General features: G+C 60.2%; 39 protein-coding genes across 39 annotated transcripts in view; all 39 read right to left on the bottom strand.

Annotated features, from left to right (window-relative positions):
• The window catches only part of LMXM_08_29_0050 (conserved hypothetical protein), a gene marked incomplete at both ends in the record, with an annotated part of 2,019 nt that extends 1,480 nt beyond the window's left edge, over positions 1-539 (bottom strand). Inside the window, one exon of the mRNA XM_003872509.1 lies at positions 1-539. This exon is cut by the window's left edge and continues 1,480 nt beyond it. Within this exon, the coding sequence (XP_003872558.1) occupies positions 1-539 (539 nt within the window).
• An 879-nt stretch (positions 540-1,418) lies between these two features.
• LMXM_08_29_0060 (putative tryptophanyl-tRNA synthetase) lies at positions 1,419-2,609 on the bottom strand (the record flags this gene model as incomplete). The annotated part of the gene is made up of 1 exon (XM_003872508.1): positions 1,419-2,609. One exon carries the CDS (start codon positions 2,607-2,609, stop codon positions 1,419-1,421), a length of 1,191 nt encoding a protein of 396 aa, XP_003872557.1.
• A 1,302-nt stretch (positions 2,610-3,911) lies between these two features.
• LMXM_08_29_0070 (putative syntaxin) lies at positions 3,912-4,676 on the bottom strand (the record flags this gene model as incomplete). Its single annotated transcript, XM_003872507.1, has 1 exon — positions 3,912-4,676. One exon carries the CDS (start codon positions 4,674-4,676, stop codon positions 3,912-3,914), a length of 765 nt encoding a protein of 254 aa, XP_003872556.1.
• Positions 4,677-5,401: 725 nt separating this feature from the next.
• LMXM_08_29_0080 (conserved hypothetical protein) lies at positions 5,402-5,776 on the bottom strand (the record flags this gene model as incomplete). The annotated part of the gene is made up of 1 exon (XM_003872506.1): positions 5,402-5,776. One exon carries the CDS (start codon positions 5,774-5,776, stop codon positions 5,402-5,404), a length of 375 nt encoding a protein of 124 aa, XP_003872555.1.
• A 619-nt stretch (positions 5,777-6,395) lies between these two features.
• LMXM_08_29_0090 (GTP-binding protein-like protein) lies at positions 6,396-6,956 on the bottom strand (the record flags this gene model as incomplete). Its single annotated transcript, XM_003872505.1, has 1 exon — positions 6,396-6,956. One exon carries the CDS (start codon positions 6,954-6,956, stop codon positions 6,396-6,398), a length of 561 nt encoding a protein of 186 aa, XP_003872554.1.
• Positions 6,957-8,863: 1,907 nt separating this feature from the next.
• On the bottom strand, positions 8,864-10,474 carry LMXM_08_29_0100 (conserved hypothetical protein; the record flags this gene model as incomplete). Its single annotated transcript, XM_003872504.1, has 1 exon — positions 8,864-10,474. The coding sequence occupies one exon, from the start codon at positions 10,472-10,474 to the stop codon at positions 8,864-8,866; it is 1,611 nt and encodes a 536-aa protein (XP_003872553.1).
• A 1,317-nt stretch (positions 10,475-11,791) lies between these two features.
• On the bottom strand, positions 11,792-20,314 carry LMXM_08_29_0110 (conserved hypothetical protein; the record flags this gene model as incomplete). The annotated part of the gene is made up of 1 exon (XM_003872503.1): positions 11,792-20,314. One exon carries the CDS (start codon positions 20,312-20,314, stop codon positions 11,792-11,794), a length of 8,523 nt encoding a protein of 2,840 aa, XP_003872552.1.
• A 2,746-nt stretch (positions 20,315-23,060) lies between these two features.
• On the bottom strand, positions 23,061-25,790 carry LMXM_08_29_0120 (proteasome regulatory non-ATPase subunit,putative; the record flags this gene model as incomplete). The annotated part of the gene is made up of 1 exon (XM_003872502.1): positions 23,061-25,790. One exon carries the CDS (start codon positions 25,788-25,790, stop codon positions 23,061-23,063), a length of 2,730 nt encoding a protein of 909 aa, XP_003872551.1.
• Positions 25,791-27,016: 1,226 nt separating this feature from the next.
• LMXM_08_29_0130 (conserved hypothetical protein) lies at positions 27,017-29,512 on the bottom strand (the record flags this gene model as incomplete). Its single annotated transcript, XM_003872501.1, has 1 exon — positions 27,017-29,512. One exon carries the CDS (start codon positions 29,510-29,512, stop codon positions 27,017-27,019), a length of 2,496 nt encoding a protein of 831 aa, XP_003872550.1.
• A 946-nt stretch (positions 29,513-30,458) lies between these two features.
• LMXM_08_29_0140 (DNA-directed RNA polymerase I-like protein) lies at positions 30,459-31,472 on the bottom strand (the record flags this gene model as incomplete). Its single annotated transcript, XM_003872500.1, has 1 exon — positions 30,459-31,472. The coding sequence occupies one exon, from the start codon at positions 31,470-31,472 to the stop codon at positions 30,459-30,461; it is 1,014 nt and encodes a 337-aa protein (XP_003872549.1).
• A 1,325-nt stretch (positions 31,473-32,797) lies between these two features.
• Positions 32,798-34,876, bottom strand: LMXM_08_29_0150 (conserved hypothetical protein; the record flags this gene model as incomplete). Its single annotated transcript, XM_003872499.1, has 1 exon — positions 32,798-34,876. The coding sequence occupies one exon, from the start codon at positions 34,874-34,876 to the stop codon at positions 32,798-32,800; it is 2,079 nt and encodes a 692-aa protein (XP_003872548.1).
• An 833-nt stretch (positions 34,877-35,709) lies between these two features.
• LMXM_08_29_0160 (conserved hypothetical protein) lies at positions 35,710-37,419 on the bottom strand (the record flags this gene model as incomplete). Its single annotated transcript, XM_003872498.1, has 1 exon — positions 35,710-37,419. One exon carries the CDS (start codon positions 37,417-37,419, stop codon positions 35,710-35,712), a length of 1,710 nt encoding a protein of 569 aa, XP_003872547.1.
• A 5,134-nt stretch (positions 37,420-42,553) lies between these two features.
• On the bottom strand, positions 42,554-42,967 carry LMXM_08_29_0170 (conserved hypothetical protein; the record flags this gene model as incomplete). The annotated part of the gene is made up of 1 exon (XM_003872497.1): positions 42,554-42,967. One exon carries the CDS (start codon positions 42,965-42,967, stop codon positions 42,554-42,556), a length of 414 nt encoding a protein of 137 aa, XP_003872546.1.
• A 701-nt stretch (positions 42,968-43,668) lies between these two features.
• Positions 43,669-45,279, bottom strand: LMXM_08_29_0180 (conserved hypothetical protein; the record flags this gene model as incomplete). Its single annotated transcript, XM_003872496.1, has 1 exon — positions 43,669-45,279. The coding sequence occupies one exon, from the start codon at positions 45,277-45,279 to the stop codon at positions 43,669-43,671; it is 1,611 nt and encodes a 536-aa protein (XP_003872545.1).
• Positions 45,280-46,411: 1,132 nt separating this feature from the next.
• On the bottom strand, positions 46,412-49,471 carry LMXM_08_29_0190 (conserved hypothetical protein; the record flags this gene model as incomplete). Its single annotated transcript, XM_003872495.1, has 1 exon — positions 46,412-49,471. One exon carries the CDS (start codon positions 49,469-49,471, stop codon positions 46,412-46,414), a length of 3,060 nt encoding a protein of 1,019 aa, XP_003872544.1.
• Positions 49,472-50,681: 1,210 nt separating this feature from the next.
• LMXM_08_29_0200 (conserved hypothetical protein) lies at positions 50,682-55,415 on the bottom strand (the record flags this gene model as incomplete). Its single annotated transcript, XM_003872494.1, has 1 exon — positions 50,682-55,415. The coding sequence occupies one exon, from the start codon at positions 55,413-55,415 to the stop codon at positions 50,682-50,684; it is 4,734 nt and encodes a 1,577-aa protein (XP_003872543.1).
• Positions 55,416-56,547: 1,132 nt separating this feature from the next.
• LMXM_08_29_0210 (conserved hypothetical protein) lies at positions 56,548-57,351 on the bottom strand (the record flags this gene model as incomplete). The annotated part of the gene is made up of 1 exon (XM_003872493.1): positions 56,548-57,351. The coding sequence occupies one exon, from the start codon at positions 57,349-57,351 to the stop codon at positions 56,548-56,550; it is 804 nt and encodes a 267-aa protein (XP_003872542.1).
• Positions 57,352-58,657: 1,306 nt separating this feature from the next.
• Positions 58,658-61,576, bottom strand: LMXM_08_29_0220 (putative protein transport protein Sec24A; the record flags this gene model as incomplete). Its single annotated transcript, XM_003872492.1, has 1 exon — positions 58,658-61,576. The coding sequence occupies one exon, from the start codon at positions 61,574-61,576 to the stop codon at positions 58,658-58,660; it is 2,919 nt and encodes a 972-aa protein (XP_003872541.1).
• A 967-nt stretch (positions 61,577-62,543) lies between these two features.
• LMXM_08_29_0230 (conserved hypothetical protein) lies at positions 62,544-63,191 on the bottom strand (the record flags this gene model as incomplete). The annotated part of the gene is made up of 1 exon (XM_003872491.1): positions 62,544-63,191. One exon carries the CDS (start codon positions 63,189-63,191, stop codon positions 62,544-62,546), a length of 648 nt encoding a protein of 215 aa, XP_003872540.1.
• Positions 63,192-64,536: 1,345 nt separating this feature from the next.
• On the bottom strand, positions 64,537-66,150 carry LMXM_08_29_0240 (conserved hypothetical protein; the record flags this gene model as incomplete). The annotated part of the gene is made up of 1 exon (XM_003872490.1): positions 64,537-66,150. The coding sequence occupies one exon, from the start codon at positions 66,148-66,150 to the stop codon at positions 64,537-64,539; it is 1,614 nt and encodes a 537-aa protein (XP_003872539.1).
• A 5,132-nt stretch (positions 66,151-71,282) lies between these two features.
• Positions 71,283-72,242, bottom strand: LMXM_08_29_0250 (oxidase-like protein; the record flags this gene model as incomplete). The annotated part of the gene is made up of 1 exon (XM_003872489.1): positions 71,283-72,242. One exon carries the CDS (start codon positions 72,240-72,242, stop codon positions 71,283-71,285), a length of 960 nt encoding a protein of 319 aa, XP_003872538.1.
• A 4,527-nt stretch (positions 72,243-76,769) lies between these two features.
• On the bottom strand, positions 76,770-77,729 carry LMXM_08_29_0251 (uncharacterized protein; the record flags this gene model as incomplete). The annotated part of the gene is made up of 1 exon (XM_003872488.1): positions 76,770-77,729. One exon carries the CDS (start codon positions 77,727-77,729, stop codon positions 76,770-76,772), a length of 960 nt encoding a protein of 319 aa, XP_003872537.1.
• A 742-nt stretch (positions 77,730-78,471) lies between these two features.
• On the bottom strand, positions 78,472-80,259 carry LMXM_08_29_0260 (uncharacterized protein; the record flags this gene model as incomplete). Its single annotated transcript, XM_003872487.1, has 1 exon — positions 78,472-80,259. The coding sequence occupies one exon, from the start codon at positions 80,257-80,259 to the stop codon at positions 78,472-78,474; it is 1,788 nt and encodes a 595-aa protein (XP_003872536.1).
• A 999-nt stretch (positions 80,260-81,258) lies between these two features.
• On the bottom strand, positions 81,259-81,987 carry LMXM_08_29_0270 (uncharacterized protein; the record flags this gene model as incomplete). The annotated part of the gene is made up of 1 exon (XM_003872486.1): positions 81,259-81,987. The coding sequence occupies one exon, from the start codon at positions 81,985-81,987 to the stop codon at positions 81,259-81,261; it is 729 nt and encodes a 242-aa protein (XP_003872535.1).
• A 2,662-nt stretch (positions 81,988-84,649) lies between these two features.
• On the bottom strand, positions 84,650-86,125 carry LMXM_08_29_0280 (uncharacterized protein; the record flags this gene model as incomplete). Its single annotated transcript, XM_003872485.1, has 1 exon — positions 84,650-86,125. The coding sequence occupies one exon, from the start codon at positions 86,123-86,125 to the stop codon at positions 84,650-84,652; it is 1,476 nt and encodes a 491-aa protein (XP_003872534.1).
• A 1,267-nt stretch (positions 86,126-87,392) lies between these two features.
• On the bottom strand, positions 87,393-88,541 carry LMXM_08_29_0290 (uncharacterized protein; the record flags this gene model as incomplete). Its single annotated transcript, XM_003872484.1, has 1 exon — positions 87,393-88,541. The coding sequence occupies one exon, from the start codon at positions 88,539-88,541 to the stop codon at positions 87,393-87,395; it is 1,149 nt and encodes a 382-aa protein (XP_003872533.1).
• A 1,217-nt stretch (positions 88,542-89,758) lies between these two features.
• LMXM_08_29_0300 (uncharacterized protein) lies at positions 89,759-90,772 on the bottom strand (the record flags this gene model as incomplete). The annotated part of the gene is made up of 1 exon (XM_003872483.1): positions 89,759-90,772. One exon carries the CDS (start codon positions 90,770-90,772, stop codon positions 89,759-89,761), a length of 1,014 nt encoding a protein of 337 aa, XP_003872532.1.
• Positions 90,773-95,917: 5,145 nt separating this feature from the next.
• Positions 95,918-96,967, bottom strand: LMXM_08_29_0320 (conserved hypothetical protein; the record flags this gene model as incomplete). Its single annotated transcript, XM_003872482.1, has 1 exon — positions 95,918-96,967. One exon carries the CDS (start codon positions 96,965-96,967, stop codon positions 95,918-95,920), a length of 1,050 nt encoding a protein of 349 aa, XP_003872531.1.
• Positions 96,968-97,739: 772 nt separating this feature from the next.
• Positions 97,740-98,909, bottom strand: LMXM_08_29_0330 (conserved hypothetical protein; the record flags this gene model as incomplete). The annotated part of the gene is made up of 1 exon (XM_003872481.1): positions 97,740-98,909. One exon carries the CDS (start codon positions 98,907-98,909, stop codon positions 97,740-97,742), a length of 1,170 nt encoding a protein of 389 aa, XP_003872530.1.
• Positions 98,910-99,888: 979 nt separating this feature from the next.
• Positions 99,889-101,175, bottom strand: LMXM_08_29_0340 (conserved hypothetical protein; the record flags this gene model as incomplete). Its single annotated transcript, XM_003872480.1, has 1 exon — positions 99,889-101,175. The coding sequence occupies one exon, from the start codon at positions 101,173-101,175 to the stop codon at positions 99,889-99,891; it is 1,287 nt and encodes a 428-aa protein (XP_003872529.1).
• A 1,737-nt stretch (positions 101,176-102,912) lies between these two features.
• Positions 102,913-107,016, bottom strand: LMXM_08_29_0350 (conserved hypothetical protein; the record flags this gene model as incomplete). The annotated part of the gene is made up of 1 exon (XM_003872479.1): positions 102,913-107,016. One exon carries the CDS (start codon positions 107,014-107,016, stop codon positions 102,913-102,915), a length of 4,104 nt encoding a protein of 1,367 aa, XP_003872528.1.
• A 1,066-nt stretch (positions 107,017-108,082) lies between these two features.
• Positions 108,083-108,607, bottom strand: LMXM_08_29_0360 (conserved hypothetical protein; the record flags this gene model as incomplete). The annotated part of the gene is made up of 1 exon (XM_003872478.1): positions 108,083-108,607. The coding sequence occupies one exon, from the start codon at positions 108,605-108,607 to the stop codon at positions 108,083-108,085; it is 525 nt and encodes a 174-aa protein (XP_003872527.1).
• Positions 108,608-111,887: 3,280 nt separating this feature from the next.
• On the bottom strand, positions 111,888-116,057 carry LMXM_08_29_0370 (protein kinase-like protein; the record flags this gene model as incomplete). Its single annotated transcript, XM_003872477.1, has 1 exon — positions 111,888-116,057. The coding sequence occupies one exon, from the start codon at positions 116,055-116,057 to the stop codon at positions 111,888-111,890; it is 4,170 nt and encodes a 1,389-aa protein (XP_003872526.1).
• A 2,195-nt stretch (positions 116,058-118,252) lies between these two features.
• Positions 118,253-121,147, bottom strand: LMXM_08_29_0380 (conserved hypothetical protein; the record flags this gene model as incomplete). The annotated part of the gene is made up of 1 exon (XM_003872476.1): positions 118,253-121,147. One exon carries the CDS (start codon positions 121,145-121,147, stop codon positions 118,253-118,255), a length of 2,895 nt encoding a protein of 964 aa, XP_003872525.1.
• Positions 121,148-122,775: 1,628 nt separating this feature from the next.
• Positions 122,776-123,558, bottom strand: LMXM_08_29_0390 (putative RNA binding protein; the record flags this gene model as incomplete). Its single annotated transcript, XM_003872475.1, has 1 exon — positions 122,776-123,558. One exon carries the CDS (start codon positions 123,556-123,558, stop codon positions 122,776-122,778), a length of 783 nt encoding a protein of 260 aa, XP_003872524.1.
• An 878-nt stretch (positions 123,559-124,436) lies between these two features.
• LMXM_08_29_0400 (conserved hypothetical protein) lies at positions 124,437-124,937 on the bottom strand (the record flags this gene model as incomplete). Its single annotated transcript, XM_003872474.1, has 1 exon — positions 124,437-124,937. One exon carries the CDS (start codon positions 124,935-124,937, stop codon positions 124,437-124,439), a length of 501 nt encoding a protein of 166 aa, XP_003872523.1.
• A 632-nt stretch (positions 124,938-125,569) lies between these two features.
• Positions 125,570-127,300, bottom strand: LMXM_08_29_0410 (conserved hypothetical protein; the record flags this gene model as incomplete). The annotated part of the gene is made up of 1 exon (XM_003872473.1): positions 125,570-127,300. The coding sequence occupies one exon, from the start codon at positions 127,298-127,300 to the stop codon at positions 125,570-125,572; it is 1,731 nt and encodes a 576-aa protein (XP_003872522.1).
• A 1,033-nt stretch (positions 127,301-128,333) lies between these two features.
• Positions 128,334-129,548, bottom strand: LMXM_08_29_0420 (conserved hypothetical protein; the record flags this gene model as incomplete). The annotated part of the gene is made up of 1 exon (XM_003872472.1): positions 128,334-129,548. One exon carries the CDS (start codon positions 129,546-129,548, stop codon positions 128,334-128,336), a length of 1,215 nt encoding a protein of 404 aa, XP_003872521.1.
• Positions 129,549-130,709: 1,161 nt separating this feature from the next.
• LMXM_08_29_0430 (conserved hypothetical protein) lies at positions 130,710-132,404 on the bottom strand (the record flags this gene model as incomplete). The annotated part of the gene is made up of 1 exon (XM_003872471.1): positions 130,710-132,404. The coding sequence occupies one exon, from the start codon at positions 132,402-132,404 to the stop codon at positions 130,710-130,712; it is 1,695 nt and encodes a 564-aa protein (XP_003872520.1).
• Positions 132,405-132,849: the final 445 nt, after the last annotated feature.

The following is a 132,849-nucleotide window of genomic DNA, read 5'->3' as shown; positions in this document are numbered from 1 at the left end:
GCTAGGCGCCGGTGGCGCATCGGCAGCTGCCTGCGCACCAGGAAGTTCACCTTCTCTCGGCAATGCAGCCACAACGTGCGCGGGGCCTTTTGCCACAGGTCTGCAACGTAGGCCTCCACGTGATGCCCCCACTGCAGGTCGAGCGCATGGTGGCGAAACCACCCGATGCAGAGGGACCCGTCAGGCAGCACAAGAAGGTCGAAGAGGGGGCGCCACGTCGAGGCCCACGGGACCTCCGGGAACGTCGGTGCAACCGAGAGCGACGAAGTAGGGTGCGGGATCGAGTCGCTCTCTTCCACTTGGGAATCATCCACTTGGTGGGCAACGTACTCCAAGCAGCGAGCGGCATAATCCTTTTCGAAAGCCGAGAGCTCAGCGTAGTTCGCAACAATCGTAGGCAGAGCGGAAGGGGGATGGGGGGCGACAGCCGCCGGTGGGACAGAGCCTGGCGGGCCGGTGCCGATTCGCAAAACAAAAGGTGTGGCGATGGTGTGACGTACGTGGGACAGCAGGCGCTGCCACGGCTCCGGTCGCCGCATTTGAAAGCCGTGGATGACAACGTCTACACACGAGCGCACAACTCCGCCCCTAGAAAGCGCTGTAGTTTTCTGGACGGAGGCGTTCCGCAAGATCAAAGATGCCGCAGGGTGGAAGGACAACGTTGCATCGCCACAGAGGGAGAGAGAGGGAGGGGCGGGGGAGAGCTGGCGAGAGAGGAAGAGAAAGTACACAAATGAGTGTTGTCTGCAACAGAAAGGACGAAAGCGCGGGAGGGGGGGGGTGAGGGCTTCGGCGGTGGTACGCAGGGTCCCTTTTCCTCCTCATGGCTCTCTCGATCGCCCTTCCCTGGCAACCGCAGCACACGTGCAGAGCGCACGCGTGTCGCTCCGCGCTTTAGTGGAGGGGAGAGCTGCACATGCGCATTGGGACGAGGCACACACACACACACAAAAAGCAATGCGGTGCCCCCTTCCCGTTCGCAGCGAAAGAGCCAGCTAACAAAAAGCTTGTCTTTTGTTGTCTAGCTCGCGAACAAGATCCCTGCGCGCATGTTGAGATGCCACGTTGCCAGCAAAAGAGAAGAGGAAATAGTGAGACTCATTAGTTGTATATCTGCTGCCATCGCCAACATCATTCCTTCACGTGGTAGCTGCGCGGTAAGGGGTGGGTGGGTAACTTCCTTCCTACTGTGAAGGGGGAGAAGGCTCGCGCAAAGTGCCTATCCCACTGCGTGGCAGAGTGTAGAGAGTCAACAGTGCGGGCGCTTACGTGTCTGCGACGGTTGCTAACCCTTTCATTCTCGAGCTGTGCGCCTGCGTGTCGCTTGGCACCAAAGTCGCACGGGATCGTCGAGTGTGCGCGTCTCACTCCGCCCCGCGGACACGCACAGAGTTCCGTACCAGCCGCTGCTGCCATTTTTACCTCCTCGACTCCGCCTCCTCCTTCGCCGGTCCCATCACGCGGACGGCAGTGAAGAGCTCCACATCGGCCTCCGTCACCTTTTTCCGCGCTTCCTGGTGTGCCGTCACGATGTTGGTAAGTTGTTGGATGAGGACTTTCTTCACATCACCGGTCATGATGCGGCCAAGCATGTAGTCCTTCTGGAGGCGCTTCAACTCCTCGTCATCCTCAAGGAAAAAGCGGAGCCACTGCACAGGTACGTCGACGTTAGTGTTACCACCAAGAAGCAGTTGCTCCTTCTTATCTGCGCCACCACCGCTGAAGGCGTGCCTGTTGATCTTGTCTTTGATCATCTTTGGGGTGTCCGTCAGAAAGACGGCAGCGCCGGTGGATGAGCTCATCTTGCCCTTCGACCCACTAAGACCCGGGAAGAACTTGGAGTGGATGACGGCTGGCTTCAAATAGCCCATGCGCGGCGCCACATCACGCGTAAGGCGGAAGTATGGGTCTTGGTCGATCGCCTGCGGAATCATGCAGAAGACGTTGCCCTTCTCCGCCGGAAAAATGTGTGGAAACGCCGCCGAGAAGGAGGGTGCTGCCTGAATGGCAGGGAACATCCAGCGACCGCAGTTGTCCTCCATCTTGAAGCCGAAGCAGCCCCGCACCTGGCTAGCCGTGTACGCCTTCTCGATGCGAGCGACAATGCGATACATCCGTCCAACGTACTCAAAGTCCCTGAAGATAAACGTCAGCTTCGGGTCAAAGCCCAAGGCAATGATGTCCTTCAAGTTTTCCGTAGTCATCTTATCGATTTCTTCCATCGTGAAGTCCTTGAAGAAGAACTTTTCGTCATCGGTGAGCTGAATCACCAGCGGCACATGGAAGGTGTCCTGCAGCCACTTGGTGAACATGAAAGGTATCAGATGGCCAACGTGCATTGACTCGCTGCTGGGACCACGGCCGGTGTACAGGTAGAAAGGCTGCCCCTTCTCGTACGCATCGAGGATTAGGTTCAAATCACGGTGAGAAAAGAAGATGCCGCGGCGCAGAAAGTGATGAGGTTTCTTCCCGGCCAGCCGCTCCAGTCGCTCCAGCAGCTTTTCGTCGATCGCCTGGCACCCAAAATCTTTGATGAGCTTGTTATAGTTCACGTCACCCTCCACTGTCCACGGGGTCACGACAACCTCCTGCGCGGCGGGGTCCTCCATCCTTAACAAGTCGGCAGCACGCAACGGAGAACACAGCTGGGAAAAAAAATGGAGTGCGGCGATGAATTCGATAGGGTCGTGGAGCCACAGTCGATCTCAGCTGAGCAACACCAGGAAAGATGCGCAGCAGCGATGCAGTGCAACCCGTGTTTTCATTGGTGTAAGCAGAAGGCAGTGAGGGCAACGTGTAGGAATATGAAGGGTGAACATGCCAGAGGGAGAGAGAGGCAGCGGGGGAGGAGGGGGGGGGGACACCAGCAAGCATGGCGGAAGAAGCCGTGAAGTAAAACGGCCAGCCGTAAAACACTCATGGCCACTCGGCAATAAAGGGAAGGAGGAGAGATGGATAGGGTGCTCGCAGGCTGCAGACTCACACCACCCACACTAAGGGCAGTCCATCCGTGTTTTCATGTGCGCTGCGAAGAGGGTGTCCGAGGCAATTTTTATGCGTGTGACCACGCACGCCAAGACAGCCCCCCCAAAAAAAGCACAAGATAAAGAGCCAACAGCGAAGCCAAATGAACATAAGCACAATGCGAAGGACTTTCTTCCAACATGTGCATACTCTGCCACACAGCATCAGGCCAAACGACGCGCGACCCATCGGCCTGCCACAGGACCCATCGCGCGGCGCACGGCAGCCGCACACACGCCCCACAGTAATGCGCCGACCCAGTCCTCGGAGAGCATGGTCCCTGCCGGAAGACAAAACTCTACCCACCCCACTGTGCCGGTCGCCACCTCGTGCATCTCCCTCACGGTGGCACTCAGACGTCACACAGCAGCAGGCAGTGTGCGAGGGCCGGGCGACATATACGTTCGGATCGCTCCGACGCGGCGCCATCCAGGGCATGACTGCCGACAGCAGCAGCGATGCATCTGACTTCCCCACGTCGTAGGCACTCGGCCCTGCGACCGCCAGAGCTGGTCCGGCGTATGGCAAGCATAGGGGCTGCTCGGCTTTCTCCCACACGTGAAGTGGGCTACTGGACCCTGGACACCGGGCTGAGCCGACCCCTCCCTCACAGAGGAGTGGGTGGGTGGGGGGGGGGCCAAACTGAAAGAGGGAAAAGCAGAGTGGTCACCAATACACATATACCCACAGCAGCAGCAAAGACACATACGGTCGTAGAGGTGGTAAAATGTCGAGCACTGGTAGGAGATGGCGTATCGTGCAGCGGCAGCGATCAACAACGCATCATAAACAAGAAGGCAACGGCTGAGACACACACAGCAAGTATCTGAAATCAGGGGAGGGAAACTGCGCGTATGCAGCAACGGTAATGGAAGTGGCTCGTCGGCTCAGTTCATGAGCAGACCGATGCTAACGATGGCAAGCATGATCATCATGCATATGAAGAGCATCTTGTTCCGGGAGGATGTTGTTTGATACTGCTGCGCGCGGCGTAGGTGCTGCGAGGCGTTGCGAGTGGCGCGCTCTGCGGTGGAGAGGTTATTCTCCACAATGTCGAGCTGCTCCCCTTGCTCGTTGACCATTCCGTTGATGTGCTGAAAAATTTCGTGGATGTCGCGCACGTTCTCCGCGATCTCGCCTGTCTCGCGCTGGCGCTCTAGCATGAGCTCCTCGTACATGTCCCGCTCAAACTGCACCCGTTGCGGGGACTCCGTTCTCAACAGCGACTGCCTTTCATTTTCGTCGTCATCCTCGCTTGCCTCACGGAATGCCCGAAGCGCGCGGTTGGTTTGAGTGCCCCTTGCCGACTCGCCGTGCATACACTTACGGTAGAAGTCGTTGCAGGTCCTCTCGTAGTCCTTGAGAATCATCTCAGCGTCTTTGGCAAGCTTTTTACCCTCGTCGGTAAGGCTCTTGTCCAGTAAGATGAAGCGCTCAAACGACTTTACGATCTTGCGGATGTCCTGCACATCGGTAGCGTTGGCGTCATGTGTGATGCGCTTCACCTCCTCACGCTCCTTCTTGATCTCCTCGACGGAGCTGCGCCGATTGGTGATGCGGCGTATCGCCGTTATCTTCTGCCCCAGCGACTGCAGATGCTTGGCGAGCAGGTCGCAGGCCCGGCGCCAGCTGGGGTCCCCCATTTCGTGCATAAGGAATGGCAGTGGCGGACGGAAGTGTAGGAAGCGCCGATGCTAACCAAGCACGGAGGTGTACGTGTGTGCCTCTTGTGGCAGGGACAGCCGTGGCTGCCCGCGGAGTTGTGGAAGGGCGTATAAGGAAGGACGGAGAGCGGTGAAGCGGTGGCGCGACTAAAAGAAAAAGTAAAGATGCCGGCGGGGATGGAGAATGCGTCAAACGTCCAACTTGCACGTTTCCCGAAGAGGCGCTCTTCTTCCTTTTTCTTACGCCCCAGGGAACAGATGGCAGTGACAGCAGGGGGTCATCGCGCAGATTGCGTGCCGTCCCCCGCGAGCGTTGATGGAAACACGTGTTCACGCAAGAGCGACATATAAAAGGAAGGAGACAGTGAACGGAAGGAGTAGGGGGGAGGAGGCTGCGCGCCAGAGATGAATGGGCCCGATTCGAAACCCTAAGCGACAGAGTCGTGCGATTAGAGCGCGAGGGATTCAGCACATACGGCCAACACCGCCACGACCCTCCGCTGCGCGCAGGAGGCGATGCAGCGGATGCTGAGGAAGAGGTGAATGGCAGAAAAAATGGGAGAAGACTTTGCACGACCGCTCTCTTGCGTTGTGCTTTCACCTTGACGTTGCGCGTGCCTACTGCACGTCTGTCGGTGCTTCTACAATGGGGCGTTTTTTCCTTATCCTCCACGGCTGCCGCGCAGCAGAGTCCTTTCGGAGAAGCAGCCACCTCAACGACAAGTCAAGTGGTCGTCGGGTTCCCTTCGCAACGCACCAGCCACAGCAGTCTCACACCTGTAGTAGGACACCGTTCCGGCCAGGTCCACAAAGCCGACAAAGCAGCTTACCTCATCTTCCTTGTGTGCCGTTTGCCACGCTTCCACGAGCGCTATCCACTCCGTCAATACTGCCTCGCTGATGTAGTTGGTGTCGCTTGCCTCGACAGCGATGAAGAGACGCTGCAGTTGAGCGCCGCTGTCGTCGGTCCACGTGCTCGAAACGGCGAAGGTCCCATTGGAAACGGGTTTCACGTACTGAGTGGTCCACAGAGGCAGCCGGCTCTGCACATCCTTGTAGAGGGCAGTCAGGAAAGGGCTGTAACTCATGCGATGCGCGCCTGTCTGCAGGGTGCACAGTTCACGTCTGTGAAGGTGAGGGGAAAGCAAGAGACGAGTACGGCAACGAAAGCCAAGGGGGAGCGATGGAAAGGTAGAAACTCGTCCAGCGGGGTGCCGCGGGCGGAAGCTTTTGGTGACTGTCTTCACTTTTTCTTGGCAGCAAGACACATCGCCACAAGAAAAAAAAAGGAGGAGCTACACCTGTCGGGCACAGAGGCACGGGGAGTGAGAGAGACGTGCACTCCTCCGCACGGCATATGCCCCGCACCGCGATGGAGTGCCTCGCGTAGGGCCTTGAGGGCAACGGCCATCATTCATAATGGGTGCGCTGTTTCTTCTCTCCACCCTTCGAGGGTAGTGTTCAACGGTCTACAGTATTCCACATCGACCTCCTCACACACAACGAGGAAGGAGAGAGACGGATGCCTGCAAGAGAAGGCCTCGACGAGAAGCGGGACTCTAGATGCGCGGTAGGCTCTCGCCGCAGAGCTGGCCACCGCACAAACCTTTCTCTTGTCGACCCGGCCAATTCACATCGCATTCGAAAAACAATGCTCGATGCGGTGGGTGTGCGCATGACAATGCCCTGAAGCTGGTGCCCGCCCTGTCACTTACATGCGCTGAGCTGTGACAGCTGAGCCAGTCTCTTCTGATACTCCTCCAGGAACATGCGCGAGAGCCTCTCCACGGGCTCTACCGTGCCCGTGCCGCGCAGTGCAGAGCACTTGAAAAAGGTAAGTTGATTAGCGCGTGCAAAAACCTCCGCTTGATTATCCGTGACCTCGGCCTTGTCAGCGAGGTCCATCTTGTTCGCCACAAGGAAGCCGATCATGTCCTTCTTCGCAGTCCGCGCCTTGGCCACCCACTTCCGACATGACTCGAACGTTGCCTTGTTCGACACATCGTACACGAGAATAAAGGCAGACACGTTCTCTAGATAGTGAGATGTCATGCGATCATACAGCCGCTGCCCCGCCACGTCCAGGAGCGACACCTCGACCGTGCTGTCCTCGTCCAGCGCAAACTCTTTTATGACAAAGTCGCAACCCATTGTCATGAGATAGTTTTTGGGGAATACCGTACCGTTGCTATGCACCATCTGAACGAATGCAGTTTTGCCGGAGGTCGGCTCACCGACCACGGCGACGCGGAGGCGCAAGAGCACCATGTGAGCCAACTTGCGCGGAGGGGCGAAGAAGGGTGCGCGTCTATTTGAAGAAGGTCTACGGAGGCTGCCACAGGCGTGGCGAACACGTACAAACTACGCGCAGAAGGACGGGTGTACGTGAGGGTTTACGAGGACGCCGCTCAGATGAAGAGCCCGGAAACAAAAGACACCAAAAAGAGCTGCAAAGCGAGGCGACAAGGCAAACACGTCAGCGAAGAGGTTGAGCTTCTTTCTCCTTGCAAGGCTCGCGGTTCACGTCACAGTAGGCCGTGACGTCCCTCGCAGCAGCCCCCGCCCCCGCCCCAACACGCCGAGGAACAGACGAATAGTGTTGACACCACCGATGCACGACGAGAGCGTAAGAGATGAGTGAAGAGAGTAAATGGTGAGGAAAGGCCCATACAGGCGTTGCAACTGCGCCCGGTGCGGTTCGCTACCGTCAAGAAGAGCTATGGCGCCGTGCACACATGCACACGCAGAGGTGATCGAGCTTGAGGGAAGATCGGGAAGGATCGGCGAAGAAGAGGAAAGCTGTAAGGGCATCCTGCACTCACACTCTTATGCTTGTGTGTACTAGTTGCCCAGCACGTGAGCTGACAACAGAGAACAATGGATAAACGGGAGTCGAGCATGACTGCCACCCCCCGCGATGCCTCGTCTTGTGTGGTGGCGCAGTTTGCGTGCGCAATTTTCTATCCGACGACATGCACGCAAACAGGTTAGCTCCATGACACTCTCCATGAAGCCTTGATTGTAAGAGCGTGAGAGCCAGCGAGACGCACTGCCACACCCCAGCACAATGGCCGAGAACTTCACAAGAAGTTCCCCTCAGTATACTTGGTCCACGAACAGGCCAGGAAGCAGACGCACACACAAACACAGCGCACGTACCCCTTGTGGCACTGCAGCTACATCCGCGTCGTCTAGGACAAACCGTCCTGCCGCGGAACCGGGCCATACACCTTACCGGCTCACCCTGTCCGTGCTCGTCCCTTCCTCGCGTGCGTGCGGCGCGATCGGCGCCAGACGGAAACCCGGGTGGACTCCATGCCTCGGTCCAGGCGGGCCGCGTTCAGGCTTGTGCTCGCGGGTACACGCAGTGACGTCAGTCGTGTGGGTAGCAGGCAGTGGCCTAGGCGTGTGTCAGATGAACACAGGGAGGAGGTTGGTCACCTCCAGGTCGGGGCCTCCGGAGACCCTGTGCCCCGAGGCATCCCATAACCTTTTGTGGGGACTCCAGCGCAGTCTGGAGGGCCCGATGGTGCAACTCGGGGTTCTCATGTGATGCTTCCGGTATCTTGGCCTCATGAGCCCACCCGGTGAGGTGCAGGAAGGGCTGCACGCTTCGCACAAATGCACTGTGGCGTTGATTGGCGCGGATTTCTTGGCGTTTTTTCCTTCCCTCACTCGTGCTCCTCCAACCTCTGGATGCTTTGTCTGGGTGTGAAGCACCGTATCAGCTGTGCATGGCAGCACCTGCGCACAGTGCTCGCACTCCTGCATCCTCGGGCCTGCTTCAGAACGACGCTGCTGCCTGGGGAAGGGACTCACTATTTTTATCGTACATTTCCGTGTGTGCCGTGAACGTGTGTGTGTGGGGGGGGGGGAGGCGTGTCTCGATGGCTTGCCGGCATGCGCCGCGACAGGCGGGACGCTGCTATGAGTCTGTGGCAGCAAGTGCACTCCGACTTCCTCTGAACCCGCGCGCCTCTCGCAGGTGTGGGTGTGTCAAGGCGAAGGGGCCCGCGGAGAGACATGTGCCAGCGCACTGAGAGCTCTCGTCTTGACCTTCTAAGGGGGCACAGGGGAGGGCAAAGGCGCTGGCGGGGACTTCACAAGAAAGAGCTAAAGGAAGAAAAAGAAAAAGAGGCCGTCAAACGAACAAGTGCAACGGCGCTGACATACATCTACACACGAGACCCGAACAAGTCTAGGATAGCGGTCGAGTCCTGCACCTCCTTCGTGCCGTCGCAGGTGGGCTGGCTAGCGCGAAGAGCTGCACGCTCGAGCTCGGTGATCTGTGACAGTTCTGTGGGTAGGCGCCAAACTTGTACGACGCCGCGCGCATCGCCAGTGGCCAGCCACTCGGCTGCGGTGAAGTTGAAGGCCACGGATAGTACTCCTGCTCCGTCAGCCGAGACTGCCGCCGTGTACGCCGGCTTGAACTGGTCCCTCTCAAGATCGTACACGCGCAAAAGTGACCTACGTGAGACCACTGCCACGACTGAGGGCCGGAACGGGCTGAATCGGCCGTCGTACAGATAGCCCTTCGTCTCCTCCGACGACTCGAGGGTGAGGAGCGGAGAGCGCTCGAGGTCCGAGTACAGTCGCGCGCTGCAGTCCGAGGAAGTGGTCAAGAACAGGTGTCGGAAGAAGGGTGATGCGCTGAGCGACTGCAGTGGGCCACAGTGGCTCTCCAGCCAGTCCAGTTCGAGAGGGATGATTGTCGGTGGCGCCTGGGAGTTCGTCTCGATCGGCAGTGGCCATGTGCGGCCGCGGCCCACCTCACCGTTCTCCAGACCCACGAGAAGGACTCCGTCCAACGCGGGGAGGTAACTGCCGCGATGAGTTTGTACACCGCCATAGGTGAGTGCTGTAATGCCGACAGAGAGGTGGCGGCGGCTCCGCACGCTGTACGCGGCGATCGGCTTGGCCAGCTTGTTCGCCGGACTCCAGTGGATGATGAGTCCACTCTGGCTCGCTGAGCACAAAACATACTGATGATGATGCCGGGACTCCTGTGGGTTCTTCACCCACTGCAGCACCGTAACTGGCTCCGTGTGGGCAACCTCCGATGCCGACGAGGAGTACTTTCCTGGAAAGTTCTCTGTCACGTTTGGGAACACGACAACCTCACCACTGTAGGTGCCAACGGCCAGCAGGCACGGGTCTGTGGGGTGGAAGGCGATGGAGGTGGCGCCGGTCTCCGTCTCCAGGGTGTTATGCGGACGACTCTCCCTCAGGTCCGGCCGCGCCAGGTTCCACACGCACACGTAGCCCTTCTTGTAGCACCAGCCCGAGGTCTCCATGAGGCCGTAGGCCGCAGCCACGATATTACCATGAGTGTTCCACGTCACCCCCAGCGCCTCCAAGTTGTCGTCTTTGACAGCGGGCGACGTGAGCGTATAGAGAACAGAAAGTTCGGTGTTCTTGCGCGACCAGGAAGGGGAGTAGTGGTCGAAGATGCTGCTCGTGGCATTGCGGTGCAGAACCGCCAGTAACTGGCTCATGGACTCCTCCAGAAAGGTGGAGAGCTTCGCCTTATCGTGAGGAACCTCGTTGTACACGTACTGCAGTCCCTCCAGGGAAGCCTGAAATGGCCGCCGCTCCGTACCGACGCCCTTGTCTAGTTGGTCGGACGCCTGAAAACAGCTGACGTTCGTCTGCGATTCGTGGCTTTTGACCTTCAGCTTAGACGTCTGTGTCGCGGTGTCTTCGTGTGTAGTTTCCTTCTTCCATCGAGACGGGATAGCCACCTCGCCGGTGACCTGATTCTTGAACTCGCAGGGGTCCGACATATCGATCCTCCAGCAATGTAGCGCCTCAGCAGCAGCGCTGCAGGCGATTGTACCTTGTTTCGATAAAGTAATGTAGGGGGTGTCCCGCCCTCCCCACCGGCCCGCCACCGTGTCGAAGGGAAAAGGATGAAAATGAAGGGTGAAACACAAAAGAATTTTTGATGGATGGAGGGTGACAGAGAATTCCTATATGTCCCGCAAGCATCGAGCACAGCTCCAGCCCAAGCAACGTCGCTCCATCTTCGCTTACATGCGGAGCCGGCTACCGCTACCACAAACCATCGTTCACCCGCAGAAGAGGGTAGCACGGGCACAGTTCACCAAGACCGGCTGCTTTCCAGAGCGACTTGTCTGCGGGCACAGGAATGCACCCGAGCGCGCTTCGTCCCTTCCGGGGCAGCGAGTGCCGCAGCGTAGTTAAGAGGTAGTTTAACGACAGCAATCACGCTTGAGAAGTCACCCACACGGCAAAGCCACACCTCTGCTGCTATCACCCCGCCGTGCGGGGGCTGCGCTGACGTGATTAGTAAGCACGACGGTGTGAGAGACACAAAGCAACGAAGCCGCAGCAACGAAAAACAGAGGAGAAAACGCCGCGGGCGCAGATGAACAACACACGCGAATAACAGCACACGTGCTGACGCGCAGGGGAGGCAGAGGAAGAGAGTCAGAGAAACAAAAGAAAAGGTGCGCAAACACAAGAGACGGGGGTGGGGAGAAAAAAGAACGCTTAGCACAGACACAAGACGAAGTGCCTGTCACTGCAGTCCCCCGCCGACAAGACAGGGCGAGAATGAAATGGGCACCAGGCGCCCTCTTTCTGTGCTCGAATGGTGATCCTTTTTCGTTGCTTGCTAAGGTATTATCTTGTCAACTATACGCTGGAAGAAGACCCATACACGCTGAGCAGGAAGGTGAGGTGGTGGATGAAGCCATCTGCTCAGCTACGGCACAATATGACCCGTTGAGTGCGAAGCACGCGTCGGAAGACCCCCCCCCTTCAGAGGAAGAAAGAGTGCCATGCGAAGCCGAAGAACGCGCACAAAATCAGAAGAAGAGGAAGAAAAACGCACAAAAGAGGTAATTTCATCATTAGCGCACGGTTGGGCGCAACAGGCGAAGACAACCAGACGCGCACAGACGCGTCCATTACACGACAGATCGCCTCACGGCTCGTCCGCGGCCTACGCATGACCACTAGAAGAAGAAAAAACACGCAACAAGGATAATGCGCATCCTCCTCCGCGCACGCACGCCGCGGGCGCCAAAAGTAAACGACAAAACGAGCGTATACCCGGCTTACCGTCGCAGCCCTTTCTACATGACGCTGCTGCTAGCCTGGTCGTTCTCGTCGGGATGCTGCATGGCCACCAAGCAGCACTCGATGTCGGTCACCGCCTTCAGCACTAGCGCGTAGTCTTCAGGGCTCTTGACCATGGCCTCCATATTCTCGCAGGCCTCCAGCTTTGCACGAGCGAGAGTGCTGAGCGCCCGCACAGCATGAATCACCTCAGGGTGGTCTCCCATGACCGCAATCACCTCCTTCATGTACGCACCGGGCGGCAGCTCCTTTGGTGAGAGTGCTTTGCGAATTACTGTGATCAAGATATCGTTGACGGGAGCTTGGTTGATGGCCTCGCGCCGGCTGTTCAGCATCTCCTCTGCGGTCTCGAACGGGTTAAGAAGTACCTGATGTGTCTTAGCAATGTCGATGGCTGACGTCGTGGAGGGAAAGGAGCGCTCCAGTTCATAAGTGTTCACGCTCATGCGCTGCGCCATAAGGTCCAGCTTGCGACCGTCCGACACCTCGTCGCGCCTGCCAACGTTCACAGTGTTCTCAAAGTAGCTGATGTGCATAGACCGGTCGAAGCCGTCGGGGGGGACACGGGTCCCCTTGGCGAAGTACGGCTGCACCTCGCTCACTGTCACGATGCAGTGATTTGGTTGACGGTGTACGGCAGCAACGCGCTTGCGCTTCGAGTCCGGCTCCGGCAGGGGCGGCAAGGTCTCTGTCAAGTCGTCTGTCAGCAGCACCAGCGAGGTGTCAAAGAAGAGCGACTCCACGTAGGACCTCGCGTAGTTCTTGAACTCTTCCAGCGTAGTGGTGGTGGGCATCTTGTAGATGCGGCGGATCGGGTTGCCGTTCGGCAGCCCGCGCGGCTTCTCGCCCACCTTACTGTCATTCACGTCCTCATGCAGTTCCTTGCGCGACTTGGGCAGTGTGTGGCGCTCCATGCGTGCCCACAGAAAGAAGTAGCGACTGTTGTGCCGCTTCGATCTGGGCTCTGCAATGGCGGTGCACCAGGTGGACATGGCCATGTGCACCACCGACGATCCTTTGAAGTCGCTGACCGCCATCAGGTACTTATTCGCAATCTCTATTGTCTGCAGCGAGTACTCGTAGTACTGGCCCTTGTCCTGAAACTCGGCCGCCTCCTTCAGCGCCCTCACCTGGCCTTCCATGGAGAAGCACATGTCGTCGGGGCATGTGTACAGCTCCGACACAATTGCATACACCGTGTCTGCGGGAAGCAGTGCATCCACCTCGGGCAGGATGCGCACGTAGTCGTGCCAGAACACGTGAGAGAGAACCTCAAACGGCATGCGGGCCCCCTTCGAGTCTTTCCCTTTGACAAAGTAGAACACCTCCGTGACGCGGAAGCACAGGGCAGCAATGAACACCAGCACCATGCCAGCCTCCAGGTAGTCGTTGTTTGCCCTGTGTGCGTCGTGCAGGCGGTAGAGCCACTTCAGGGCTTCCTTTAGCGCGTTCTGTCGCAGGAAGTTTCGAAAGACCTCAAAATACGCCGTCGCCTTCGCTTCCTTGAACTTCATTGAGTCGTCCATCTGCAGACGCAAGACATCGTCGAATAGGCTGAGCACCGTCCCCGTCATTGCGGTAAACTCGCTGGAGAAGCGTGGTGGCTGTTGGTCTGACACGTTCGACTTCTCCAGCAAGTAGCGGGAGATGGGCAGATTGCGCTGCACGCTCATGATCTGGTCCTCAACCTTTTGCTTGTACTTCATCTGCGCATCACCACCAGGCGCGTTCGAGTCGTCCTCGTAGCGCGAGGCAAAGTCGCTCGACGGCGCCGTGTAGTTCGCCTCCTCCACTTTGGCCCTCTCAATCAGCTCATCAAACTGGAACTCGATGAAGCGCCCAGCGAGGCGCAGGTCCCTCACGCGCGACTCGGCTACGGAGACGAGCGCGTTCGCGGTCAGCGACTTGATCTTGGACAGGGAGTTCTTCCAGGAGAAGAAGGCCTGACTCATCAACAGGAACGTGCAGCTGGCCGAGGAGCGAACATACTGGCAGCAACTGCTCATGAGACGGAAGGTGAGCAACATCATGCCGTTCCCCATCCTTGCCTTGCGGCTGATGATCTCCGGGAACAGCTTGCACACCACCTCGTGCATTGCAGCAGAGCTCATTTGCAGGGAGATGGTGGAGTTTCCCAGGTTGAGCACGGACTCCAGCATCACGAAGAACGGGAATACGGCGGCGCTAGGGCTGTTGTCGCGCACAGTGCGCAATATACTCGGAATCTCGTTCAAGAAGAGGCTGCACATTTGCGTCCCGATTGCCGTCACAAAGGTTGTGCAGCGCGCCTCCCACGCCCGCCTCTCCTCCTCCTCCTCTTTTGCCGCGTCCTTTACAACGCCCACGACGGGGCCGGCGGCACTCGAGGAAGCGGGAGCGGCGGTGTACCGGAAGGTCGACTGCGACTCGGCCACAATCTGCATCATGCCGGCAATGACCTTTCCGTCTACCTCTTCCTGCAGCCATTGCTGGAACGTGCTGCGGGGGGTGTAGTAGAGAATCCACAAGCATGTCATGGACAGCTGCTGCTTGTCACGCTGGAACACCTCAATCGGTATCTTGTCGTTAGGCTGCGTAATGACCTTCCAGTGCGGGCCTAGGTTTCGCACCAGCGCAAACAGCTGTGCCGCGATGCAGGTGAGGTTCTCGCTGGGAGTGCTTGAGTCGTTGGCGAGGCGGCGCAGAAACGAGTACAGCACGTCGGTGGCGATCGACCGCGTCACACGGTTCGGGTTGATCATAAGGATAGTGAACGAGTGAACAACAATCCGCGTGAGGAAGACGGGGCGGGCCGCTCCGGCGGAGGGCAGCAGCAGGTAAATCGCATCCGGGTCCTCCAGTACGTACTTGAGGAAGTTGGTGAGGCTCTCAAAGTTGCCGTCCTCCTCGAAGTAAGCAGCAATGCGCTCGTAGATAATCAGCACGCGGCCACGGTCGGCGTAGTGCATTAGGCTGCGCACAAAGATGGCGACGTGGCGCACAAGCTGACTCTCATCGAATGTTGACAGCCGAGACAGCGCCAGAATGCAGAGCTCCGCCACGGCGGTGTAGAAAGACGAGTGGAAGAGCTCGTGGCGAGGCACTGTCGGGTTCTCGGCTCCCCAGAGGTACATGGACCGGAGAATTGTGTCAAAGAGAAACCACGACAGATTGCTCATCTCACGCAGGATGCTGCGCGCTGGCGGCGGTGCCTTGCTGCCACGGGCAAGGTTAGTGGGGCTAGCAGGTGAGGAAGAAGACGCGGAAGCGTCGTCCTTTTCCTTCGCTGAGTCGGCTACGACACCGTTCGGCTGCTGCGCTACCATCTTCAGCAGATTCAGCCATGCCTCCACCATGCCGCTGTAGAGGCGACGCTTGTACTCACACTCAGCGCCTTCGTAGAGGGTGTCATTGGTCAGGAAGTGGTACAGTATGCTTCCAACGCTCGTCTTGGCGAATACCTGCGGTGTCAGCCCTTCGCTGTTGTGGCGTCTACGAATCGTGTGCGCTGATGTGTCGTACTGCTGCGCCTTGGAAGTAATGCCTAGAAGGACGTCGAGCATGTGAATGCGGTTTGCCAGCGACACCGTCGCCGAGCCGGAGCCGATGAGGGAGAAAGCGTACGCGGTGAGGAAGGGGTAGAAGGCCAAGATCTCCGCCAACGGAAGCTGCGCAATGAGACTGATCACGGTACGGTGCGGGTCGACCTCCATCGCAGGCAGCTTCTGCAGCGCGCCGCACTCATCGAGCACCTTGTCGTTCTTCTTCATCTCTGCAATCGAGGGCGGGCACTTCTGGAAGACAGATGCAATGACGCGGTTGGATGCGTGAACCGTCGTCTTGGTCTGACTCGAAGCCTTGACAACGCCCTCGCCGTTATTGAGCAGAAAGTTCACGGGAGCCTCAGCAAAGCTCTTCAGATATCCACCCGCGGCCGCGACGGCTGCCTGGTCATACGACACAAACTTGATGTCGATGCTGTCCCGCACCTGCACCACGCCGTTCATCATCAGTGGAAAAGCGGCGTAGCCGATTTTAAACATACGTGGCTGCCCAGGCGTCGGTGGCGCTTTCCTCTGGCATGTGGCGTAGAGGGTCATGAAGATGTGGTGGCGGTCGGAGAGGTTTAGCGGCAGCTGCAGCTTGAACTCGTCGCTCAGTACCATGTCATTCGAGTTGTGTACCGAGGACGACCACGCCGTCGTTTCCATCGACAGGTTTGACAACCCACGTCCGTAGATGCACCTGATCGCGCCTTCCTCCGAGAGCCCGTCGTCCCTGTCCTTCACACAAAGCTGAAAGGCGTAGGTGTGATGCGAAGCAGGGATGTTGCGGACGAAGCCGGCGTACATCACCTTCAGCTTAGACACGGAGAAATAGTACACGTTGTTATATGTCGTGAAGTAACCGGAGTTGAGGATTGGGATGCAGCACGGCGAGTAGCGGTAGATGACCGGGCGACCACCCGGCAAGTCAGGGTCCAGCAGACTCACCTTTGACTCGTTCTCCTCCGGCGGCGTCTCTGGGTGGTCGGAGGGAAATGCCACTTCGTGCCTGCTCAGATCTGAGATGGAGAAGACCATGTCCACCGGCAGCGCCTTCTGAACTGCGCGCCAGCGCTCGTCCTTCATTACCTTGAACATGTCCTCATGGGAGAAGGCCTTGCGGTAGAGACGATCGACGGAAACCCTCGGAAGCAGGTGGTTTGCCTCGTCCTGGAGCGGAACCGAGTTCCAGCCCAGCTCCTCCAGCACATCGGACACCTGTGTCAGCAGCAACGTCTCCTGCTTCATAGGTGCAACGTGGATCTGCTTGTAGCGGTCTGCACGGCTGTATAAATCAACGTAGGTGTCGTAGTCCTCGCAGCAGGGCCGGTACACACGCATGACGAGGTGTAGCGTTCCCTTGAACTCGTTTGGCACGAAGGCGACAACCTGATTCTTCTTGGCGAGCTCGCCGCGCTCCTTCTGAGGGTAGAAGATATCCAGCTCGGAGTCGAAGTAGAACGTTTCGGAGACCTTTACCTTCTGCCGGTCTGTCCAGCTGTACAGCGCGGCTGCGATCACGAGAGGATCGGTACTAGCTCCATGCAGCTCTATCACTCTGTTGCTGATCTTTGTCGCCTCGATGCAGTATACAAAGCCTCCGGTAAAGGTGCGCATTGCGGGAATGGGCTTGCGGGTGTCGATGTCGCTTACCCACAAGTTAGCTGCCGTCGACTTGGTTGCCGCTTCATCCGCCGCCGTGGTGTTCCGCTGCGCACGCTCCCACACCTGAATCGGGTCGCCGTACGAGATCTGCGAGACAGCCTTCCGCACCATGGCACTGTTGCCTTTCATCAGTTGCGCCTTTGTCAGCACGCGCTCCGTGGGGGCGTTGTGCGGGCAATCCTCGTCGTCCACCGTGAGGGTTTCATCACTCAGCACCTCAGACTCGAAATAGCACTTGAGGGTGCTCAGCGCGCGCTCGCCCGGTTCACATGATCGCTCGCGGTCCGCGTTCCGCTTCCGAAGTGGACGCTGGAGCGCGATGATCGTCTGCTTGGCTAAGAAGAAACCCAGCTGCACCTTCCCGTGCGCCGGCACCTCCCCCGTGACCTCTTTCGGAGGAAACAAGCACTTGCCAGACTCGCGGATGGTCCCGTAGCGGTGCACTTCAATGCAGCTGCGTCTGATCGCATCCTCTGTGAGCCCGTGCGCTTTCAGCTCCGCGGACAAAGCCACCTCAAAACTCTCAAGCGGCGCCTCTTTCGTTATGCGCGGTACGTAGGAGATTTCTTCCTCCGTCCGCGAGAGGATGCCATTGTCATTCCGGATGGCTTCCAGGGTAGAGAGAGAGAGGCGGCTAATCGTCTCGGAGGCAGAGTCCTTAGAGCTTGTGCTCTCCTCGCTTTGCATGCCGTCGTTGCTCACGGACGGGCTGCTCGCTCGGTAACGGGAACACCGTGAGTCTTGCTGCTGCATCCCATGCTCCTCCTCAGCGTCTGCACCGGTGCCCCCCTGCTCCGTGTATTCATTCTGCCAGCGGGCGTCGCCGCTCTGCGTCGCGCTCAGGGAGCTCACTGGTTTCTTAGCAGCGTCAGTCGCGAAAGGGGCAACAGCGCTGTACTGCTTCAGTTTTTCCGACAACTCTTGCATGACCACGGCGGGCGCCTCAGCCTCACGACGAGCTTGCTCCTCAGCCTCACGACGGGCTTGCTCCAGGGCCTCACGACGGGCTTGCTCCTCAGCCTCACGACGGGCTTGCTCCAGGGCCTCACGACGAGCTTGCTCCTCAGCCTCACGACGGGCTTGCTCCTCAGCCTCACGACGAGCCTGCTCCTCAGCCTCACGACGGGCTTGCTCCAGGGCCTCACGACGAGCTTGCTCCTCAGCCTCACGACGGGCTTGCTCCAGGGCCTCACGACGGGCTTGCTCCTCAGCCTCACGACGGGCTTGCTCCAGGGCCTCACGACGAGCTTGCTCCTCAGCCTCACGACGGGCTTGCTCCTTAGCCTCACGACGGGCTTGCTCCAGGGCCTCACGACGAGCCTGCTCCTCAGCCTCACGACGAGCTTGCTCCAGGGCCTCACGACGAGCCTGCTCCTCAGCCTCACGACGGGCTTGCTCCAGGGCCTCACGACGAGCCTGCTCCTCAGCCTCACGACGAGCTTGCTCCTTAGCCTCACGACGGGCTTGCTCCAGGGCCTCACGACAAGCTTGCTCCTCAGCCTCACGACGGGCTTGCTCCAGGGCCTCACGACGGGCTTGCTCCTCAGCCTCACGACGGGCTTGCTCCAGGGCCTCACGACGAGCTTGCTCCTCAGCCTCACGACGGGCTTGCTCCTCAGCCTCACGACGAGCCTGCTCCTCAGCCTCACGACGGGCTTGCTCCAGGGCCTCACGACGAGCTTGCTCCTCAGCCTCACGACGGGCTTGCTCCAGGGCCTCACGACGGGCTTGCTCCTCAGCCTCACGACGGGCTTGCTCCAGGGCCTCACGACGAGCTTGCTCCTCAGCCTCACGACGGGCTTGCTCCTCAGCCTCACGACGAGCCTGCTCCTCAGCCTCACGACGGGCTTGCTCCAGGGCCTCACGACGAGCTTGCTCCTCAGCCTCACGACGGGCTTGCTCCTCAGCCTCACGACGAGCCTGCTCCTCAGCCTCACGACGGGCTTGCTCCAGGGCCTCACGACAAGCTTGCTCCTCAGCCTCACGACGGGCTTGCTCCAGGGCCTCACGACGAGCTTGCTCCTCAGCCTCACGACGAGCTTGCTCCTTAGCCTCACGACGGGCTTGCTCCTCAGCCTCACGACGGGCTTGCTCCAGGGCCTCACGACGAGCCTGCTCCTCAGCCTCACGACGGGCTTGCTCCAGGGCCTCACGACGAGCTTGCTCCTCAGCCTCACGACGAGCTTGCTCCTTAGCCTCACGACGGGCTTGCTCCTCAGCCTCACGACGGGCTTGCTCCAGGGCCTCACGACGAGCTTGCTCCTCAGCCTCACGACGGGCTTGCTCCTCAGCCTCACGACGGGCTTGCTCCAGGGCCTCACGACGGGCTTGCTCCTCAGCCTCACGACGGGCTTGCTCCAGGGCCTCACGACGAGCTTGCTCCTCAGCCTCACGACGGGCTTGCTCCTCAGCCTCACGACGAGCCTGCTCCTCAGCCTCACGACGGGCTTGCTCCAGGGCCTCACGACGAGCTTGCTCCAGGGCCTCACGACGGGCTTGCTCCTCAGCCTCACGACGGGCTTGCTCCAGGGCCTCACGACGAGCTTGCTCCTCAGCCTCACGACGGGCTTGCTCCAGGGCCTCACGACGAGCTTGCTCCTCAGCCTCACGACGAGCCTGCTCCTCAGCCTCACGACGGGCTTGCTCCAGGGCCTCACGACGAGCTTGCTCCTCAGCCTCACGACGAGCCTGCTCCTCAGCCTCACGACGGGCTTGCTCCAGGGCCTCACGACGAGCTTGCTCCAGGGCCTCACGACGGGCTTGCTCCTCAGCATCACGACGAGCCTGCTCCTCAGCCTCACGACGGGCTTGGTCCTCGGCTTCACGTAACACTTGAATCTCGGCACTTCTTCGCACCTGCACCTCCATATCAATTCGGGCCTTCTCTTCGGTCTCTCTCCTCACCATTGTTGCCTCGTCCTTGCGAAGACGTGACGCTTCTTGCGCCTTCTCGTGGTTCTCCAACTCACTGCTAAGCGACGCACGAGCCACGTGACGATCAGGGGCTCCAAAGGTCCAGGCAGCGTTCTGGGGCTGCTGCAACGAGTCGTAGACAGCACCCCTTTCACTTTCATTGGCCGGGGAGTTCGGTGATCGCTCCAGCTCGTCACGCTGCTTCTGCTGCTGCTTTCGGCGAAGGCGCTCTTCTATTTCACGCTGAATCCGGTCCACCTCTGCCTTTCGGGCCGCCTCCATGGGATCTTCCTCGATAAGGTTGAGTTCAAATGGCGGTGGGTTCGTGTAAGGATCGCAACGATTCCCCTGCGATCGACTGATTTCCGCCTCCATCTCCATCATGATCTGGCGCTCAATGTCATTGTCGGTGCTCATTGGCGATATGGTATCCCTGTAAGCCGCAGGGAATCGCTGAAACAGTCAAGGACCGGAGCACCACCACCACAAAAGGGCGGAAAGTCGGGAAGGACTGGCTGGACCGTGCCAGAGCAGAGGCTTCGCGCACACACAACTCTTGCCAGCAACGGGCAGTCTCACCCAGCGCGACACGAGTAGGTTCGAGAGGCACGATGGAGCAAGCGGCGCAAAGAGACGCTACGATAGCGAGATGGAGGGCCGAAAAGAACAAAAATCAGGAAACAAAAAATGTGAATGAAATGCACTAACGTAACACAACTGCTCGCTGCTCGGTGGAGGAGCAACACAGCGCGCGGCACACACTGTCAGAGCGAATCGGGAGGAGAGAGAGATGGGAGGGGGCACAGGTGAGAAGAATGGGATCCATGTATTATGTTTGCCTTTTCAACGTGTGCATACTCTGCCACACAGCATCAGGCCAAACGACGCGCGACCCATCGGCCTGCCACAGGGCCCATCGCGCGGCGCACGGCAGCCGCACACACGCTCCACAGTAATGCGCCGACCCAGTCCTCGGAAAGCATGGTCCCTGCCGGAAGACAAAACTCTACCCACCCCACTGTGCCGGTCGCCACCTCGTGCATCTCCCTCACGGTGGCACTCAGGCGTCACACAGCAGCAGGCAGTGTGCGAGGGCCGGGCGACATATACGTTCGGATCGCTCCGACGCGGCGCCATCCAGGGCATGACTGCCGACAGCAGCAGCGATGCATCTGACTTCCCCACGTCGTAGGCACTCGGCCCTGCGACCGCCAGAGCTGGTCCGGCGTATGGCAAGCATAGGGGCTGCTCGGCTTTCTCCCACACGTGAAGTGGGCTACTGGACCCTGGACACCGGGATGAGCCGACCCCCCCCCCACGGAGGAGGAGGGGTGAAGTACTCGGAAAGCACAAGAAGCAGAGGAGAAAAACAGCGAGAACAAGCGAGAGGAAAAAAAACGAAGCGGGCGATAGGAGCCGCGAGCCAACGCGGCGGTGCCAAGGTCAAGGCGAGCCATGCTCAAACACGCAGACACAAGATAGCGAGCAAGCGAGGAATGGAGGGAGAGAGGCGAAGAAGACACGGAAAGATGGGAGCCCAATCACGTCCACAAGTGTGTGTGCGTTACCGGTCGAATGAGGTGCACAGATTTTACCACTTGCGAAAACAAATGGGACAATGAAAAGGGCGTAAGTCACACACTTACGCTCTCGCGTGCGCCCCCCCTTTCGCGGTGTTGGAGCTCTTCGATTTGCCCGTCTGCAGCCGAGCACACCAAAGGCACGGTCTCCTGGAGCAGGGCGGAGGATGAGGTAGACGTGAGTCAGAGCGGGTGGAAGCGGAGGACGCACACCGCGCAGCACAGCAGTAGAGCACAGAAAGAGAAAGTCGCATGTCAGAGGAGGCGGCAGATGAGTAGGGAAGAGGGATCCACCGAAGATGATTCTCCTCGTGCCGCAGGAGGACGCCTTGGGTGTGCTGGCGTGGGTGTTTGCCTATGTGCGCTTGGGGCCGTCATCCGCCTGCACTTTGTGACGTTTGGTGCGTTCTTCCGTTGGAGAGAGCTCACGTGCTGCATTGCACTGTGTATGAGCCGCCGCAAACGTCGCCCACGGAGAAAGATAGCGAAGGAAAGGATAGCAGAGAGCAGTTCAAGGAGCAGCCGTGACAGAGCTAGGCACAAACTGCGACCCCACGTGCCAGCGTGCTGGTTTACGTGAGGTTGAGTGTCGCACCGGGTGGGAAAGGACAGGCGCTACAGGGCAGTGATAGACACTACACACACAGACCGGAGTAGAGCATCTGTGTGTGGTGTCGGGGGTTCACAAAGACATCACAAAAGGTGCACGAGTCCGAATGCGTGAGAAGCAAAGCCACAACCTCCTAGTCCGCCTGCTTCGGAGGAGAGGGCGACAAGACAAGCGCACCGAGGCGTTCAATCTGCGCCTGCTCGCTGCGTTTCACCGAAGGCAAAACGGAGAGAGGCATGCGTGGGTCATGCCCAACGCGCGCCCCAGCGAGGAGAAACACCTGCCCATGCAGATGCATCTCGTGCGCCAACAGTGCGACACCCACACACCTTCCTGACTATCAAAGCACGGAACCCGGAGGGAGTGGGGCCGATGCTCCGTTGTGTTGTTGCGCTCCATCTCTGTCTTAGTGCACACCTCCGGCACACACCAACGCCCGACACGGACGCCTTGAAAACATGACAATAGTAATAAAAGATGAAAACAGAGGAAACCACCCGCCGGCGATACATCAATCAGCGAGACACACAGCCGCACGCACACAGTGGCATGATCGAGACAATCACGCCCACACGCAGGAATCCGTCTCACTCGGTCGAAACAAAGGAACACAAAGCGCTTGTCGAGCAGGCAAGTGCGGCCGCTCGACGGCGTCACCGACCCCCTATAACTTTAGGTGGGAGAAGCGGCACTGCCCCCTCCCCCCACACACACCAACACCTTTCCTCTTTCGAAAAAGGACGGACGGGTGACTGTCACACGCAAAACGACGCCTGTTCCTCTGCTTTTCATTTTTTACCTTCGCCGACGTAGAGGGGGCGCGCCAGACTCTCCCCGCCTCATGCTGAAGCGTACCAGCTTGCTTGCACGTCATAACACAAAGACCCATGACAACCACCACCGAAGGGCACGGAGAGAAAAGGGCAGAGTTACGGAAGGTCCGTTGAGTGCTGCCGCACGATGCACACAAGCTCTACTCCGCCTGGGGCCGCTCCTTGACGACGCAAATACCCTCCAGCACCGTTCCAACAGGGACGTACTTGACGTCAGCGCATTCCACCTTGTCTGTCGCGCTGAGAAGCACCGGCGTTTTTTGAGTTTGAAAGCCGGTGATAGCCTTCGGATTGCCCGGTAGGGCTACCGTGTCGACTGGCTGGCCGACACGCACCAATACCGAGTCCACAGGCTCCATGTCCTCATTGACAGCCATCATCATGCGTGGGCTAATGGACGGGGTAATGGCGTAGAACATGTAGTGGCACTCACCAAGCAGCGTGTTTGACAGGTCCAGAGAGCTGTGGAGCAGACTTAGCACACCCATCAGTGCTGTCATATTCACCACATTGCTGTCATTCTGCAGGCAGGAGAGGGTGAGGTGGCCCTTACCCATCGCGCAGAAACCTTCGGCCAGGCGCACCGCAAAGGTTGCGCCAGCAAAAATGGGTTTCTGGTAATAGGAGGAGAGACTGTGCAGCTTCGTGGCGACGCGGGCGTTGTTGCTTCCAGCCGCGACGATACCCATCGCCGTAATGGCGTTGGTGGCCGTCGGCAGGTCCGAGTCGTGGGCGAGTCGATTCAGCGTCTCCACAACCGGCATGTTGGGGTTGCCGGCAGAGAGGAGGGCGTAGACCAGGGGCACTGCGCACCGTCCTGACATAGGGTCCTTTCCTTTGCTAACGGTATCCGCCAGCAGCGAGTGAATGATGGCCCGCTTGGTCATCTCCATCCCGAGGTCCTCGCCGACCGCCACGAGACCGATGCCGAGCACAGCCGCTGCCTTGTGATTCAGTGGGGCCGTCTTCTCCTCCTCCGGCTTCGCTGCTGCCTCCTCGTTGGCGTTGCCCTCCCTTGCCTCGTCCTCGTTCTTCTCCTCGTCATTCTCCGGCGCCTCGTCGTTCTCCGCGATGACGTGGAAGAGGCTCTGGATGACGACGACGTTGCCCGTGGCTGCAAAGGCGCAGCTCCGCACCACGATCTCCGTGTAGCGCTGGATAGCCACCGGCAGCGCGCGCGTGGCGTCGAGAAGGGTGTCCGCGGCCTCCTGGCGCCCCAGGAACATGCAGCCGAGCGCCAGGATTAGATACCGCACACATGGCTCCTTCAGCTTGTTCTCCGGCACCTCCATGAGGCAGTTCATCATGGTCTCGGAGATGTCCTCATCGGCAGAGGCCACGAACACGGTTGCGAGGGCGTAGGCGGCCATGCACTGCACCAAGAGTTTCTGCTCCGAGTCCGCCAGCAACGGAATGAGCAGCTCCTTGACGTCCTCCTTGCGCGTTCCGGCGTAGGCGTAGCCGAGGCCGAGAATCGCACCAATAGCCACCTCTGTCTCTCGCGCGTTGATTTGCTCCGAGAGCAGCCCTAGCGCGGGGTCAAAGGGATTCTTCACGCCACACATGACGATGCCAGAAGCGAGGCACGCGCCAGCCTTCACGTAGGTGCTCTCTGAGTAAAAGTACTTGTCAATCTGCTGCAGGCCCTCCGTGTGGTCCCACAGGTGCAGCAGGCCGAGGGCAGCTGTGGTGGAGATGATGCGGTCCTCTCGCTGATCGAAAAAGAAGGCTGGGGTGTCGGAGAGGAACTTGTCTGTGCCGTAGCCGCAGTTGGCCAGTCCACTCACAAACGCGCAGACCAAGTTGTTCTGCAGGTCTTTCGGGCCGCTCTTTTCATCTGGGGACATCTTGAATACCTCCTCCACAGTCTTAGGAGCCATGGAGTCGAACTCCTGCGCCGTGTGGCGGTACAGCTGCGAGAGACCCATATTGCCATTCGCGTCTTGCAGCAGCTCGTCCTCCTCGTCATCCAGATCAAGGAAGCACTTCTGCCTGGCACACAACAGCGCCATCTGCAGACGCTCCGGCTTGGTTTTGCACTCACTGAAAAGTTCCGCGACGAGGTCGCGGTCGTTCAGCCTGAGGGCGGTGAGCGCGGCATCTGGATAGGCTTGCATCTTCTTGTAGATATCGTACACCGTACGCAGCGCCTCGCTGTCCGACGGGCGAGTCAGGTACTTGCTGATTGCCGCGATATAGTTTGCAATTCGCTTGTAGTTCGACGCCTCGACAAGCGGCAGAATGCGCGTGACGCCGTCAATCTCCATCAGTAAGTCGATCGCCGTCGCTTCGTCTTGGTGTGCCAGCATGTAGGACACGATCTGGTCCACGAAGCCGTTCAGGTAGTCGGTCGACTCCTTGTTGGTGGGCCGCTCGCGCCACTCCTCACCGATGGCGCCGGCGAGAAAGCGGAGGTACTCGTGGCCCCACTGCGCCAGGTCGTTCTTTGTGCCCTTCAATTTGTGCTCCAGCAGTGTGCGGCCGCCGTTGTTGGACTCCAGCGTCATGGAGATAAAGGAGAGGAGGTCGTGCAGACGGCGCGAAACAGATGGGCTCTGGGAGCTCTTGAGCGCCGCCTCCAGCTCCGGATACAAGGCGCGCACGTGCTTCAGTGGTGGTGGCACGGCGGCCAGACTGCCGCTGCTGCTCGTCCGAAGCAGATCTACCAGGCGCTCCACCGCGATCTTGGCGATGTCGACGTCGCTGTCTGCGGCTCGCGCCACAAGCAGCTCCACTTCCTCCTTGATGCGCATGTCCTCCTCGCTCATCTTGCGCTCGTTCTCCTTCTTTTTTTTCTCGTTGATGGTGGCATCCTTCTGCGGGTCCTTCGACGGCACATCGACCGCCACCTCCTCTCCCTTGGAGCCCATGGCTGGCGGATCTCTATGAAACGGAAGTGTGCCAGGTAGGGAGTTGCAGAGGTTGCGGTAGTCTATACGAAGACAGTCACGCTCTCCTCGGAGTGGTGATGATGCGCCGGGATGCGGAACAGTTCGAGTGAGGGAGAGAGGCTGGGTGGGTGTGCGCGAGATACGAGCACGAGTAAAGGAGAGGCGTGATATGAAGTGAGCCGAAAATCACACGTGTAGGTCGAGTCAGCCCCCCCCACGTAGACAGCGCATACACCGTGACACACACGTACACGACGGGGCAAGCAGCAGTTTGCCGAAAGAGAGAGAGACAGACCGAATGTGACACGTGCAGGGGGAAGGGGAAGCTGGCGGAGAGTGGAAGCGTGAGGGGGATGCAGCTATGAATCCTTCTATAACTGCACCATCACACCGGTTAGGAATGGGCTCGACGAGGGGGCAGAACAGAGCGGAGGAGACATGGAAAGAGGGTTGAAAGGCGAAGAGGATGCCGTAGCGTGAAGATCGTCGTGACCGCCGTGGAGATACGTCAACGCAGGCGGAGGCATCCAGGGCGGTCACGACGGCATTGAAGGAGAGAGAGGTCCACCGCGGGTGTGTGTGCTCAGAGGTGGCGTGCGTATGCGCACTGCACTCGACCCGGCGTGCGCGACGCCAACGCGCCTGAAAAGGTGAAGGCGTTCGTGTACATGAGTGCACGGCTCCATGTGCCATGCAGAGCGCCATGTACCACACCAAAGTGTGCGCGCATCCGCTGCGGGAAGGAGGCGGGTTCACACGGGGTCCCACACCCCTCCCCCCTCCCCCCTCGTGCGCGTGGGGCGCGTGGGAGAAGATAAAAAGAAAACGGATTGCCAAGGGAGTGCCAAGTCGAGTGTGCGCGCGAGCAGGACGACAGAGCGCGCAAGCTCGAAAGAAGAGGAAGCGCCATGTAATGGCGATGGTGCAAGGGAGAGGGAAGGGCAGGACAGCGCGCCTTCTCTCAGTACATCGTAGGCGACAAAAACGGAAGAGAGCGAAGCAAAGGCATCGGCGCCCCGCACACGTCAGCGCGCAGACGCGCCTTGAAAAAGGAACACACATGTCAGAGAGACAGCAGAGATGCGACACATTTCTCACCATCCCTCTGCACATAGCCGGCGGACACACACACACACACACACACACACGCACGAACCGTACCGCTAACAGCGCCACCGCCATCTCCACTCGAGTTTACCGTCCCCTCACGTCAAGAACTGCGAGAGCTGCCGGACGACGGAAGAAAAGTATACGCAGTTGCTGTCAGCCGAATGTTGACCTTGGGCAGGGAACTGTATGTTCAGGAGCGCCTGAAACTCTGTTATCTGCTGCACCACACGTTCCTCCTCAGAGCCGACGGACAGCACACCGAGGCAGTTGCACAGCAAGAGGTTGAGGAAGTGGAAGACGATCCCCGACTGGCGGTTGCAGTTGTACGTCAGCCCTCGGTTGCAGCAGAGGGAGAAGAAGGAGGAGTGTCGGATGGAGGAGATGTAGGGGTTGTACAGTACGCCGCTGTACACGTAGACGAGCGGCTTGCCGGTGCTCTGGTTCACGCAGGAGCCACTCTTCTCGTCCCACACGCTGCCGCTAAAGACACGGGCGAGCGCATGCGCGGAGGCCTGCGTGGTGAGCCCAAAGTCTACGTCTACACCCCATAGCCGCGTCTGAGGAGAGTGGGAGGCGTCGCCCTCGGCATCGACTTCGGTGGTGACCACGAAGTCGAGGGACAGGTAGCCCATAATGTGCTTGCGATACGCTGCCTGGCCCAGGCTGAGAGAAGCGCCGCGCACCGCCGTATACGGCACACTGGAGCGGTACGGGAAGAGGGACCCCATCGCAGTGAGGGCCGGCGCCAGAAGTGGCTCCACTACCGACTCTACCCGTACCTCCCCGGACGGGGCGACAAACACGTTTGCCGTGACGGAAGTGCAAAGGCCGGGCAGGACGGCCTCCACACACCCGCCCACTTCGTCAAACATGGCGAGGTACGCGTCCCAGTTGGGGTAGCTGCTTGGGTGCACGAGGCGCATGCGCTTCGCTCCGTGCACCTCCAATTCATGAAACACCGCTGCACTCAGCGCGGCAGACGACGCAGCGTCAGCGGAGTCAGACGCGGAGCCCTCGTCTTGCAGAGAAGTGAGACGGTTCACGTCGAGGTATGCGTGGCCGTGACTTCCAAACTCGTTCTCCAGCTTGACCAGCCATCGCTGCACTGCGCGACGCCCAACGATGAGGCTTGTCAACGAGTACAGGAGGTCCGCTCTAGAGCGCAGCTGCGCCGCGCCAGGAGGCGTCAGAATGTCCGCAGCCGCGAGCAGCCGCCTGCAGCCGCTCTTAGAGCCGTAAGCCTGCACAAGATGCGGCTCTGACGACAGCATGGGTATGTTCAGCTGCGTGGCCAACGTAAGCTCTTCTGCTCCAACGACGCCGGGCAAGATGTAGGCGGGCTTGCCGGTACACAGGGCAGAGACCAGCTTTAAGAGACGCGGAGAGAGCAGCACCATACGAGTGAGACTCATTCCAGCAGGAAGACGCCGCACGTTTTCGGGCACCACGAACGTCAAGCGGCCGGCTACGTTTGAAACGCCGTTCTCGGCAAGCAGACTCATGTAGTATTGCTGAATCTCCGTCTCCGGCTTCACCGGGACCACAAAGATAAGCTGCACATGGGGGTCCGCTAGCGTGCTCAGCCGCGTTAACTGCCCCAGCTGCCTCGCCTCGTAGAAGGGTATCTTCTTTGCTTGGTACGTGGGATACGAGAGGGAGGGAAGGTGAACGATGACGCGGCGGCCCTCCTCAATGCGCGGCCACGCAGCCTTGAATTCCCTCATCGTTTCCTGCCACTGCGTCATGCGGGTCTCGCGGATGGAGCGAATGGTGCGACGCGTCAAGCGGTGTGCGCGGTACATGACATACTGTCGCTGAATGGCAATAGCGGCGCGGGTGCCGATCAGCAGGTGGATGTAGGCGATGCGCTGCCGGTACATGCGCCACGTGGCCTGGATCTTTGTAGCCGCCACTTCGTGGCGCTTGGGGCCGTAGCGGTAGGGACGAGATGCATCCATGAGCAGCGGGAGCACCTCTTCGGCGTTGTTGATGCATTCAAGCATCTCCGTTGCGGAGATTAGGTCGGGCACCTGATAGGAGGCCAGCTGGGCGAGTTGCTTACCATCCACATAGGCCATCTCAACACCGTAGCTCTGCAGCATCTCCTCCAGTACCTCGATGAGGCCGTCTACCTCGCCCCAGCTCGACGCGTAATGTCGCTTGAAGGAGGCAAACTCGGGCGTGTTGCGTAGCGTCTTCCCCTTGCGTATAATAAACTCGTGCATCGAATACCAGTCGAGCAGCTCGGTGTAGGTGCGCGCGTCCTCTCGCGCGGGACCAGCGGCATGGAGCGGGTTGGCTGCAGCAGCAGCCAATGATTTAGACGGACCAGAACCAGACTTCAAGGGGGGGCTGGCTTTCGGAGCCGCCACAGCATGCACGGTGGAACGCTGCAGACGTCTCTCCTGCGCCTGCGCCACATCCCAGTCCTGAAGCTCGTTCAGGCCTAGGGAGGGGGGTATTTTGGCGAGTTCTTCCATGTCCAGCTTGTAGTCGTGGATAGCGTTGAAGCCGGAATTCTCCGTCATCACTTGTGGACGGCGCTGTCGCTTGTCGGCCGCCCTGTGCAGCTGCATCCGCTGCGATCGCATGGGCCCGTCCGTCGTGAGCAGTGGCTCTAGGTCTATTTCCGGACCGATAGCACCTCTCTCCAGCAGCTCTAGCAGTCCCTTTGACTGTCTTCTTATGCCCGGCACCCTGCGAGGCGCTCTGACGAGGGGCGCGCCGTCCCTCTTCGACAGGTTCGGCAGACGCGCCGATGACGGGCTCACACGAGATGAAAGCGTGTGTGGTGCCTCCATCGCTGCCTTTGTCGGTGGAAGGAAACTAGAAGAATGCCAGCGAGCGCCGTGGGGGGGGGAGAGAAAACGAGGAGGTGATTGGATGCGGCAGCGCCACGCCCAACCGCGAAAACAAAAAAACGCCCTTTTCGGTGGTGTTCGTGCTGTTGGAGCGGCTCGAACAGCTATTCCACGGCTGTACATGTGCCAACACGCACACACCCACATCCACACACGTGAACATAGCAACACAGGAGCGGGAAAAACGAGGAAAGAAGAGTGTGTGGTGACACACGTGAAACAGAGTATCAACAGAGAGAGAGAGAGAGCGAGGCATAGGTCGACACGCGGCGTGTCGTGAAACGCATCTTATTTCCCTCTTCAACCGTCGTGCCGGGAGGGAGGAAGGGGAAGGGCCAAAATGGTCTAGATCAAGAGTGAGGGTTGGGCTGCGGGGTGAGGGGAGAGTGTAAGTTGACCATTCTCACCACCACTCCGCCTCTCATCCCGTCCTTCTCGTGTATGCAAGCATCCTTGGGCTGTGGCGGTTGTGTCCTTGGAGGGGGGAGGGGGGCCATTTATTGCATGCCTTACACAAAGGCCTAGGAGGGCGCCTCAGACAACAACAACAAAAAAGACACCGAGACGTACACAGAGGTAGCGCACAACGCACCATGCGATCCGCGACGTCGGGCGGAGTCCCCCAACTTGTTCACCTGCTACCCTACGCTCACCGAGACGTGAAATCGCGGCACGCTTATTGCATGGTGAAATTGAGGTTGTCCTCCTCCGCGCCCTTCCGCACGGCATCCGCGTTGGGCACCACGGGGGCAGTTGTGGACTGGCCAATCGTGCGCATCTTTACACCGTCCGCATTCGGGTCCTTCATGAGGCCCTCACTCACCCGTTGCAGCTTCTTGCGCACCACCGCCACGGCATCGTACACAATCTGCAGCACCGGTAGCACCCCGGTCGACTCCACTGTGAAGGTGAAGTCGAAGTAGCCCATCTTGTTCTTCTTCTGCCGCACAAACACTAGCGGCTCGGGAAGCCTGTCGAACGGGGGCTCCTGCGACGTGCACTCGCGGCAGAAGATGCAGGCGTCCTCGTCTTGCACCTCCACCTGGCCAGTGCGCTCGACAAACCGAAAGACGTTCCGCGGACAGCGGGCCACCCACTCACGCGCTTTCGCCTTCCCGAGGGTCTGGAACCCGTTGAGGTTGAGGATGATCTCAGGAGCGTAGCGCATCGCCACCGTCGCCACTGGCATAAACTTGGCGTGCGTCTTGGCAATGTTCTTGCGAATTACGACATGCAGATCCAGCACCTGGCTGCGTCCCAGCGTGACCAGCCAAATGCCATGCTCCTCCGCACTCACTGGGTACACCTCAGCGTCATCGATCTGCAGAGAATCGCCAATGAACACCTGCTTGCTATGCTGGTTCGGCGGGCACTGCACCTTCAGCGAACCGGTGATCTGGCAGTCTGGGCACCCGCTCCCGCCACAGCCGCAATCTTGCGGAAAGTTTAAGCGCTTCGCCTTCCCGGAGAAGAGCGGCACAAGGCCAAGCCGGTGAGCGATCATCTCATCGGGCAGCACCGACGTGTTCTGGCGGATTGTCACGTACTCAATGGCGAGCGTCGGAATCTCCGCCAACATGACACGCCGCAGCGCGTTGGCAAAAGAGCTGTCCACCTCGTTGAGCTGAAACGTGAGCGTCTCGCCCGCGGCGTGCTCATTTTTCACACACTCGACAATCTCCAGCCTCATGGCTTCGGTGGCAGGTTCACACAAGCGAAGGCAAAGAAAACCACGACGTCCGCGCGGTTGGCGTTCGTGCCTCTTTTCCCTTCTTGGGTAGCTCTTTGTACCTGCTGAGTGTGCCGGCTGAACGCTGATCGCGTCGCCCCTGCAGCCACACTCGGTCGACGACGCACGAAGTGAGCAACCACAGAACGAGAATCTCTAGAAGGCACCGGCACGGCAGTCCCCGATAGGGTGTGCCACACCTGTCCTACGCGCTAGTTGTGGGCGAGCGCCACGCACGTACTCGAGACAGCCCCTTGCCTGCCCAGTCGGAAGGCAGCAGCAGTGTGCAGAGCGTGCTTTGAGAAAGGGGAGAGATGGTGGAAGGTCGGAAATGCGGCTGTTGCGAGTGAGCAGAAAACTTGCAAGGAGAACCCAAGCAGCCTCCACGCAGCAAAAAAAAAACAAAGCCACGAGAACGGCGGGCGGCGGCGGGGGGGGGGCGATCTGCAGGCGCGCACACGCAGAGCACGGTCGCGCCTGTCCAGGTATCAGTGCTCCTAGTGGACCTTGACCGCCGCTATGCGTCTCTCTCCTTTTGGTGAATTCCACTTCTCCTGTAATTTCTCGCGACGCCGCCACGGAGAGCAGCACACGTGCGCGCCAACACCGTGGGGAGTGCCATGGGACGACATAGAGTCCGTGAAAACATCCATACGCGTGAGCGGTGGCGCAGTATCCAAGAGAGAGACAAGATCCAATTAGTGAAGGTGGCTGTGGGAAAAGACGATCCCCGGCGGTGCTCCTGAAACGCACGGAGGTGGCACACGTGAGCTACCCTTGCATGACGAGTGAGCAGAGGGGAGGGTCTACAAGAGGTCCATTCAGCAACAGACAAGACTCCCGGTCGCTCCAGAGAACATATGCTCGCCCGGCGAAGCAGGAGCCGCTGACAGAACCGTGAGCAGAGGCACTGGTGCACGCGCGCACACACGCAGAGTTTTTCCCCTCACGTTGGCAAGTGTACGATGGGCAGTCAGCATCTGCGGCGTACGCGGCAGCCGTCGCTTCGCTTCGAGGAACACGCCTCATCAACGCGAAATGGAACGGAGAGGAGAGAGGAGGGTTTGGGTGGGTGAGGGAAGCAATGATGTCAGATACATAAGATACACACACACAAACACACAATACACGCAGGCACACAGGCCTTGTAGACACAGATAGAGAGACACACATATGCAAGCACTCCTCATCTGCGGTTCTATGACACAGGGCAACGGAGGGGTGCAAAGAGAGCGAGAGAAACACACACGCAACGGCGCAGCACACAGTTGCCGCTACGCACCGCCTCACTCCTTGAGTGTCAGGTAGAGTTTTTTCAGCTGCCGTGCCTCCCAACGAGCGGTGTTGCGCGGTGATGTGTCCTGCTTGGAGGGATCAGGGTGGATGAAGGCGAAGACCTTCTCGCCATGTAAGTCGGCTTGGTCAAAGAAGAAGAGGATCTCTTCAAAGGAGGAATCCTTCAGAGAAACCATGTGCTTCGCCAGATTCATGGCCAGCGCGAGGAAGCACCTCTTGGCGTAGAACCACGTGTCTGTCATGATCTTACGGTCGTATGGCTCCAGCGACTTGATGATGCGGGAGATGCCAAACTCGAAGTTCCCTTTGGAGCAGTAGAGGGTTCCGATGACCAGGTTCACGATGCACAAGTGCAGCGGCTGCTTGGAGGGGTCCTCGTAGGTTAACCGCTCCTCCGCTCGCTCGATGCGGCGCATGATCTCCTCCGCCTGCTCATTCTGCGCGGTCATGATGTATGAGACGCACAGGTTCGCGAGCACAATAGCGCTGCAGTTCAGAATGTTTTCCCGGTTCGCCTCCACCACAGGCAGGTAGTACCGAATTGCCTCCTTGAATTTCGTCTCCTGCATGAAGAAGACATGCGCCACATTCTGCTTCCATACGTCGTTCTCGGAGCAGAAGTCGGCCGACTGGCGGAAGAGCTGCTCGACCATCGGGTAATTCTCCATCTCCCAGTAGATGTTCGCCTGCGCCATGAGAACGGGGATGTACTCCTCCAAGGTGACGTCATAGGTCCGCACCGCCGTCTTCGCAACCGCCGCGTCCTGGCTTTGGTCAGCCTCCTGAATGCGGCGCGTCATGTTGCGCAGCTGCTGTACCATCTTTTGCGTGAGAATGTCGAACTTGCGGTACGCCTCCGCCGGCGAAGTCTGGGCCGTGATGAGGCCATCGAGGAAGTCGTAGAGCGATTGATTGTTCTGCGAGAGGTACTGCCACGCAAGGTGCGGGTTCTCGGCGAGCACGTCCGCGGCCAGGTCGTAGTACTGATACTTGCAGTAGAAGAGAAGCAGATTCTGAAACGTCTCTGGCGGGAAGGGCGGGTTCTGCAGGAGAAAGTTGAACTTCTTGAACGCGTTCGTCGGGTTCTCGTCCATGTTGATGAGAGCGGTGTTGTGCAGTGTGACGGGGTCGAGCTCGGCATCGGTGCGGGGCGGCATGTCCGTCAGCGCCTCCTTGGCGGCCTGCATGTTCTTCGAGGCATACTCGATGGCCGCCTTGAGGTTGAAGGCTTCGATAAGGGCGGTCTCCCTCAGTAGCTGTGTGTTGCCCACGGAGCGCGCCTCGCCTCCCTCGGTGTTCGTGCCAATGTTCAGCTCCGGGTGCCCTTCGACGCCGCGGTCGATGATCTCAGCCAAGTGCCGCAGCGCCGGACCGTACTGCTCCATCTTGTAGTACATGAGCGCCATGTTGTACGTCAGCGCCGCCGAGAAACCGACGGCGTTCTGCGCCTCCTTGAACTTCTCTAGCGCCTCCTCGTAGCTGCCCTCCTTACTCAGAACACAGGCCCGCAGAACGAGCATGTCGGTGTCGGTGTCCGGGGCCTGCTCGAGGAACGACTTTGTCTGCGGGATGTCCTCCTGCTCATACGCGATGGCCGCCTGCATTTTGTTGAGTGTGGTCTGATTTTGTGGTGAGGTGATCAAGGTACACAGACGGTTGCTCTCTGCGTAGGCGCCGGCCTTGTAGAGGGACTGGGCGTAGTACACCCGGTACTCTTCAATGTTAGGGCAGATCTTCGTTAGCTGCTCGTAGAGACTGGCCGCCTCACCGTAGTCGCCCATCATGTAGCAGCAATATGCCATGAGCGACACGGCTGCGCGGCTGCGCGGGAACTCCTCCAGCTGCGTCGCCAGCAGCTCCACGGCCTCTTCGTACTGGTGGTCGCGGATGTAGCCGTATACAGTGGAGGTGAAGGTGCCCTCCTGCACCTGTGCCTGGATGCGGCCGAGCGTGGTGCCGCCACCCATCGTCGTCGTCGGCCGCATAGACCCAGCATGAGAGGAGCCTGTGGCGGAGAAGGCCATCCCCGTCGGCGGCGGGGCCATTCCGGTGGTGGGGCGCAGAGACATCGTTCTGTTGTTGTCGCAAACGGAGGAGCAGACAACGGATATGACGCCAAGAGAAACGGTCAGAGAGTCGGAGGGTGAGTAGGGGGACAGGTGAGCGGTGCCTGAGTGGGCCGGTGTGTGTACAACTATATACCGCCTTCAACTATGCGGGCTGAAGGGGGTAGCCAAGGCACAAGCGGGGAAGAGGTTGTACGGGAGAGACGTCGAGCGAGGGGCGTGCATTGTACGAGGGCAGCCACGTGCAGCGTAGAAGGCAGACGTGGACAACGAAAGGAGGAGAGGGAGCGAAAAGTTGCACGAGAGAACATAAGCAAAGATGAGCGCTGCACATCCATCACAAGAGCGAGAACGCAGACCGCCACTTGGTAATGCCCTTGGGCCTGCATCGCGACTCTCGAAGGTCGGGTCGGCGTGCAATATGTGACGTTGTATTGCTAGGCCAACACCCTCTATGTGGACTGCGACTGCGCTCCGTCAACATCGCCATCGCCCTTGAGCCCCTCCCCCCGCCGCTCCCGCCGCACTCCCCTCCATGAATCTGTGCCCACACCTCCTATGCACCCAGAGGTGGCACGGGACCATCTATCGTTTAGGTGCTCTGGATCGTACACACATGGAGGAGCGAAGAGAGCGGAACTACGGCGCACGCGTTCCTGTCGGCTGCTGTGCTGACTCCTCGCCCACTGACCGGCTCACGCAGTTTCCCGTTTTGTATTGGGCACGCTGTAGAAAAAAGAATCGCCCGCATCCGTTGGGTATAGCCACAGCAAAACGTCATGAGAGAGAAAACAGAAAGCAGCGCCGCTGTTCGCGATGCGGTGAGAACGTCTGCCTCATACGAGAGCCACGCACTGCTCGTCCTTGCGCTTTCGGGTGGCCATTTGAACGAACAGCAGATGTTTCCCTTCCAGGTTGTAGTAGCGGTGCCAGACAACCAGCATCATCAGCGCCACCCCACACGTGTGCAGGCTCAACAACGCAAGTACTGTGGAGGCTACGTTCGCAGTCGCCACCGCGGCAGGGAAAGCACTCGACAACGACACCCGCTCCAGCGCCAGGGCAGCTGCGGCGCTCTGCACCGCCGAAGCAGTCTGGGTGATGGTGCTGTTGCCAGTGATGGTGGGTGGGGCCAGCACGACACCCTCAAATGCATTCGTGAAGGCGAGCAGAAAGACGGTTGCGATGCGACTGAGTGACTCCATCGGTGCCGTGACCAAGGCGCAGAGTCGCCTTGTCCACGACGCCATCGGAGTGGCGCGACCGAAAAGAATAGCATCCTCCTCGACCACATCCTCCTGCGCTAGCTCAAGCACGTCACGCACGCTGTCGAGCAGCAGACGCAGCAAGGTGAGCAGAATAGCACACAGCCAAATCCCGGCATCCGAGCTCGCTGCTGTGGTGTCCTCTGCAAGCGCCGGTGAAACCGCCACGCCGACCGCTCCCCTCGTGAAGAAGGCTGCTACCAGCGATACAAGACCCAGCGCGCACACGCCGAGCAACATGACGAGCACGAGGCGCTTCTTTCCCACCGTGCCGGCGCTGGCGATGTGCATTGGGGCAAGGAAGGACGGCGCTGCAAGGACAAAGGCCAGGAGGATCGCCCGCGCTGCCGCCGACAGGCGGGGCGCACAGCCCAGCGTGAGAAGCAGATGAAAGAAGGCAACCACCGCTGCATGCGCGTAGCAGTGCAGCGCACGTACGACCAGGAGCGCCTTCATTGACCGCCGTTGCCATGTCTGCCGCACAAAGCCCTGAAACTCCATCATCGTCGCGTCGCCAAACCCAAAGATGGAGCGCGAACTGAGGCTGCACTCTTCTCGTGCCGCGCTCGGTGCTTCCTCGCCATAAGAGCTGCATCGCCACCGTTGCAGACCACTAAAGGCGCACACGGCCGCGCCGCACAAGAGGAGAAGGCACCAGTGGAACCCGCGGAGCGGCTTCCTTTTCGGAGAGGAGCCGTCGTACAGCAGGGCGGCGACAAGCGCCACGACCGCGGCGCCACCCGATGCCGCACGCGACGCCAGCTGCACCAACCTCTCCTCCTTTGGTCGCTGAGCTGTCATTTCGCGCGCTAAGTTTTGAGCAAAGGCGGTACAGCGATCGGACAAGACACCGAAGACTGCGGTCGCCAATGTGAAGGACACAGCGGACGGGACGAGGGGAAGTCGCAGCACCCACCACGACAACCCAAACACTAACGCGAAACGATGCTCATTCGACGCCAAACGCTGCCGTGGTGTCAGTCGACACATGCGCGCGACTACAGACGAGAAAACAACGACGCCAGCTCCATCAAGGATACTGCCAACCATGTACACCAGCTGGGCTGCAACAAGCACACACAGGCCTAGCTTGGAGATGCGTAAGCGCCATTCAGGAATGTCGGTGAAACTTGTCGTTTTCCCCTTGCGCGTATCCACGATAAGCAGGAAACCGTGTACGTAGTATTCCATGAAGAGCGCCGCGAAGACGACGTGCAGCGACTGCACAACAAAGCTGTGAGTCCCGAGCAGCAGAAGGCCTCGCCGCGTGCCCGCAGCCATCTCAAAGGGGGGAGGAGGCGGAGGAGAGCGATTAGGAAGAGGGAAGGTGCGCAGAGCGCGAGAGGGGCTCGTGAGCGCGTCCGTCTCCCTGCCTGCAGGTCCGCCGTTAGAGAGTGAGGGAGCAACAGAGGAAAAAAACTGTGTTCTCCACTTTAGAAGTCAATATGCTGCTGTTCCGTGCAAGTGCGTGCGCGTGTGTCTCTCCCGGTCTCTGCCGCATTAGCTGACGCCACCCCCTCCCTGTGCAAGCCGCAGACGGCGAAGGATGTGAGGAAGACTTCACGCGAGAGACAGGGAGAAGGTGACGGAGAAGATCGCACGACAAGCGGGAGTCAAACGATGTAGCGAGGCAGAGACACAAAGATACACCCATAACTGCACACGCAATGAGCGAACGAGGCAACTCCGCGGCGGCCTGAGACACAGGCACCCACACGTACACACGCACGGATACGAAAAGGAAAGAAAAAATTATGTCCGTGCGCGCATGTGCAGGCCCACGGGACACCGGTGGACTGTTCGGAGACACGAGCGCGTGGGGAATGAGGGGAACCAGAGAACGCGAGGCAGAGAAGAGCAGCAGAGACACGTTGCAGAGAGGGAAGGGAAAGGTGCACGGCACAGTGAGCGTGCGCGCTCGCGCAGATGTTGTTGGGCCTCGAAAAGGCGGATCCCCTCGCCCGCGCCGACCGGTTCATGGAGAGAGGAAAGCGCAAGGAAACGAGAAAACACTTGATGGAGGAGTGTAAGGCGGGCCGGATGAACCTGGCGTCCCCTACCGTTTGTATGTGTGTGTGTGCTTAGCAGCCTTTGAGTACACAAAGACACGCCTACGCGCGCACACGCACAAAGAGCGGCGGCATCCAAGACGCAGACAGCAGGGGAGACGGACATCAACACAAGTAAAGGCATACACACGAGCACACACGCATGCATATCGATACACATGCATAGAGATGTGCACACCTGCATACACACTCATGGGCACCTATATCTACATGTGGGCCTGTGCCTATCCATGCGTGTGTACGCTCGAAAGAGGGGGAAGGGGAAGGGAAGGAAGGGACGCAGCAGAACGAACACACCGGTGGCAAGGCGCACGCGATCAAGCAGACGCGCCGACGTTTTCGTCTCTTCAGTCGCTGGCGAAGGCACGTGTGCGTGAACACCCTCGTTACTTCGCCACCCTGAGAAACAGGAGAGATGGAAGAGAGAGGAGAGGGGGTTACAACGGGGCCATATCCGGCAGGCGTAGAGCACTGATACATGCATATGCCTGTGCTTGTGTGGTGCCGAGATTTGGGAGCCACCCGTCCTTCCCGCTTCTGCCCCACCGGGTGGAAACGTGAAGAGGGAAGGGGTCAGATGGGTGGACCCTGCCCTGGAGACCCAGACAATAGAAATAACGAAGGTGTCGTGAGGTCCCTGGTGTCGCTCCTCAAATGAACGTTACATGTAGCAATGACTGGTGAAGTAACGATCGCGTTGGCACAGAACAACGAACGGAGGAAGAAACTCGATCGCCCCCCTCCCCTCCCCCGATCTCGTCCCACCGTTATGTCCCCGAGAACAGCGTGCAGCGACTAACGATGGGGACGAGCAAAGGACAGGGATCTTGCGTCATTTCTTCCCAAGGACGGGTGCACACCTCCTTGTTGGCTCAGCGGGAGGTGAGGAGAGAGCGCGCGAGTTCATTGTTAGCATTCAGTGCCCCAGGCACGCCTTCACCATAGCGCCCGTGCACGTGTCTGTCAATGAGCGTGGTGAGAGGGCACACATCATACACCACACCACAGGGAGACACAGGCTCAAAAGAGAAGATAGTCCGCTGCAGTCGCGACTGTTCTCGCCTTGTGAGCACTGCCAACGTACACCTCTACGTGAAGAGGGGAGCCGACATAACGAAAAGGGGAGACAGCGCCGGCGTCCCCACCGCCCACAGAGGCACACACACGCACATAATCGGGTGCGGGCTGCGTGATCAGTCTTCGTCTGCCTTCGTGCTCTGGCGCCCAGATCACAGTCACGGAGTGAGCATCCTGCACGAGCGCGTGGCGTATGCCGCCTGGGAGCCGCTGGAGCTCACCTTTCTTCGCATCGAGGGATCCAAATCTACCGCCCCCGGTCTGGTAGACCGGATCGTGCGAGAGGCATGCGGGTGGGCGAAGCTGGGGGTCGGGGGTGGGTGGAAGGCTCTACACACACGAGTGCCCCCCGCCTCGCAGACCTTCAGTTGCTTTGCTTATTGCTGCTGCTAAGTGGCTAGTTGACTAGACATCTGACCATGCCACATCTTTCTGCAACGGGCAGCGTGAGGGGATGGCCGCGCCCTTGTCAGAGGCCCAGTCCCTTGGAGTGCCCTACTTCTCTTGAGTGGCTCGCTGACGGCGATGCCGAGGCGTCATCCTGCGTTCGAACGGCCTCGAACGTAGGTTGCCGGGAATAGCCCAGGTATCGCCACACCGTTTGGACCGCTGTACGTCTGGCTGGTCGCACCATGCCCTCCTTGAGGGCCCCCCGATCTGCACCAGACGGTGGGCCACTGCTCCGCGTACGAGGGCCAGCTTCGGGTCCGGGTCGGCTTCCTTGGGCGCACCCCCCGCCATCCCACCTTATTCCCTACCGCTGGCTCAGTCGGTGCCGCCAGCGTCGAACCGTCCCCTGCCTGCTGAGGGCGGGATGCCACCGGGTACGTGTGGCGGCCGATTCGGGATTCCCGCCGCTCATGAGCTGGTGCGCCAGCTGCCGTGCGCTGCCGACCATTCCGGTGATTCCTTGAGGCTCATATGGGTGTCGTCCAATCACCATACAACGGCAAGGGGATATCAGCGCGCTGTGGATCGTTGCGTACCTGGAGACAATTGGGCGACGCCTTTCAGCTCCTCCTCGCGGCGCTCAGCCATGACTTGTCCCCGGGTCCCTCCAGCGGGATGCCCTCCTCGGCGTCAGGCCCGCCGCCCTTCATAAGAGGGGAGGGGTTTTCCCCCTGTGAGGGGGCATCTGTTCGGTTTTGTTGTTACAAAAGAGTCCACCGTTGGTGTGCACGGAAGTCTCGCTTCCCCGGGCCGCCTTTTCGTTGTGGCCCTGTGAAAGAGCGGGGCGCGAACGGCATGGGTGCGGTCTTGGGGGAGGGGGGACGTCGTATCGCTTCATCTGACGCCTCTGCGAATACATAGATCAACATGAGAAGCACCCACCGTCATCGCTGAAGCGTTGTGGCGCGATCCTCGAGAAGGTCTTGCGTACGTCCCGCCCCCACAATGACAGACGGAGGGGAAGCCGAAAGTACGCAGTCGTGCGTTGCTGCGAGTCCTACCCCATGCTGGGATACCGGCTAGCCAGCGATGTCGCGTGTGCAGGGGTGAGCAGCCGCTTCTCTCCTCAGTGCTGACGTGGCGGCACAGCCCTCCTCCGGTCAGGTCGTCCGTGAGCGTGGCCAGTCGTCTGCTTGTGCCACAGAGCTGTGTTGGCATGCGCACTCTAGCAGGGGAAAATGCAGCTCCGCGGCGTGTCGTCTTCCCGCGTGGCACGTTACCACTCCCAGTGAGCATCTCATTATCCTGTCCTGTCCCTCTCCGGGCCACCCGCCGGGTAGACCTGTCGTCAGAGCTCTTTGAGGGCTCGTGCGGCTGGTGCTGCTCCTCGGCGCGGAGAGGGGCTGCCAGGATCTTCTTCGGCCCGTTTAGTGCCTCTGCTGCCTAGTCCGCCCCTGCACCTCTCACGCAGTGCAAGAGGCCGTTTGCATTCGCCTGTTGCCGGACCTCGGTGGACCCGACATGCTTGACGGTGGCGGTCTCTGTCGGGGTGGTGACGGGTGAGGCGATGCCCCAAAGCACTCGCTCTGTTCACCTGGTGTATCGTCGGCAGAAAGAGAGGGGAGGAGAGACTGTACGGAGCGAGAGGGGTGTGGGCATTGCAGCTGCCATGCTGTGCGAGCAGAGGAGAGAAGAGACCCAAGAGGTCATCCAAGGTAAGGAGGGGAGGGGGTGGGGTTGTTGGATCATGAGAGCGCACACATCGCAGCCCTGTCCCTGGACCCTAAGGAGACGCCATGACGCGTTTTACCGACGGCTTCTACTTGCCACCCTCTAAAATCCCAGCAGCGTGCAAGCGACCTCGGACTTCTCACGTCACCACCCCGCGGAGATTCTGAAGCGCAAGAGGGCAGAAACGCTGGTGGACGGGGCGCTGGCCGTCCTCTACGACGTGCGCATTTTCTTTCCACGAGGTGTGCAGTGTTACGGTTGTCTTCCTCTTTCGCCCCCCGTCTCTCTGTTAGTGTTCATCGTATATGACCAGGCCCGGGCAGGCGGAGAAGAGTGCGGGGCAGTGGGCACAAAACAACGGCTGACTTCATCCGCTGATGCAACAGACCGGGGAGGCAACGAGAGAGAGAGGGAGAGAGGTGGGCAGTGAAGAGGAGACGTACCCATCTAGCTATAGGTAGGCGGACGCATCCTATGAGGATGCACTAACACATGCATAGTGGTCAGCTCAGTGAAGAAAGCAAACGGAGAGAGCGAACAGAGAAGGCAGAGACACATAGGAGGCACAACCGAGGGACGCAGGAGGGAGCAACGATGCGGTGCATGGGTTGTGTGTACAACACCACGGAGAGGAGAGCCGAATAAGCTGGAGGAGAAATGGGGTGGGGGATGGGATGGGAAGAAAAGGGCAAGCTTGAAGACGGTCAGTGAGGGCGGTGAAGTGAGTTGAGGGAGAATGAGGAAAGATGAGAAGAGGAGGGGGGGGGCGGAATACGAGCCAACACTCCCATAAAGAAAGACGAAACGGCCCTCGGTCTTTTTGGTGCTGCTGTCCTTAAGGTACAGTCGATGCGCATCACCGCTGGGGAACGGGTGACCGTGCCGAGGGGGGGGGAGGGAGGGGATGAGGAGGGACGGCAGTGAGGGGGAGAGGCGAGCGCCTGTTGACCTTGTAATATCGTCTCCATTCGAGTGTCTGGCCTCCTCCTCCCTCACTTCTCCCTGTGCTGGTCCTCTCTCCTCCCGCTCGCTCCGTCCCTGAGTGTGCCTGCAGCGAAGTGCACCGTCCGCGGAGGGGCAGAAGTATGAGCTCACGCCATCACCGCGTGGCGCCCTAACCTAAAAAAGGAAAAGAGGATGCGGATCGTCTACTCGTCATCCTCATCCTTGGATTTGTGAGCCAGAGCCTTCTTGAACATGGCACCCTCGTCCGCGTATACGGCCTTGCGCATCTTGCGGAATTCTTTTCGATGCTGCTGCTGAGCTAGCTCGCCGGTCAAGGTGCCCTCCGCCAGCATCGGCCGCCCAGATTTTGTGATTGGGGCTACGGGTCGCTCAGAGAAGTCCCCAGCTATCTGCTCCTTGATCTCTCTCACCTTGGCATTCACAGCGGTGTCCCATTTGAGCAACCCCTCTTCTTCGGCCTCCAAGTCATCACCATCGGCGTACGAGTACGGTGTCTTTGGCTCCGTGATGTGCATTGTCACGGGGTGCTGTCGCTGATACTCGGCGTTCGCCTCCAGGTTCTTCTCATCCCACTCCACGTGCTTCGAGCGAGACATCGATAAGTGCAGAAGGAGCTGTACGTGTGTAAAGCCGTACGAGTGAGTGAGCGATGGGAGATGCTTAGCGCGCCAGGAAGTTCACGTGTGCCTCGCCGCAATAACACACCGCTTCAAGAGAGAAATCAAAACAGGGGAGGCCAAATGGTAAGAGGATGAGGAGTGCTAACACACGAGCGGACAATGATTTGGGCAATTGTTAGGAGAGGCGGTGATGGCAAGCACAAAGACGCAGGCATGCACCCAGAGATCAGGGAAGGACGGGGGAGAGGACAGGAGGATGCAGTTGTAGCGGCGAGCCTTCACGAGAGACGGAGTAGTGCGCTCGGCCACGCCAGATATTCACGCATACGCACACAAGCAAGTGACACCCGCGTTCGTGGAGGTGGAGAGAGCGGCCCCGCGCACTTGCAAGGCGTGCGAACTGGGGGAGAGGGGGAGGGCATAGATCGTTAGGATGACTGCAGCCCACGCTCTGGCACATGCTCGAGCGGAGGTGGGCGGGTGCGCGACACTCATCTCACCCCGTCAACCTCACACGCGCGCCTGGTCACTCGCACCCTCTCGTGTGTGATTACTCCTCGCATCTCACAGTCAAAGGGTATCCCACTTACCAACGCAATAGGAACGAACACAAGGAACGACCATCACCAGCACAAACCTAGGCAGGCAGGCAGACCGCGACACGACCCCACGCATCGCTAGCGAGCCTGTTTGAACTGCATGCGTGCCACCTGCAGCAGCGCCGGTGGTAGCAGCCGCTCGCACACCGACATGGGCACGCGAGGCAAATCGATGGAGCGCGGCACTTTACCGAGGCTGGCGTACTGGAGCGGTACTGGAAAGCCGTCCCACAAGAGCACCTCCGCCGGCACCTGCGATGGTGTCGCAGGAAAGTCGCCACTACTCCTTCGCAGCGAAGAGGCAAGACCACCGGCGCCACCACTGCCGCCGCTGGTGACGTCTCTCCCGTGACCTGCGACTGGACCGGCCACTTGCGTTCCCACCGCAGCCCCTGCCGCCGCCTTGGCTCCTTCAGGGCCGTCGACTTTTTTCATGGCGCTCTTCCGCTCTGCCAGCCGCTTCTTGAGACCGTCCAGCGCGTGCGACGTTTTGCCGGTCTCCTTCACTCCAGCAGGTACGACAAGCGAAGAGCAGGCTGGCGACGACTCGGCAGAGAGGGGAGCTGTGACTTCTGCCGCGGCACCAGCCTTCGCAGGGGATGACGCGGGTATGCCGTTCATCTTGTTCGCCGACTCTGTCAGTGTGGACGTCCGGAGCAGCGCCTTTTTCACTTCGGCGTCGTAGTAGCGCTTCTGCTCCTCGGAGAGGTGGTCCCAGTGGGCAGACATGGTGCTGAGAAACGCCTTGCGCTTCTCAGCAGATGGGAAGGATGGCGGTTGGTGCCACGTGTGCGGCCACAGAAACCGCGGCACGCCCGCCTTCTGCAGTGCTGCTTCCTGTCTCTCCGTTTCAGCCTGCGCCGTTGCTCGTGCTACCTGCTCCTCTGTCTCCTTGCGCTCGTGGAGGGGGTGTGGACTCAAGGAGAAGCTCAGTCGCGTGCGCACGCTGGCGCCGTCTTCACCACCCCGGTCGCGCAGCTGCAGCTCGCAGTGGCTCTGCACCAGACACTTTGTCGCCTCCTCAACAGACGAAAACTGAACGTACATGATCCCCTTTGCAGCGTCGGTACCAATATAGTGCACGGAGCAGTTCGGAGCCACGCGCCGCAATGCCTCTTCCACCATTGCCGGAGTGCAGCTAGCGGGCAGGTGCGTCAGCGACACCTCGTAGCCCGGCATCGCCAGGAGACTCTCTGCGTAGTGACAGCCGCAGCGGAAGCACGAAGTCCGTTTCTTTGAGTTGATGTTGCTGCACACACCACACGGCCAGTCCTCGTTGGGGGTGTCAGGGGCGCCGAGCACGCTGCTGAGATGACCTCCATGCGTTGCGGGTAGCACCGCATCGCCGAGCACCGGTGGAAGCACCGGCGTCGAGGAGGATGAAGGGTGGTGGTATGGCGGCGGGGCTGAGTGACCCGATGTGAACAAGAGATCATCCCCCAGCACCGAGTCGCTGCGTGGCTGCTTGTGAACGGAGTCTTCAGACGGCGAGCGACTGCGAAGGCGACGGTGACCGCGGAGCGGGCGTTCGTCAGACGAGCTCGAGGAAACGGATGACGAGTACGAATATGACCTCGACGGTGATCGAGAGGAGTCGTAGGAGTACGAAAGCGAGCTGAAGCTGCTCCCACTGTCGTCGAATGGGAGAGACGGCTCCCGGCCGTGCCGGGCACCGACTGGGTCACTCATGCTTCACACCCTTGAAGAAGGATGCGCGGGAGGAAAGGCAAGAGGAGGTGTCACACGCAAGGTGCTCCCCGACTGCACTTTTCCCTCGTTCTTGTTGCGGGTGCTGGCGTAGTCGAGGCAGAACACGTGGCCGCCAATCAGCGTGCGCTCAGGTGGAGCGCGTGCGCAGTTGAATTGGGGAGCTGCACCTCGTTTGGACTCGTCACCACGACGCGTGCTCAACAACGAAACGACAAACAAAAAAGAGAAGCGGCTGTGCGGGAGGGCGAGATGGGGAAGAGGAAGCGCACACGAGGCAAGCGAAGAGAAGGAAGGGAGACGGACGACGAGAACAGCAGGGGGAGGGGGAGGCCTCTGCGTGGACGGTGCAGAAGCGCACGCAGCCGGTGCCAGTGTCCTCCATGCACACGCGCCCTCCCATGCGCGCATATGCCTTGACCACGATGCGAGTAATGCTGATGAAGGAAACAGGCACGGCGAAGAAAAACAAAAGTCTGAGTTGAAGAATTTTCTGTTTGGTCCACAAGAGCGCACGCAGTGGTTGAGTTGAGGGGAGTGACGCGTCGCGTTGTGTCACATGGACACGCACTCCCAGAGACGTCACGGGAGGGAGGATACGCCAACGACGAAAGAAAAGATAGAGAAGCGTGGGGTGGGAAAAAAAGCGTGGCGGAGAAACGCTCAGGTGCGCCAATGGCCGTGAGGACTCGCGTCGCCGCCTACCTTTGAGACGACTGCCACCGCCACGTTGCTCGTCAGTTTCCTTTCGCTTCTTACACATCCGCGGCTCATTGCCACTCGGGTTGCGCACCCACCCACCCCCCTCGCCTTCTTTCCTCCTCTTTCCTCCTCTTTCAGGCCTCCCAGCAGCAGGAGTTCCTGAGCGGGTGCGTGGGTGAGACCAACGATGAGACGCGGTGGCATGCATCCTTGCCAACACGAAAAAAAAATCAGATGTGGGGGAAGAGCCGAACGAACCGGTTTGCCAGCCCCATCGCGCAGTGAGAGGCGGAGAGCGAGTCCATATGCTGAGAGGGACGTGTTCGACACGAACCCGGCAACGCGAGGGGATAGGGGAGGGAGATACGCACGTGGATGATGGAGCCCCGTGCTTCAACTGTGTTTGGCGCAACTAGGCAACTCCCTGTGTCCTCATCTCTTGCAGAATGTGCTGCACCACCTCCTCTGCCTCCTTCTCCGCCCTCTCAATGATGGCTTGTTCCTTGCGTTGGCGCGAGGCTGTGGCGAAGTCGGCGCGCGCCATTTGTGTCTGCTTCACCTTTTCTGCAGCTCGCCGCCGCACGGCCGCCTTGATGGACTCGTCCTGCAGCAGTTCGCTCATGGTTTCGGAGACGGCGGTGGCAACACTGGTGTAATCCTCAGCAGTTAGTGCCGACAGCTCATGATGGTTGGCGGTGCTCATGTCAGAGAGCAAATCCGTGGTGAGAACAGAGACGTGGTAAGCAACCTTCTGCAACGCGGCGGCAGGCACCTCGAAGAGTTCGTTGCCAGAAGTGCCACTCGCCGGGCCTCTTCCCTCCCCTCTGCTGCCTCCATGCACTCGGGCGTACGACGCGGCAGTGCCTAAATCCGTGGAGGCGTCGGTCGCCTTTGGCGCGGCACCGTCACCTCTCCGCCCCGGCAGCGGCCGCAGCGTGAGCATTGGAGTCGTGGGAGGAACCAGCACCCGAGGATCGACCTCGGTCACTGCGGCCGTGTTAAACGGAGAGTACTGCAGCGCCTTGGCGCGCCGCACCATGTCCTCGCGGACCGTGTCGGTCAAAGCGTCGGCGATAGTCCAGAGCTGTTGCTGCGTCACCCAGCATGCCATCCGGAAAGTGCAGCGACCGTCCCCTGGCGCCAAGGTGTCAGCACCGCTGGCGTTGAGTGCCTCAAAAGGCAGGCAGTGCATCGCCGCCTTGGCAACCTCCTCGCACGCCGCATCCCCTCTGAACTGTGCGAGCACGGGATACACAGCGCTCGGGGAGCGCGGCGCAGCATCGTAGGCGACACGCGCGATCTCCTCACAGAGATTTACTATGTCCAGCAGCAGCACCCACGCAAATATGGCGGTGACAGAGCGTGCGCGGGGGACAGAGACGTGCGGCTGAAGCCCCTTTGCTTTCTCTACGCCGGTCACCACGCGGCGCAGCACGTACTTGTCGAGCGCCTCACGCACGGCATTGTAGAGGTCGATGGCGCTCTGCAGATCTCGGGGGTCGAACAAGGGGACGCCACTGCTACCGAGCCCGCCCACGAAGGCTGATGATGAGTCAAAGTACACTTGGGTCCACGCTGCCGCAGACACGGTGTCAGCGGTGAAGTGCGAAGCTCGGCCGTGGCCCCTCGCGCTTCCTCCGTAAGCAAAAGTGTCGGCCGTCACCACCTCGTGGTGGGGTCTCGCCGCCTGCCACGACGATGCCGTTGGACGCTTTGTCGATCTGACCCCCTCTCCCTCCTGCTCACCCGCGGAAGAAGTCCCGGTGCCCCTTGTACGCTCCTGTAAGAGGCCGAGCACGCAGTCCAGCACGACACCTTCGGCTACGCTCTCGCTGTCTCCTTGGCGAGGGGCAGACACCCACGGCAGCGAAGCGGCGGCGGCCGAGGTGGAGTCAAGAGTCGCCCCCGACGCCGCTCCAGGTGCAAAGATGCGGGATCCGCGCGGCCGGACAGTGTCGCGCACCTGCACGGTGGATGCAACCCTGGCCTGATGAGCAGATGTGACAACATCGGCTGCCGTTTCCACTGAGGCCGGTGCGCCGTCAGCGAGGGGGCGACTTTTGCTTTGCGCTTGCTCGAGACGGCTGTATCCCTTCAGCATCGCGAACGCCTTCACTAGTCTCTCCACCGCCTCCGACGCCTCACGGAGCTCGGATGCGCGTGTCTGCTCCGCAGTGGGTCGAGGATGCTCGTACGGCGGGGGCAGCGGGGGTATCTGCTGGACCGCCTCCTTATCTGTGGGACTGGTGCGGTATTGCACCCCACCGATCATCCACCCTTGCTGCGTGCCCGTCGCATCCTTCGCCGCCGCCGCGGGTAGGATGGTGAATGGCGTCTCCGTACCGGCGGCGGCATTGTTGGCTAGAGTTGTAGAGGACCATCCCGGTGGCGGCAGAGCTGGGAGAGAGAGAGAGGCGCTGCCATGCGGCGCTGGTGTCGCTGTCGTCCCTTTAACAGAGGCAGGCGACATTGTGGGAACGGTGGTTGCAGACATTGGTATTGAAGGGACCACTGGCGCAGAGTTCACCGCTGGTGCTGGCGCAAGGGTCGTCTGTGGCTGCTGACGCTGCGGCTTTTGCTGCTGTAAATGCTGTGAGAGGGTACTGAAGACGCTGCTCGCAGCCACGGAGGCCGCCTTCGAGGCCGCCGTTTTATGTGGCAACTCCGCCTGCGGCACTGATGTTGACCGGGAAACTAGGGAGTCAGCAGTCGGCCGCAGCTTCTCTCCCTCCTTCGGATTCTCGCCTCGTGCCTCTCTCGCGGTGGTTAGCATCTTGCCCAGCGGGGTTGAGAAGCCTTCCATTCCCGCTCCGATCACAAGGCTATACGGATGCGACGTTGGCCCCGTCGTGCTTTCAGTGTCGCTGCCACCAAAGGCCACAAAGTGGGAGAGGGCCTCGAAGCCAACGCCCTTCAGCCCTCGACGGCTATGGTCGGCATCGTCGCTGGAGGTCCCTACGAATTCTCCCTGAGCAACGCTCGAGGCATCACGCGTGGTGGGGTTTTTAACCCTGGCGCTGTCACCTAGACTCGCATTCCGCTTCTCCCTCTCTATTTCGCCGACCGTCGCGTATGGAGCGAATCCCGGCGGCTTCTCAGATACCAACGCGTTGTGCGCAGACGAAACGGACGACGCGTGTAGCTCGTTCTCGCTGTCGCCCTTCAGCGCCGATGCGGGCGAAGAGGTGAGTGTCGGCACCGGTACCGGTGCCGGCAGTGGGGCTGCAGGCAAGGGTAGAGCCAGATACCGCGCCGTCGGTGACAGTGTTGCGGCGGAGCTCAAAGTCAGCACGTCGCTCATTCCCTTGCCGCCAGAGACGGTATCACCTACGTCGCCAACGCTGCCTTCGTCGCCAGCGTCGACTGAGTCATCTGAAGTGGCGGTGGTTGAACTGGTGCGCACCGAAATGGTCTCTTCTTCCTCATCCGTCGCCGTGGTGGCACTCTCGAAAGAATCCTCGTAGTGCTCCATTGGCACAATCGGCAGCAGCTTCAATATTCGCAGCGTTGTCACAGTATGCGTAGTTGAGTCACCCCCTCACCCAGTCGCTATGCCTGGCGCCGGCGCAGCACGCGCAACAAGCAAACAGAGGGAAGCGTACCCTCACAGGTTGGTCTAAGTCGCCCACTACGCCGCTGCGAGGGGAGGATGGGCACGGAAACAGCTGTGTCTCCTCCAGAGCCACTGCAACCGCGGCAGCTTCCTGCCCTCCTTCAGCTGAGTGCCTCTTTTCTCCGGCCTCTGCGTACACGCTTGTGAGTGAGTCTATGCGTAACTCTCTCTGCGTCTACGGCAAGGGTCGGCGAGAAGCGAGAAAGGGGAGGGGGGTATGTGAAGAGAACGCACGCCCCCCTCCTACGTCGCTACCGCGGCCCTGCGGTGGCGCTCTATGTGGCGAAACGTGCGCTTCTTTACTGTGAAGGTGTGCGAGTGTTCGTCTTCCGGCACTTCACATCTGCTGTTGGCTCGTGTGCGCGCAGGTGTAGCGGTGCCGCGCAGACGCGTACAGACTCAACGAAAAAGTAGTTGAATCGTGAAGAATGGACAGGGGAAAAGTGAAAGAGGATGGATGGGCTTGCCTCGTTGCCGGCGGTGAAGCCTCAGGCCGAGACGCGCACAGAGCATCACGAGGGTTTGTGGCTCATACGTGCTGGTCAAGCAGTAGCGCAACGCACGCCCCCGCCCCTCTGCCGCCGTGATGATGCCGATCTCCCTGATGAGCACGTTAGGTGGGACAGACGAGTAGAAAGAAGTGGCACGGGCAGCCAACCACCACGTGCTTCACAGCGGTGACACTGAGGTATAGGGCCTTGCGAGCCCTGTCCCGATGACGCGCTGCGCGTGCGAACAGGACATTCTGGCATGGACGCCTTCGCTGCCCACTCTCACAGTCACACTTTTACGCAGTCGCCTCGTCTCTTTTGCCCCCTCACCTCGCTTGACCCTCTGCTTTCTGTGGTTCTCAGGCATTCTTCCCTTTTCCATGTTACACGAAGTGATGTGAGTCGACGCCCCCGCTCCTTAGGCGCAGAACCAGTATGCACAGAGGGGGCACCGCGCGCGCATGCCGCTACGTGCCGCCTCGCACTTCCCCTCCCTCTTCACCCACCTATCCACCCCTGAGGAAAAGTGTATCAAGGCCGCTGCCACACATACACACAGTGGCCATCACCGCGTCTCGCTAAGATATGACGCGCACCTGCTGAGATAGCTCCAGTAACTTCTTGAAGAAGATGTCCAGCATGTCGGTCATGCGGTGACCGGCCATGGTGGTGTGGGCGACCTGCGAGATCCAGAAGGACAGCGGCGGCGGCGGCAGCACCTTTGCACCGCTGGCCTTGTCTTCGATGTACACAGTGAGCGTCTCCGCGCTGTGGGTGCCGTAAACTTCGCAGAAGGCGATCCAGTACTGGGCGGACCGTTGCTGTTGCACCGCCTCGCTCTCCAACTCCTCCGCAGTGGGGGCGGCGCGCTCCAGCGTGTTGCCCGCCAGCTCCTCTAGCCACGTCAAGGTGCCATGCTGATCCCGCGTCGCCTCATCCCGCTCCTCCGCGTCCGACTCGCCTCCGTCAGGGAAGCTCGCGCGATCGCTGGAGTAGACGGAGCTGAACGAGCTGGACGAGCTGTGGCGAGGCGACGAGGAGGACGAAGAGGCCGAGACGGCGCGAGAACCGCTACTGCTGCTGCTGCTGCCCGTCAGGTGTGCTAGTGGGTCCTTGTGCGCCCGCTGTGTGTCGGCGGTGCTGTCGCTATGAAAAGACGACGACGACGTGAACGCACTAGACCGGCTTCGGCTCCCAGACGACGAGGAAGCCGCCATGAGCAGGGAGGTCAGAGAGGCAGCATCGTCGGCATCGCTGCTCACAGCACCCTTCTGCCGCGCGACCGTACCGGACCCCAGCGTCGCACCAGAGGCAGTGACAGACATCGAAGAGGCATACGAGGACGGTAGAGGCTTCTGACGGCAGTGCTTCAACAGCCGCTCCACGTAGAGAACCTTGACGAGGGCATCGCTGGCGAAGCGCAGAAGCTTTCGCCGTGGCGTCGGGCACTCGTCCAGCAGCAGCTCGTGTGCGTAGGTCAGCCGTTCACAGCGGGCGAGGTAATGCAACGCCGTGACAATGAACATGAGGGGCATAGCCACAAACTGCGTGAGCGTGCTCGGGTGTACAAAGTCGGCAAAAGCCTGCGCAAGGCGCTGTCGCAGATGCTCGCGCACATTCGTGTGAGAGGTGAGTCGGCCGTTGGCCAGCAACACGCGGCGCAATGCCTCAACGTCGCCGCCGGTTCCCATCTGCAGCCCGAGCAGCCGCACCAGTCGCGGCGGGTACTCGCTCAGAAAAGCCTCCACCCCCTCTTCCATGGTGCGGCGCACGAACTCGAATACAGCGTGTGACGTGTGCACCTCCCGTAAGGCCGCACTGACATCAGCGCACTCGGCCGGCGAGAAGGACACCGCGAAGCTCTTGGTGATGGAGAAGGCATCGAGCAGGTTGGCCACCACGGAGAGCTGGTAGAGCACGGTCTGCTGTTGCGTGCGGGGGTCGGCACGCACCTCGAACTCGGCGTTGTAGTGGCAGCGCGGGCACTCCAGGTGCGTCGCGTCGAGCCGTTGCAGCAGCGGGCTGCGGCACCGCGCACAGCCGTACATGTGCTGCCCTTGTCGGTAGGAGGGCAGTCGGAGAAGATCTGCCACTTGGGCGAGTGGCAGCAGACCTTCCATGTGCGCCCTCGACGCTGCACTGTAGGCGCGGCCCATGCGCATTTCCTCACGCTCCAGCTGGAGGTGCTGCGGCGGTAGCGTGAAGCCCTCGTAAGGGGGCCACTGCTCCTCAAGACAGCTCATCATGGCGGTCAGCACTGACTGCGCCAACGCTTCCAGCGCCTCAGCGAACGCGCCGTCGTCGTCCCGCCTCGAGAGCGCACGTCCAACGTCCTCTCCCTCAGCCGTTCCCTCGTCCTCCGCGCTGTCGCTGTCGCCCTCAATTCCGCCTGGCGTGATGCCCAGCAACGTCGCCAGCGCTTCCAAGGCGGCCTTGCTCAGGGCGAGGCGCCCATCCACAAACCACAGCTTCTGCAGCCCGCGCAACAAGCAGAAGCCGACAAACGGGCGGTCGCAGCCTAGCTCCGTCGCGACGTACGTTGCCTCCAGGGACGACATGGACTTGAACAGGGAGACCGGAGTGAATAGCAGGGCGTCCTCGAGAGGACTTCGACTGGGCAGCGCCGTGTCTCGCGTCCGACGTCGGGCGGCAGCTGGAACGCGACTGGTAAGATAGGTGCGCAGCTTCAGGTACGAACTGCTCTGCAGTAGCGTCCGGAACAAGTCGGCGGTGCCGGCCTGGTAGCAGAGTAGGAGCACCTCCGCTAGGAACCGCGGCGGCGGACGTTTTTCCAGCACCGGTGCGAGAAGCGGCTGCAGTCGCTGACACATGCTCTGGTCCAGCGTGCGCACCTCCGATACCGTGTCGCTTTCACTGACTGCCTCCTCGCGGGTGCGCAGGACGTGGGTGATCACGAGATGGGCTGCCTGCCGCGCCGCGTCCACGAGTTCTGCCTCGCATGCGTCCAGCAGACTCACGTCCTCCCGCGCGTGTGCGCTGGGAGCACCCCCGCTGGGCATCTGCAGCGGAATCGCGACAGACGCGCGCGACTTGTGCGCTGCGTCCTCGAAGCGGCGCCCGCGTTCGCGAATCACGTCATCCTCGTTGTGAAGCAGCAGGACCGACTGCGGGATCACAGTGTAGAGGTAGGCCTTTTCCTCCGGGTGCGCGCGCAGGACACGGGCCGCGATCGGGCACTGGGCCTCGCACACCTCAAGAGCGTATTCCAGCCGGCGACTGCTCGTCAGAGTCTCCTTCAGCGCCGGCCGCGACTGCTGCAGAGTCGCCTGCTCATCTGTGGCGAGGCTCGACCCATCATCCGGTAGAGGGACTGCGCACGGATAGCGGAAGTAGCTGCGCGTCTGATGGCGCTGCTGCCGGCGCGGGTCGCTAATGTCGGCGATCTTCTTCTGCAGCCACGACCTCTGCAAAGCGTAGGCGAAGACAATGTGCTCGGACGTGCCCCACGTGGCCAGTCGGTAGATGCTCACCGGCCGCAGCTGCCCGTAGCGATATAGTCGGTACGTCGCCTGCACGTCATCTGTCGGGTTCCAGCTCACGTCGAGGAGGATGCAGTGACTGGCCGCGGTGAGCTTGATGCCAACGCCACCCGCGCGGACGGAGCACAGCAACACACGGCACGCGTCATTGCTTTGAAGCTCACTGATGCAGCGACACCGCTCTGCGTCAGAGGCGGCCCCAGTCAAGGATGGTGCCGAAATCCCCTCACGTGCCAGCAACTGCCCCATCAGTCGCAGGTGACTCAAGTATTGCGAGAAGATGACGACCTTCTCGCGCTGCTCGCGCACAATGTGCACGGTAAGGTAGAAAGCAAAGCTCAGTTTCGGGGACACGGAGACATCCACGCCGGTGAGGGCCGCCGCGGGCAGGGTCGGAGGCGCCGCCGGCGTTGCATCCTCATCCTCGTCGTCCCCGTCCTCCTCGCCGTCCTTACAGGAGGCAAGGGCGGTGCCGCTGCTCGGCACCTCCAGTTCCGATAGGGCGGGATGCAGGCATATGTGTGACGCGACGTGGTGCAGCCGCAGTACCGAGTCTCCCTTTTCTCCAGCGGCGACCTGCGTGTGAAAGTGCGTCAGCATCGCCCTGTACGCCGCCTCCTGCGCTGCGGAGAGCCTGAAAAAGAATAGAAACTCGCGGCGCGGCGGCAGGGTGGCCGCCAGGACCTCTGGCCCGCAGTGGTGCGCCGAGTCGGCGAAGTACCTGCGCAACGACGCCACGCACCGCTGCATCTCGAGAAACTGCGGGTACGTGGCGTCCACGCACTGTCCTCTCTCGATCGGTGCGATGAAGTGCTTGTGAAAGAGCTGCGTGTCAAGCTCGCGGCCGGTGATGATGGACTGCATCGTGTTGTACTCCTCGAGGTGGTTCTGCAGCGGGGTGCCCGTGAGTGCCAGCCGAAGCTGGATGCTGCGGATGTGCTGCGTCAACGCCGTCACCAGGTTCGAGCTGCTACGGCGTAGGCGATGAGCCTCGTCGAGGATAACGAGGTCAGCGGTCTCAATGATGTCCAGCAGGCGCACCTCCTGGAAAAGCGGAAGATGGAGTCGCAGGCGATCGAGAAGCGACCACACGCGGGGCCATTTGCTGGTGGGGTTGCTGCCATACTGCGTCTGTGCGTACTGCAGAATACGCTGGTACTCCTCGTAGCCTAGCAGCAGCAAGCCTCCTTCTTGATAGAAGGAGAGCAGTACGTCCTCGATAGAGCGGCCCCCGGTGCCACGGTGCGTTGCACTGAGGGTGACGCCCATCGCACTGGGCACGTAGGAGTTGATCTTCATAGTTCCCGCATACCGCGGCTGGATCCACTCCGAAATGGATGCCTGCCAGTGCAGCACGCAGCTGCGAGGGCACAGGACAAGCACACGAAGTGCAGGGCACACGGCACCTTTTAGCGCCAGGCTTGCAGCTGTAGCTGCAGAAGCGCTCCCAAACTGCCGCTGACGCACTCGCTCGCGCTTCATTGCCATCAGCAGCGCCTGTGCCTGGAAGAGCAGCACGAAGGAAAGTGAGGTGAGCGTCTTACCAAGACCCATCGAGTGCGCCAGAATGACGCCAAACACTTCTTGATAAAGCCGAGTGCGCTGCTCAATCGTGGAGGAGAAGGTTCGAGCAGCCATGCGCAGCGCACCGTCCAGCACGAGACGCCTCCAAATAAATTCCAACGCACTCACCTGGTGAGGGCGCAGCACGCTCTCCATCACCGGAGGAAGCTCCAGCGCACCATGTGGAGGCCTGCTGCCCTCAGCGCCGCCGCTCATGCTGCTGCCAGCATTGGTGCCGTTAGCGCTCATGCCAGACTCGTGGCACACGCCCTCTTCGGGGATCAAAGGAATCGAAGATGGGAGAGGCACACAGCCGCAGCAATGCACGAGCAACACACAGAGCGAGGAAAGCGCAGGCCAAGTTTGCAGAGATTCAGTGCAGTATTACTTGACAATGAGGAGAGGATCGGAGCGGAAGCGAAGGAAAGCCGGAAATTGGAGGTGGGGGTGGGCGTGCAGTGCCCGTCTAGTCTTCCCTCCACACCGTCTCTCCGGCACGTCCGCCCCACCACCCGCTCTATGCAAAACGTGTACGGGTGCGTGGTGGGGAGGGTGTGTGTATAACTGTCTATGTAGATGCTGAGCAAGTGGGAGGAGGGAGTAGAGAACAGTGGACACCGGGAGGCACAGCCGTCCACACACGCGTATACATGGAGAAGCCCCTATGCACTGCCTAGGCCCCAAGAGAGAGAGGGGGCGGCATTTATTCGGAGGGGGTCGAGCTCCGCCTGCTGGAGGAGCTTGACGGGAGAACACGGCGGCAAAGCGGCAAAGTCGCAACGCACACGTGCGAGCGGGCACAACAGAGCCGTGAATGGCCACCCTCGCCGTCGAAGCATTGCCACACGCGTGCGCGGTGAGGCGCTCGTTGTGTCGTCTGCGATTCAGTTTGCCGGTCTACCTATGAGATAGAGACAGCACGTGCAAGCCCATTCCTTCACAAACGTGTACACGCGGCTTATGCGTGAAACTCAAGGCATCGCCGAAACACAGCAATAGCGAAAGATGGAGAGGCAGGAAGGAGAAGCGCATATGCACAGCGCGCGCACGTTCATCAGGGCCTGTGATACAGCGACAGCGAGAGACAACGTGTCTTCGGAGGCGGAGGGATGAGAGGGATGCAGGGGGTTCCGCGGCCCATCACACCCTCCTCGTCTCTCCCTACCTTCCCCCACCCCACCCCTAGGAGAAGTCGACACCTTCACAGGGACATTCCAGATCTGGACGACGTGAAAAGAGAAAAAAACAGAAGCGTGAAGCGGCTACATCGCACACGAGCACCAAAATGTTCGTTGGTCCCCTTCTGCAAGCGCATTCATTCTTACGGGCCCTCTCTCCGTCCCGAGTCGATAGCCCTGCACATCATCTTTACCGATGCGCATCAGTCCTGATGTCGGCGCGCCTGTGCGTGCCGCGCAGCCGCCTGTAGCTGCGGCCCGTAGTGCCGAATCAGCAAGTAGAAGGTGAGCGCAAGAACGATAAGAGGCAGACACATCACCACGACACATGTGGCGTAGGCGACGGCGCCAGGGACGAGGTCTGCAACGCCAGAGGTGTACTCGTACACGCTCCACGGTGCGGCCCACAGCGCGTAGTAGAGGACCGCGAAGGGGTAGAGAATGACGAAGCCGATGACCCAGTTGCCAATGAAGCCCATGATGATGTCGGAGAAGCTCTCCGCTTCGCCGATGCTGAAGAGGGAGGAGTACCAAGCGTTGTCGTAGCTGAGCGATTGCACGGTCTTGATAGACTCCGAGATGGTGTTTTTCTGCTCCTGCGCAAAGTGCAGCGAGACGACGCCGTAAAGCGGCTTCAGCTTCGCCATGATGAGGCGCTCTTGCTCCTTCAGGGCCTTCACCTCCACCAGCGTTCTGCGGTAATCCTCATCAAGCAAGCGTATCGTCGCCTTGTCCTGTGGCCGTGTGTAAAAGAAGCCCTGCTTGGCACGGGCAGACTCCAATGCTGCCTGCGCCTTGTAGAGTTTGTTGTACGCCCGGGTCATCTCGCCCTGGCGGAGGATGTTGACCTCTCGCTCCCAAAACTGGATCTGTTCATGCTTTTCACGCCTCGCAATGGCCTTGGCGTCCTCGCTGCTCCCCCACGCGTCCGCTGCGCTTGCGCTTACCAGCAAGCAGAGGAGCAGCAGCAAGGCCACCACAGTCGTAAGTCGTTGTCTTGCCATCATCGCACCTTTCTCGTTAGCGTGTGAGTGTGCACCTCTCCGACAACGTTTGCTATCACGTCTGCCTGCCTGTCCGTCTGTGGGTGCACGTTCGTTCCACAAAGATGTACACGTTTTTGCAGGCACGGTCACGGCTCCTTGTGCATCACGCGCTCGGAAACTCAACTTTGATTTTTCGATTTTGTGTTTCTCCCGCGTGCATGCGTAGACGCGGGTGCGCGCAGGGCGGCCACGTGCCCAGGAGCGGCGTGCCCCATCGTTGGGATGGGGGGAGGAGAGGAGAGGAAGAGTCCGAGCAGTACGATAGTACGGGTGGTGAGAAAAGGCATGGTGGCAGAGAACCGGCGTGCAGCATGCGCCGTAGAGCGGAGCATGTGAAATTGATGCCGCACATGTGCGTGCGCATCACCGAAAGTACTCCTTCAATGGGCTCAGCTTCACGCGCACGCACACATGCAGTCCCTACTAAGTGGCAGGCTGAGTGCACGTGTGAGAGAACAAAGAGGTGACATGCACAAGTGCGGAAGCCCTGCACGAGACTTGCGCCCACCACCAAAGATGGGACTGCCAGGTGAAGACAACGGCGCTATCACAGGTGCTACGCAGCAGCAGTTCCGCACCGCTACCACGTGTCAGCGCACGACAACAGTGCGTAGGCGCTCAGAGGCAGGTACCAGCCCGCATCTTTCGTTGGCGAGCCCCGCACGCAGCACCTGCATGTACTGTCTTGCTCTCGCAACGCTACGTTTACTCGGCAACCGCCTGCCGTAGAGTTGGTGACTCCGTGGGGATGGATCGGTACGAGCATGCAAGCGTGTGCATTGTGTGTGTGTGTGTGTCTGTGTGCGTGTCTGTCTGTGACCCTTTACGCTGTACCACGAGTGCATCCCCTCACCTGCCCCCCAAACCAGAGCACGGGACAAGCTCATATACAAGAAAGAAGAGAAGGCCAGACGAGTGCGTATGGATGCATATAAAAAAAGAAAGCAAAAGACTTACCCGAGCGCATCCATCACACACACAGACACACACATGCACCCGTGAGGGGGGGGGAGAGGGCCCACTCCTGTGCGCGTACCCGAGGTCCTGCACCCACCGAGAGAAGAAACAGGGGATCAGCACGTCCGACACACCACGCCTATTCAACCAGCACCCGACACTCTACCACATACTGCCCATCCACAGTTGCCATCTGACAAAGCGGGTTTGCACCGCCTACCTTTCGATTCTGCCCGCCTCCGGTTTCCACAGCTTGCATTCCATATGCACCTTTCTACTCCTCGTGGATGATGTGTGCTTGAGAAGGGGTCTACTTGCCGACGCTCACAGCGTCCCACACCTTGCGCAGATAGGACCCGTAGGCGATTAGGTTGCGCGTGTTGTCCTCCACCATGCCGCGCTTCATCATCGGCTCGTACGTGGCGTTTCCTTGCGCGCACGGCTCCATGACGGCGGTAAAGACACTACGGTTGATTTGGCGATGCGTCCAGATGAGGTTGTCGACACGTTGCCGCAGAGCCTCCAGTTGCTCTGGCGACACACTGAGTTGCCCCTCCTTCGCCTTTTCTGGTGTCACGTCGCCCGGATTCACCCCGAACAGTTCGCAGATGGTTGGGTGAGCGTGCTTGCCGAACCACAAGACGATGACGGCGCCGACGTTGATGAGGTAGACGCCCTCGCGGTGCACGCACTGCTCGGACGAAAAGATGGAGGCCGGCAGCTGGTTGACGTCCTCCTCAGGCGCGTACACAACGTAGGTCCACGTCACATACCATGGCACCATCGCCTCAATGGGGCACGACATCACCGAGGACATGGAAGCGACGCGCTCGTCCGGCGGAAGCGGGCGCACCGTCGCGAGGCCAGTCGCCGCGCACCGGAAGAAGCCACAAAGCAGTTGCGGAATGAAACGCATGCTCTCCGGGATGAGCAGCTCACCAGCGCCCGGTCGCACTCCCTGAGACTCCATTTGCTTCAGTGCCGCCTTCCACGCGGTGGTCAGCTTCTCTGTTATCTTTTCCTGCGCCTGCGGGAAGGGTCCGTTGACGGCCATGTCGACGCACATCTTCGAGAGAAAGCACGACATGCCGAGTGAGTTGATCGAGTTGATGACCGGTCCAATGGTGGCAGACACCGGAATCTGGACTGTGTGCACGCGAATGCGGCGCTCCCGCGAGCGCGTCGTGTAGACGACGGCAAACTGCACGTATGCAAACTTGGCGGCGTAGTTGGGGCCCATCTTGAATTCGATCGAGTAAGAAGAGTCCTCGTCGGCAATGGGCAGCACAAGTAAATCTGGTACACGCACGTGGCAGTGGCCATAGAAGTTCGGCACAATGAGGCCCTTTGACGTGCGCACCCGCAGCGTGCAGTCGAAGGCGGTGAAGCGCAGCAAGGACCGCTGCACCTGATCCGCCATGCCGCTCATGGTCACGGCCGTCGCGCGATGGATCGAGCCGGAGGTGAAGCGCGCGAGCGGGGCGATCGTCGTCAAGTCCACATCCTTGTTTGCACCGACGAAGAGGTCGACCGAGATGGCGCTGTTGGAGCACGCCAATGCGCGCTGTTTGTACCAGTCGTTGGCCGCCGCACACATCGTGTACTCCTTCGGCTGATTCGACAGCTTCGCCGGATCGAAGCGGTGCTTCAACTTGCCATCCCCCTCCGATGGGATGCTCGTGATGCTGGCGAGAATTTTGCCTCCGTTCGCATCCAACATTGTCACAGCCGCCGCCAAGGAGGGGCCGAATGCGCAGCCGACCTCCTTCGTGGAGGCAAACACTTTTGGAATGGACTCGAGCGCCATGCGGAGGAGTTGATACGACTCCTTCACAGACACTACCAAGTCGCCCGTCGGGCACGGGAGCTCGACCTTCTCGAGCTTGAAGTCATCGTTCACGTTGGCGATATCCTTGACCGTGTCCGGGGACGCCATCATGCGCGGCGCGCGCAGGGAGGAGCGCAAGTTGAAGAAGTAAACAGTGCTGTCGTAACCCATGATGGCCATGTACAGCGCGTCGTCGTTCTTCATAGAGTCCAGAGCCGCCAGGGCCCCGCGGCACATCGCCTCCAGCAGGCCCGAGGCCACAGCAGAGAAAGAGCAGTCCAGCATCAGCAGGAAGACGGGCCGGCGCGGGGGACGCTTCAGGAACTCCGGCGTCGCGTAGAAGTCGACACTGCAGTTTAGCAGCTCCGGGCGGCTCATGATGTCCTCCAGCTGGCCAGTCTGCGGGTCGACGTGGCTGAAGTAGGCGCGCGGCGTCACGTTTATGTGCTTGCATAGGATACACTGCCACCGCGAGCCGTCGTTGGCCTCGGTGAAAGTGGTGAAGGGGTTGATGTAGGCGCCGCAGGCCTTGCAGCGGATCATGGCGTTGCCCTTGTCTGACAGGTCCACCTCGTTCAGCCGTGGCTCGGCAAAGGGACGAAAATTGATGCCGAGCGGTAGGCCGAGGGAGTCTGCTAGCTGCTGCGTCTGCGGGAAAGTGCCCATCGTCGGTCGAATGCAGAGGCGGCTGGTTGGCGTGATGTGCACCGGGGCAGGCATGCGCTGCTGGAGGTCCTCTTCGATGTCCTGCGGCATCAGACGCGGCACACTTGGGTGGTCGAAGAAGGCCCCGGGTTTGGTGCTGCTCTTGCGCAGCTGGACCTGAGTTACGCGAATAAAGTCGGGGTTCAGCTGCTGCGGGTAGCCGGGCATACCGTACGGCTGCTGCTGCTGCTGCGGCTGATGCATCGGTGGCTGATGACCATACGCCGCAGGCGGCTGGGCATAGTTGCCATACTGTTGCTGGGGAAGCTGAGGCGGCGCGTTGTACTGCTGCTGTGGTTGCGGTTGCGGCTGCTGTTGATGCTGCGGAGGTGGAGGAGGTGCGTACGAGGAGTAGCCCTGCTGCGGCGGCGACGCGGCGTAGACGTCCCCATACGGATTCGCCTGGCTGTACGGGGACACATAAGACGGCTGCGCCGGCTGCTGGCTGTAGGGGCCGCTGCCCCCCATAGGGGGGTAGCCCGCAGGTGCACCTTGCTGCTGCGGTTGATGCGAGGTTGGTGGCACCGGTGGCTGTTGACCATACCCGAGGGCGGGGGCCGTGTAAAACTGATTGGGGTCCTCAAAGGTGTGGTGGAGGTTTGGGGGAGGGACCGGCTCCTCCCTCGGTTTGGCGGCCGCGGCGGCCGTCTGGTTTCGGTACATCTCCGCGTACATGGCACCGGCGGAGTACATCATCCTCTCAAACAAAGAGGGGGTGCGCGTTGGTTAGGGGATTTCAGCGTGGGTTCCCCAAGGATACGCCTGTGCGTACGCGTGCCAGGCCGAGGTGTTGGGAGGGAGGGGCAAAAACGGTCGCTGGGTGGGCGCCGATAGGCAAATCTGGGTTTATGTGATTCACACACAGGTAAAGATGTGAGAGGTGGCGCGTTTGCGGCCGGCCTTGACGGCAAAGAGGTGTCGGTGGGGAGGAAAGGAGCGAGGGCGCACACGCTAAAGACTCGCCGACTGCGGAGGCAAGCAAAGCCGAGCAACTAATACACCAGCTGAGATGTCCCACACGCACACGGAGCGAAAGACCACAAGGAGAAGAGGTGCACGTGGGTGCGTGTATGCGAGTGTATCCGAGGAGCGTGCACGCAGGGGGAGGAAAGGGAAGACACCAGAGCCGCAAGAAAAAAGTGAAGGAGAAGGCCTGCAACGATGAAAGGAGAGGCAAGGTCGCGCCAGTCATTTCTCCCACGGCATGTCCGCCGGCGATGCACCCTCGGTGCAGAGCACTGCCAGCCTGGAATCGCCACGGCTCCTGAGACGGGTGTGCGACCGCAGTTCCAGACGCAACCGTGCTATGCACACCGGCCACCAAAAAAACACACCCGGCACGTTGCGGGCAGGGCGGCCAGTAGATGAAATGAAGACGACGACGTGACATGCATAAAGTGCAAGAGCGTCGGGGTGACAAAGATCAGGCAACAGGCGACGCCCACCGATCCCCTGTAGACCTCACGCACCTCGACTCCTTCAACGGGCGCGGGCTTTGCCTATGCTCGCGTGTGCGCAGATGTGAGTGTGTGAGAGAAACTCAGCCCCGCTGTGAGGCGCAAGTTCGCCGGTGCGCAGAGATCACTGGAGAGGGAGGAGGAGGAAGAGCAAACATAGACACGCCCGACACTTGCGCAAAATGCCACGGAGAACACAACACTCGTCACGATCGCGGAGCGCGTCCGAATGGGTCTGCCGTCGCTGCAGCAGTAGCCTTCCTTTGTCTCTGCACCTCGCCAAAAGGGCGTCCAAGCGGGCGTGCGTGAACGCGACGAGCCGCGCCAGTCTTCAGCTGCTCTATGGTGAGGCTTGCAGCTGGGGTAGGGCGGAACCAGCCCAGCTTGCGATACGCTGGAGCCAGCACGTAGGCAAAGAAGGGGTACCGCGCGTACACGGACAAGTCGTACACCACCAGTGCGAAGAGCAGCTGCCCTGCCAACACAACAGCCCAGTTCGAGAAGGACCACATCCGCACGTAGTGGTCGTACGGTACCAAGCCTGTGGGCACGAGGAGGTAATACGTTGGCTGCAAGTAGCCCGCCACCAGCAGCACAACGAATGGGACGAAGACAAAGCATGTAATACCGTTCTTGACATGACGGAAGGACGAATGAAGCTCCTTCGTGACGGGGCCGTCGACCTCGATGGCCAAGTAGTCGATCGGGCGGCGTCGGCTCATGAAGCGCATGATGGCGTTGTCTTTGCGCTCGAGGTGCCGCATCTCGCTGCGCGTCTGGGCCAGCACCTCCGACCCGAGCTTGGTCTGGCTCAGCCTGTGAAGCACAAGCCGCTGAGACGAGAGGCGGAACATTGCCACGCCGCACGTGTGCTCGCCTCTACAAAGATCGCCTTCTTTTTTTCCTTGTGTTCGGTGGTGCCTATCTGGTGGAGCGTGAAAAGGCCCGAGGGAAGAATGAGAGAGAGGCGACGTTGCACGTGCGCTTGGCAGAGGCTTTTGGCCGCTCGAAACGCCGTCGCCGACTTGCCTGCCTGCCCGCGCGTGCGAGGAGCGGAGGAAGGAGAGAGAAAGAGAGCAGAGCTGCTCGTGCACGTTCTGAGCACGGGCAAGGAAAAGCAAAAGCCAAGCGACCGACACGACAGCACATGCATGAGGAGTTGCACAGAAGGTGAGACACGGAAGGCACCCATACAACAACGAGTTGAAGCAACACTAGACGCGGCTGAAGCTCCCAGACTGTGTAGGAGGGGAGGAGGCAGCGCGTGCAGGAGCTGCAGTCCAGCCAGCCTGAGTGTCGGGCACGCACGCACACACTCCCATGCAGCTGAGCTGTTATGCAGATGCGCACGTCCTGTTGAAGGTCATATGACGAAGACAAGCGGCGGAAAGTGGGAGGGGGGAGGTTGGCTGGTTGATTTTAGAGCGAGGCCGACAGTCGAACACAGAGAGGGCGGGGGAGGGAGATGGGGAGAAGACAGGCTGCGCTCGACCGAGGAAGGTAACGCGGGTCGCCACTGGAGGAGGAGGAGGGATGGACAAAGAGAGAGGGACAGCGGAGGCGGAGGCGATAGGCGATAGGCGAGGGCGGGGCGGAGGGAGGGTGCCTGGTGGGCGCCTTTCTCTCCACTCCTCCTCGCAGCACAATCCTGCCGCCTTCTTTTTCCTTTGTAACGACATCCACGTGGGCGCCAACACACACGACCTCACGCGCACCTTTTGCTTCTCCCCCTCTCTTTCTTCCACACGCTACCCCGTCGCATAATCGATGCTCCGCTTTCCGATTTGGACGCCTATGGGAGGCGTGCGAGTCCCATACGCCCGCGCCCGCACACACACACACACAGAAAGACAAGCGCAGGACTGCGCACACTTACACGAATGAAAAAAAAACACTTAAACAAGCGGTGAGGGACCATCAGCAGGACTGGGAAGGACGACGACACACAGGAACGAGAACACGTCCGTGGCAGAGACGCGTGCGCCTGCCTCGTCTCCTCACAGCAACACACGTCCGGCACAGCAGCAGCAGCAGCAGAGATGTACACAAGGGACAGCGAGAACGATACGCGAGAAGCACACACTCACTACACCAGGCACCGTGCACAGACGGAGGCGGTGCAATGTCAGCCCCGAAAGCGTGCGCGAGTTTGGCGAGACGCTTCTCTCCCCATCCCCCCTCTCTCTCGGCCTCCTCGTGCTACTTTCGCCCCTTTTTCTTCCTGTTGGCGTTGTTCTTCTTCTTCTCGGCACGCTTCTCGCGGTTGGCCTCCTTCACGGCCTTCCGATGCTCCTTGCGCTCCTCCTTGGTCATGTTTGCCAACACCGCCTGAGGAGGCGCCTTCGCCTTCATCGGTGAGTCGACATCGTCCGCCTCGGAGTCCTCGTCATCGTCATGCTCATCGTCTTCACCGTCGGCGCCGCTGTGGTCCTCTGTCTGTGCAGCTGCAGGAGCAGCCGTCATGCCCTCAACAAACACGGCAACCTCCTTGTTCGGTCCAACACGGTCGCATATCTCGTTGAGGGAGCGCGGGACTGTGATGCTTAGGAAAACCTGCTCATCCACCTTCGCCTGCTCCGCATCGACTGGCACGGCGCCACCTCCCCCGTAGCCGTCGCGGATCTCCTTCAGTCGTGCCATGAGCTCCTCGTCGTTCGGCGGGCCCTGGCAGCGCTGCCATCCGGACTTCGCCGGATCCGCCGTAATAAAATGAAAAAGGTCCTGCAGACTGAACAGCCCCGTCAGCCCCCGCAAGCGGAAAAAGCTGTTCACGTTGACGATGTCGCGCCTCAAGAAGCTCATGGAGCGCGGGTGGTCGTACTCGACAGACTGCGACACGTCAATCACCACGACGCGACCGCGGTACAGCAGCAGATTGTACTCGGAAAGGTCACCGTGGATCAGATGACTTCGCGCGTACATCTTGCGCATCGTGCAGCACAGGTCCAGGTAGCACTTGTCTAGCGCCTTAGCGGAGGGGAATGTCACCTCCTTCAGCCGCGGCGCAGGCCATCCGTCCTCGCCGAGGAACTCCATGATCAGGACGTGCTGCCGGAGCAGCTTCACTGCCGGTGCGAGGACACCGCCGTCTTGCAGGCGGATGAGGTTGCGGGCCTCCTTCTCAGCCCACGTGCGCACCATCTTTCGTGGGTTGCTCTTGCAGTAACGCTGAAAGCGGAACTCGCCTGAAACATACTGGTCGCGGTCTTTGAAGGACAGAATTGACGTCTTGTATACCTTCAGGGCGGCTGGACTGCCGTCACCGCTCACGGCGTAGTACACATTCGCCTCCTTCCCAGTGGAAACGCATCCGTTGATCTCGCTTAGAATGCCGGAGTTCACGAGCTTGTATAAGATCAGGCGGGTGCGGGGGTCGAGCACGTTTTCCACCGTGGCGCGCTCGGAGCGATCGACGTTCTTCGACGCGGCGTTCTGAGAGAAGCGACTAGACATGGTCATATCCCGCAGTTCATTCAGGACGCGTTGGTTGGACTGCGCACCACCGCTCGCGCCGCCACCGCTGCCGTGGCCGTCGTAGTAGTCATCGATGCGTATTCTGTTGAGCACCTTTGCATCCGCATTCTTGTGCTGGGCGGGCTGGAACTTGGCAAGCGACGTCGCCGCACCTTGCGCGTTCGTGCCGGTCCCGGTGGAGTCTTCACCCGGCACCACGCCGGAGACCCCTTCAGCTTTCGCCTTGGGTGCGTCGAAGTACGCGTCGTAGTCGTCATCATCCTCCGAGGACACAATATCAGCAAGTGTACTGCCGGGCACCATGTACTGGAGAAGCTCAGCATCCTTGGCGAAGCGCATTGTCTTCTGTGCCAGTGAAGGACAGCAGAGGCAAGAGAAGAGTAGGGCAGGGTGGAATACCGAAGGAGAGAAAGGAGAAGACCGTTGCGTCGTGCAGTCGAGTAACAGAAGACGCTGGGGGATGGCGACAAGACACAACCGTGCACGTGCTGGGAGGAGCGGGCACGCCGATGCAGCGCTCGTGGAGAAGGAAGGGGACGAGGGACTGTGAGAAGGAGGGCAGCAGCGGAGTCGGAGGACTAGTTGAGAGGAAGAGAGCGCGCGTGAACGCGCTGATGGCGGGCTTGGCGACAGCGCGCAGGCGTGCCTATGTGGGCATCTTCGTCTACAATTCTTCTAAAGGACTGGCAGCATCGTGTAGAGTTTGGACACAGTCGGGAAGCACACTCTACACGTCCTTCGCGCGTCACATTCGGGTACAAACCAACGGTGCGCTGCGATGAACAGGGAATTCTCTCGGTGAAGCTGGATGTGCGACAGTGTCACCAGTACCGTTAATGTTGCACTCTCTCTCGCCTGACGTCATCATCCCGCATGTTGCGCGCGCACCGCAGTGACGGAGAACTCTCTGGTGGCATTCCCTGCGCTCTTTACCACTTGAGATGGCCCTGCTGCCTCAATCTGGAAGATCCGCACGTCGACTGTTCACGTTTGGGTTGGGGCAAAGCTGCTTAGAGCGGGGTGTCCAGCAGCCCAGCCTGTAGCCATCTGCCTAATTCCAGACCTCACACCCGAACCCGTCGGCAGGTCATCGGAGCTGAAAGATCAGACCGGTGTCGGCCTGCAAACAGAAAATCGGTCTCAACTGCACTGGGATAGGCACCCAGAAACGAGAAGCCTGTAAGGTGCGTGACCCCCCCCCGCCCTGATCCCATGCGGAACACGCTCTCATCAGGTGGCGTTTAGATAGAGTCTGGTTCCACAGCCCCGGGACGCCATCTACTTCGCTGGGCCAGAAAATGAGCTGCCTCTGTACACCTCCATGTTTCTCATCGAGCCCCGTGAAGGCGGAGCCCGCCGCTTTCTGTTGTCGAGGGCTGAGAGACGTCCGCAGATGTTAACGTGACGAGGTCTGCAGCAGACAGGGTTGCGAGGACATTCGTGGGAGAGGCTCCGAAGTTCCTGCATGCGTTTTGTTGTTTGGCTTTGCCAGTTCCTTTGCTGCGGTTTCACACAGCAGGTTTAACGCGCTCTTCTTGTGTCCCCGGCGATCGTAGGGGCTCACGCCTCGGCCATGGAAAGGGGACAGATCAACGATTCGATTCCGACGTGACGCACCATCAGCAGCTGCTCCCCGGCGTATCGTTCTGCCCAATCGCCAAGGCAGCGTAACGCTAGGAGCGTGCTTTTCAAATAGTGGTACGATCGAAAGAAGGGGTCTGGACTTCGGGAGGATTTGCAGTGCACGCATGAGCGCTCCCCTCACTTGATCCTGTGGGCCGAGTCGTCGCATGGGAGAAGGGGCTCCCGGATCCTTGCTGTTGGCGACGGAAAGATAGACTCGTCCCGCCTCTTTTCCCGCATCATCTCTGTGGTCCACACTGGCCAGTGCTGCCACACCGTCGCCACACACGCCACAAAAGAGGTCCGGGCAGAAGGGCCTCGCCACAACATGGCTTCGTCTCCATCCCACGGTAAAGTCCTACTTGGGCGCTGAAGAGGCTTACCAAACTCTTCCGGGCCAGACAGCAGACTTCCCCCAGTTGCTGGCCATCTTACCCGCGAGGAACCGGAAATGATTTGCCGGGGGCGCAACGTAGCGGCAAAAGCGTAGCAAGACCGACTGCGTCATCGGCAGTGCTGGATGCAGCAGGAAGAGAGCCCCTTCGGACCGTATTGCCGTGACGAGAAACGCCCCTTCGCCAGGGTGCCCCCCTCCCCCTCAGTTGGCGAGGCACATGGATCCAACGGCGTGTGTGTGTCTGTTCCGTACTGCACAAAGGACGAGGTGAAGGAGCCAAATTGACGCCCCGAAGCCCCAACACGCCCATAGATGCACACGGACATACGACATCGATAGAGGATGCGACGCTCCCTCTCTGTCGTCTGAAGGCTTTGCAGTTTCAATGATATAAAATTTGGAGGGAGGCGCCTCAGAAAAGGCAGAGAGCGACAACAGAGGAGGGGGGTTTGCTCTCAGCCCCGCCTCCCAGCTTCATCGCACCAAACAAGATACACAGGAAAGAAGCAACCCAACATCAGACAACACAAGAACTCAACAAGTATTGCCTTCACACGGCACTCAGTCACGACATGCGCCTACACATAGACCCACCCCCCGTATGCCGGTCGCCACCGGGTGGGCCACACGCTCGAGTCACGCGGGCACTCTGCCGACCATGTGGGCGGCACAGACCGCTTCACGGTCGCGTGGCGCTCCGACGCCACCCCATGCAGGACCTGGCCGCCAACATCAGCAGCGATCCATCGCTCTGTCCCCCCCACCCCACCCTCCCACCGTGTCGTGGGTGCCTGGCCCTGTCACCACCACACGTGGTTCGGCATGGGCAGGGGTGAGGAGGCGGGGTAGAGTAGGGGCTGCCCGGCCTCCCCACAGAGAGAGCGGGAGGGTGCACTGGGTCCTGCGATACCGCGCACGGAGGCGTCCCCCGCGATCATGGAAAACAAGTCTTGAGAGACAGCGGAGACTCACGCCCGCCTACACAGACGTGAAAAGAGCTTCCGGGGGAGAGAGAGGGATGGGCATCTTCACTGAGAGACGCGAAGCAGGTGAAGGGATGGCGTAACAGTGTGGCGGCCACCGAGAGGAGGAGAACGGAGAGGCAGAGGCGCGGGGGGGGTGGGCACGAGGGTGCCGCGATGGACAGAGGGGGAGGGGGAGGGGATGGAAGGGGAGGGCGCAAAATATGTAGTGAGCGGTGGGGAGAAAACACCCGGGTGCCTCTCCGTGCCGTGTCTCCTTAACAGATACGCACGCACGGACAATCGCTCATTGTCGCACCCGCCCCTCACCCAGGATGACCTCTACGATCACCACCCCGCTCCGCGGGGTTGCCTCACAAATCTCTCTGCCAACATCGCGCCCAAGGCTCACCGACCAAGCAGGATGCGGTGGAGAGGATGGCAGCAGGCACGCACAAGCAAGCAGGCAGGAGGTGTTCCACGCGGCAGCAGAGGTCATTCAGCCCTCCTTCCCACGCTTCTCTGCGCTGCCTTGTGCCTGCCTGTCCGCTTTTATGGTCTCTTTTCCTGTGTTGCGTATCGCTGACGAGCCAGCACACCGCGCGGCCTTCTCCGGCGTGTATGTTCTCTCTCCCCCCTCTGCACATCGCTTTGCTCTTCATGCCACACGGAGGCAGCGGGGAGAGGAGGAGACGGGGCAGAGAGAGGGGGTACGGGCAGCAGCAGCATGAACGATGGCACAGAAAGTAAAACGGAGGGGCGTAGATGGTATGGCGTGTCCACGCACTTTCTCTCCCACCTCCGCCTTCTTCCTTCTACGCCCACTGCGCAGCGTGTCGTGGAGCCTTCTGAAAGGCCCCCTCCCTGACACACACACACGCACCTGGCGCGCGTGCCTTCTAGCAGACCTCCTCTTACCCGCTAGATGAGCAACGGAAGCAGCACGCGTTCTCCCTTCGATGCCCTGTCACCTCTTGGAGAGACACTCGACATGGTAGGGGCATCTAGGAAGAAGAGCAGCCCATCCGAGAGAGAGCATTACGGTGTCCAGACGTGCGTAGCCGAGCCGCGGAAGCTGTCAGGCGATAACTCCTGCAAGGTGCGGAGAGGGTGTGCTCAGCACAAAGGGAAAGTAAAAGGCATCACCGTCTTCCCCTCCGAAGATTGTAGAAGGCAGAACGGTCACAGGAAAGATACGATGGGGGAGGGAAAGAACAGAAGAAAATAAGATGAGGGGAGTGGAAGGGAGAGCGCTGCAGCTAGGGGGGTCAACGGCTGCAGCGCAGTAGCTAAGGGGTGGTCAACGGCTGCAGCGCAGTAGCTAAGGGGAGGTCAACGGCTGCAGCGCTGTATCCAAGGAGGAGGTCAACGGCTGCAACGCTGTTTGGAAAGAAGAGATGCATGCATCGCACGCTTTAACCAAACAAACGTATGCAAGCAAACGAAAGTGACGTTGTGTCACAAGCGGAGTCGCCGCAAAGCAGAAGGGGTACACGCCTACACAGGCGCATGCACACAAGCATGATCGTGGGGGAGCCACGGGGTAAAGGGACAGGAACACAGCCGCGACGAGTAAAGGGGGGGGGTGAGGCGCAAGGGCTACGTGCATGGGTAGGGGGAGGGAGGCGAACAGCTCCTCCCCTACTCGCCTCGTACACCGATGCACGCATGACACACAAAACAATATCAAAGAGGAAGGGGGGGGGGTAGCGTTACGCTCCAGATGCCTCGTAGCATCCGCACACGTCCCTTTTCGCTTTGCGTGTCGCTCTCCGTCGCGTTTCGACCCCCACGTGTGCTCGTCACCCGAGAATCCCGCGACCGTTGAAACGGGATTGATGCCCTTTTCAGGTTCTGTGAGAACGTGACGCTGCACCACTTGTTATTCGCGCGCATTTACAAACATGTATGTGTATAGAAAGCCGCACGCGTGTGTTCGTGCTCATCGCGAGGTCGGGGGGAGGTAGAGAAGGCCCACCAGCGCGCACAGCAAAACACTCGTGACCCCCCGGCCCCGTGGCTCTCCTTTCTTTTTTGGGGCGGAGGGGCGAGGGGAGGGGGAGAGGGAGGGATGTGAAGGGGGACGAGGCAGCACAATGCAGGGGGGCATCAACGGGCAGCGCCTTGTGTCTCTCTCTCCCTCTTCCCTTCCGTTTTGTGTTCGCTCCCAATTCCGTGTTCTCCCACAGCCCGTCGTTGGGCCTAAAGTGTGCCTGCACGCGCTGTCCTGAGCGTCATCCAGCGGCGGCGCAATCGCGTCTGCCTTAATATCGTTAGCGTGGCCAACAGGGGACACGCCCCTCGAGCGTTCAGATTTGCGTGCGTGTGCGTGGCGGTGCCATCACCCTAGCGCTTCGCAAAGGACGCGAAGAAGGGGATGGAGCACCAGCGGCCCTGCACGTGAAGTGCAGCGCGCGGTGGGAGAGTAAAACGGGCAGGCGAACGCGCGTGTGGGGCGTGGGCGGAGTCCGTCAGCTGTTTCAGACACGCTATTGCGACTTCAGTCCGTCCGCGGAGTAGACACATAGCTGTTGGAGGCGCTTCAGCAGCCAGTCGCCAGCCGTCACGTCCGAAAACTTCGGGGGGTTCGCCTCGTCGAAACAGTTCGGCAGGCACGAAACCATCGTCTCGGGGTTCGGCTGGCAGAAGAACGGCATCGAGATGCGCTCCACGCCTTGGTTTAGCACACGGTGCGGCGTGCTCTTGTACCGCCCGTTGCTCCACATCTCCATCATGTCGCCGATGTTCACAACGTAGCTGCCCTCAAGTGATGGCGCGTCCATCCACTCACCCTGCAGGTTCTGCACCTGCAGCCCGCCAACACTGTCCTGGTACAGCAGGGTCACGATGCCGTAGTCTGTGTGCGCACCGCACACAACGCGGCCCTTCTCGTCCGGCAGTTCGGGGTAGTGGATCATGCGGAACACGCTCAGCGGCTCGTGAAACTTCGACACGAAAAAGTCCTCGTCGATGTCGAGTGCAAGTGCCAGCGCACGCATCAGCAGCAGAGCCAGGCGCTGCATATCGCTGTAGTGCTGCTCCATCAGCTCCGTCCATCCCTCAATCCACGTGGGGTGGTGGTTCGGGCCGCGCAGCGGCTTGCCGGCAACGACAGAGGGGTGGTCCAGAGGCATGTGGAAGCCCATGTCGAAGGCCTCTTTCCAGTCACTAGGCTTGCTGGAGTCGAGCTGCTCTGCACCAAAGGTGCTGTAGCCGTGGTAACCCGAGGTCTTCTCAATGTTGATCCGAAGCTTCTCCTCCTGCGGCAGAGCAAAGAACTTTTTCGCCATCCCCGTCAGCTGCTCCACGCGGTCCTTCGGAATGTTGTGTCCGGTGATGTAGAAGAAGCCCCAGGTGCGGCATGCATCGTCGATCGCGTGTGCAACGCGCAGCAAGTGCGCCTTGTTGTCGTTGTACAGCGGCGCGATATCGATCACTGGCAGGGACATGGTGGCGAAGGGGGTGGCGAGCGCGAGCGAGATAGCGGGACAGCAGAGGCGGGGTGCAAGTGAATGGCCTGCGTGGGGTGTTTATGTGTGCGCTAGTAGCGGTGCAGTGGCAGTTGGTGGGAAGAAGTGACCAGGAGAATGAGCGGAAAAGCGCGGAAAGGGTAGGTCGCAAGAGCAGGGAGGAGTCAGCAATGATGGGAGTTGTGTGCGCGCGGGCATAGTCACGCGCGCGTGCAGGTGCGAGCATCGAAGGCGGCGAGTGTCCACTTTGGGCTCGGCGTTTTGGAAGGCGCCGTCGCGGCCTTGCGCCGCGAGTTCGAGCGGGAGCGAGAACGCCGACGGCGGGCTGACGTCTTTGTCGCCGGCTTGGGCTTCGTCGGCGAAGGAGAGCGCGCGCGGGCCGGGGATCGGGAGGCGGCCTTCTTCGGCGACGATTGCTTCGATGACTTCTTGGGAGAGATCTTCTTGAGCGGCGCTTTCTTCGGGCTGGCCTTGCGCGGCGTGCTGCTCGCGGAAGTCACCGGCTGCGGCTCTGGCGACTTGGCTGGCGAGCTGGCCGCCAACCTGCTGGCGTGCGGGGAGCGAGAGGCGGCCTTGCTGGGCGAGTGCGGGGAGTCCTTCAAGTCTGCCTCCTTGAGCGGAGTCGTCAGCTTCGCGCCGACAGACTTCAGCAGAGACGCGTGCTTCTTCTGCGACTGAGGTGGCGATTTCTTCGCGTTTGCGGATGCTTTCGAGGATGTCGATGACCTGCGCCACGCGGTGACCGCCATCGCCGCTACGTTGTCATCCCTCATCCTGCCCTCATCGTCGAATAGGCGGTACTCCACCTGCGGCAAATCGTCATCGTCCACCTCCGGCTTGGTGTAAATGTAATTCTTCCAGAACGGCATTGTGCGCTTGCGCTGAGACAGTGCGTGGAGCTGTGTGGGCGGTGGTCGGGGAAGGAAGCGCTGGAGAGAGCCTGCGAGACGCACAGGAGAAACAGAGGGGTTGGCGAGAACGGTCAAAGACACTGCTGGCTGCGACGCGGTTTCGTTTGACAGGTCTTGTCCGGTTGTGCTCTTCGCAAGAGCAACAGCAGAAGAAAGGGGTGGCGGGGAAGTGACCAGCGCCACTGCCGTCCGTCAGGCTGCGTCGTCGGCCTCCTCTTCGTGAGTGGCGAAGTACTTCGCCACAGCAGATGCAAGCAGGTGCATCGGATCGGCACTTCCGCCGCAGACTCCACCGCGATGACGTCGCATGCACACAAAAGGGGAAGAAGACACCAGCGGTATCGCGTCTGCATTGCGCAGCGACCTACGCCTCGCACACAAACTTGTGCAGGCACTCACTCGCACACACACACACATCCATGCACAAGAGCACGAGGTGAGTAGATGGCTTGGTTTGACAAGGTCGACGTATGAGCGTGTCGTCGTGAACGAGGTCACACAGACAGCAAGGAATAGCAGGGCATCGGCGTGCACACAATCCTTTACTCGCACAGCGACGCTACAGCCAACAACAGTTCTTTCCGTGTCCACCCTCTCTGCCACACAGCACGGGGCCACACTCCGCGTGACTCTCTCTCCCCCTCCTCCCCCTGGCCTGCCACAGGGCCCATCGCGCAGTGCAGAGCAGCCGTAGACACACGCCGGTACAGCAATGTGCCCACCCGGTCGTCGGCGAGCATGGCCCCTGCGCTTCAAAACTCTACCCACCCCGTATGCCGGTCGCCACCGGGTGGGCCACACGCTCGAGTCACGCGGGCACTCTGCCGACCATGTGGGCGGCACAGACCGCTTCACGGTCGCGTGGCGCTCCGACGCCACCCCATGCAGGACCTGGCCGCCAACATCAGCAGCGATCCATCGCTCTGTCCCCCCCCCCACCCCACCCTCCCACCGTGTCGTGGGTGCCTGGCCCTGTCACCACCACACGTGGTTCGGCATGGGCAGGGGTGAGGAGGCGGGGTAGAGTAGGGGCTGCCCGGCCTCCCCACAGAGAGAGCGGGAGGGTGCACTGGGTCCTGCGATACCGCGCACGGAGGCGTCCCCCGCGATCATGGAAAACAAGTCTTGAGAGACAGCGGAGACTCACGCCCGCCTACACAGACGTGAAAAGAGCTTCCGGGGGAGAGAGAGGGATGGGCATCTTCACTGAGAGACGCGAAGCAGGTGAAGGGATGGCGTAACAGTGTGGCGGCCACCGAGAGGAGGAGAACGGAGAGGCAGAGGCGCGGGGGGGGTGGGCACGAGGGTGCCGCGATGGACAGAGGGGGAGGGGGAGGGGATGGAAGGGGAGGGCGCAAAATATGTAGTGAGCGGTGGGGAGAAAACACCCGGGTGCCTCTCCGTGCCGTGTCTCCTTAACAGATACGCACGCACGGACAATCGCTCATTGTCGCACCCGCCCCTCACCCAGGATGACCTCTACGATCACCACCCCGCTCCGCGGGGTTGCCTCACAAATCTCTCTGCCAACATCGCGCCCAAGGCTCACCGACCAAGCAGGATGCGGTGGAGAGGATGGCAGCAGGCACGCACAAGCAAGCAGGCAGGAGGTGTTCCACGCGGCAGCAGAGGTCATTCAGCCCTCCTTCCCACGCTTCTCTGCGCTACCTTGTGCCTGCCTGTCCGCTTTTATGGTCTCTTTTCCTGTGTTGCGTATCGCTGACGAGCCAGCACACCGCGCGGCCTTCTCCGGCGTGTATGTTCTCTCTCCCCCCTCTGCACATCGCTTTGCTCTTCATGCCACACGGAGGCAGCGGGGAGAGGAGGAGACGGGGCAGAGAGAGGGGGTACGGGCAGCAGCAGCATGAACGATGGCACAGAAAGTAAAACGGAGGGGCGTAGATGGTATGGCGTGTCCACGCACTTTCTCTCCCACCTCCGCCTTCTTCCTTCTACGCCCACTGCGCAGCGTGTCGTGGAGCCTTCTGAAAGGCCCCCTCCCTGACACACACACACGCACCTGGCGCGCGTGCCTTCTAGCAGACCTCCTCTTACCCGCTAGATGAGCAACGGAAGCAGCACGCGTTCTCCCTTCGATGCCCTGTCACCTCTTGGAGAGACACTCGACATGGTAGGGGCATCTAGGAAGAAGAGCAGCCCATCCGAGAGAGAGCATTACGGTGTCCAGACGTGCGTAGCCGAGCCGCGGAAGCTGTCAGGCGATAACTCCTGCAAGGTGCGGAGAGGGTGTGCTCAGCACAAAGGGAAAGTAAAAGGCATCACCGTCTTCCCCTCCGAAGATTGTAGGAGGGAGAACGGTCACAGGAAAGATACGATGGGGGAGGGAAAGAACAGAAGAAAATAAGATGAGGGGAGTGGAAGGGAGAGCGCTGCAGCTAGGGGGGTCAACGGCTGCAGCGCAGTAGCTAAGGGGAGGTCAACGGCTGCAGCGCTGTTTGGAAAGAAGGAGGTTAACGGCTGCAGCGCTGTTTGGAAAGAAGAGATGCATGCATCGCACGCTTTAACCAAACAAACGTATGTAAGTAAACGAAAGTGACGTTGTGTCACAAGCGGAGTCGCCGCAAAGCAGAAGGGGTACACGCCTACACAGGCGCATGCACACAAGCATGATCGTGGGGGAGCCACGGGGTAAAGGGACAGGAACACAGCCGCGACGAGTAAAGGGGGGGTGAGGCGCAAGGGCTACGTGCATGGGTAGGGGGAGGGAGGCGAACAGCTCCTCCCCTACTCGCCTCGTACACCGATGCACGCATGACACACAAAACAATATCAAAGAGGAAGGGGGGGGGGTAGCGTTACGCTCCAGATGCCTCGTAGCATCCGCACACGTCCCTTTTCGCTTTGCGTGTCGCTCTCCGTCGCGTTTCGACCCCCACGTGTGCTCGTCACCCGAGAATCCCGCGACCGTTGAAACGGGATTGATGCCCTTTTCAGGTTCTGTGAGAACGTGACGCTGCACCACTTGTTATTCGCGCGCATTTACAAACATGTATGTGTATAGAAAGCCGCACGCGTGTGTTCGTGCTCATCGCGAGGTCGGGGGGAGGTAGAGAAGGCCCACCAGCGCGCACAGCAAAACACTCGTGACCCCCCGGCCCCGTGGCTCTCCTTTCTTTTTTGGGGCGGAGGGGCGAGGGGAGGGGGAGAGGGAGGGATGTGAAGGGGGACGAGGCAGCACAATGCAGGGGGGCATCAACGGGCAGCGCCTTGTGTCTCTCTCTCCCTCTTCCCTTCCGTTTTGTGTTCGCTCCCAATTCCGTGTTCTCCCACAGCCCGTCGTTGGGCCTAAAGTGTGCCTGCACGCGCTGTCCTGAGCGTCATCCAGCGGCGGCGCAATCGCGTCTGCCTTAATATCGTTAGCGTGGCCAACAGGGGACACGCCCCTCGAGCGTTCAGATTTGCGTGCGTGTGCGTGGCGGTGCCATCACCCTAGCGCTTCGCAAAGGACGCGAAGAAGGGAATGGAGCACCAGCGGCCCTGCACGTGAAGTGCAGCGCGCGGTGGGAGAGAGTAAAACGGGCAGGCGAACGCGCGTGTGGGGCGTGGGCGGAGTCCGTCAGCTGTTTCAGACACGCTATTGCGACTTCAGTTCGTCCGCGCGGTAGGCATACGTCTGTTGGAAGCGCTTCAGCAGCCAGTCGGCAGCCTTCACGTCCGAAAACTTCGGGGGGTTCGCCTCGTCGAAACAGTTCGGCAGGCACGAAATCATCGTCTCGGGGTTCGGCTCGCAGAAGAACGGCATCGAGATGCGCTCCACGCCTTGGTTTAGCACACGGTGCGGCGTGCTCTTGTACCGCCCGTTGCTCCACATCGCCATCATGTCGCCGATGTTCACAACGTAGCTGCCCTCAAGTGATGGCGCGTCCATCCACTCACCCTGCAGGTTCTGCACCTGCAGCCCGCCAACACTGTCCTGGTACAGCAGGGTCACGATGCCGTAGTCTGTGTGCGCGCCGCACACAACGCGGCCCTTCTCGTCCGGCAGTGCGGGGTAGTGGATCATGCGGAACACGCTCAGCGGCTCGTGAAACTTCGACACGAAAAAGTCCTCATCGATGTCGAGTGCAAGTGCCAGCGCACGCATCAGCAGCAGAGCCAGGCGCTGCATATCGCTGTAGTGCTGCTCCATCAGCTCCGTCCATCCCTCAATCCACGTGGGGTGGTGGTTCGGGCCGCGCAGCGGCTTGCCGGCAACGACAGAGGGGTGGTCCAGAGGCATGTGGAAGCCCATGTCGAAGGTTTCTTTCCAGTCACTAGGCTTGCTGGGGTCGAGCTGCTCTGCAGCACACATGCCGTAGCCGCGGTGGTTCGAGGTCTTCTCAATGTTGATCCGAAGCTTCTCCTCCTGCGGCAGAGCAAAGAACTTTTTCGCCATCCCCGTCAGCTGCTCCACGCGGTCCTTCGGAATGTTGTGTCCGGTGATGTAGAAGAAGCCCCAGGTGCGGCATGCATCGTCGATCGCGTGTGCAACGCGCAGCAAGTGCGCCTTGTTGTCGTTGTACAGCGGCGCGATATCGATCACTGGCAGGGACATGGTGGCGAAGGGGGTGGCGAGCGCGAGCGAGATAGCGGGACAGCAGAGGCGGGGTGCAAGTGAATGGCCTGCGTGGGGTGTTTATGTGTGCGCTAGTAGCGGTGCAGTGGCAGTTGGTGGGAAGAAGTGACCAGGAGAATGAGCGGAAAAGCGCGGAAAGGGTAGGTCGCAAGAGCAGGGAGGAGTCAGCAATGATGGGAGTTGTGTGCGCGCGTGCAGGTGCGAGCATCGAAGGCGGGGAGGCTGACGGAGGGGGGAGAGGGGGAGGAAGGATGCTACAGACGCATGCGATACCGCACTTTACAACACCTGTCTCACCCACCGGCCCTGTGCTCCTTTGTCTCCGCGGACTGTGGTGTCTGGCACGGATGCACTCGTAATGGTGCTGGAATCGATAGTTAGTGTGCAGAGCTGACTACCCGCATTGCGAGGACAGCGGACATGGTGGCGGCGACGTAAAATGCAAGGAATGTTCGGGCGTCTGGTCTTGCGAGAGCTTGCGTAGGTGCGTGTATGCATGTGTCGCTGAGAGGAGGACAGCTCCACCGAAGTACCGCTAGGGGTGCCAACGCAAATGGCACGGTGCTCAAGAGTGCACTGTAGTTTCTCCCTCCCCCGTGGGCAGCGCACAGGAGACAGAGAGTCGCGAGAGAGTGGTATTGCTGTAGGCAAGGGGAAGCGGTCGTGGATGAAGTCGAGCAGCGCCAGCAGCAGCGGGTTGGAGGGGAGGGGAGATCCGGGCTCAGGGCAGTCGCCTCGACAGCTCCACCATGCGCTGCTGGGCCGCTCTTTCTGCTGGTAGCCAGTCATCAATGCCCGTCCCATCCCCGGTCCTCTCAGCACCGCCTGTGCCGCAACCCGCACTGTAGTGGGGGAGTAGGCGGCGAAACCCGAACGGTTCCACGGAAGCCCCGCGCACTAGCATGTCCGCTCGCTGCTCCATCCATGCTTTGGCATCGCCTTGCATGCAGGCTTCGTACCTCTGCGGATTGCCCTCATGCTGCCCCCAGGGTGGCATGTGTGTCTCCAGCAGTCGAAAGGTGTCGCGCAAAACGGCACTCTTTACGGCGAAGTCGAGGGCGGTGTCGCAGAACAGCGACGGGGAGTGGTTCACCTCCATCAAGACAGGGTGCAGGTCCGCCTCGCGCAGCATTACATCGAACCCTAGCAGCTCGAAGCAGCTGCGACCATCGGCACGGTAGCCTCGTGTGCCGCCAGCGCCGATCAGCTCACGCCGCAGCACCTCGACACCAGAGAGAATGGTGAGAGTGATGCACTCATCTAAGCTGCGTCGCACACGCGGCCACCCGCCCGGGACATGGAGAGACTCAATGAAGGAGGCGAACGCGGCGAGGCTCTGCTTGTTGCTATCCTCCCGGTCAACGTGCGCCCTTGGCTGCCTCTGAGAGACGCCGACATCGACGTGAGGTTCAGCGCCGTCGTCGTGGGCGGCCGGCACGTACAAGGACGATGCTTTGTTCACTGCGTAGTTCGTCAAGTGCCGCGATGCATCGCCGCAGTTTCCGTCGGTCGGCGCGGCGTAGGGTTTGGCGCAGACGCGCACAAGGCCTTCACGATGTACGTACAGCTCCACGCCTTGTACATCGCGCGGCACCTCTGTCGAGTTACTGCAGGTCTCGCTCACTGCGGGTTTGGAGACAGTCGACACGGTACGGGAAGTCGCAGACGGTGCTGACGAGCGGCGCGACAGCTGCTGGGGCGCTGTCGCGACAAGCAGCACATAAAGACGCAAGTCGAACTTCCTGCCGCCCATCAGTAAGGGACGATCCACGTACAGCTGCACGATACACTCCCTCTTCTGGTCCTTTCGTTCGGCCTCGGTCAGATCCTCCTCTGGGGAGGTGGTGAGACGGATGCCCCTGCCCTCACACCCTGTGTTGGGTTTAATGATGAAGAACACAGGGCGGACATCGGAGGAAGGGTCGGCGCGCTCCGTCAGCTCCCGTCGAAATGCTGCCAAGCGGCCGAGATCCGTGAGGCTGGAGAAGCTCGCCGGTACCGACAGCGCAAGAAACCGCTCTAGGGTCGATTCGACACGATTCGTGCAGCCCACCGCCGCACCGCCACCAGCAATCTTCGACCGCGCGCTGTCCGTCGATTGAAGCCGCGACAGCTGCATGAGACGGCGAAACAGGAGCGCCTTTCGGGCAATCACGTTCATTGCCGCGAAGTGGTTCAGGCGCTGGTAGCACGCCAGCTCTGCTACGCGGGAACTCACTACGCTCTTGTCCACCCACAGGACCTGAGGTGCATGCGGCGGTGTGGCGACTCGCTCTGGAGACTCGAGCGGCACGCCATGGAACAGGGGTGGTATGCGGTCCTCAGTATCCGTATCATACACCGTCCACTCGACCATGCGCGCCGCGGCGCGCACGACGTGGTAGCGTGTGCTTCGGCAGTCGATCACGACACCGCCAGATGGCTCCCTCAGCAGCCCCCCAGCCGATGACACGGGTGGGGGATGCTGTGCATGGTGCATGTGGGCGTGCTTCTCTTCGTGCACACGCATGTGTTTGTGCAGAAGTACGAGGTGACCACGATAACGAGAGAGGCAAGGCGACGGAGGGAAGGACTTGGGCAAGGCTCACCGCTTGAAGGGGAGGCAAAGGCAGCCGCGGCCACGTAGATTGGGGCATTGCCGTAACGGCCATGCGAGAGCTGCACAGTGGCGCGTGTTGCACGCACGCACCCACGAGCATGGCAAGGGATATATGCCCCTGCAGAATAAGATGAGCCGGTGCACAAGGCGGAAGACCGCTTCCACATGAACTGCACAGGCGCTGGCGCAATGAGTGGGGTGGCCAGAAGGGCTGCAGAATCCACCCCACCCCCACCCCGTAGCGCTCTCTCACTCCCGCCTCCTCTCCTCGCATGTTGCGCAGGTGTGCGTATTTGCCGATTTGGCAGACGTTTCTTTCCCTTCTGCGCTCTTTCTCGCTTTCTAGGTGACCCTCGCAGAGACTCGTCCGTGGGACTGATAGCAACAAGTCCTTTGCACGGGGTTCGGTGGTGGTGGTGGTGGTGGTGGGGGGGTAGTACAGCCACACCTCGCGTGTTGGCCCGGATACGCCTCCGTGCATGCAGAGACACCAGTGCACAGGGAGGACGGGATGAACAGCACAAGCCCCATGAAGGGGTAGGGAGAGGGAGGCAGCGCAGAGGTGAAGGATGACGGACGCAGGCACACCGCTCATCCACCTATCCAGCTGCCGAGCGCCCACGAGATGGAGCACGCGCACACAGTGGGGGGAGGGGGGAGGAACAGGAGGGAGGACAAGGATCTAACGTACAAAACAAGCTAACAACAGAAAACACACACACAACAAAATCGCGGGTGTCTGCCCCTCTCTCTATGCGGGTTGGTGGGGTGTAGAGCGGGGTGAGCCGGCGCATGCAGTGTGCGCGGAGACGATGGCGTCTGCCACCACCGCCACAGCCTTCTCGACTCCCTTCATCGCAGGACTGCAGTCGCACGCTACTGACCGGGATATCGGTCTCACTTCACGCTCTACGGGGAGCCGTGGATGGTGCCGAGGATGTCCGCCTTTGTCTTGGCCCCCTTCAACTGAATCGAGTTGTCCTTCGCAAACTCCTTCAACGCGGCGAGTGTCCACTTTGGGCTCGGCGTTTTGGAAGGCGCCGTCGCGGCCTTGCGCCGCGAGTTCGAGCGGGAGCGAGAACGCCGACGGCGGGCTGACGTCTTTGTCGCCGGCTTGGGCTTCGTCGGCGAAGGAGAGCGCGCGCGGGCCGGGGATCGGGAGGCGGCCTTCTTCGGCGACGATTGCTTCGATGACTTCTTGGGAGAGATCTTCTTGAGCGGCGCTTTCTTCGGGCTGGCCTTGCGCGGCGTGCTGCTCGCGGAAGTCACCGGCTGCGGCTCTGGCGACTTGGCTGGCGAGCTGGCCGCCAACCTGCTGGCGTGCGGGGAGCGAGAGGCGGCCTTGCTGGGCGAGTGCGGGGAGTCCTTCAAGTCTGCCTCCTTGAGCGGAGTCGTCAGCTTCGCGCCGACAGACTTCAGCAGAGACGCGTGCTTCTTCTGCGACTGAGGTGGCGATTTCTTCGCGTTTGCGGATGCTTTCGAGGATGTCGATGACCTGCGCCACGCGGTGACCGCCATCGCCGCTACGTTGTCATCCCTCATCCTGCCCTCATCGTCGAATAGGCGGTACTCCACCTGCGGCAAATCGTCATCGTCCACCTCCGGCTTGGTGTAAATGTAATTCTTCCAGAACGGCATTGTGCGCTTGCGCTGAGACAGTGCGTGGAGCTGTGTGGGCGGTGGTCGGGGAAGGAAGCGCTGGAGAGAGCCTGCGAGACGCACAGGAGAAACAGAGGGGTTGGCGAGAACGGTCAAAGACACTGCTGGCTGCGACGCGGTTTCGTTTGACAGGTCTTGTCCGGTTGTGCTCTTCGCAAGAGCAACAGCAGAAGAAAGGGGTGGCGGGGAAGAGACCAGCGCCACTGCCGTCCGTCAGGCTGCGTCGTCGGCCTCCTCTTCGTGAGTGGCGAAGTACTTCGCCACAGCAGATGCAAGCAGGTGCATCGGATCGGCACTTCCGCCGCAGACTCCACCGCGATGACGTCGCATGCACACAAAAGGGGAAGAAGACACCAGCGGTATCGCGTCTGCATTGCGCAGCGACCTACGCCTCGCACACAAACTTGTGCAGGCACTCACTCGCACACACACACACACACATCCATGCACAAGAGCACGAGGTGAGTAGATGGCTTGGTTTGACAAGGTCGACGTATGAGCGTGTCGTCGTGAACGAGGTCACACAGACAGCAAGGAATAGCAGGGCATCGGCGTGCACACAATCCTTTACTCGCACAGCGACGCTACAACCAACAACAGTTCTTTCCGTGTCCGCCCTCTCTGCCACACAGCACGGGGCCACACTCCGCGTGACTCTCTCTCCCCTCCTCCCCCTGGCCTGCCACAGGGCCCATCGCGCAGTGCAGAGCAGCCGTAGACACACGCCGGTACAGCAATGTGCCCACCCGGTCGTCGGCGAGCATGGCCCCTGCGCTTCAAAACTCTACCCACCCCGTATGCCGGTCGCCACCGGCGTGGGCCACACGCTCGAGTCACGCGGGCACTCTGCCGATCATGTGGGCGGCACAGACCGCTTCACGGTCGCGGGGCGCTCCGACGCCACCCCATGCAGGACCTGGCCGCCAACATCAGCAGCGATCCATCGCTCTGTCCCCCCCCCCACCCCACCCTCCCACCGTGTCGTGGGTGCCTGGCCCTGTCACCACCACACGTGGTTCGGCATGGGCAGGGGTGAGGAGGCGGGGTAGAGTAGGGGCTGCCCGGCCTCCCCACAGAGAGAGCGGGAGGGTGCACTGGGCCCTGCGATACCGCGCACAGAGGCGTCCCCCGCGATCATGGAAAACAAGTCTTGAGAGATAGTGTAGAAGAAACGAATTAGAACAGCTTGAGAGAGATGACGAGGGCGAGCGAGAGAGGTCGGACGGAGACACAGGAAGAAGTGTCCGAATCCGCTCCTGCTGCTGCAGAAAACCGTATGCGTGTCGCATACCCCTGTGGGAGGCGCGTGATTCTCGCGCTTGTGGTGTTACCGTTTGGTACCGCACCTCATTCTGCGCCTGTGTGCTGCGCCTCTTTCCATTCGAAATCGACAAGAGAGAGTAGACATAAGGCAACAACTGAAAACAAAATTTAAAGTAAGTATATAAATGTGAGTGTGAGCTCAGGATGGTCATGATCTAGAGCGCACTTGTACATGTGTGCGCCAGCGGACTTGTTGGTTTCTCTTCGGCACCCTCTGTGCTTGCTTAGCAGGTGACCACTCTCTGCGAGGTGCTGCGTTCCAACCATGATCGTTATTAGTCGTGCACGGACCCACACACTCTCGCGGAGATCGGTGTTGTAGTTCTGCCGGAGAATGCAAAGCCTGGCGCGTAAGAAGAAACGGAACGACAACAACGAATCAACCAAACCTTCAAGGAAAACGAAGATGATGAATGGAGGAATACGCCTACATCACACATGAAAGTATGTATGTGTATGTATAGAGAGAGATGTATAAATATAAATGTATAGATATATATATAAGCACTCCAATGTCTTTCCTTCTTTCGCACAGGCACACGCACACGGACCGAGAACGGCAACACGCCTTTGAGTGGCGACGGGTGGCGCAGCAGGAAAGGCAGAGTAGAAAAGCGGACGTCCTGTGCGGACACTGGGGGGGGGGGCTGACAGGGAGGAGCAACGATAAGGGGGAGCACACAAAGTTATGTTTTTTTTCCGTTTAAAAGGGGCCTTTCTCAAAGTCTCCGTGCGGGGCGGCACGTATGCCGGGTGGAGGACAGCATTCGGAGGTGCTGCCCATACATCCCCACCTCTTGTGCAATCAGCTTCTCTTCCGACTCCACCGCACCACAACGTCCATCATCGGAATCATCCGCTGCACACACCCTTCTCCATCCTCGATCTTCCCAGCACGGACGCCATAGAGCAATGCTACCGCCTCGCAAGAGGCAGATGATACGTGCGCCCATGCGAGGGAGAGAAACGAGCAGCAGCACTGGCGGCAGACGCGTGTGTGTGTGTGTGTGAGGGAGAGAGAGAGAGAGTGAAGCAAGGCGGACGAAAAGCAACCAGCTTACCACACCTAAGGCACAAAGGAGGCAAAGAGAGAGAGACAGAGCACATGTGTTGGTGCGCCTTCAGTCACTCACCAAAGAGAAAGCGAGAGTCCGGAGCTCAAGACACAATAGGAACACATCAGAAGAGCGTGTTTGTGTGTGTGTGTGTGTGGAGGGGGGGGGTAGAGTAAAGAAAAAAATGGTAGGGAGGAGGAAGAACAGAAAAGCAAACCTCTGGGGTATGTGCGCCACCGACCACAGACAGAGAGGCGCATGCGCTATAAGTGCGCGGTGGGGTACAGTACCTGCTGGAACGGGTAAAAGCAGCCGGGGTTCATGATATTGTCAGGGTCGAGCGCCTTCTTGATCGTCTCCTGCACACAAATGTGGGCCTCACTGTGCTCGTGCGTGACGTGGCGCACCTTACCAACGCCGACGCCGTGCTCGCCCGACACGGTGCCGCCCATTTCGACAGCGCGGCGCACCATACGAGCCTCCAGCTCGCGAGCACGCTTAAAGTCCGCCGCGTCGGTGAACGGGATCAGTGTGTGGAAGTTGCCGTCGCTAATGTGGGCGCAGATCAGGCACGGGCGGCTGTTCTGCTTGAAGTCCTCCTCTGTCGCCTCGACACACTCCGCCAGGCGGCTGATGGGGACGCAGACGTCTGTCGCGATCACTCTCTGAGCACCTTTTGTCTTGTCCACGTACATGGCGGAGAAGTAGCAGCTACGGCGGGCCTCCCAAGCGGTGTCCATGGCCTTGCTGTCCTTCAAGTAGCACATCTCCTTGGCGCCAAACTTCTTGAACACCGCGGCCACTTTCTTGTAGTCGCCGTGAATGTGGCGCCGCCCCGTATTGTCTGACGCAAACTCAAGTAGCACGCACGCCGCCACACACAGGTTCGTTTTTCTGTACGCGTTGGCCACCGCCACACTCTCCTTGTTGAGCAGCTCGCACCGCAGCAGTGTGTGTGGGACACCTTGCTGCCTGAGCGCCACCACTGCACGCACGGCCGCGTGCGTCGTGGCGAAGAAGCCCACGCCGCCGGAGCTGTACTTCTGAATGGGAAACAGTCGAAAGCATACCTCACAGATGACGCCGAGGGTGCCCTCGCTACCAATGTACAGCTGAGTCAGCTCCAGCCCTGCCGATGACTTGCGCACCACCTGCCGCGTCTGCACAACGGCGCCCTTCGGCGTGACGACGCGCAAGGCCAGCACGTTCTCGCGCGTGGTACCATAGCGCAGCGTACACATACCGCTGCCGGAGGTTGCGACCATCCCACCGACGCAGGGGTTCGAGGACGGGTCGGGGCCAAAGACGAGGCCGTGCTTGGCAGCCGCCTTGTTGAGGGTCATTTTGCGCACCCCAGCGCCTACCCACACACACGAGTTGTCGAGGTCGAAGTCCATCCGCGTCAAAGAATCCGTGTCGATGACGATGCCGCCAGCGTATGGGATGCACCCACCCTCGAGGCCGGTGCCTGCACCACGCGGCGTCATGGGCACCTTGTACTTCGCGCACACCTGTACCACCGCAGCCACCTGTTCCGTTGAGTTCGGCCGGACAGCTGCCACAGGGACGGAGCGGGCGTGGCTCGACTTGTCCTTGCTGTAAAACTTGCGCAGCGTCACGGCATCCGTTACCACGGACTTGGGGCCCAAGTTGAGCGCCACAAGCTCATCAAGGCATGCCTTGTACTTGCTCTGGCGACCCGTGAAAGGCTCGAACTCGAATTCCTCAACAGCGCTCATGATGACGTAGGTAGGGGAGAATGGAGAGGGTAGATGGTGCGCAGGCGGGGACCTGAGGGACAACGCTGCGCATATGACGGTAGCTTCACAGATCACGTAATAGTCCACAACGGCGAACGGGAGACGAGGATGATGACGGAGCCGCGGATGCAGAATAGCAGCTTCCAGAATCGATAGGGATGAGTAGAAGGTAAGTGCAGGTGAAAAAGAAAGGCAAAGACTCTGAGGGGAAAGGAAGGCACATATGCGATGAAGCGGCATGGCAGCAGGAGCGAAAGAGGTGGGGAGGTAGAGCTGTCGATGATGACTGTGCGGTGGATGGAAGCATGAGCATCTGGCGCCTGCTTTGGCTCCAAGCCTAGAGAGCAAGCGGGCGGCCGACCTGGGAGAGCGGTGGCGACCAGAGACGTACGACCCCCCTTACAGAGAGAGAGTCGAGAGAACGGCGATGCTGAGCCAAGGCAGTTTGAATAAACTGCCTCAAGTGCGTTTCATGCCTCCCATCCTGCTCTCGCCCCCCGCTCTTTTCCTTCGCGGCAGTCCGTTCCAGAGCAAGTACGATGATACTACGCCCCTCTTACGCATGCGTGCATCGACACTGTTGGCGGAACTCCGCTGCGCAGAGGATAAGAATTTGCCAAGTGCACAAGACGACGAGTGCGACTCGCTATCCTCTCTCTCCCTCTGTTTGCGGTTCCTCCTCTGTTTTTCTCAGCCACTACCACACTCGCAGACGCTGAAGTACTTCGCACATGGCGATGACGAAAGAGTGATGCAGCACCACCCGAAGAGGGCGAAGATGTGGATGAGCACACACACACACACACACACACACAGGTGCGTACGCCTACGCAGAGGCTGTCTCGCGAGAGAATAAAAGACGGAATACGAGCAACGGAGTAACAAGAGCGTGCAAGGGGCGGGGCGTTGTATGGCCATTTGGGGGGAAGGAGAGGAGTGGTTGCCGTCAACGTGGATGGATGATGCTCGTGTCGCCACTGCTGGAACGTGACGTCAGTGTGCGCTGTAAATGAAAGTAAAGGCGAGGAGAGGGCGGCTAATGACTTTGATGTGCCCAGTATAACGTGCTCTCTTCTACCGGTAAGCGAGAGGTAAAGAAACAACAGAAAAACAAAAGACAATGCACGCGCCGTCAGCGATGGTCTCCACAGATGCACACGCACGCACACAGACGCACACAGACGCACACAGGTAGACCGGTGTCAGGTACACTTTTCCTTTTTGTTGTGCGCCACCGCTGGATCGGTTACGCCACACGACTGCCCTTCGACTTGCACATCGGAATGTGCCGCACCGCGACGTCATCGGAGAAGTGGCGCCCGCATGACGGGCACGGCACCCGATCATCGTCCACCGCGACGGATGCGCCAGCCATGGCGTTGCGCAACTGCGCGCTTTGCTTCCGCCACTTCTCCGGTTTGAAGATTGTGTCCGTCGACCAGCGCTGCGGCTCACCCGGTGCGGCACCGGCAGTGCTTGCCGTGGCAGCCGCAGAAGCAGCGGCACTATCACCGCCTGCGGTTCGGTCCGGCTTCTTGCGACCGGTGAGGGCCCTGGCGCTCTTCATGTCACCCTTTGTTTTAGGCAATGTGCTTTTATGCCGCTCGCATGTGGTTACGTGCCGCTCCAATCGAGCCGGAGCAAACGTGCGACCACAGTGCGGGCACGGCTCCAACTCCACGTCCTTCATCTCGTCCACATCGACGGGGACCTGCGGCTTGCCGCAGGCCATCGCTGGGCGCTCATCGATGGCGGCCGCAGCAGCCGCGCTATAGTTACTCGCGGTAAACGGCGCCAATACGTACGAGTCTTCCTCCAGCGGAGGACCAGATGGGCGCCTTTGGCTGCTGTTCCCGTCTTCGCTAGGCTCAGCCGTGGCGACGGCGGCGAAGTCCGTGAACTCCGACGCAGGTGCGCCGCGGCGCTTCAACACTGCAGACGGCTGGCCCTCAAAGTGTCGATACACAGTCGGGGGCTGCACGGCACCGTGAGATGTCGCCCGCATGACCGCATCCAGCTTTGAGAAGGTGTCGAACGATGTGGTCGAGTTTTCTAGCATCACGTGCTCCGCATCATAGGCGTTGAAGGGTGCGCGCTCCACGCTGCCGGAAGCGGCCGTCGATATCGCTTCTGCGGGGGCAGGGATGCCGCCTCGCACCTTACGACGCGCCATATTTGAGTTCATACTGTCCGCTGCCTCCCGTTGTACTCGCTGCCAGTAGTTGCGCTGCGCAGTGGCTCGTTGCTGCGCACTCAGCCGCAGCTTAAGGAATTGAATGAAGTTGATATCTGCCGGCGACGACTCCCGCAGCAGCTTCGTCTGCTCTAACAGCAGCGAGCGGCCATCGAAAGGGCCGTCAGAGTGCAAGCGTGAACCATCTCGTGTCGAAGACATCTCCGCACGCACCTTCCTCCGCTGCGAGGAGGTTGCGCACGGATTTAAACGGCGGAAAAAGGGGGGAGAACGAGAGGGAGGAAGGGCTGTGCACGGACGCGACAATGCCAGGGGTGGCACGTTGGGTGTGTGGCTATGCGAGAGAGCGTAAGTTAGTCGTGGAGGGGGAGGAGGGCAACCAGCAGGGAGAAGGAAAGATGGGGTCGGCAAGGAGGACTAAAGGCAAGGAAGAACGATGTACTGACCCAGGACTGTGTCGCAGATCGATTGGGTCGATATGCTCTACGTAATCCACAGGCACATGCACGCACAGGTACAGAAAGAGAAAAGGTTGTATGAAGGGATGTCGGTGTGTGCGACGGGGAAGAGGGCGCTGGCAAGGGGAGAGAAAGCAGAAGACGGAGTGAAAGGGGGGGGGGAGAATGAGCTCCACTAAATCACGGTGGGTACCACAAACCAAACAAAGGGAGGAGAGGGGAGGGGGGAGGCACTGATGTACAAGAGCACGTCGGTCATGCAGTGGGAGCGCTGCCCGTGCTAGAGAGAAAACTCTCACGGCGGCGTACAAGCTATGGTGGATGATGCGGTGTTGGTGCTCGCGTGTATATGCTTGTCTGCTTGTGTATTTGCCCTGTGCATGTAACTGAGGAAGAGGGAGGAGGTCCAATACGACAAGGCACTGACAAGGCACTGCACGCACTCATGTACCGCATAGGAATTCGAGGTAGAGGGGGTGGCGGGGGGGGGGGGCGGTTTGAGGGAAGAGGAGGGGAAGTGCACGGGCGAGGGGCAAGCGCGGAAGAAGGGGATAGAGAAGCGCCCGCAGCCCGCAGCCTCCCTGGGTGACACGAGGAAGTCGTGGAAAGGTGCGTACACCTTGGGCGCCGCCTAGGCAACCGCCCTCAGGAAAAGAAGGAGCCACCACCGAGAAGCGAGGGGTGCACGGTTCTCGCGCAGCAGTCGTCAAACCCCGGATAGCACAACAGCGGTAGCAACCTCCTTTTCGCTTGGAGAGAAGAGACAGCCATCCCCATCCCCATGGACGGGCACGCGTACAGCATTGTTTATCCTGCCACGTAGTGCCTTCACTGTTTCTGTCAATGCTATCGATGCTTCCCGTCCGTGCCAATGGAGAGATGAAGCGTCACAAATTATTCGGCAACAACGCCTCTCGCAGCCTACGCGTCGAACCCAATCCAGTGTGACGGTCGCAGCAGCTACGCATCGCGCATCACCACGTACTTGCGCGTCGAGCAGCCAAACTCCAGCACATCCGAGTCAATCACCGTCGTCGCCTCCATTGCCGGAACCACCTCGCCATTGAGCTTTGTGTGGTTAGTGGACCCCAAATCAATCAGCTGTAACTCGGCTGTCCACACCACAGATGCGTCACCGCCGACAGAGGTCAGGGCCTCCTCCAGCATCGCCCACATGTCAGTGCACAAGGATCGCAGAGCCTGCTTGCTCTGTGCAAACGGAGGCACATTCGCTCCCGGCGGCGGCAGCATCCGTGCGTCCGGTGCCGTTGTATTCACCTTTTCCGTTACGTAGGCGTTAAAAGCAGCCTCGTCCGTCAAGACGAACCGCATCTCCATTGAGGCGTGCTGGCCAGAGCAGGAGGGGTGCTCCAGCGGCACATCATTCACATCAGGATCCTTCCCCAGCAACCACACCGAGCGCCAGGTGAGGTTGGCGTACTCCGCCACCTTTCTGTCGTCCTTCATGACCAGCAGCTTGTAGGCGGGGATGAAGAAGGTACTCGAAGACGACGAGCCGTGGGCCGGCGCTGATGATGGTACCGTTTTCCCGCTGACGACTTCATCTCGATGCCACTGCAGTATCTCTGTGTAGAGGGCGGAGAGCTGCTCGTGCGATGGGCCTGTGGGGGCAAGTGCTTCAGTGGTCCTTGTCGGTGACGCAGCTGCCGCCCAACGGCGCCACCACTGCACAAGGCACTCGGCGACGGTGGCTACGCGTAAATAAGTGATCAGTGTGGGGTCCGAGAAAAACGACGTCCTCGTCGCGGGAACATCACCGTCCGCACCTTCGGTGTCGTCTTCGCGGCGCAGCGCATCAAGTAGTTGCTGCGGTATGGTAAGGAGGGAAGGATACCACTTGATCAGGCGGGACGCGGCCGAGCTCCCCGGCAGCAACAGCCTGGGGCGTGTCACGGGCAGCCCACCGAGACGGGAGGTCAGGAGTCCTGTGCGACCGTAATTGGGAGCTTCCATGATGACTACTCTGCTTTTTCTTTGTGGGTGTGCGCACTCGCACACGTGAGCAGGTGCACACACGTTTTGAAGAGGCCAGTGGGTAGTAGCCACTCGCAGAAAAAGACGAGGAGCGGAGACGACACACAGTAATGCAGTCCCACGTGCACGCGGGCACAGCGGCCCCGTTAACCATATTCGCGCAGCGCCCAAGCTTTGTCTTTCCGTGTCCGCCCTCTCTGCCACACAGCACGGGGCCACACTCCGCGTGACTCTCTCTCCCCCTCCTCCCCCTGGCCTGCCACAGGGCCCATCGCGCAGTGCAGAGCAGCCGTAGACACACGCCGGTACAGCAATGTGCCCACCCGGTCGTCGGCGAGCATGGCCCCTGCGCTTCAAAACTCTACCCACCCCGTATGCCGGTCGCCACCGGGTGGGCCACACGCTCGAGTCACGCGGGCACTCTGCCGATCATGTGGGCGGCACAGACCGCTTCACGGTCGCGGGGCGCTCCGACGCCACCCCATGCAGGACCTGGCCGCCAACATCAGCAGCGATCCATCGCTCTGTCCCCCCCCCACCCCACCCTCCCACCGTGTCGTGGGTGCCTGGCCCTGTCACCACCACACGTGGTTCGGCATGGGCAGGGGTGAGGAGGCGGGGTAGAGTAGGGGCTGCCCGGCCTCCCCACAGAGAGAGCGGGAGGGTGCACTGGGCCCTGCGATACCGCGCACGGAGGCGTTCCCCGTGATCAAGGTTCCCACACAGGTGCAAGGACAACGAGTTCTGCGGAGCGTTGTGAGAGTGGCCGAGGGGGGAGGAGGTGAAAGCCAGGCAGAGAAACGTCACACATATGCAAGCGGAGAGAAGGAACCACGGCGACGAGAGCAGTGCGACTTTGGTGGGTGCTTGTACGCCTTTTCCAGAGCTGAGGAGAGTAGCGCTGCCATGCATTCCACCCTCTGTCTTACGCGCGCCATTCGTCGCTAAGCAGGTTGCTCTCAGCCTACATGCCTCCTTGAGAGCACAGAAGGGGTGGGAGAGAGCGGCTAGCGCGGTGAGCAAGCTTTGGGGTCGTCCACACGCTCTGGCATTGCCCTTCCCCGCCACGCCAGACAGCGGTCCACGTGTACACCGCTATACAGAGCCCTCCACGGATGACCGGGACTTGACTCATTTATGCGGGTCCACACAGGGGCCCACGCACATGTGTTGGGGGAAGGGGAGGGGGGTTGATGGTTCCGCAAGATGAACATCACCTCCCGAGACGCTGTGCTGCTGTTGGGCCCTGTGACTTTTCTTGTTCTGCGTTTGGTCATGGGTCTAACAACATGGGGGACACCAGATACGTCACACGGGCGAGATGGAAAGAAGGAGAGGGGGGAGTACGGCTCTTTAGCTGCCATGGCGATGATGACCGCGATATCAGTGACACCGCGGCGAAGGCGATGGGGGAGCCGGCTGGTCGCCGGCAAACACCGCAGCACACAGCGACACCACACATCGTACATCCCCATCGCGTTCTCTCTCTTCTTGTGTTTCTTTCGGTTCCGCCTGCAACCACCACGTCGCCGTCTCCCGCACCACCACCCACTCACCCCTGCTGCCTCATTCGAAAGGGAACATCCGTCACCACAACTGTGACCAGCGGAGGAGCCCACACAAAAAGAGAACCACAATCCATGGCAGATGCCACGAAAAGGTGGAGACTCACGAGACGCCGAGAAGCTGATGGGCAAACATGGAGAGAGTCGTGGAAGTGGTCTGCTACGGGGTCTTTGCCAGGCAGCGACGAAGGTGAGGCGAGCGAGACAACGGGCACGTCAAACCTGCGAGGACGGGAAGGTGGCATCGAGGGAAAGAAAAGAGCACAAAGCTGTGGGATGGAAGGATGGATATGGGCAGTCCAAGTGAAACATCGGTCAGTCATACAGGGGCAAGAGAGGAGCAAGGAAAAACAAAAACAAAAACAAAAACGAAAAAAAACTGGAAGTGAAAGAAGCGTCCGACGTGTGCGCGGGTGGGGGTGTGGGAGGAGATGTGTGTGTGTGTGTGTGTGTGAGACAGAGAGAGGGAGGGGGAGGGAGAGGAAGAGAGGGGGAGAGGGAGGGGCATGCACAGTGCGCCCACGCTGAGACCCGAAAATACGCACACAACATACATAGCAACAGTTCATACATGCAGACACACACACACACGCGCACGTGCGTACAGTGGCCAAAGACCGAGACATGGTACAAGTGGAGATGGAGAAGAGAGGGAGCAAAACAAGAAAGGGTGCGTATGAGCGGCGTCGAACGCTTTCACATACGCACGCACACACACACAGGCACAGGCAGACGGGTGGACGAGTGCACCACGGAGGGAGGGCACCAACTGTACGGGGGAGAACTCAGACACTCATGCAACGGTGCAGTTCACTTGAGAAGGGGATCTGGCCCACGGATCTGCCTGTCACCATGACGATCACTGAGATCCCAAACTGCAGTTTCTGTGTACGAGAACATGACCGCCACGTTCCTCCGCTTGTGTGCGCCTGTGCAGGTGTGTGTGTGTGTGTGTGTGTGCCCGCAAGCATCCGACGGAAAAGGAACAGAAAGAAAACATTCTAGTACAGAGAAAACAACACAACACAACGCACAAGAGAGAGGGAGATGAGGGGAACAAGGCGAAGGTGCGGAGGTGCCGCCACCACAAGCTTCCGTCGCCCACCCCCCACCCTCCACCCTCACCTCCACTACCACCGCATCCGCCACTACCGCTCTCTCTCTTTGGATAAGTGACATTCATTAACGCCGTCTTTCCTGCTACCCACATATGGGAAACTCAAACCTATGCATAACAGACACCTACAATCTATAAGAACACCTATCTCAAGCAGTCTTTTGCCACTGACATCCCCCCTCCTCACCCACGGGTCTCTCCTTCCAGCTCATTCCCCCTTCCTTCCACCCCCCACCCAACTCTGTATGATGGGGCTCTGATTGCAGCCCCTCTCTCTTGCTCTCATCACCCCCGCTCAGCCTCTCTCTCCCCGCGCCACTTACAACGCACACCGTATCTATAGAGGATACACAAGCACGTGCACCCTCCTCAAGTCCCGCACAGACACACAAGCACCCAGGGAGAGATGCAGAGAAACTCGCCAACGCCGCTAGATCGGAGATCAAGCATGGAGGACATACCCCCACGAACGCCAATAACGAGATGTACAGGTACACAAAAAAAAAGCACACACAACGTGTGATGCGGGGAGAGACAGGGATGGAACGATACGCAAAGTGCCGTAAAGGTGCGCCACCCAGAGCAGGAGGGGGTTAGAGGACAAGGGGCATGTGGAGGAGCCGGCAAGTGAGCGAGAAAAGACGAGGTGTGACTCGTGCAGCACCGACGAACACGCTCGCGCACACAGTGACAAGTGTGCTCTCTAATGGCTCGCCTTGTACGACTTGTACATGTCCACAGCCCACTTCGCCCAGATGATTAGCACCACTTGGAGTACGATGACTGCGACCCAGTAGCCCCACAGGCGCACCTTATCGTTCCGAAAGAAGCCGCGCATGCCGCGAGAACGACGACGGTTCATCGCTGCCATCAGCTTAGCGTCCGCCTCCCACATGGAGATAGCAGGAGACTCCTTCGGAGCCCTCACTTCCTGTGGAGGGGGAGTACTGTCGCTGCTGCGCCGGCTGCGAGGCCTGGTCGGGGTGCGAGCGCGCGCGGGAGTGCCGGAGCGCGAGGCAGAGCGGCCCTTGCGGCTGCGACTGCGGGCCGACGAGCCGTTGCGCTTCGAGGGCATTTTTTTTTGCTTCGTTTGGTTGGGTAGACAGTGGCGTCTCTCTCTCTCTCTGTGCGTGCGAGCCTGTGTGCGTGTCCGGGACGTGGGGAGAGCAGTGGAAAGGCGTGCGTTGCGTTGGCTTGCTTCCTTTTTAAGTGAGAGAAGACTGTGCCGCAGCAGCTGAGGTGTAAGCGCAGCAACTTTGGAGATGAAGGAAACAGGCACAGGCGAGGGAAAGAGAGAAGCGGATTGACGTAGAACGAAATGGACAAGTACGCGGACAGGCAAAAAAAAACAGAGAGAAACCAAGACGCTTGCACACACACACACACACCGACTCCCCACCCCACCCCGCCTCCGAACCGCTGCTCGCATAGCGGAGAGACTACGACGAGGAAGAAGCTGGCGGCCTCGAAGAGATGACGGCGGGGCAAGACATATGCTGAGCAATCCTGTCACACAAGGCAAATCCGCAAAAAGAACCGAGAATCCCTCCGCAGTATTCGGCGTTACGCTTGCAAGCAAATATCAGCAGCCGCGCCTCGGGGCTAGTGATAGGTGCGACCGCTAGCTAGAAGAGACTAGCCAGGTGTCAGTCTGACATGAGGCTAGCCAGAGGAGAAGATGTGCTTTCGTTCCCACGCGCCCCAACAACATGCGCCGAGCCGCCCAGCGAGCCCCTGTGAGCGAGACATAGAGGGCGGGTTTCCTTTACCTATGGATGAGTACTTGCCGTCTGCGCTCGCACCCTTGCTTGCGCAGACTGTCGGACGTTGCGACGTGCCTATACGAAATGGTTAGGAGCCAGAGATGAAGGAGTGTCGCGATTCAGCCACGCTGCTGAGATATGGCTGCCGCCCACCTTCCGCAGGGACCTGAGCGAGGAAAGACGCCGCAAAGAGCAATCATGCACACACTCCAGACGAAAGACATACCACTAACCGGTGAACAGGCGGGGCACGTACCAACTCCATCACCCCACCTCCATGCTATTGCACCCAGAGAGAGGCACAGGCACAGTGGGTGGTGGAGGGAGAGGAGGGGCAGTGCACGTGTGCATCCAAACGACGAGGGGAGCATGAAAAATAAAAGGTGAGAAAATAAAACAAAACGAGGAAGTAAGCCTTTCAACGAAGCGCTACACAGAAGCCAGAAAGCGTGCAAGAGAGGCGAACCAAAGAGGAGAGAGGGAGAGGAGGAGGGGGGGGGTCACAGATGACCGAGAGAGAGAGAGAGAGCATATGTTTGCGATGGTGTAGATGCCGCTCCTTAAGAGACGAAAACGCGCTGTGGTAAAGCGGAGATCACGGCTGCTCGATCAAGTGCACCACATAATTGGTTTTACTCTTCAGCTTCCGCGAACTTGCTCTGCCGTGTCGCCTGCAGTCTTAGTCGAGATCATCTCCCCGAGCCGAACCCGAGGCACTGCCAGCAGCACCACCGTGAGGGGGCATGCCGCCAGCACCCTGAAAGCCACCTGGCATCCCGCCACCCATGCCTCCCATATCGCCCATGCCGCCTGGCATACCTCCTCCGCCCATCATCTTCGACATCATCTTCTGAATGACGGGGCCCACTTTGGGGTCGTTAATCATGCTCATCGCGGCCATAGGGTTCTGCATCATCTGAGTCAGTTTCGGCGCCACCTCAGGGTCCTGCATGGCGGCCATAATTTCGGGGTCTTGTAGGACAGACTCCATACCAGGCGGCATCCCTCCAGGCATCCCACCAGGCATGCCACCAGGAAAGCCGCCAGGAAAGCCACCGGGCATGCTATCCGACGCTGCTTGCGCCTCCGCAGCCGCTGCAGCCTCCTCGGCTTCCTTCTGCCGCTGACGACGCAGCTCCTCTTGCCGTCTTGCAGTAGCCTCCTCCTCAGCTTGCTGTCGCGCCAGGCGCCGCTTGTGGCGCTGCGTGGCGCGGGACTGGACGTACTTGAGTGTTTCGTTCATGTTTTCATCGTAGTCGATTGCCTGGGCGGCGCTGAGGTCCTTCAGGGAGTCCTCCCAGTGACCAAGGTGACGGTTCACAGTGCCACGCACACGTAGCGCGCGCACGTTCTGCGGATTGAACTCAAGAGCCTTGTTGGCGTCGTGCAGGGCGGCGCGCGGCTTGTTGAATTCCAGGTGATACAGTGCGCGCAGCCCCCAGTACATGGCATTGCTGGGGTTGTACGTTAGCGCCTCGCCCATTTTGGCGATCGCCTCCTCCTGCTTGCCTTCGCCATGCAGCTCCGCGGCCTCGCCCTTTGCAGCCATGCCGGCATTCACATCTGCATCAGATGGCTCGCCGTTCTTCGCAGGGATCGCCTTCGGCTCCCCATCGTCCAGCGTCCAGAGCTCATCATCGGGCTCGCTCTCGACATCGCCCTGGGGTGCGCCTGCCCCAGCCGACGTCGGAGGGGCGGCAGCAGCAGGAAAGCAGGCGCCGACTTCCATCGCCCATGCTTTGAGAACGGTAAGCTCACTGAGATGGATGTCCTCGGGATGACGGCGCAGCTCCACCAACAAGCGGTTCATCGCCGCCACATCAGCGTCGCTGTAGGCAGGCATGGCGGTGAGGACAAAGTGTGCACAGAGAACGGGGTGCGTGAGGCGTCTGCTTTCGGATGTTGTTTTCCCCGTCGATCACGCACGTGGAATGGACGAAAGCCGGTTAGAGAGAGAGAGTATCGTGTATGCCCGCGTGCGGCGTGAGAATGACAAAAGGGTTGACGCACTGACACAAAACGAGTCGGTTGACTGCTACGTTATCCTGTGTGGGCATACGTAGTTGAGTCGGACCCGAAGGTGAGGTAATGGCGGGGGAGGGGGTGGGGTTCCGGAAAGAGAATACCTCAGTGTGTCACGTTGTTGTGTGCCAATGCTGAGCAGGAAGCAACAACAAACCAAAAGACAACAAAACGCGCACAACGCGCATGCAGCGACACAGACATGGAAAGAAACACGTCAGTGAGCAGCTCTTGACGCGGGCCGCCTCTGCCTACCCTCACCGACCTCAACTACATTCTCTCTCTGCATGGGTACGCAGCACAGCACATCAGCTACTGCTACAGTCGATGCACTGCGTTGATGCACAACGTGAGCAAGTAGTTTTTTCTTCTGTTATTCATTGTTTGGTCCGTAAAGACGAAGTGTATACGACAGTCACGATACCTGCGAGCGCGGGCAAGCGCGCATCCGGGCCGACGACGCCTAAAGAAAAGAGAAGCTACACTGTAAAGGAGGTACCCGCAGCTACCGTCGGAGTCGCCTCCGTTCCGCTCATCTGCGGACGCTCAGCGACAGTGTCGCTGGGGTCTGTCAGAGGAGTGACAGCCGTGGCACCACCTTCCTTTCCCCCCTCATCTGCACTCAGCATTTCCCCTGCTGGCACTGCCACCGCTGCTGGCAAGGCCTCTACAGAGGAGAACACCGCCAGCGTGCGCTTCCACCGCGCCTCGTACTCCTCCACTGGCACGTTTACCATGCCAAATGTGCCATACGTCGGCTTCGGTGCCGACGCCGCGGACAGCCTGGCCGCGCCTTTCCTCCTCGACGACCCCCGCTGCATCGCCGCGGCAGCATCGCCGTAGAGGGCGCGCATGGTATCGCCTCTCTTCCCTGTAGCGGCGGCCCGATCGATCGGCACGGCAGTAGAGCTGCTGCCTCGCGTGGGCGAGGTGACGGTTCCCTCGGCTGCCGCTCCCGACTTCGAAGCCATCTTCGGTCGGCCGTATCCAGTGTCCTTGTACAGCCTTCCCAGCACGTCCTTGAGGTTGTGCATGGCAAACTCGCGCTGCTCGTACTTGCGCTGGATGAAGGACCTGACAGCGTCGTCCGCCGCGGCATCCGCGCCACCAGAGGGACGCGCGCCAGCGGGAAGACGGACTTCGTAGAGGGTCTTCGCCTTAGCGTTGCCAATCGCCTCCATCAGACGCACCTCTGCCAGGGACCATCGATCCATGTTTGTCGACTTGACTTTCGAGATATGGACGCCCAAGGAGCGATGCACGCCGGAGCATCGAATGCACACGAAGACACCATGATTGACGGAAGCCCAGCGAGTACCCCTCTCCCCACAGTCGGCGCAGACGCTGTTGGGGTACTGTGAACAAAGCCGCTCCACAGCGGCGCGGTTCTCCTCCCAGTCTTCATCCTCCTCACCCGTCTCGGTACCGCAGTGTTTGGGTGCAGACAAAGTCCTCGCCAACGACGTCGATGCATCTGCGTTGGCGGCGCTCTTCCTCTTTTTCTTCTTCTCGTGTGAACGGTGGTGGTGGTCATGGTCACCCTCTGTTGAGGGTTCCTTGGACTTCCTGTGCCTCCTCTCTTTCGACGTGTCTGCGATCGGCATTGCTGCAGTCGTCAGCTGCGTCTTCTCTGAAGCTGGGCAGCTCATACGCACACAATGCCTGAGCACAATACGCCAAACATCAGGGCTCCCCCCAAACCCCTGCTTGAGCACAAATAGCTGTGCAAACGGAGTGTGGTGTGTCAGGTATCTGGTGTGTGTGTGTGTGTGTGTGTGTGTGCGTGTCAGTGTGTTGTAATAGGAGAACGAAGATGATGAGGATGAGGAGTCATGGTGGCGGGGCGCCCGTCCACCGTGCGGAGGAAAAGGGGGAAGAAAAAGTCAACAGAGGGACCAACGGACCGAGACGCGTGCGTCACGACGGCGCACCAACACATTGGCGGGACACCAAGGCGGTGGAAAAAAGTGCGAGCGAGGGAGAGCGAGGCGGGAGAACATTGTGAGCGGCTGCTCTTCACCAGGTCTAGTGCCTGGATGTTTCTTCTCAGCACAAAGTGAATGGAGGACAAGTCCAGTAGACGAGCGCTCAGAAACACGCGCGGCGCATGCACCAACCGCTGATGGGATCACCATCACACCTGAACGGCAATGGACGCTGACCGTTTTGATACGACATCCTCACCCCTGTTCCTATCTTACCGACCCCTTCCCTCGTGACCCGCTTTTGTGCGTGGCTGCGTGAACGCAAGGAGTGAGCCTTCAGTACGTCTCCGCAGACACCTGGTCGTGAAAAAAAGTCGAGCCCCCAGTGATGGCGACGGCGACAAGGCAGTGACGCGTACTCCCACACACAAACGACCAGCAGCTTCAGCAGACACGCACGTGTACGAACGCCTGATGGCAGCTAAAGGCCACATAAAGGCGACGCAAGTGGCGCACGTGCGCACGGGAGGATTTGCGAACACGTGTGCGGCCGCGTGTGCCCAGACGCAGAGGGAGAGGTGAAGACAGTGATTAGGATGTCTATACGTGTCCGTCGCGACAGCGGCACCGCCGGCAGCGGCGGCAGCAGCAGCAGACTCCCGGTGACTTCCCTCTCGCACAGCAACGAAATGCCTCCAGCATGTCAGGCATTCACGCGGACCATCAAGACGTCGCCGCTACGCACGCCGTCCCACGTGCTCAGCGTGACACCCTCCATCTCCCCGGCAGTCATGTTCTTTGGAGGAAACCCACTGAAGATGCTAATGCTCGGCGGAACCGAATAGCGCGTGGTGTCCTCCGTGTACAAGACATACGCCAAGTAGTCGACGAGTCTCGCTACCGGGGTGTCAGGGCGCAGCTGCAGCGTGGAAGACGAATGCGGCAGTCGGCACCGCAGCCGAAAGACGCTGGCTGCATCGCCGGTGGTGCCCTCCGGCACCGTGTACTCGTCCAGCGTCACCGGGGAGGAAGCGACGACTTGAACCGCCTCGCCAACCTCCAGTGTGCTCGTCGTGGAAGCGACGGCGCCGGTGGCGCTCCGTGAAATCGTCGGAGGCGATACCATCTCAGTCTCGCTGTCCCCCTCGTCCACATCCACCACGATCGGCGCTTTCACGCTTGCACTCGCGGACGCCGACTCGGCACTATCGCCACCGCCGCCTTCGTTTTGCGCCGGATCATCCGTGCTGGCAAACGGGTCGTGCGGGGGGTCGTGGTTCGTAATGAAGAGCATGATGGCATCTACCACCATGGCGCTGTCAAACTGCCACACCTCAGAGGAGATGAGCGGCAGCTCCTGCACCTTAAACTGAGTCACCGGATCCACCATGAACATCCGGGGCAGATTGCCGTTGTCGACGTGGTACTTTTCGGCCAGGGCCATGCCGCGGGTGTGCGTGACGTTGATCTCATAGCAAAACAGGCTGCCGCTGGTGAGGGAGCGCATGGCGTCACTGGCCCAGATATCACGCGTAAAGCACTCGCAGGGGAAAGAGTTGTCCACGACGGACACGACGACCCAGCAGTGGCGCGACGCGGCCTTCTCGCACTCAGCGTCGAAGGTGACCTTGTCGCTGCCCACTACATAGTCAGGACGGGCGAAGAGGCGCTGTATCGCTTCGGCAGTTGAAGAGGCAAGCGCTCGCTGTCGCGGTGGCGTAGGTGGACGCTGAGCCGCCTGGGGGAACACAAAGCCCTCCACTTGGTGCGAAGCCGGCGATGGCGCGCTCATGGGTGAGCCTGTGTCGATGCTGGAGTAGTGTGGAGAGTCCTCTCGTGTGTGCGGCGGTGAGGGATGAGGATTGTCTACCTGAAAAGCCACGACAGCATCCTCCAAGTTGAAGTCGTACGTGGAAAGATAGTGGATGGCTTGATCCTCGGTGGCCCCCGTCATGACGACAAAATTCGCCACCACGTCCACGTCGCTCATTTTCGCTTCGCAGACGATTGCGGTTTGTAGAGGAGGAGGAGGAAGAGGAGGAGGAGAGGGGGCTGGGCAACCTCAATATCTGCGTGAGTGTGTGTGTGTGTGTGTGTGTGTGTGTGTGTGTGTGTGTGCGAGACGTACGTGAAAGATACGTGTTCGATGCATTCACGGATGGCGGTGTACGCGTCACTGTGTGCTAAGTCGGCAGCGCGCTGTGGCAGTCGCTGTGGGCTGCTTCGACGTCTGGAGCACTCAACACAAGACGGCAGTGTTCGATTTTCTCCCACGCTGCCGCTGGCGTCAGTGCGAGTGAGGTGACGAACGACGGAGGGGAGCGAATAAAAGTTGAGTGCAGTTGCGCTGGACCTCTTCACAGCAACAAGAAAAAGACACGACTGGAGGAGAGACACGGGACGGTGGTGTCCGGCAACAACCGCAACACCGAGCAGCACATGTCGAGAGAAGGGAAGGGAGAAGAGGTGGCGCGCAAGGAGAGGAGTGACGATAGAGAGTGGGGGCACAAGCTAACAGCAGCGCCCCAGCTGCATCCCTCGGATTGCTTTGCCCCTTCCAGGAGCACTGCAGTGTTCGACTGACGCGCGCAGATTCCCAGTTGCGCCCAAGACACTCCAGCCCGGGGGAAGGGGGGAAAGATGTGGGCCAGCGATCAACCCCGCGACAGTGTCCATATTGGCCGGCGCACCGTCTGCTGTCCGATGAGGTCCGCTTGAACACTTCAAGGGAAGACATACGCACACGCCACACACCGATGCCAGTGCAAGCCAGCTGGTCAGCTGCATCCTCAACAGGCACTGCACCGTACCGATACATTGCTGCCCCATCTCCGTTGCTGAGAGGGTGTGGTGGTGGTGGTGGTGGTTGGAGGGGGAAGGGATGCAGTGGAACCGCAAAGTCGCTCACCTTTTCTTTGTGTGTGTCTGTGTGTGTGTGTGTGTGTGTGTGTGTGTGTGCTTACATGCCAAAGCGGCGGGGAGAGAGACCAACGGGCTAACAGCGAAGCCCAGCGGCACACCAGAGACCGGCTGAGGAGCATGCCCCCACTCAACGCGCGACAGACGAGGGAAGAGAGTGTTGAGGTGAGGTGAGAGGCGATGCCGAGGCGTGCGAACACCATAAATATGAGGCGTGGGCTGATTGAGAAAGAGACGCGTAGAGGGGGAGGCACCGCATACACGCAGCGAGCGCATGCACACCATCATAGCCGTGCCGGGTTCCATACAGAGAGAGACACACACACAGGCAGGCAGGCAGGCAGGCAGGCACGAGCACATATGCGTAGACTCACTTGCTGCCCGTCGCTCCAACCGACCATAAAATAATAATAAAACATAGGACATGTCAGAAAAGGAAGTGAACAGGAAAGGAGGAAGAGAACGACGGGGGGAGGGGAGGGAGGTGTGTGTGTGTGGGGGGGGGGGGGTTGTGCTGGTGTGTACATATTCTGCTTCCGCACACGAACGGAAGCGGCACGGGTTGTACGCGTGTGTGCCACTTGCACGCTTGGCGGTGGAGCGCTGCACTCGCCACAATCCGGAGTTAAGATGAACAAAATAGAAAACGATTGCCTCTGCGCAAAAGCGCGCGCCACAGACGCACACACATGCAAGCTGTCTATACATCCAGACTCTACCGGGAGAGTTCAAAGAAAAGACGCGCAGAGAAAAGTGTTCTTCGGGTCGAAGGAGAGCGCGATGCAGCCTCCTCTGCCCGTGCCATCGCTTACTCCGCCTGCGCATTGACTGGGGTGGAAGGAGCAAGCTGCCCATATAGCGACACTCGCTGCTGGTCCTCGACCGACATCAGCGACAGACGTCGCTGATGCTCCTCGCGCGCGAGAATGCGGAGCAGGAAGAGTGTGCGCTCCCGCATCAGCATCGTCCGCTGGAGCTGCTCCTCGTCCTTGAGCTCCGACTGAAGCAGAAACACCTTGTGGAACTGGGCCTCTAGCACACGTCGTGCACGGGCTTCATCCTCACACAGACACGGATCGCACTCTTCGTAGCGCATCTCCCACAACAGCAACGCTCGCTCGCACCACTCCTCTGCCTGCGTCGCGTCCGCGACGACGACTGCGAGCTCGTCATACGCGCGCGCGAGTGGTTGCCGCACGTACGTGTCAAAATACAAGGAGGACAGACACGGCTTGTACAGCTGCGTTGCTGCCTCTTCCAGCTCCTCGAGGCCCACTGCCGCACGCGCCTGCACCTCTAGCGCCGCCACCCGCGCGCGCTGCACGGACATGTTGCGCCTGCATTCCAGTCCTGCCGCGTACTTTCTCCACGTACGCTGAATGCGCAGCGCAAAGTAGTCCTCGCTCAGGTGCAGGCGCCTCTGCTCTAGCAGCTCCTCACGTGTGCGGCGCCACGCCTTCCGCAACACCTTCCGCTCGTACGACTCCTGCTGCCAGATCAGCGCCTCGCAGTTGACAAAATTGCGGCGAACCTCAATCAGGTCAGCCTCCGCGTTGCGCTCGAGAATCCCAAAGACCATCTCCTGCAGCGACTCCATCTCCTCTCGCTTACGCGGCTCCTCCTGCTTCACGAGAATATTCAGCAGCTGCTGCACCGACTCATGCTGATCCTTCTGCATCTCCATCATCAGGATGTCAAGCTGGTTGCGTACATGCTGCGCGTGAAGCCGCTGGGCGATCTGCTGCGAGCGCAGCTGCCGCTCCTCGCGATGACGGGAAAAGGCCTCTCGAAGCCGTTGCCGTGACACAGACCACCCGATCTCGCCATTGCGCAGGGCGGTATACCACATACTAATCACCTTCACAGCGCCACGGCGCACCATCAGCTCATGCAGTGGACCCGAGAGCAGAATGTGTACCTCCTGCTCCGTGGTGACCCACGCTGCGGCCTCCTCGTGCAGTATGTTGGCGCGGCTTTCCGTTTCCTCGATGCAGATCGCCTGTTGGTGCACCCTGTTAAGCTCGGCTTGGCGGCACTGTTCAAGGGTGGACGCGTACGCAGAGGACTGGGTGGTGGCCATGATGTCGAGCAAGTTGCGAGCAGCCGTCGCCTCCTCCTGCTCAATTCCACGCCGCGTTGCGCTATCGCTAACCTCGTATCCGAGCAGTCCGACAAGGGCTTCACTCATGCGAGCGCCATGCACCAAAAAGGCGCGCTCATGATAACGGCGGCTTTCGTCCACTGCCGCCTCGGCGAAGGCGGCCCGAGCATTCTCGCATGCTGCCTCGCGCGCCTCCTCGTCGATGCGGTGCACCTCGCGCTCGTCATACTCGACGCTGAGCAGCTGGTGCCACGACGCCCGCTCTTCGCGCACAGTAGACTTGCGCCCAGCCCTTTCCTTCAGCAGTGTGGCCTCCTTCTGCTCAATGATATTGATCAAAGTCATGTTGGCGGCAAGCAAAGCTTCTCTGTCCAGCTCCTCCTCCACCTCCAGCTCCAGTCGCACTTCGCTCTCCACCACCACCGTCTCCGTGAGCAGCGGCGCGTACACCTCCTCGAGGTGCAGCAGGCGTGCTCGAGCGATGTCATTGCGAGTCCACTCCTGCTCCGCGCACACCGCCGCGCGGTCGCCAGACTCATTGGTGAAAAGCTCGCACTGCTCGCGGAGGTGCTGCTGGGCCTGCTCCTCGCACAACTGCGCCCTCTCGGCCAACAGCACGTTCTTGAAGGACTGAAAGGCGAGTTTGCCTGTGGCGATTTTTTTCGCGTTCCGGGCGTCGTTGATCTCGCGCCCCAGCGTTTGATGCGTGAACCGCCACCCGAGACGCCCGCGCAGGGAGCGACGGAACGCCTTCTGGAGCACCTGCACCGCCGTGTACTGCGCGGGGACGGTGCTCACGTGCCACAGAGCACGCAGCTGTGCCATGCTGCCCGTCAGAGTCGAGGTGAGGTGCTCACGATACGAACACTCCGAGTAGCGGCGGACATCCGCCTCCTCGGCAATGACGAGCCGCCGCCTAGCCACCGCCTCTGCCGTCCACACCTTCGAGTTGAGAGCGTCCATGCAGCGTTCTTGCAGGGAGACGTTGTTAAAGACGTCGCGCAACCCCTCGCCCACCTGCCTCAGCAGCTGGAAGGATGCGTTTTCCTCGTCCTGAACGGACTTTCGCACCGTCTCCTCTTCCCCTTCCAGGATCTCCAGCAACAGCAGCACCTTCGCATCCAGCCGTAACACAGGGGAGACGCTGATGAGCGCGTCGACCTCCTCCTGCAAAACGGTCTCGCGCTGGTGCCGCCAGTATAGAAGCCGCTCAAGGTGCATGCGGCGCCGCTGCCACTCGAGCACCACCTGCAACTCGTCATAGAAGGCCTGGTTCATGTCGGCGCGGCAACGCTCCTCCGTCTTGACGATCTGCTCATAGTACTTCGTGCTCTCGTCGAGAAGGGCGATGCAGCCAGCGATGCCAACGGCGTTGCGGCGTGGTGCGAGCGAGCTGCAGGTGGGCGGCAGGATCAGCGTGGCTGACTGGCCCACAGTATCACTCCCGTCGCCGCACGGATAGGCCGAAGTCGCCGTTTGTGACCAGTCGTTGTTATCTTGCGGCATCGTAGTGCATGCGCCGACGGCGCTCAGCGAGGCACCGTGACGCTGTAGCACATACCTCCGGAGTATGCGCCGCGCCTCGTCGCTGGGCACGCCGGTATCGAGCGCCAGCTGTGGCGACGTCCCTGCCACCGAGGAAGCTGTGTGCGCATCCAACGGCAAAGACACCGGCGAGCCTTCCCTTACCCTCTCCGGCTGAACGGGCACCGCCGCTGAGGCCGGAGCCGCAGCTACAGGAGTCGCGTGAGTCGCTTCCGGTGGTGCCTCTTTGAGCGCTGTGGAGCGCGGTGCTGCCGGCGTCAGTCCCAGAATGCGGTCGAGCTGCAGCCAGCGGGCCTTCAGGGCTTTCTTTCCCTCCTGCACTTGCAGCGCGAGCGGGGAGTCATTGTACATATAGAAACTGAGACGGTCCTCCTCCTGTGCGATGGCCTCCCGCTGCTCCAGCTCCTCTTTACGCAGAACGTCCATGCACGGCTTCAACACGAACGTTACAAAGTTCACGGCCATCATCTCCAAAACCACCTGTTGGTCCCATCTCTCGCACGCGAGCATGTATTGGCGCTCCGCCGTCTCGAGCTCGCACAAGTAGGCGCACTTCTCTTCCAACGTTTGCAGCATGTCCATCGGCGTTGAGGCGGCCAAGTTGCGGAGCTCCGACGTCGCTGCCGCACTCGAGCCGGCCATCGAGCCGCCCGTGCTCGTCCGAGCGTTCTCTGCGGTGCGCTGGAAGAAGGCGCGGTCCGTCACATCGAGCATCTCCCACTTGTGAGCGTCCGTGAAGCCGGTGGACGCGGACGGAGCTTCTGTGAAGGCATCCGTGGTAGCCTCGGCGGGTTCTAGGTTGCCGTCGGCGCCTCCATGCTTTGGGCCCCCTGCGACGGCAGCCGCAGAGAGAAAGGCCCCTGCGCTGCTGCCTCCCTTGAGCCTATGACAAATCGCCATTCCGCGGCAGAACCTTGACATCTGTGGATCTCGTGGACGCACAATCGAGGGCAGCTGCGGCGGCAGCACGAGAGGGCGCAGTTCCTCATGCGAGGTGTGCGCAAAGCGATCCTCGATGTGCAGCAGCACATCCCGATACGTCTCGCGCTCGGCCACACCGCATGTGATGTGTTGGACGCGTCGGCCAGCTTCCTGCCGAAGCCTGTTACGATTGATGCCGTCCTCGGTAGATGCTATCGTTGATGCGACTCCGAGGATCGGGGGTCGAAAAGGTTGATGCGCGTCCGTGGTTGTGTAAGGAGGCGCCGTGCGCGGCTTCCTCTTGCTCACAGGGGGGGAAGGGAGAATAGATGGAAGTGACTCCATCCTGTCGTGGGTCTCTGTGTGTTGCTAGGAGCGGAACACGACTGTGTACGTGTGTGTGTGTGTGAAGGAGAGGAAGAGAGAGGAAAAGGCAAGAGATAGAGGCGGCAGCAGCCGTGGAACGTAAAGGAGAGGCGAGGTGGGCTTGTTCAAAAGTCACGAGCGGATGCGCCCGCGGAGAAATGCAAGGGCGCGCTTCCGATTTAGCCAGTCCTTGAAGGTACCCCCTGGCCACAGATACCCCGTTTATGGAATATAATTCCTCAGCACAGGCGCACACGGGCAGACACACAAAGAAGGATCGATCGTTCTTTGCGCGCCTGCTATCATCACACCCCGTGGGACAGTAGAGTACAGCACGAGATGGGAGTAGGCAACAAGTGAAAAGCACGCAGTGAGCAACGAGCATAGCGGCGCACGTAGACATACACACGCACATCTGTGCGACGATACATCAGCGTTCGGTGTGCAGCACACCTCACACGAGGTTTTCGGGGAGGGGTGGGGGTGCGGGGAAGAGCAAGTAAGCACTCTCAAAAGTAGGCCGCTTTCTTTCTTCCGATGGCTCGCGGCGCACCGCTCAGATTATGTCACGGTCACCACGTCCAGCACGCATCTCTCCCTTCCACCACCACCTTTCCAACGCTGCCGCACAGTGCGCCCCTCGACCCGCTAAGGAAGTCCCCACGCCGGCTCGCTCCTAGCTTGCATTTGTACGGAACCTTGTTGTACGTGCCCGTCGGATGGCAGCGTTTCGTTTCTGGGTAGGTTGCTGGTGCGCTTCTGAGCCGTGTGTACGTAAGTAAGAGAGCAACTGGCAGCGCACAGCGCGCATACACCGTATGAGCATCGACTAACACACGAGACAAGAAAGCGGACAGGCGTGACGCGGGAGCAAAGGACAGGGGCTCTGCTGCACACATACACATATATATACACACACGACCGACGGAGACACACCGGTGCCCCACTGCCCCCCCCCCCTACTGCGTCCAAGTACGGGATGCGCTGAGGTCGACCCCACCCCACGAACGCGAACCCACACGCTCCTTTCTCATGCACACAAGCGTTACCACTTAGGAGACGCAGGCCACCGCTGATCACGAGGCTCCTTCACCTCCTGCTTCACTGTGGGGCACTGAAGCGGTCGGTGCCACGTTGGGGTCTCGGTCATGGTGGCTTGCCGGTACACGCGCCGCGCCTCGTCCAGGGTGCAGCCCATCTCTTGCGCCTTGGTGGGCAGCACATGCTGCTCAAACCACTCCCACTGCTCGTTGGACGCCTTGAGGTAGGCTGGCTCGCCCGTTTCCTTCCACCAGTTCATCGTCTCGACCCACCGAAGACGGTTCACGTGCAGCTCGCTCTCTTTGTGCGCCTCGTAATCTTGCTTGTAGCGGAACCGTATGTGACACAGCGCGCAGCTGGGCTGATCGCCAAAGTACCAAATATCCTTGCCGTTATGCGGTACGCGCGTGCTGCGCCGATCGATCCACTTGCTCTTTTTTCGAATCCGGATGAGACGGCCGCTCACAGAGGCGGTGCTACTGTTGATGGTCGTGACCTCCGCCAGGAGCGCACGGCCGATTCGGAGCATGGCGCTCAGCAGCAGCCACTTGCTCCTGAACTCCTGCTTCGGTGAACGCGTGTGCGCGCAGTCACTCGCACGTTTTTTTTCTTCTTTGCTCTCCTTATCGCTCTCTTGCAAAGTCGCGCCGACTCGATGCGCCGCTGGCGGGCTTCAGCGCGGCTGTGAAAGACAAAACGAAAATGTGCATGGGTGGCGACACGTGATGAAGCGTCACACGCGAATACGAAAAGGGGTGGGGTAACCGCACATGGTAAATAGAGTTGAACGTGCATGCTAATGAGAAGGAGAGTGAGAGGACGCACGCAAGCAGAAAAACGCAGAGGTGGCGGCAGAAACACCGCACAAGCGACGAGGGGCTGCAATGGCTCGGGAAGCAAGGCGACAGCACAGCTGCCCTTCCCTTTGCCGCCCCCGCTACGCTCAACGACCCCCACCCCCACATCACCTATCCCCTTGTCACAATGCGAGCAGCGGCAGACATGTGAACGACACGTCGGCACGTGCGTCATGTGCCGGTGCACAGCAGCCGCTGCTTGGTGGCTATCCAGCAGAGAAGGCTACCCATTCGTATCACAGGCGCAGAAGCGTCGGAGAGGAAGAGAGCCGAGGAGGAGGAGGTGCCCGGTATTCGAGAGGACGGCGCAGCCGCCTGCTTCCGTGTGTATGTGTGGAATTCCCCTGCCGCTACACCGTGATCGAATAACAGCAAAAGTGAAAGGGCGAAAGCGAGTCATGAACGCAAACACGCAGACACGGGAGAGCAGCAGCAGCAGCAGAAGCAGGGCTCCAGAGTCCCAATCTTGCCCTTCTTTCTCCGTGGTCCTCCTTATAGTAACAATAAGAAAAGACACCCATCTCCCAGGGTAGTAGTCCTCACTCCCCCCCACACACACCTCCCTTCCCTCCCTCCCTGCCACCATCACTGGCTTAGCACATCCAGCGACAAACAGACCGTGACAAGAGAACGTGAAGCACCGAAGGGAGGTGTGGAGCGAAAATATAAAGAGAAAGATGAGGGAGGGGAGGGGGCACGCGCAGAAAAGACGACGATTCAACGATCTGCCGCAATGTGTGGCGCGCAGATCCGGGACTCTCTACGGAAACAGGCCTCCCCATATATCGGTGCCTGCACTGCCTTTTTTTTTCGCACATCCACTACGCACTTTACGGCTGTCCTCAACACACACACGCACACACATGTACACATGTATATACATATGCATGTATATGGGTGGGCGCGCAGGTGTATAAGAGATATGTAAAGGAATGCTCAAGGTCGTGCCTGTTCTGCTGACGTTGCGCCGTACCAGGAAACTACAGAGAAAAGAAAAACGCCAGGCGAGGCATCAAAACGAGAAATACAGACGGTGTGAGGAACGACGAGGAAGAGAGGAAGGCTGCACGGCACTCGCCTACCAGAGTGGATGAATGACGAGGGCCGAGGCGCGCACAAGCTGTTGTTGAAACGAGCCAGAAAAGGAAATGACCCGCACCACCCCTCCACGCGTCACCGTTACAGGGGGCGGTTAAGACGCACACATACACACACACACACACAAACACACACGGGTATCCATGACAGAGGCGCTGCTGTTAACACAAAAGAAGGGCAATGAAAGAGAAGCACACTTGCGCATCAGTGAACGCCCAATGCTGATGAGCGGATGGAGAATGAGGGAGGGAGAGGGGAGGGCAGCCTTGTGCACGTGCGGGCGTGTGTGTGTGTGTGTGTGTGTTGGGGGGGGCGATGAGAAGCCGATGAGTAGTCAAAGAGAGGGGAGAGGATCTATTAACAGGAAAAAAAATAGAGGACGTAAAACACCTTTCAAAACGACAGGCGTATGGGCACATTCAGTCATGCCGGCTTACGCAGGCGCAGACAGACAGGCACTTCACCGCCACCACTCAGCGCAGTACGCAGGAAGAAGAAGCACCGGGTGTAAGAAGAGGAAGAGGGTGTGTTAGACAGTTACATGTGATCGTGCGTATCTGATCATCCAGAAATCACATACTCTCCACCCCCCTGTTGCCTCGCAAATACGAAAAAAAGAAAAGGAGCACGAATTGCCTAGGAAGCAGCCGGCAAGGGGGAGTCGGAAACGATGTACATGGTAGCGGAGGGCGCTACGCGGTGGTGGCGCACCGCGTTGAGAGAGAGCAGATTCTCACAGAGAAACACGAGGAGCGACTCAGACAACGACGCCATAGCTTTTCTCAAGCGCGTTTACTTAATACACACACGCACACACACACACACACCGATACACTTATACACATACATATATATATATGCATACATACATATACGTATACAGACACAGATAGAGATGTCCACGGGAGGGAGACACAAGAAGCGCGAGATGACTAGGAGCGTAGCGGGTTGATGGGTGGAAGCACCCCCCCTCTCTCCCCTCCCTTCCTACACTCGCATGTAAAGAAAAAAGCGTAGAGTTCCAAAGTAGAGCAGAGCATGAAGGAAGTGGAGGTGCTCGAGAGAGGCAAAGAGAAACAGAGAGAAGCCGTAGTGGGGGAGTGGGGGAGGGGGCGCACTGCCCAAGGAGAGGACGGCATACAGAGGCGCAAGCAGGGAAAATAATAAGATAAAAATAAAACAGTTCCACGGGTAAAGACGACGCGGTGCAAGGCGAGCGAAGAGAGAACACTCAGATGCAAAAGGGGACGGAGGGAAAGCGCAGAAAATGTGCGGCGCTCCAGACAACGCGAGCGTTCTTTATCGTTGCATTCGCGTCTCTACAAACCACCGCGCGTCTCTCCCACCCATCCCCCTCTCCCTCTCGCCGCGTGCGTGCGTGGAGAGGAAGTGGGGTCGGAGAAATGCCCGTAAATGCAAAGAGGAGGGGAGAGACGATTTGTCTGCTTGTTCGCTAGTGCTCACCACAAGCAGTATACATCATCGTTACACAAAACGCAAGGGAAGAGAAGGTGAAGAAAAACCACCACAAGGCATGGCAGCGAGACACGCAGACGCGCCCAGTTGTCATCGAGACCAACGGAACGCTGAGGAAGGCGTCAGAAGAGGGAGCTCTTCGCCGCCCCACCCACCATTACAGCGCCAGATGTGCTTACACCAAGCATCCGCACACTCAACACGAGCGCACACCAGCATACATTCAACAATGGATGCACTAGCAACACCCACACACAGGTGCACACGCATCAACACCAATATAGATGCAGAGTCCAAGCCAAGCATAAGAGACCACTTGCGGTGGTAGCAGTGGTTCAAGAGGCTTACTTCTCTCTTGAGAACGCAGAAGCGCATTGCTTAACGACGAAACCAGAACCGCGACTTTTTCGCCTGTGCAGGGGGTATCTCAGATGTCGACTTCAGCGGTGATGGGCACGGTGACGAGGAGCCACCACGGTCGGCGTCGTTCACCTCCAGATTGTTCAGCAGCGGTGACAACTTCGAGGCCCGTTGCTCCACCGGCGACTCCGTCTCGCGCGCCTTCTGCACCATCTCTCTTGTCGCGGAGAGGTTCTCGGGGCTTCCGAGAACGATCGTCGAGTTGCCGTAAGGGACGTCAGTCACAGATTGCAGGTGCTCACTTCTGCCCTTGGGTTTTGCGTGTTGAGCGACTACTTCCTGCAGAGAGGCCAGCGGCCTTACACCACCCGAAGAGTGGGCCGAGCGCCTACGGGGCGGTCGCAAGGGCGGCTTTGGCAGCTGCGACGTTTTATCGTTGACGTCCTGCTTCCCCCCCTCGTCCTCGCTGTAGCCGCTGTCTGCCACGTCGCTCGAAAAGCCCCAGTACGAGAAGTTGCAGCCGCCACCATTGCTGCCGTCCTCCCCACACGGCTCCTCCTCGCTGCGCCGGCGCTGAACATATGGCCCCACTGCCGCAGTGTCCTGACGTGCCCCCCTCGCCGATGCGACGGAGCGCGGTCGCCCCGTTGATGACGTCGCCGGTGGTGAGGCCGGAGGCGCTGGCGCGGCGACGACCGCCACAGCAGTGGCGGCGCCAGCAGCATTGGAGCTGCTTGACTCCTCTTTGCCGCTCTCATCCTGTCGATCCTCCTCATGGTCCCCCGCGCCAAGGTCGGGAGTGCTGCTGCCGGCGCGCGTAAGGGGACAGGGCAGTGGGGAGGTGAAGTCAGTGCAGCTTGTCAACTGAATCCCCGGCGTCCCGACGTGATCTGGCGGCGACTCCTTGAACGGGGTCGATATCGAGAAGAAAGACCGGTTGATTGGACTTTGGATCGCGCTGGCGCTCTGACTGATGACGTCATGCTTGTAAACGAGCGTATTCTCCCGCGGCCTGGTCACATGGTCAGTAGCCGTGAAGGAGGATGTGTAAACACTTGAGGCGCCGGAGAAGGACTGTCGCCTCTCGGGCGAGGAGTTCGGCGAGGGGCACTGGCATTGGAGGCGGGCCGCTTGAAGTGGCCGCACCTCCGGCCACATCTGCGGCACCGCAGTTTCCGCGATGGTCGGCTTAGAACGGCGCACAAAGCCGGCGCTGGCAGCCGGGGGGCTCAGCGAAACCGTCGAAGTGCCGGAGCTCGCGAAGGTGGAGGAGGTCTGGCTACTGGCTCTCATGGTCTGCAACCGATGGCGGTCAAGCATGGTGTCGCGCACCGCGCCACCTCTCGTCAATGGCGCCGATGTAGACCCCTCTGTGCTGCGTCGGCGATTCGCAACAGCGCACACAGAAGCAGCAACCTCTCGCGACATCAATGGTGGTATGTTTGCGCGCGCAGCCCGTGACATCAACGGCGAGCCTTCTTTGCCGGACACTGGGCGCGAAGCCTGGCTACTGGGGTTCAACCACCATAGGGTCGGCGCCGAAGACAAGTCGCTATGAATTCTGTTGGGTGGGCATCGACCACGGGGCATCTCCATGCCACCTGTGGACGACGTGGATGACTTCGCACCCACAGCTGCTGATGTGCGGAACAGCGGGTGGCGCAGCACCGCTGAAAGCGGCAGTCGCTGCCGCGGCTCTCGCACCAGCAGCTTTGTGCATAGTTCCACCCACTGGTGGTACTCCGTCTCCGTCATCCCGACCCGCTCCGGCACCTTTTCCAAAGCCGGAAACGACAGTGCCGAATGCAAGATCTCGCTGAACGTTTCACTGATCGTCGCCGCCGCAAACGGCAGGCGGCCGAAGATGACAGAGTAGAGCACCACTCCAAAAGACCACGCGTCCGAATCGTAGCTGCAGGTGCTGCTCATGATAAGCTCTGGTGCCGCAAAGGCGGGGGTGCCGATGGCTGACCGATTCCCTTTGAGTCGCCCCTCCACATCGACGCCGGCGGCCAAGAACATGGACGAGTCCGGCAGGAAAGACACCTCTGCCATCATCTGCGATGTGTTCGCGGTGCACCCTGCCGGGCTAGAGCTACAAGGCGAGCGATCCGCCGTGCTCAAGGTTGCCCAGCTGTCATTGGCACCGCGAGACGGCTTCCAGCGGTTATGCGGCACCAAGACACTCGCATTGAGCCCCTCTCCCCCAGCTGCACCGATGGACATGTCCGCCGCCGACATCCGTGGCAGCTTCTTGGAGATCAGCACGCTCTCACCGAAGTCTGTGAGAAGGATGTTGTCGGCCTCAGTGAGAAGAATGTTGTCCGGCTTCACGTCGTTGTGCACAATGCGCTGACGGTGCACGTATATGAGGGCCTCTGCGAGTTGGTGCAGCAGACGAGTACACCGCGAGAACGGCCGCACAACGTCGCACGGTGCACACCCGAGAGCGGCGTCGAACCCGTGCATCACGGTGAGCGGGCCGTTTTCGGCGTACGTCATGACGAGGTGCACTGAATCCTCCTTGTCGTCGTCGATCACCTCCTTCAGCTGAGCCACATGCGGGTGGTTGCACACACGGCGCATAACGCGAATCTCCCGCTCCACTGCCGGCAGCTCACTCGAATGTGCTGACTTGACGGACTTGGTGCCGCTGTCGCCGCCGACGCCTTCACCCGCGTTCGTCGACCTCGGCATCGTCGTCGGCAGCCCGGCACCGCCCGCACAGATTGGTGAGTTTCTCCCGTTGAGGTGCGTGTTGGAGCTTGTCCGCGGTGGTGGTGTCTTCGGCGTGTTTGGGGCGTCGACGTCGCTGCTGCCAGGCGTCATAGCCGAGGAGGACGCGGTCACGCTCTCCACCAACGGAATCAGAGCGTCACTTGGGCGGCTCGTCGCAGCCATATGAATGAGGGACTCGAGCGCTGCCTCGCAGGGGTTCACATCCATGCTGTCACGCGTGCCTTCCCGCCGCATAACTGGACGCGCCGATGCAACGCCCATCGAAAAGGGTTGCACAACAGCAAGAGAGGCGTTGCTGGTGGTCGTGCTGTCAGCCGCATGCGCAGCGGCGCCGTCGATGTGCGCACCCCTCGGCGGAGAGCCCTCCAACTGCAGCGCCTCACTGACTGACGTGCTCATTGACGCCAGCGGAAAGCGGCGAACGGCGGTCCTGCGGCTGTGTCGCAGTACCGTTTTCATGGCAAATGCTTTACAGGTATGGCTGTCCACTGCCAGGTACACGCGTCCCGTCGCCCCGACTCCAATCAGCTGCGTCATGTAGTAATTGTTCAGCACCTCGATGCACGCTACACTGCTGCTGCAGCTGCTCACACTGGTGCGTCGGCCTCGCTCGAAGGCGCCCTTTGAGCGCGCTGCAGTAGCGGCCGTCAACGGCCTCCAGCTAAGAGGCGGCAGCTGCGAGTTCCACGGCTGCGTCGTGGATGATAACGGCACGCCTTTGGTGTCGCTGGTGCTTGCTCGGGTCCTCAATGCGGAGTCGGATCGGATGCTCGATGTGGACGACACGGACGTCGACGAGGGAGTGGAGACTTCGTCGTACGGTAGAATCTTCACCATTGACATATGCCTGCGGTCAGCCGTCGCGCCCGGCACATGCACAAGGGCATACATGTCCCTCAGCAGGTCGAAGAGCTCACGGCAGCGCATCAGCAGCCCGTCAAGCGCCACGGCGCGGTCAACTTCACTGCTGTCGGCGGAGAGAATCATGTGACGGGTCTGCTCCAGGTACCGGCGGAAGGCGTTGGTCACGCCTGGTGGTGCCTCTGTGTCAAGCGTTTGGCTGAGACAGCGAGAGGTGCTGTTCAGCCGCCGTGGCCCGGCAGCCGGCGCCGTTGACGGGCGGCCCTCCTCGCTCTCCTCGTCCTTCCCGTTCCTCTCCGGACAACCTACATTGCTGCTGTGCCTACGAGATGCCTCTGCAAAAACGCTCACCGCGCTGGCGCTGACTATCTCGTGGGTCGACGAGGCATCGCCCGACTTTGGAGAGTGCACTGCCTTGCGTTGACGCGCTGCCCCAGCAGGGGCGGGAAAGAGAACCTCCCGCCTCTGTGGATCCCCCGACTGTTGCAGCGACGGCGGTAGGGTCTCCGGCGGCTCCGGCGATCGCGTTTGCTCAGAGGACTGGTCACTTTTATGTTCCCCGTCGCCGTCGACTCTTCGCGAGCTCATTGCGGAAGGCGCGGCACGATCGTCGGTGTGGAAGCCCGGCAGCCGCACTACGAAATCGTAAAAGCCGCTCAGTCGTGTAATAAGGGCCGCCCACTCAGCCGACGCCACCAGGCTGGCGGCTCCGGCAAAGGGCGAGCACGCGGTGATGGCTGCGTCGTTGGCTGGTGAGCTAGATGACGACGACGGTGCTGGGGTCGGCACACTGCCGTGCTCAAGGCTTCGCCCCTGCGGCCGTTGGTGACCGGCGTTCGGTGATATGCTCCATGGGGCGACGGACGATGTGGACAGTGCGTCGTGGCGGTTCAAGCCAAGCATGGTGAGCGACGCAGAGGAGGTCGGCTGGGAAGTTTGCCAGGCTAGCGGTGAGAGAACGCCGGAGTTGCGGAGCCCTGCACCGTTGGCGGTGATGAGAGAGCTCGCATCGATGGTGGACTGCTTACCGCCGCACCGACTGTGCACAGAAGAGTGCTGCGAGTCGCCCATGTGTGGCTGGACGGGTAAAAGGGGGGAGGACGAGTGGCAACAGTGGCCGGCAGGCGGTGGAGCGTGCGCACAACTCCAAGGGAAAAAAGAGAGGAGAGGGGGGTGGGGCAGCGATGCACACACGAGGCGGAACGAGTTCGTGGATAGATCAGTGCGCGTGGGCACTGTGGTGGGGTTCAAATACGCGAGAGCAGCGGCGGCCAAGATGAAGGGGCGTGGGCAAACAAAGAAGGTGGAAAACACCCAAAGGTAGAGATGAGAACGAGCCGCGCGTTGGGGCTCTGTGTGTGTGTGTGTGTGGTAATGGTCCGCCGGCGTGTCTGTGGGTCACGGAGGCAGAGGGGAGGCCAGGTAGGGAGAGAAAGAAAGCGCCGGGCAGGTGTGTGACCTGGGCGGGCGCCTGCGGGCTTCCTCGCTTCGTCGGTTTAGCTGTCAACGCTCCAAAAACCCGCCTCACCTCTCGGCAGAAGAGACCCGCCACAGCACACGCGCAAAGAAAAGGGAAAAATGAGATGCCGCGCCTGTCCCCAACGGCGGCGAACGAGAGAAAAAGGGGAGCGACGGCTGAGGAGGCGCACGCGAAGAGATGCGCCGCAGCAAGTCCTCGCAGGTGAACAAGTAAGGCCTCCCGCCAGTGCAGGTGCCGCCGGTCACGCACTCGGGGTGTGCCGAATTACCCCCAAAGTGCGCCCACTCTCTTTTATCGCTCTGTGCTCGCGGTGCACGGACCGTGGGTGTGTTGATGCACGGAATGACGATGCGGTACGACAAACCGGCTCTCTACACGGAGCGGCGTTGCCCAGACCCAGTCCGGCCTCGGTGCTATGCCAGATCGACTGCCGTGTTGTGCAGTAGACGAAGGCCGTCTGAGCCCGCCAACGCTCACACGAAGGCACACAGACGCGCGCAATCACACACACTCACCCCACCCGTAAGCCACAGGACAAGAAAAGGGCAGATCCCGAACAGTGCTACTGGACGACCGGTGGTGGGAGGGCGGAGGGCGTGAGCGGGCGACGAAAGAAAGCGGAAGAGAAGGGACGAAAGGAGAGGGAAAGGGTGTGGGGAGGTGCATCACGCGGCCAGCAGAGACAGGCGTGAGCACTGCAGCGAGCGGGGATGTAAGCACTTTGGTGTGCGCATGAGCATGTGCGCGCACAGCCGCCCTCACAGCTCTATTTTTTTGTGTGTTCTATGCTTTCGTCGTCTCACATGTCGACCTCCTTTGTCCAAACGCATTTCTGCTCTCTTGAGGGTCGGCGTAGCTGTAGGTCTATGGTGCGTCGACGCACCGTCGACAAGAATCCCCTGCCGTCATCCACGGGACACCATAGAGAAAGGACACACTCATATGGGCCCTTCACGAGTCCGTTGGCCCTCAGCCATCCCACAGGCGTCCGTGTGCGTTTCCTGAGGCATTCAGGCGAGCACCCGCGCACCTGGTCAGCACGTGTGTGTATGTGTGTGTATGCTTGTGCTCGTGTCCACACACGTGACACGCTCTAAAGACACAGCATGCGATGCGGCCCCCTCACCCCCCAACACATGGCAGAGAGGCATATGGAAAAAGGAAAAAGACGGTAAAGCCATGGAAAGCGAAAAGCGGCACTCGCCACGCCTGAACACGACGCGCGCCACCATGGGTGATGCTCATCCGAGCGTGACACACACACTCTGCCGCTCGCGTACGCGCACTCACAGATGCGGCTACGTCACACGCCGGACACCCACGACAGCCCAACGCTCAGCGTGCCCTGCGGATGCAGTTTCTCCGTGACTCGAATAGTCGCATGCGGCGAGTTTAGCAGCGGTCGCAGCGCCACCTCCACCACGCCGAGGTTCGATTGCACATTGGTAGCGCGCTCATCAAATAGGACGAAGCTGACGACACCAAACGCCACAAACCGAATCAGCGCCGGATCGACAATGACACGATGATCCACTGGCATCGCATCAAACACAGGGTCTGTCGTAAAGGCGCGGCTAGAGGGGTGCACGACAGTGTCCCGCACGCAGTTGAGGGCCCCTAGAGGCGACGAGGCTGTGTAGAAGACGTATGGCTGAGGCGCGGTGCCGGCCTCTGCGGAGCCGCCGAGGCCCTCGGCGCGGAACACTTGAATGCGCAGATAGCACACGGTGCGCAGCGCCACCATCGCCCCTTTGATCTCTTGCGCAGACAGAGTGAAGGAGGTCGCCCCGGCACGTGGGTCGGAGAGAGGGGCGCCTAGAAGGATGGGCAGCACAAGACGAGCGCAGCAGAACTCGACCAGGATGCTCCCCACCTTCTGCCCCTCGCCGTCGATGAGGTTCAGTGTGTCTTCCACCGGGACCTCGCGTGCATTCAGCAGTGACGCTCCAGGCAGCTCTGCCATGGCGACCAGCCGGCTCGTCTCGCCGGCGGCACAGTGCAACTGAAAGCAGAAGGTCGTCTGCTCGATGGCCGCCAGCGTGACAGCGTCCTTTGCGAGACCTTCGTATTGGAAGCGCACGTCCACAACGTCATCGAGAGCGCGCAGCGTCGGCCCCACCATCGCCTCGTAGTCCGCCAGCCCCTCCAGCGTGAAAAAGAATGAGACAGGGGCTTTCAGATTGGCAATGCCCAAGGAACGGCACATGGCCGCCTCCTGGCTCTGCAGCCCGCGAATAGAAAAGGTAATCAGTCCCTCGGCGTCGAGTCCGCTCGCTGTGGCGGCTGCCCGATACGCCTGCAGCTGCTGTTTGGCGAAAATGGTCTGCACATGCGCCACGCGACCACGAAGAGCAATGCTCTCCTCGAGCAGTATATCCCGCTCATCGCTCACCTTGCGCAGCATCTCGCGAGACTGCTCCACCTGCTCAGCCATCTGTTGACAGCGCGTCTCGGCCAGTTCCAGATCCATCGCGGCGGTGGCCAGAGCCTCGCGCATCTGGCCCTGCTCCCAGTCGCCGTCCCACGACAGGGCCTCGAAAAGATCGAGCGCTTCTCTCGCTTCCTTCGCCGGGGTCGCACCGGCGGCGTCCGCAGCACCCTGAGACGTGGCAGTGGCGCCTCCATCAGTAGTAGCACCACCAGCACCACCCATATCCACCTCCCGCTTCGGTATCCGTGATCCCCTCTTCTTGATTGCCGCCACTGCCAGGGCGCGGTGGACGTCGTCGTCGGTGAGGTCGGCTCCCGCTGCGGCGGCCGCCGTGGCTGTGTGCCCCGCGAACGCAATCTGCGCCGACATAACACTCTTCTCCTTCTCTAGCTTCGCTACCTGACCGCGGTAGAGCTGGAGGTCCTCCTGCGTGCTCTCCAACCGACGACGCAGCTCCGCAAGGTCGTGCTGGCAGTTAAGCAGTTTTCGCTCCACCTCCCGTCGCTCTCGCTCCGCCGTGTCGCGCATCTCCTGAACCTCAGTGAGACGACTGCCAAACTCAGAGCGGACTGCCGTCTCCGTCTCACGCTGGCACGTCTGCAGCGAGCCAACGAGCTTCAGCAGCTCCTGTTCGATATTCGTGCACTCCGCCGTTTTGCGCTGCAGCGCCAGCTCCAACTCGTCCATCGACCCGCATCGCGTTCGCAGCGACGCTGCCTCGTGCTCCACCGTGAACAAAGCCCTCTTTGTGTCAGCATGGGCTGTGTGCGCCTCCTTGAGTTCCTCGATGAGCCGGTTGCACTCACCCTTTAGCGTCTCGACCTGTCCTTGCGCATACTGGAGGCGACTGTTCAGGAGAGTGGCCTCGCTCGCCTTGCGGTGCACCTCCCCGTGTAGGGTCACCATTTCCATTGGGTCTGGACCACCCGCCTCCACTGTGTTTGTTGCCTGTCTCTCTGCCTCCATGAGTCGAACCTTCACACTCAGCTCCTGTTTCTCACGAGCGAGAGTGCCGATAGAGGCGCGGTAGTGCGCCTCCAGCTGCTGCTGCAGCCCCTGCACGGCTTGGCTGGACTGCACCTGCAGCTGCTGCTGGCCGAGTAGGGCGGCGTTGAGCTCCTCGCGTACCTGCTGAAGCTGGGAGCGGAGCTGTGCTGCCTCCTGCTTTGCCGCTGCCAAGGTGGCTGCGGAGGCGTCAGCTGACCTGATGGTTGCGTTGCTCGAGGCAGCGAGTGCAGTAGTTCGTGCCTTGGCAGCGGCCAGGGCAGCCGCGCGCACCTGCTGGAGCTCCAGCTGCGCATGCGCGAGCGCTGCTTTGCAGGCCGCCAGCTCAGCCTCGCTCACACCCGGAGCGGCAGTCGTGAAGTTCGGCGAACTGCCTTCCTTCTTAAAGTGCTTCGCTGTCTCCGAGGACGTGCCGGCAGACACGTGAGCAGGCTGATTCGGGTTCAACGGAGGCAGTAGTCGCCTTAATGACGGGGCCGCTGGCGAGCCTCGAATCACTGCCTCGGCCGCTGAGTGGGGTCGTACGGGTAGTGCCGCCGAGCACGGCGATGACGCCGAGTCGGGGGGTACCACTGCGCCACTCTCCTGCGCCCGACGCCAGTCCGCGGCAAGGCGGCGAAACTGCGTCTGCACCTTCTTGAGCTTCTCCTCCAGCTCATTCTTCTGAAGCTTCAATATGCTGTTCTCATGCAATGCGCGCTGAAGGCGATCCTCCAGCTCGCGCTGAGGCGTCACCGTCACCGTGGCCGTGTGACGTTGCATAACGCGCAATGCACAAGATTCGTGTGCTTTGCTACGTGCGTGCATGTCGTACAGAGAGAAAAAAGAGGGGAGGTGGAGCGGGTAGGTTATGCGACACGCTTGTGGCAGCGTGCCTTCAATACGCTTGTGCTGGTTCAACTCGGGGATCTATCTAGCAGTGCATATATAACGTTCACTTATCTATAGTAAATGTATATCTTTGGATATATATATATATATACGCGTCTACGGCCCTGCGAGTATGTATGCCGGTGTTTCAGCGCGCCTGTGAACGGATAGGATCAGCAACCAGTTGGCAAGCGCACCGCTGCACAAGAAAAAAAGGAAACGACGAGGAGACAGCTCCACAGCACTGGGTCGAGTCCACGGAGAGAGGGAGGGAGCAAAGGACCGTAACACGCTCAGATATACGCTCACGAATGGCGCGAAACTTCGATGAGATGCGTCAGTAAGATACTAACAAAGAAAAAGATGGGAAATGATGATCCGCTGCCACGCTGCCAGCAGCTGCGACTCAGCCGCGCACCTGATATGGCGCGGCCGCAGCAGGAGCAGAACGAGGCAAAACGTAAAACCGGTATTGTCAGTTACGCGAACACGGCACGGACAACGTAATCGGTAGAAGGAAGAGAGAGAAATGCAAGGCGTGTTGAGGTAGAGGAGAGTAGTGGAAAAAGCGAACGCCCACGGGAGGCATCGTGGCGCACATGCAATGCCTCGCATTAGCGCGCAGAAGTGCGCATCTTTATCGACGTGTCCATTCTCTCTGCGGGAGAACAGGAATTCAATTCCCCCACCACCTGGCCTGCCCCAGGGCCCATCGCGCAGTGCAGAGCAGCCGTAGACACACGCCGGTACAGCAATGTGCCCACCCGGTCGTCGGCGAGCATGGCCCCTGCGCTTCAAAACTCTACCCACCCCGTATGCCGGTCGCCACCGGCGTGGGCCACACGCTCGAGTCACGCGGGCACTCTGCCGACCATGTGGGCGGCACAGACCGCTTCACGGTCGCGGGGCGCTCCGACTCCACCCCATGCAGGACCTGGCCGCCAACATCAGCAGCGATCCATCGCTCTGTCCCCCCCCCACCCCACCCTCCCACCGTGTCGTGGGTGCCTGGCCCTGTCACCACCACACGTGGTTCGGCATGGGCAGGGGTGAGGAGGCGGGGTAGAGTAGGGGCTGCCCGGCCTCCCCACAGAGAGAGCGGGAGGGTGCACTGGGTCCTGCGATACCGCGCACGGAGGCGTCCTCCTTCCCACCTACCCCTCCATCAAGGGGGACGGGAAAATTGTCAAACGACGAGAAACGGACGTGCTGCCGTCGGGGCTCATTTGCTGGGCATGGGTGAGGGGATGGCCGCCTCATAGTGCAGCCACTCCTCCCTTACTCAAGACCCTGACGAGGGGAGGCTCTCAGAGCGGGTTACTTGTTGCATGATGTAAGGGCCTTCTTGGTGGCGAACTGGATAGTAGCGGGAGAGGTCCAAGCGAAAGCATGGGCGGCGGGCAAGGAGACGGCACGCCTCAGCCCTCACGAGACCCCTCCCCGTGTGCGCACCAATCACAGGTGCAGTGCCTGAACACACACACACATGCCTTCGTCACAAAGGGCGTGCTCTCCCGCTTTCAGCGACGCGGGCGGCTGTACACGTTCACCTTCTCCGCCCATGACGCATCCTGCACGCGACTTTGCTGCCGCTCCTGTCGCACCTCCGCCATCTCCTTCGCCACCATCTCACGGTAGCGCCGTTCCTCCTCTCGTATGAGGGTGGCGTTCGCGCGCTCCTCCTTGGTTCCGTGCAACCGCCCGCTGCCGTCCTCCATCTGTGCGTAGTGCACGGAAATGACGCGGTCACGGAACATCTTCTGGTCCATGTCTCGAATTACGCGGTCGCTCGCCTCAAACGTCTTGTACGAAAGAATGACAACGCCGCGAAAATTGCCGACGGAGTCGCGCAGCATGCGGGGCGGGGCAGCGAACTGGCCAAAGCTCTCGAAGAAGCGCGTCACGTCGAACTCCGTGACGCTGTAATCAATGTTGCGTACCACCACCTTGGCACCCACCTCGTGCAGGCCAATCACCGCCGCCCCGCTTCTCTGTGGGCCCGCTGCACCACCCTGCACCACCTCGTTGCTGGCGTGAAAGACGCGCAGCTCCTTATTAAACAGCTTCACGCGCGCTCGGTAGAGAGCCTCGAAGCAGTACTTGGCGTCTTCGGCGTTCTCGAAGTCGACATAGCAGCGCGAGGCGCGCTGCGGCATGCCGTTAATATTCACCTCGGTCGGCCAACTAATGTTCTGAATGCGCCCGAACTGCAGACACAGCTCGTACATGATGCCCTCATCACAGTGCTCGTCGAGGTTGGTAAAGCTTACACGCCGCAGATCCTCGCGTTTGTACGTGGCCATGGTGGAATGCGGGAGGGAATGGTTCTCAGACGCGGAGCCAGAGAGAGTGTGAGGCCGAAAACTTTTACTTCGCTCGCGTGTGCATGACTACGTCGCACTCGCGTGGTCATGCGACGCGCATATGTGGCGGGGGTGGGGTGGCGAGAAAGCGAATGGTTTCAAATGGCATTAGTCACCCCAGAGGCAGAGAACGACGAAGAGAGGGGCAAGAGAGGGTGTACAGTGGGAACGTGAGGAGCGCTCCGGGTAACACCCCTCACAGACCGGCATGCATTCGCGCCTACGTTGTGTGCAGCCATGTCCCTCGCATGGTGCAGGGCGCATACAACAACATGAATAACAAAGACTCTTCACATGGCACTCCGCGGACGTTCCCCAGAGGCCACACTGCAACATCTTCCATCTGAAAGGGCCCGCCCAGTGAGCGGGCCTTCGAGTGTTTCTTTGCGTAGGTATGTGCTCCACTCGACCTCAGCTGTGTTCTCTACGCACAGTGGCACCTGCAGCAAGAGCAGCCTGTGGGGCGCGATACAAGTGACTGAGCGAACGCACAACATCGATCCCACTCTCTTGTTCTGCCGCTCACGGCGCTGTTTAGCGGAACCGTTATGCGCACCAGAGCGAGATAGAGAGAGGTGGTAGTGCAGGGAGGTGTGGTGTGGGGCCACCATCAAGGATAGCGTGCGCACCGCCCCTCCCCCTCCTGAGCAAAAAAAACGGCATAACGACACACGTCTCTTCTGCACGGCGCCGCAGCGCACGCGCACGCGCACGCACCCCTGCACATCCACGACACACACAAACACAAGACTCCACGCTGTGCCGAAGTGCTTGCGCGCCAAGCATGAGGGAGTCGCGGCCCGGCGTGACGGCAGCAGTTAGTAAGACAACAAGCCTAGTATGTCGTCCAGCTCCGCATCCTCGAAGCGGTACAACGATGGGATCAACTCCACCGCCTCCCTCGTCGTGGTCGGTCGAAGCGTCGTGAGAGCAATAATCTCGAAGGGCTTCATGCGCTCTGTGCGAGACCCAGATGATGGGGCAGCGGCGGACTGTGCAGTGCCCTCAAGCGGCAGCACTGCGTAGCCGTTCTCGTCGATCTGGAGCCCCGTCAAGTGCGCGTTGGCAACGCCGCCGCCACCGGCGCGCAGTCGCAGCCGTTTCACGTGCAGGCTGTTCACCATGCTCTCCGGCGCGCAGTCCTCCTGTAGGATATCGACCGCCTCACAGCAGGACTGAATTAACACGCCTTTGATCTTGTCTGTCTCCTCGGCGCCGATGCGCTTCTCGTGAAGAATACGCGCTACAATAGGAAGGGACAGTGGCTCCGCGTTGTTGAAGACGGGGCCGAGGTTGCCCTCGACGTAGCTCTCCTCCATCTGTATGCTTGTGACTGTGTGTGTGTGTGTGTGTGTGTGTCGATGTGCGTATGTATCCTGCGGTGGTACACGGCCTGTTCACGTTACCCGATGTCTGTGTGCGCGGCATTCTCACCACAGCGGCACACACAAGAACAGTCAACAATGATAATAAAAAAGAGAAGAAGGGCAAAGTCAGGCGCGGTGCGGTAAGAGAGAGAGACGGTGGAGGGAGGTGCGTGTGTGTGTGTGTAGCAGCTGAGCCCCTACCCCAGCACAGAGCGATGGAGGATTCACACCATGCCCCCCTTTTTCCTCCGTGTATTGTGCGCACGGTTCTCCACACACGCCAAAGGCGACTGCACGCCGAGTGCTCTGACCGGGGAACCGAGCCCGCGTCATTTTGTTGTTGTTGATGCCGCTTCGTCTTCTTTAGCGGGTGTTGCAGTGGCGCCTCGCAATGCACGCGAGACGGCCCATCTAATGCACGAGCACGCAAGCAAGAGAGAGGGAACAAACCGCTACACAGTGCAGCGGGGGCGGTGTACGGAGAGGAGGGCGGAAAAAAAATAGGCGGCACCGGCGTCGTAGGGCTCTGCTGGCTGTCCCATTCCCTTCCTTCCTCCCCTTGTTCTGCAATAAGCACCACGCCTTCAGGCGTGGCGCGGGCGCTTAGGAACGAGAAAGGGCAGATGGATGCGCACGCCAACTACAATCAGGTCTGAGAGAGAATCGACAGCAGCTGTGCCACAGCTGCCCTCAGCGCTGTGTGAAAAGGAGGAGTGTCGGCGCAAAGGGCGGGCACAAGGCAGCACCGTAGGCGACCCGGCCGCCGGGTGGTATGGGAGAGCGCGATGAGGGCGCAGCGGCTCCGAGCCAGTTCCTCTATGCTGGCGGTCATGCTGAAGCGGCGTGGGTGCACGGAGCATTGGCCGTGTCGCCACCTTCCGTGCAAGCAGAGGTACTCGTTCCTGTGCCGGCGGGACGCGACAAGCGTCGACTGTCTGCCGTGACCGCCACATGTCCGCCAAAGGCGCTCGAAGAAGTGATCTCTCCGACGAGGCACGACGACCACAGACGGCTCCCACGCCGCTCCCGGCGGCGAGCATCTGAGTTGGATGCTGCGTGTGGTGCTGGTGCTGCTGGGGTATGGGCGACGACAGTGCCTCAACGCACGGTGTGCCCCCCCTTTCGTAGAGCCCCGCCACGAAGCGCTTCGCAAACTCAGACATGGGGCGCGACGCCGGCGGCGTTTCAGATGCCGCACGGGCCATTCCACCTCCTGCGAGCAGCCGAGCAGTTGCACTGTTGCGCGCGGCAAGCGCCTCGTTGACCGGGCACGGCATGCGGCCAGCATAGGAGGGCATGTGCGGAGTATGGCGCGGTCGCAGGGAGGTAGTAGCCTTCAATTCGGCGCGCCCGTCTTCACCTGCAGCAGGCGCCTCGTCGGCTGCCTGTGCGGCACATGTCTCTTCGGTGGGGGAAGCGTGGGAAGGAAACAAAACGGTGGCTGCCGTCTGCTTGTTTTCGGCCTGCTTGTCGTCGTCGCTCGGCGGCAGCCCCTTTCTTGCCGAGGGCTGAAGGGGCGGGTGGGGCCGCAATGCATCGGCCCCGTCACTCATCGCATTCCCGTCAACCCTCACGGAAGCAGCACCGATGGCGGAAGCTGCAGATACCGCGTGTCTCAGCATGGGCTGGGTCGACGGTTGGAGCGAAGCAGCCGTCTCCGCACGGAAGTAAGTGGTCCCCTTCCATTCGCCAGCACCTGGCAAAATTGGCACCGGGATGCTCAGCGGAGGCGGAGGTGCTGTCCCCGGCAGTGCCGGCGAAGGTACGGCGGTGGTAGCGCCCATCCAGTTCTGATGCATAGCACTGACGTCTGAGAGCGTCGGATGGTCGTGTTTGTGTGATGGCTTGGTTGCGTCAGCCGCAACAGCGTTGGCAGCATAAGCGGGTGCCGCTGTTGGTGGCTTGGCCCTGAGCGGGGAAAAGTTCCCATTGGCGGACTCGTCAGCGCCTTCCTCGCGCGTCTCCGCGAGAAGCAATCCATGTAGCTGCTTTAGCGCCGTGCACTGCGCCTGCTCTTCCAGGCCGGCGCAGTGGTGTAGCAGAAAACCGAGCACTGTGTTGTCCTTGGCGGATGTCGGCACGGACAGGGTGTCGGACCCCGCTGCTTGCTTCTCAGTGCGGATGACCTCGGCGGGTGCGAGGGTCGGAGAGGCCAGAGGTGGAGAGGGTGGTCCCGGAGTCGCGACTGGGGTGTGCGCCGCTATGGAACCGCCGCCAGTCCCTTCTTCCTCCGCGCGAATCAGCTCATTCAGTCGCACCAGCTGCGGGAGTTCCGACGCGTCGGCGCCGCATTCATCGATGAGAAGCGACAGCATCGCCTGTGACGCCACTGTCGTCTCTCGGTGTACGCGTGTATCTGAGTATGGTGGTGAAGGATTGTACGGTGCGCAGGGAATAGCTGATGGACTGTCGCTCGCTGTCCTCCGCGGACTCCACAAACCAGCAAATATCAGAGTTGGTGTGGTGCACTGCTCGCAAGGAGAAGGAAGGGGCGGTGGGGGAGATGAGGTAGAAAGACAGCGTGTGCATGCAGCAGAGCAGGGGTCAGCAACACCATGCAGACCGGTAGTGAGCTGAACAGTATGTCCACACATACAGGCAGGCGTCGGCGTGATGTTGAGTGCCTGCACATCATCATGCACTCACATCCCATACCGCCGTGCGCGCGTGCGCGTACTCCTGCTCCCCCCCCCACACCCGACCCTCTTCGACACGCGCCCACATCCTGCTCGAGAAGCATCCAGATAGGCAAAGGGCAGCTGGCCTCTAAGCAGCGTCAAAGAGCACGAGAAAGTCAGAGGGAGAGAGAGTGCCACGCCTCCATCGAGGGAGGGTGGCAGCAGATGGAGAGACAGAGACCGTGCACTGCAATATCCGACGTGACAAGTTAGACTGTTCCGCGTACTATGCCGACTGCGAAGCTCCTACGGCCACCTCCAGCTTACAAGCAAACGCGCACTGACATCATCAAAACACCACGCGGACGCGCACTCGGAAATCGTCCGACCGCAGTCGACGCCGTCGCTACTCCGTCACTGCACCCAAGGCCCGAGGAGCTCGGTCTTGACATCGGTCCGAAAAGTAGCGACTACGGTCCCCTCCCACTCAGCGTCCGACGCGTCAGCGCACCTCATCACGACCGGCATCCGCACAGGCGGAGGGCATGTAACAGGCACACCGACACAGACACTTGCGCAGCACCTAAATCACAGTTCCCCGTGTTGTGTGCGCGCACGTCATGCGAGGACACCACAAGGGTGCCTCTGCGTGAGTTACCTTATTCTTTCCGTTTCTTCTTCTTCCTCATGCACCACGTCCGTCTTTGTTGGAGAACCCCCGCACGAGATGTTAGAAGAGGGGCAGTGCCGGTGCGCTGTCGTCTTCCGCATCCGCACTCCCCACCTCATCCAACAGCAAGTCTACAAGGGTGAGAGGCGCTGTCCTAGCACCAACAGCGCCGGCATCAGCCGTCGTCGGTGCGGTGGAGAACGCACGAGGGTCGGCAGCCGCGACGTGGCCAGCTGCCTCCTCCTGTGCCTGCGACTGTGCGGCCTCCCGGCACCGACGCACAGAGGTTGCAGCAGCCGCAGTGGCGCGGTCGGCGAGTGAGTGGTAGAGGTCCACAGCACTACAGCCCTGCCACAGGGGCTCACCTAGTAGACTCTTGCCGGCTACCTCAACGAACTCCGCCATCGACGCTTTCAGGGGCTGTTGCCAAGAGTAGGCAACATCGGTCAACGTCGCCCTTTCCCCATCTTCCGCGCGCTCAGCAATCTCTCGAAGCCACGCAGCGTGCGGTTGAGTGAAGTCGACGTCGTCATCCGCATCAGTGGGTTCGGCGGGGTCACTAATAGCGCTCAAGGCCGCCTTGTTCGTCAAGGCGGCGGTAAGCGACACAAGGATGGAGCGCAGCCCATCAGCTGACACTAACGTCAGCGGTGGTGCCGAAGCGTTCGACGACGGCGTCATTAACCCCACCTCTGTCGTATCAGTCGACTCCGCCATCTCCGGTTTCACAGAAGCGGCGGCGGCAGCAGAAAATTGCGCTGATGCCGCTGCTGGCAGAGTCTTGTCTTCCTCTCCACGCTGGCCCAAGGTTGTGGCGGGGTACAAAGGTGATGACACTCTCGGCGGCCACAACGAGCTGGAGCCAGCGTTACCGCCGCGCCCGCCTGCCTCGCTGCCCGCAGCGGCGCTGCTGTAGGTGAAGCCCCCGCCACCGTCGGCGTTGAAGCCGGCCGGCTTACCCGGTGTTCCCGGGGTACCACTGCCGTCGCTGCTCACGGCGAAGTACGGAATGACGTGGGCAAAGGAACACGCGGCATGGTTGTGGCAGTTGCCCTGGCGCCAGTTGAGGCACAGCTTCATGGAGGCATCCAGCTTGCCCTCACGCCGAAGAGCAAAGGCTGCCTCGCTTCCCTGCGTGGGGCTGAGGTCATCTTCAGCCACCTGAATGACGTTGTTTGCCGCTATCTGGACGGCAATGTGGTCAGTGATACTAGTTGGCTGCAGGAGACTCTTCGTAACATCCACCGCCTTCGATCGCGGTTTGTTGCGGCCCATGCTCACCTTACTTTCTTTCTCTCGGCTCTCCAACCAAAGTGCGTGCGGGGCGCGCGGGTGTCTTCCTCCTGCTTGCGCGCGCGTGCCTGTGAGTAGACCTTGGCTTACCCTCGTTTGTTCACCAGCACTGAAGAGGCGCGTCTCGGTAACGCGGCGGAATGTACTGCAAGCACTTTGCTTTCACTTCGGGTGCAAGCTTCCCTTGTGCACTTTCCTTGCTTGTGCGCGCCCGTTGGTGTTCTCCCCTGCAGCATGACGTTGCAGGCGGCACATGTGAGAGGGGGAGAGAGAGTGGAAGCAAACATGGCAGCGTGGCAGTGCAGGGTGGTTGTTATGCACACCCATGCACACGCGCACGTTGAACCCAGACGGCGGGTCACCAAAAAGCAAAGGAAAGACAGCACAGACATGCAGTAGGGCACAAACAGCAGACGGAGGAGAAAAAAAGGGCAAAAGGAAGAAGCGACAGAGAGAGATAGGGTCATGAGTGTGTGCGAGCGTGTGCCAAGGCATGTGGGTGCAATGTCGGTCGTTGCGCAGAGACCCTTCGCAGCAACGAGATCACAGACACGCACCAACAGGAGTGTCGATAAGGCGCCGATGCTGCACCGATGCAGGTGGCGACCACTCCCCCATCCCATTCCGTTTTGCGTGCGCTTCACTAGGCCCCCCGCCACCCCCCCCAACACCGCATCTCTCCCTCTGGTTACTCTGCGCCGCTCTCAACTATCGCACCGCTATCCGACAGCTGGCAAGCATGCGACAAAGGCTTCTACCACGCACACCCACACACCAACCCGCAACCACCGTGATCTCCTCTTCTACGTTTCTGTTCATTCTTGAGTATCCTGTGTAAACAGTAGCGTGTCTTCGCGGGACAACAACCGCCGCGTCAGCACCCGCACACCACCCACATGCCACCGCGCGTACATCCGCGAGAACCACAAAAGGAGAGAGGAAGGGCGAGGGCACGGCATGAGTAACGCGACAGCGCGCCTGTTTCCCCACAAACTCACTGCTGCCCCCACCCCCTCGCGGCCACCACCACCACCATCACGTATTGACGCCCCCCAAAACCTGCTACAGCTGCTCCCTAGCGACTCACCGTCAAGCCAGTGCAGCTCACAGATACAGACATGCGCACAAGCGCACAGCAGCGACCTACTTGCCCTCCTTCGCTGTGAGGGAGCCTTCGTTTCGGTGCGTTCTCGACACCTCGACCCGGTGGCGCAGACGGCGGCCACGACGGATCGACTTCCGCACAAGTGCCGCGTCCTTCTCCATTACCTCCTTCCGATTTGTGTACTCCACCTCCAGATGCGCGCGGATACCGATCTTCGACACATCCGGGTGGTTGATTCCGTACAGCTGGTCATACCGCGTCTCCGGCACCTCGTTCATCCACGTGCTGCTGCGCTCGTGGATGCTCTTGGTGTCATCGTAATAGATGTCGCCAGCCCGCACGTCGTCCATGCGCTCACGCTCCTTTGTCACTGAAAGCACCGACTCCAGCGCGTTGCGCTCCCACGGGTGGCGCTCCGTGAAGAAGGCGGGCAGCTCCACCATGGCGGCGCTGGCCATCGTGCTGTCCGGCTGCGACGGGTCACGGATGGGCGGCAGCATCTTGGTTGTGTTCTTCATGAGATGAAGGTCGTACATCCACCCGTGGCGGCGGCGGAACTCGATGAAGTCGAACTGCTTCACCGCTCGACCCCATTCATAGAAGCGGTTCCGGTATATGGAGAACTTGCGCAGCGCATCCTCCACCTCGTCACGCAGCGGGCCGGAGAGGTGCGTGCGCGGGATGCCGAGCTCGTCCATCTGCGTCAGTACGATTGGCACCTTCTTCTTTTCCACCACATGAACGCTGCCGAACCGCTGCAAGCCCTCGGAGGTAGGGGTGTAGGAGTGGTCCACCACGCTGCGGAGGTACAGCTCCGCTGTCAGTGGGTTCGCGCGCGGCCAGCGGCAGTCAACGAGTTCCTGCCACAAGCCATCACAGCGGTCAAAGAGCTTTGCCTCGCGATTGCCGAGCAGCAGAGCGTTGTAGCCATGAATGGTGACGTGCTCTGCGTGACGGTGGCGCACAAAGCGAAAGACGTCTTCGGCCTCTGCGATGTTTCCTGTCAGCGCCAGCGCCAAGATGACGTGATCGTAGGTGGATGCCGTCGGGCTAATGCCACGGGCACCCATACGATCATATACGGCGTCGGGAATGGCCTTCACATGCGTGTAGCCGCACGTCATGAGGGTGCGCATGAGCGCGTTTGTCAGCTGAGACGCGGCAGGGGTCGACTCAGGTCGAAGGCTGGCGCACCCATGCCCTAGGGCCGACATGGCCATGTCATACCACCGGTACGCTTCGGTTGCCCGCTCCGTGCCTGCGTTGTCACCAAGCAGCTTAAAGGTCAAGGCAGGGTCACAGGCCGCTTCGCTGTGCAGGATGCAGGTGCCAAGATCACTGGCTCGCAGGGAGCTGATCAGGTGGACGTAGTCCATGGCGCGTAGCTCCTTGCCATGATGCATTGCGTCCACAAATGTGGCTGCTTCGTTGTGCATGCCGAAGCTCGCCAGCTTAGTGGCCAACGTCAGCCGCTCCGGTAACGAGGCAAGCGGCTTCTCATGATGTGCCGCGTACTGTCGACGGAGGAAGGCGACATGCCGGTTGTACTGGCGCAGGTACATTTCTCGTTCACGCTTGCGCTGCAGCAGCACGACGTGCTGTTGGCGCTTCGTGATGCCGCTGTAGTAGTATACGCCCTCCCATTGATTCTGTGGCTTGCGCTGCGGAAGATTGGTGCGGATGTGGTAATACGAGGGCACCGTAGCCCGCGCCACATTTTGGCTGAGTTGCATTGTTCGGTGGGAAAGCACAGCACACGCAAGGGGTGGTGGTTCTCCGACTCTCCGCACTCCGTGTGAAGCTGTGCAAAAAAAAAAATCAGCTTGACCGATGTGAGGTTCAGCCACCGCCTCCGCGTGTCACTACTTCGGCAGCAGCACAAGAAGCAGCTAGCGGTTCGAGGCTGACAGACCATTAGAAGGTGAGAAAAAGAGGAGATAACGACGTTTCCGGGCGAGATGGAGCGTCACCGTGGATGAACGAATGCGGCAGTTGCATTCCTCACGTGCCGCTATGAGGAGGGAGCGGGACAGAGGCGCACAGGCACGCCACACGATAAGAGTAAAGAGACCCCTATGCGAGCCAGGTGGAATGCCAGCGAGAGCGAGGTCGGGGGACACATCTGTAGAAGACGCCAAAACAGGAAAGAATGTCCATTCGATTTTTTTCGTATATTTG

Source organism: Leishmania mexicana, chromosome 8 (assembly GCF_000234665.1).
Source record: "Leishmania mexicana MHOM/GT/2001/U1103 complete genome, chromosome 8".
Classification (NCBI taxonomy): domain Eukaryota; phylum Euglenozoa; class Kinetoplastea; order Trypanosomatida; family Trypanosomatidae; genus Leishmania; species Leishmania mexicana.
Note: the sequence above shows the minus strand (reverse complement) of the source record. Positions and strands in the feature narration are given on the sequence as shown.